Source organism: Haliotis rubra, unplaced genomic scaffold, assembly GCF_003918875.1.
Source record: "Haliotis rubra isolate DU_JTF1 unplaced genomic scaffold, ASM391887v1 Scf9, whole genome shotgun sequence".
In the NCBI taxonomy this organism is placed as follows: domain Eukaryota; kingdom Metazoa; phylum Mollusca; class Gastropoda; order Lepetellida; family Haliotidae; genus Haliotis; species Haliotis rubra.
Genome location: NW_025767634.1, coordinates 3434089 through 3578267, shown reverse-complemented (window position 1 = coordinate 3578267; position 144179 = coordinate 3434089). Strand labels below are relative to the sequence as shown.

The window sequence follows — 144179 nt, the reverse complement described above, 5'->3', positions numbered from 1 at the left end:
CAACCATTAGTATGGAAATCTCTTACTACAAACCACTACAAATTGTTTCTCTCCATAGGATCGATATGATGTGTACTGGATCACAAGGACAGTACAATAGATGGAATGTAAGGGTGGAAGTCAGTGTGTGGTATTGTAATAACAGACTGAACTCGATGACTCCCCGCAATCAATTTTCATTTGTTACACTTTGAACTGAATCATAGCGTGGCATCATCAGTGTGTATATTGTACTTAGACATGACTGGGTGTTTTTCAGTTAATGGCCAGGTATTGAGAGCATGTGGTAACTTACATTTTCACAGTGTTACATACACACGGAGACAATGGGAAGAATATTGGTTGTAATATGTAGCCTTGTTTAACTCCAATACTGGCATGACTTGCAACATCCGGTGCTGGTGTGAATGAGAAATGGATTTTCATGTGGTTGCATTCATGCCATTCAGTTCAGTATTGAATTCTCATGCTATAGTGCTTGTTATGGAATTTCGCAATTTCCATTGACAATTAGCTCTTTTCTACTGTCGTGAAATACTTTTTTGTAGCCATGTCATTTGAATGCTTGGGTATGATGCAAGTTTAAAAGGAAAAGCTATGTCAACATTATGATGTTATGAAGTATTTCAGGAGTTGGTTTGTTTATGAGGATAGATTCCAGGCCAGGATCTGAAGCCTATTATCGGTGAAAGGTCAAGGACTAAGTTGTGTATTAGTTCTTTATGGTGCTTTGAGTGCCTGAGGCTGGATACAGAAACCAGGTGAGTCTGGAAACCCTGCAGGATGTCATGTTCTGAATAAGGATCACAGCTGTTATTAGGATTCTGCCAGAATACTTTTGAATGCCAAACACATCTATTGAAGACTAATCAACGACCAATTTCTTGACAGTTCTTTTTGTTTTGGGAAAGATCAGTTTTAATTTATGTCTTGATTGGATTTTTCTGTCAGTGTATTTCAAATTGAACCTGTCACAAATACTCTACAAAGGTGTGGACTCACCTCAATGGGGGCATCTTCTGATTAGGGAAACAGTTTTGTCTCATTTATATGAACTGAAGTAAAATGTGTGAATTTGAAATTATATGTCATTCATATCATGGCGTGACTATCAGATTAACTGAACACCTATCGGCAATAATCAATCCCAGACATGCTTAATCAGTAATGGTTGCTTTCATCAAGATTGTATTGATTTTATTTCGGCTTATTGTTGGCATGTATGAAGAATGGCAGTAAAGGTGTAGCTTCTGTTTTCTTCTACAAAATATTTCAAGCTTGGTTAAAATTTATGAAAACACTATATTTGTTCATATCGCCAGATTCAGTATTGATGCATGTTAAGATGAATCTCAAGTTTACTTTTGGGTTAAGGTTTGGTTAAGATCTTTTGGATCACTAATGAAAACATGAGACATTTCAGAACTGTGCCTACAAATCTGTCGGATTGCTGTTGGTATATGAGAAACTTGAGATTTGTGTCTTTACCACTTTGAGATCAGATCAGTCTGTTCTTTTGTCAGTATACCCGTGAAGGGCTGGTGGGATAGCCTAGTGGTTAAAGCCTTGGCTCGTCACGCCGAAGACCCGGGTTCGATTCCCCACATGGACACAATGTGTGAAGCCCATTTCTGGTGTCCCCCGCCGTGATATTGCTGGAATATTGCTAAAAGCGGCGTAAAACTAAACTCAGTCATTCAGTCAGTGTACTCATGAAGATCCGGATTAGAATCTTCAGTAACTCATGCTTGTCGTAAGAGGCGACTAACAGGATCGGGTGGTCAGGCTCGATGACTTGGTTGACACGTTTCATCTCATGCTGTTGATCACTGGATTGTCTGGTCCAGACTCGATAATTTAAAGACCGCCGCCATATAACTGGAATATTGCTGAGTGCAGCGTAAAAGTAAACTCACTCACTCACTCACTCTTTTGTCAGTGTTTTGGAGTTTGTCCTTGTAATGTAATCTTCTCAGGTTGATATTTTTAATTGAAAAATTCTTTATTCAGTGCTTGTGAATTCATCTACCAAGACTCAGGTGGTTATCCTTTATTGTATACTTTTGTCGTAACGTTTTCTATTTGGGCCAACCAACAACCTTAAGTACAATAAATATATATAATAAATATTATACTATGTATCATCATGGACATTTTATTGTATCGATTTGTGAATTATTTATTTCGTTGTGATAGCTAAATCCCAACCTGGAATAACCATGTTCCATGTTGAATTGATCTTAATCCCACTCAGGTGGAAAAGTGTCAGTCTTACGGCACATAATACTTCACCGTAAAGTAGGAGATTTTCTCATCATGTGAAAGAAGTAATTGATGATTGATGGGAAATGTGATCTGTATCACTGGTCTTGAAATAAAGCAGGAATTGTTGTTTGTGTGGATTTGACGGACATTTCTTAGGTTCACAGTGAGTGACATTGAGCACAGGATTTGTAAGCTGTTTCTGATGTCTTCAGTCACAAGGTCAAGCACCGCCACTGAGCAAGATATGCATTATATTTAGCTGACATGGACTTGCATTGTGCCATGTCAGTACATGCTACCTTGAAGTTGTACAAGAGAATCATACTTGTACTTTTCCATATCAGTGTGCAATACCTTTTAGTTGTACAACAGAATTATACATCTACTGTTGCTTGTCTGTGTACAATACCTTGAGTGAGTGAGTTTGGTTTTACACCACTTTTAGCAATATTCCAGCAGTTTCACACATTGTACCCATGTGGGGAATCAAACCCGGGTCTTTGGCATGACGAGCGAACACTTTAACCACTAGGCTACCCCACTGCCCCTGTGCACTATGATATCTGTGTTTCAATCAGGACTAAACACATACCTCTTCTGATGCTATCACTAACTGTCTTGACTGTTGTCTGTCTTCTCTATATATGTACATATCACATGCTATGAGGCCAAATAAATAAAATGTTGTGGTTCTGATTACACCTCTTTAAAATTTAGGGTAGGTAGGCAGGATCATCATGTCGACTTTCTCTATCAGAATGACCGATGTCCGTTGGTGCCAGAAAAAACACCACCCCACCACCCCAACAATACCTTGAAGTTGTACAACAGAATCATGCATGCAATTTGGTTTGTCTGTCCATGCTACCTTGAAGTTGTACAACAGAATCATGCATGCAGTTTGGTTTGTCTGTCCATGCTTCCTTGAAGTTGTACAACAGAATCATGCATGCAGTTTGGTTTGTCTGTCCATGCTACCTTGAAGTTGTACAACAGAATCATGCATGCAGTTTGGTTTGTCTGTCCATGCTACCTTGAAGTTGTACAACAGAATCATGCATGCAGTTTGGTTTGTCTGTCCATGCTACCTTGAAGTTGTACAACAGAATCATGCATGCATTGTGTCTTATAGACATACAATACTGGAAGTTGCATAGCACTGACAAACTTAAATTGTGACTAGTCTATGTAAAATAGGTTGTTTATAGAATTGAATTTTTTTCACCACTGGTGTAATTTATCCATAACTGGAGTGTTACTGAAAGGAATGCACACCAACATTATTAAATGGCTCACGCCATTTGATAATTGATTTACTGTGTCACCTGGCTGTGACTGAATGTGTAGAGGACAACAGGTGTGATGAATCTGCATTGGGGAAACATGTGGAGGCAGCCATGCATGTTGGTAGGTAGTACATGTGGCTTGGGAAATGCTACATTATCTCAATGTCAAGACGTTATTCTTTGTAGAAATATTTTGTTTGTTACTTCAATAATTTGAGACCACCTCCGTGGTGTAGTGGTTAGAGCTTCAGCGGAAAGTCGTGGGTTCGATCCCCCGACCACGTCATACCAAGAGACGTTAAAATATGGTACTTGTTGGTCCCTGGCTGGTGCTCGGCATTTATGGGTACATCAAGGACTGGTCGGGGTCACTATAATGTGTCTGAGTGGGGTATTCATGCTTAACTGCAGCATGAGCTAGCACTATAAAACCAGCTTAATTTGTCATATGAGCGAAGTAGTCTTAAGTATGACGTTAAACCCCATTTCACCCCACCTCAATATTTTGATTATCAGTTTGGTAGATCAGTACAACCAGGGCTTTGTTTTCAGCCTACAGTCAGATCCCAAGTGATTAACAACGTCCCTATTGTAGTCAGCCTTTGTGACAGTTAGACTGTTGTGTGTACTGGCAGATAACAACTAGACAGACCAAGCTTCCTGTATACCTGATCTATGATACAGAAGATCCGGGTTAGAATTGGTCTTCAGTAACCCATGCTTGTCATGAGAGGCTACTAATGGGATCAGGTGGTCAGGCTCGCTGACTTGGTTGGCACATGTTATTGTATCCCAATTGCGAAGATTGATGCTCAAGATGCTGATCATTGAAGTGTCTGGTCCAGACTCGGATATTTACAGATCGCCACCATATAGCTGGAATATTGCTGAGTGAAACATTGAACAACAAACCAATCTGACAGTGAGTACAACCAAGATTCCAGTGTCCCTGATCCTTGACCCCCAACAGATGCTTCAATTCTTGATATCAGATAGATATTGTTTACAACCAAGCTTCCTGCGTCCTTGACCACAGAAAGTCAGGACTCTTGTTCCCTCCTGTACATTACTGTTGCAATCAGATGATGGTGTGCTAGTGTCTGTTAGAGAAAAGCCCAAAGTCAGATTTACCTAGGTAATATCAAGCATAGTTAATCCTTAAGCTGTTTAAGTGCTTCTCCCCATAAGGCAAGGCTTTATCAGAGTTAATGTCTGTGTATAAGTAGACTACAGAATACAGCATCTGTTCAAGATGGATTTTCCCATAGGTAATGGTTATATGTCATTTGTATAATCAAAGCCAAATGGGCCATTGTTTTGAACTGATGGACTCTTCAGAAGCTGGCATTGGTCAACAGTGTTGTTTGATTGAGCTAGCGTAGACTTAATGAGAAGATGACCTGTTTTGCTTCATCATATGGATTGCAAAGGTAGAAAGGTCACATAGACCGCAAGCAGCTGAGTATATCTTCAAATCTGTGTCATATTTGAGGAATTTATTAATTCCTAATTACTTTTTCAATCAGCAAACTGTTCAGAAAGTCTGTGTGTAGCTGTTTATTGGATAAGGTTTGACATTACATGTCTTGGTACTCTCCAGATTGATAATGTGTGACTTTACATGTTTTGATACTGTCTGAATTGATAAGGTGTCACTTTACACATCTTGGTACTCTCAGATTGATAAGGTGTGACTTTACATGCCTTGGTACTCTCCAGATTGATAAGGTATAACTTTACACATCTTGGTACTCTCCAGATTGATAAAGGTTTGACTTTACATGTCTTGGTACTCTCCAGATTGATAAGGTTTGACTTTACATGTCTTGGTACTCTCCAGATTGATAATGTGTGACTTTACATGTTTTGGCACTGTCTGAATTGATAAGGTATGACTTTACACATCTTGGTACTCTCCAGATTGACAAGGTTTGACTTTACATGTCTTGGTACTGTCTGGATTGATAAGGTGTGACTTTACATGTACTCTCAGATTGACAAGGTACTTGTCTTGGTACTGCTTGGATTGGTAAGGTTTGACTTTACATGTCTTGCCCCTTACGCTGCCATACTGAACACAAATCGTGAATTCATGACATTCACCATTCCATCCACTGATAGTTCCATCTAAGTTTCAGCCAGTGTTAGTCCCAGCTAAAGCATTTTGTAGTCTGTCCAACATAAGGCTGATTAGCACCTAAAGATAGACTGGTCACATCTGCCTCGCCAGGGTGTATGTCAGTAGGCGATTAGACCTGGAGGTCTGTGATGGTCCTTGTTAATAATAAGCCTTGCTGGGGTCATGATTATACCATCACTGATGTCATGTCCTTCATGTCAGTCCATCTGTGGGCAAAGGTTAAGGTCACCAAAATATTTTGTGAATTTAAGCTTTTTTATTCTTTCCCACACAAAAAAGAAAGAATAAAGAAGCTTAAATCCATTAAATATCTTGGTCATCTATAACAACTTCTAAATGCCGCTAAAAGACATCAAAGGTTAAGGTTATTTGTACTTGTACATTTTAAGATTGACACTGAAAGTTGCATCGTGGGAGGTTCCACGGTACCCATGGTCAGATTGCCTGCTGGCCATCGCTTTGTTCTTCATTAGTTGTGTGTTGCTATCATGTAAAGTAATCCTGTGATAACAGCCAAAGGCCCTTCCTCATAATTACAGAGGTGGAACCATGCTTCCAATATTCCAGGTTGCTTTGATTAATTTGCACTTTCTGTGTGTAGTTTGTTTTTAAAAAGTAGCACTTCTTTTACATTATGGATATGATCCTTGATTTAAATGTGTTGAAAGGTAACATAAGGACATAAAATGTTCTTGTTATGAAGTAGTAATACATGTAGTGTGGAATGGTGCATTTGTGTCTCTCTTTGTCTTTGGCTTTGTTTGTCAGAGGTCTTTTGACTAAGGCCAACCTTATTTTTTTATTTGTTTCTCATATCCAACCATAAACAGAAAAGAAGTTGTCTGTTTTTTTTTTTGGTTTAACACTGCAATCAGCAAGATTTCTGCTATATGGCAGCAGTCTATAGAAAAAAAATTCAGTCTTGACCAGACAATCCCGTGATCAACATCATGAGCATCATCTATGCATTTGGGATGCAATGATGTGTCAACCAAGTCAGTGAGCCCGAACCCCCCATCTGTCAGTGAGCCTGCACACCCCATCCGTCAGTGAGGCTGAACATCCCATCTGTCAGTGAGCCCGAACACCCCATCCGTCAGTGAGCCCGAACACCCCATCCGTCAGTGAGCCTGAACACCCCATCCGTCAGTCACCTCGGACAAACATGGGATGCAATGATGTGTCAACCAAGTCAGTGAGCCCAAACACCCCATCCGGCAGAGAGCCCGAACACCCCATCCGGCAGTGAGCCCAAACACCCAATCCATCAGTCACCTCGGACAAACATGTGTTGCTGAAGACCAAATCTGACCCAGATCTACATAGGTTGTGGCCTGTGAAGAAGCCTTGTTTCTTTCAATGAATTTATGAAGTAGACCTAGTCACTTTGCTTTGTAAAGGAATATTTATTGAATACAGCTGAAGAAAAGTCAAGTTGACCTGGATATTTTATGACTGCCCAAATCTAGGCGCACTTCTTTTATTACATTGGTTCATAAATTTCCTAAAGATGGACAAAATGGAAATGGGTCTTCATATTTGTTTGCTTTGGACAGACTGTTTGATTGTCTTATGTCATTTATAAACAATCTTACAATTGGTGTACATCAACATGGGTAGAATCCTCGTATCTGCATGTTGGAAAATCAACAACACTGCAGTTAAAGTCAGACATCAGAAGACATTGTTAAGTTTTTATTAAAAACAAAGTTTGGCCAAGGATGGCAAATCTAGTTATGGGACATCATTCAGAGTTGTGGTTCCTAGTTGGCCAGGATTTGTTGGATGTGATTTTGCTTGTCTTGTTGGCACCATGCACACATGCAGGGTATATCCATATTGGATGAAGCATGCGGTGACGGAATCACTGCTACACTGAATCAATGCTACACTGAATCACTGATTCATGCATAAAACAGAAAAACAACAAACTGAAATAATGCATGTTGGTTGCCGTCAGTTTGGGGAGAGGAAGTAGATTATGTAGAGAAGTGGACAGGAACAGACAGGTCTTGCATAATGATCTTGTGGGTAGATTAACAGATTTTCAAGAAATGTGATTCCCTTTTGTCAAGGTGCTTTGTTGTGTTGATTTGTTCCCTCATCTCTGCACCACTCTGTTACCTGTGAAATATTTGTCCCGAAGTTTGTGAGTCAGGTCAGTGCTTTGCAAAGCTGAAGATTTGTTCCTAATTAGATCTGTCTTGGCTGTGTAATGCATTGCAAACACAGGAATCTCCATATATTTCCAGATAGTGTTACAAAAGGATTAAATTTCCTTAATTCCGTATGGATTTGTCGATCTGCTATTTTCATTGACACAGAAATGTGGTTGCATGGAAAATCTGGAAATTTATGGTAGCTGTTGATGACCTCCTGTTTAAGCGGAAAAGCGGAATCATGTAGGCCATTAATGCGAATGATGACTGTATATTTGGATCTACCAGCGTGCTTTTAGGTGAGAAGACCAGATGTGTCCTTCAGCCAAAATAGTCTTGTATTTAGCCATCTTATTTCTGTAAAGGTCAGATGCTCAAGGCATCGGTGTTTTCGTTGTTTTCTTCAAGGATGTGTTCATTGATGACCCAACCCTGAGTGCCATGCTCAAAGCCAGAAGCAGTTTCTAGAATACTTATTATGAAATGTGGCAGTTTGGTTTTAAGAAGGAGAGACATTGTGTTTCACTCTTCCATTGTGTTTGAACTGTTGTGACAACATACCTGTGCATCTAGGGCTTGTTCACACTCTATGTCAGCAAACCAGCAGAAGTCCAAAAGCAGCCAAGAAGAATTGATAATTTCTGCTGAGGCAATCTAAACTTTTTTTAAAATTCTTTTTATTCATTTCAGTCAGGTGTACATTTCAGGGTGGAGTGAAAATTGATGTTACAGCACTTACAATACAATACAACACAGGAGATACGTGCATGACAGTGATCTACTACAGGTTCTCTAAGTGTACAATTAATCTGTTTGGCCATTTTATGTAATATTTGGCAATCCTTATGTTTTTCCTGGCTATGTATCTTTTTACTATTACAATTAAGAAATACACTTCGCTCTACCACCATGTATAGTGTAATAAAACACACTTTTGCCCTGAACTATTATAGTTAAAGCACGAGGACGCTTGCACACTAGAATGGCGCAGTGACGGGATAACGTCATTCAATTGTTACGTCATCAAAAAACTATACCTTTATTGTCTGATAATGTATTTTTTTTTCGATTGTTCTAACCGCTAGGCATCTTAGAATTAAGAAATACACTTCGCTCTACCACCATGTATAGTGTAATAAAACACACTTTTGCCCTGAACTATTATAGTTAAAGCACGAGGACGCTGCTTTAACTATAATAGTTCAGGGCAAAAGTGTGTTTTATTACTATATATGGTGGCACTGGCGAACTGTATTTCTTTTCTAAGATGCCAAATTTAATACTTTCTAAAGATAATTACGATTAATTTAAGGCAGAAAACAAACGACGGTGTCGGTGACCTAAATTAAGAATCCTCGCGCACAGGGCTAACTGGTGTGCTGTTCTATTAATGTGTCTGCCCCCTACGTTAAGACGAACGTTACCAGAAAAAAACAAATGATAACAGTTTGATGACGGTTTAGGTTCGGATTAAATATCTTCTTTGAATTATTTTAATTACATCTGTCATTAACGTAAACCATATGGGGCAATATGAACGTTGCATTTCTACTACCAGCGTAAGTTTAGATCAGTACATCCAGAGGAAGTTGAGTAGTCAAGCGACATTCCACAATTGCATTGTGGGAATGTACACATTACGAACGTTACCGTGTCGCTGAAAACTTGTGAGTCGAAATGACACATTTTAACCGTCGTAAAACATAAACGTAATGTTTCCACCAGTGATGTTAGTTGCGTGAAGCAACAGCAAACCAAGAAACTGGATGCAACGGTGTAGTTTACTGTAGGAGGCCGTACGAGGCGATGACAACTGACATGCATCGTGACGTCGCTTACATTGTGACGTAATGTAAAATGGTTCGATTACGAGGGGGCACACTAGAATGGTGCAGTGACGGGATAACGTCATTCAATTGTTACGTCATCAAAAAACTATACCTTTATTGTCTGATAATGTATTTTTTTTCCGATTGTTCTAACCACTAAGCATCTTAGAATATCCCATAGTATCTTCATGAATTCTGAGATATGTATAAGTTTATTATTAATACTAGAAGTAAATATAAATCTTTTACCAGCAAGTTGTTTCATAGCCAGTATTAATACCAATAGGATAACTTGCCAATTTAATCTAGACTTGAAGTAGGCTCCTATCTAATATATTCTCTAGAGTCTGAGAGAAAGGCAACCAGCCTCCAAGACAGGAAAGTTAATGAGACAAGATATATACATGTATATAAACTATAGAAGTTTTACTTAAATGAATATGTTGAGATATGATTCTCTAACAGTGTAATTGTCTTTTCAGTACTTTGTGAGACCACCTTGCCCTACAATATACGACTGAATCCACCTAGGTACACTACTAGTCAAAGTTTGGTGGAAATCGTGTGACAGCGTTTCTGAATATTCTTCCATTTCTTTCTTTAAAAAACTTGAAAGTCCTTTTTTGGTTAATTCTGTCCTTCATTAGTCCCCACACATTCTCAATAGGGTTAAGACCTGGGCTGTAGCTGGGCCAGTCTAAAACTGCAGTATGTTTTGGGTCATTATCATGCTGGAAAATCCCGTTATCTTCATACAGTGTTTGAGCCATTGGAAGGAGGTGATCATTTAAGATGTCAACACATCATTCCTTCATCAAATGTCCAGTGAAAATACACCACGGCGTCACTCCATGTGATGATATCCCACCCCACATGCGAAATCTTGGGTTATGTTTTGGGTGTTGGTAGATAGGTTTCGTAGTCTCTTTTGTTCAAAATTTCACACAGTTCAGGAAAAGCCAGGCAGAAAAGAAAACATTATAACAATCTTGATTTTCGTGAGCCCCACACCAGTTTCAACGTCTGTGCTTTTTCACCCAGTTAAGTCTTTGTAATTCTTGTCGAAGGGTTTCATTACATACCTGAGGACTTCAAAGTTCTGCATACTGTAGACAGAGGAATGTCATGTCTACCAGTTAACTCTTTTGCATTAGTCACATCGTTTTCAAAATCATCTAGAGCCAGCATTCTTTTCTCTTCTGCTGTGAAACGTGCTGTGTCAACAAAGGAAGCCGTCTGCTACAGCAGGGGAGATAACTCTTGATGTAGTAAGGTTTATTCTTAAGCCTACAAGAGTTGCCTCCCATATTGAGTACCTTACTTCATAATGTAACACCTATTTTAAAGTTTTATTATCAGTATCAGAAAACAAAGATTTTCTCAATAATATTTGGGAATACTGTAAATCATTATAGACATAAGTTGGCTTCCTGTTTTAATCATTCCTATTTGTTATTATTCTCTTGGGTCTGGGCGAAAGACCAGTAAGGCAGGCTCTCGTTTCAGATCCAAGAGAATTTATTAAATAGAAAATCTCTCTCAAGTCTAGAATGTCAGGGATCATCTTAGTGCTAGCTTTGAAATTAAGCTAGGCTCCACTTTTATTAAAGTATTTTATTTTGTGGATATATATATTTAAAAAAAAAGATGACACTTCTGGAACTAAATGTCGGAACTAAAGTTCTCAGCTGCTGAATGAGATGCAGAGATGAAGCTTATAAACAGATCTGACTGACCCATGGCAGACTAGAAACCACCTCCAGACACTCAGGGATCCTGTCTAATGATGTGCTGAAGCTGATAATGACTGATGGAACTGTCATTAATCAAATTCAGTGGATGTCACCGACTCCCCTATTCACTGAATCACATTTCTGCCAGAATCTCATTACCGTGTCATTATTCCACAAACAAGTCACCAGCATCAGCTTACCTAATATCATGCTAAAATCAATTAAATATAGATAAGGATCTTTTGTCTGAAGTTTGTACGTTTAGCATGAGTTCGGGCAAACTGGAATATAAACAAGACATTAGCCCTTTGTCCTTAGCCATCAGAGGTCTCTGCATGTAGATTAAAGGTGGCCCAGATTGTATGTGCTGTAGATTAAAGAGACTGTTTGATGAGGCCTCAAACACGAGAGGCAGTGTCAGCAAGATGAAAACACATGGTGGATGTTGACAATATCACACATTACAAGCATCCATACCTACTTAACAGGAGTGTAGAGGGAGATTTATGGAGACTGACTCATAAGTAGGAATCTTTGTTGTCTGAGTTTTTTTGTTTTGATCAGAACTGATTGAAATTTGGCACGTAAAGAGCTGTATCTGTTGTGTTTTTAGATGAGCGTTTGGTGTGTGACATGTCTGATGGATTTGTGTCTTTGATCTTCTCTTTGAGAGCGGTGGGGTAGCCTAGTGGTTAAAGCGTTGGCTCGTCACGCTGAGAACCCGGGTTTGAATCCCCACATGGGTACAATGTGTGAAACCTATTTCTGGTGTCCCCTGTCGTGATGTGGCTGGAGTATTGCTAAAAGCGGCGTAAACTAAACTCAGTCAGTCTTCTCTTGGATGTGAGGGTTCTGACCTTCAGCCTCTAGTCCACCTCTATCCTTAGCCCCTAGTCCTTCCTACCTTCAGCCCCTAGTCCTTCCTACTCTCAGCCCCTAGCCCTTCCTACCATCAGTCACTAGTCCTTCATGTCCCTAGCCCTTCTTACCTTCAGCCCCTAGCCCTTTCCTACCATCAGCTCCTTGCCCTTCCTACCATCAGTCACTAGTCCTTCATGTCCCTAGCCCTTCCTACCTTCAGCTCCTTGCCCTTCCTACTATGTCACTAGTCCTTCATACCACTAGCCCTTCTTACCTTCAGCTCTTAGCCCTTCCGACCATCAGTCACTAATCCTTCCTACCCCTAGCCCTTCCTTACCTTCAGCCCCTAGCCCTTTCTACCTTCAGCTCCTTGCCCTTCCTACCATCAGTCACTAGTCCTTCCTACCCCTAGCCCTTCTTACCTTCAGCTCCTAGCCCTTCCTACCATCAGTCACTAATCCTTCCTAACCCCTAGCCCTTCTTACCTTCAGCTCTAAGCCCTTCCCATTTCTGGTGTCCCCCGCCGTGATGTTGCTGGAATATTGCTAAAAGCGGCGTAAAACCAAACTCAGTCAGTCAGTCAGTCTAAGCCCTTCCGACCATCAGTCACTAATCCTTCCTACCCCTAGCCCTTCTTACCTTCAGCCCCTAGCCCTTTCCTACCATCAGCTCCTTGCCCTTCCTACAATCAGTCACTAGTCCTTCCTACCCCTAGGCCTTCTTACCTTCAGCTCTTAGCCCTTCCGACCATCAGTCACTAATCCTTCCTACCCCTAGCCCTCCTACCTTCAGCCCCTAGCCCTTTCTACCTTCAGCCCCTAGCCCTTCCTACCTTCAGCTCCTTGCCCTTCCTACCATCAGTCACTAGTCCTTCCTACCCCTAGCCCTTCTTACCTTCAGCCCCTAGCCCTTTCTACCTTCAGCCTCAAGTTCTTCCTACTCTGAGCTCCTAGACCTTCCTACCCTCGACCCATAGTCCTTCCTACCTTCAGCTCCTAGTCCTTCCTACCTTCAGCTCCTAGTCCTTCTTACCTTCAGCTCCTAGTCCTTCCCACCCTGCCCTTTGACGTTCAGGTTAGAATTGATCTTCAGTAATCCATGCTTGTCGTAAAAGGCGACTAACGGGATCGGGTGGTCAGTCTCTCTGACTGGGTTGACCCATGTCATCGTGTCCCAGTTGCGTAGATTGATTTTCATGCTGTTGATCGCTGGATTGTCTGGTTCCGATCCGATTATTTACAGACCACCACCATATAGCTGGATAATTGCAGAGTGTGGCATACAACTAAACTCACTCACTCACACCAACCTTCAGTCCCTAGTCCTTCCTACTCTCAGCTCTTAGTTCTTCCTTCTCTTGGCCCCTTGCCTTTCTTACCTTCAGCCCTAGCCCTTCCTACCCTCAGCTTCTAACCCTTTCTACGTTCAGTGGGGACGGTGGCGTAGCCTAGAGGTTAAAGATTTTGTTTCTTTTCTCAACATGGGTACAATATGTGAAGCCCATTTCTGGTGTCCCCCACCATCATATTGCTGGAACATTGCTAAAAGTGGCATATAAATAAACTTCTCTCAGCACCTAGTCCCTCAGCCATTAGTCTAGTCTGTCCCGCAGACCCGGAAAAACATAATATTATTCCTTCTGCCCACTCCTTTCTGCAATGCAAATATATAGCAAGTGTTGAATGTCTCAGGTTCAGAATCTCCCATCTATAAACAGTATGTGTGTTCACAAGGTAAGCATTGGTCAACCTTCAGCCCTTCCCTTCCTTTCATTCATCCTTCATTCATCCCTCATTCATCCTTCATCCCTCAACCCTCTCCTACCCTTCTCATCATCACCTTCTCAATAATACTCATTCTAAATTACAGGCAGTTCAAGCCCCTTTCCCTCTCAGCCCAATGCCCCAACCAACCATCAGCACATCCCTTCAACCCCTAGGCCAACCCCCAGCCCATCCCCTTCTACCCCTAGGCCAACCCCTTCAACCCCCAGCCCAACCCCCTTCAACTCACCCTCATAACACTCCAAATCATCTCAACACCCATGGTCCCAACTTTCTCACTACTGTCACGTACAATGCGTACAGCCCAGTCTACCCTCAGGCCCATTCACTGCTTTAACTTTCAGCAATGTAGTCCTCATCCCCGCCCTTCATCCTTGCTCAGAAGATGTCAGGTGCTGTAGGTAATAACCTCATCAGATTCTGTCTGTGGTGTAGGCAGGACGTGACAAAACTAACACAGGCTGCGCTTCTCAATCCCTGTCCAACACCTTTGGCTTATTTTGTCAGAACTATTGATTTTATGGAGCTCTTTGTGGAATTGCCCATCAGTGGTTACTGTGACATCGTGTCATACCCATGTGAGAAAAGGGATGAGCTATTAATTTAACACAATGTTAATTAATGCTTCTGAACTCTCAACCATGTAACCGCTGACCAGAGGGTTGTCAGATGTACTGGATTATTGAGTTAGATAATGGATATGAACCTCTCAGTAGTTACTGAAACTTTGGAAGTTTGATTTCCTGCACAGACAGGCCAGACGGAACCCCCGGGAAGCAGGGGAGGTAATTTCCTTACTTCCTTTATCAATACTGCAGTGATGAGCCGGGTGTACTTCTGAACATGCAGTTCTGTAATAAGATCTAGCTGTTACGATTCCTATAAATAATTTGAAGATTGGTGATAGGTATGTAGATTGTAGTCAAACCAATAAAGACCCAGTACATATGTCTCAATACAGCCGTGTGTCGAACCATGTATCAATAGGTATCTCTATGGGGATTCTGGGATCAAATTGTTTTCAGCATCCAATGGTGTTCATGCTTCCAAAATCCAACACAGGGTTTAATAAAAAACCCAAAATGATTGATTCTACAAACCAGGGTCAGATCAAAGCCAATATGATTGATTCTACCACCCAAGGTCAGATCAAGGCCAATATGATTGATTCTGCCACCCAGGGTCAGATCAAAGCCAATATGATTGAGATTGAATCACAGAGACAGACCCAGCATAAACGATTCAGAATTCAATCAGGCGTCTATGTATCTCAGTTTTCATGAATCCTCTTGCTGCCAAAACATGATATTCCAACTCCTAAGAACCCTTCATAACTTGCTCGCATTTCTGGCTTATATCATCAGCACTATCGATCAGTGGGAGCACTCACTGTGATTGGGCTTCTGAGATTACCGTAACTGCGGCCTCCCTACCCTAGCCATTATGGCATACATCTCGTATTCACCTGCTAATGGATAACGCACCATCACTGCAGCCTTTCATACTTTGTTTTATTGGGATATAATGTACTTTATAATCCAACAGTTAGAGTCAATCAGGGTCGATGTCATAATTTGTCAAGTGAATGTATTGACCCGTCAGTGTGGCCAGCAGTGACCAGCAGATGTGTCTGGACAATGGAGGTGGCATTGTTGCCTGCCACGTTAAGGGCTTTATCTAGCTGGTGGTGATTTCATCAACTGGACAACAGTAGCCCCACAGACTGGCCAGGACTCACATCTGGTGGGATTGTATATTTGGGTTTTTGATTGAATCTTGTCAGGTACAGGGCTCTTGTAATTGTTCTCATGGGAAAGCAGGCAAGGAACCATGTTTTATTTTAATGAAATTTAATTAAAATTTACCCCTTATAGTGATATTATTTCTTCTCATGTTCCCTTTGTTTTGTTCTCAGACTTACTGCAGGCTTCAACATGAGTCTAGGTCTATAATGTACCTCCAAACATGATTGTTATTAACAATATTTCAAAATGCTGTATTCGTTTGTATCGAAATATAGCTTATATTTGTATCAAATGACAGTTCCTAACATTTGCTGTGTCACAACTACTTGTCTCAAGCTGTTTACTGTATTACTCCGGAATGGTATTCCATCACACATCAGGTTCTTTTCTTTGATTGTCCTCGCTGCGAATAGCTGCAACATTGCTGATGCGGCGTTAAGCAATATTCACTCACTCATTCTTTGATTGTCAACCCGTGAAGATCTGGGTTAGAAGTAGTCTTCAGTTACCCATGCTTGTCGTAAGAGGCGACTAACAGGATCGGCTGGTCATCGGGTTCCCAGTTTGTAGATCGATGCTGACTTGGTTAACACATGTCATCGGTTCCCAGTTGTGTAGATCGATGCTCATGCTATTGATTACTGGATTGTCTGGTCCAGACTAGATTATTTACTGAGTGTGGCATGAAATAACAAACCAACCAATCTTTGATTGTCCAACTTGTAATCTGTCATTCATCAACCTTTTTCCCTACTCATTGAAACTAATATTCTACAATGTCCCAAGCTGTTTCTTGTTTTCTTACTAGTCCAAACAGGTATTGTATCACACATTAACCTGATTCTATGCTAGTATAAACTGGTATTCTATCAGTTTTAGCTGTACTTGTTCAGACTGGTATTGTGTTGTACAGCAAGCTGTTTCCTTTACTAGTCTAAACTGATACTCTAATACCCATCATTGTCCTAGCTTGACTAGTCTAAACTGATACTCTAATGCCCATCATTGTCCCAGCTTGACTAGTCTAAACTGATACTCTAATACCCATCATTGTCCCATCTAGTCTAAACTGATACTCTAATCCTAGCTTGACTAGTCTAAACTGATACTCTAATACCCATCATTGTCCTAGCTTGACTAGTCTAAACTGATACTCTAATACCCATCATTGTCCTAAAGCTAATGCCCATCATTTGATAGCTCTAAACTGATACTCTAATGCCCATCATTGTCCTAGCTTGACTAGTCTAAACTGATACTCTAATGCCCATCATTGTCCTAGCTTGACTAGTCTAAACTGATACTCTAATACCCATCATTGTCCCAGCTTGACTAGTCTAAACTGATACTCTAATGCCCATCATTGTCCCTAGCTTGACTAGTCTAAACTGATACTCTAATGCCCATCATTGTCCCAGCTTGACTAGTCTAAACTGATACTCTAATGCCCATCATTGTCCTAAGCTTGACTAGTCTAAACTGATACTCTAATACCCATCATTGTCTAGTCTAAACTGATACTCTAATGCCCCCATCATTGTCCTAGCTTGACTAGTCTAAACTGATACTCTAATGCCCATCATTGTCCTAGCTTGACTAGTCTAAACTGATACTCTAATGCCCATCATTGTCCTAGCTTGACTAGTCTAAACTGATACTCTAATGCCCATCCCATCATTGTCCTAATGCCCATCAGCTTGACTAGTCTAAACTGATACTCTAATGCCCATCATTGTCCCAGCTTGACTAGTCTAAACTGATACTCTAATGCCCATCATTGTCCTAGCTTGACTAGTCTAAACTGATAGTCTACTACTCTAATGCCCATCATTGTCCCAGCTTGACTAGTCTAAACTGATACTCTAATGCCCATCATTGTCCCAGCTTGACTAGTCTAAACTGATACTCTAATGCCCATCATTGTCCCAGCTTGACTAGTCTAAACTGATACTCTAATACCCATCATTGTCCCAGCTTGACTAGTCTAAACTGATACTCTAATGCCCATCATTGTCCCAGCTTGACTAGTCTAAACTGATACTCTAATACCCATCATTGTCCTCAGCTTGACTAGTCTAAACTGATACTCTAATGCCCATCATTGTCCTAGCTTGACTAGTCTAAACTGATACTCTAATGCCCATCATTGTCCTAGCTTGACTAGTCTTAACTGATACTCTAATACCTGTCATTGTCCCAGCTTGACTAGTGTACGCTACAAAATGAACAGTTATATAAACCACTAACGGAGAATAACCCTCACTCCTAACACATGTATGCTGTAAATTCACCAGTCAACAGAATAAAAATATTAAAGTATCATTGAACATACAAGATGGATGCTTTAATGTCAGTTCTGATTTCCAATCTCGGTTACGCAAGTTTGAACTGATCAAGCCCCTGACCTGATTGTGTCACGTTACATGTATGTCCTGTTGTGACATTATAGATGTGATATATGGCGGTTTGTTTGACATACTCCCCTGGCTATCTGTGTTATGAAATACTGGCATTGGACATGATAGGGTTCGGTAATATAGTCAGACGCCCATGAAGTCTAGGAACATGGGGGCGGTGGGGTAGCCTAGTGGTTAAAGCGTTGGCTTGTCACGCTGAAGACCCGGGTTAGATTCCCCACATGGGCACAATGTGTTAAGCCCATTTCTGGTGGCCCCCGCCGTGATATTGCTGGAATATTGCTAAAAGCGGCGTAAAACTAAACTCAGTCAGTCAGTCAGTCTAGGAACATGATATTGTCCTTACTGCAAGTCTCGTGTATTTACATGTGCTACTTGTATGAAGTTAAAGAACATCTCATTCTTCCATACTGATATTCTGCTACGCTGTGACAGATTAATTCGATGTGCTAGAATCAGGTGTTGTCTTTAAGACATGAATACACTTGACATCAGCTGCATATGATATCATATACATATGACCTTTATGTCTAAGACTCCACTGACACCAGTGCTGAAATGTTAGTACAAGAAGACTGTATGTTTCAGCAGATAGCCCCAAGTATTGCATCATTCCCTATAATAGGGCCGGTGGGGTAGCCTAGTGGTTAAAGCATTCGCTCATCATGCTGAAGACCCAGGTTCGATTCCCTACATGGGTACAATGTGTGCAGCCCATTTCTGGTGTCCCCCGCCGTGATATTGCTGGAATATTGCTAAAAGCGGGGTAAAACCCAACTCACTCACTATAATGCAAATTAAAGCGACAAAACCCTTTCCACATTCATAAGAAATATCTGCTAAAAGCAGAGTCGATTGTACAATTGTGACTATATCATGAGCAGATATTTGTTTCAGCAGTATGACAGCTGCATGATGTTGTTTGTAAACAAATCCAGTCCGGGCCAGACAATCCAGTGATTGTCACTATGTGATATGTAACAAAGCACAGGAATTATGATAATACCATGTGCATATCGTGTAAATACATGTACATGTATGTAAAACTCAACAAAGGCATAAAACATAATAGCATCAATTATTTTGAACAAATATGTCAAACCACTTCACAGGATGTTTGATCAATAGCACAAATGTATGCAGCCAGCAATATGAAATATATGATATTATTTTGCACAATAAAACAACAAAACTGTTACCAGCCAATTAAGAAACAGTACTCAGTTATGGACATAGCCCAATTTGGTGAAATAAAAACTAAAACAATTGCTTGGCCAATCAAGCCAATCAAATGCAGTGGAATCAATTGCAGTTTGTTTTCATGATTTTTTTGACAGGCGTGTATGTTCACCTGTTTCAGGCTTTGTATGCCAGAGCATGTTCCTCATAAGTCATCAAGAAAACAGCTTTCTTAACAACAGTTTCAGAACATTTAGAGATTAAGAATAGTTTATGAAAGGTGATTTTATTAAGTATTTATATACTGTCCTGAAATGTGGCACAGTTAATCTTGAAATACATTTTAGGTATGTCGTCCGTGTGAACACTATGTATATAAGCTACTATTAACTGTGTATATAAAGCCAACTTGTTTTGGGAAATTAAGTTATTATTCTTGATTCCAATACCAGTGACTACAAAATAAGGTTATGATTCCCCAGGTGACAGATTATGAACCTTCTGTCTGTTGAATGGGTGCTAACTCTGCCCAATACATATACCATTACCTGGCGTTACACATGTCCTTTGGAAATGATTTAATAAATGGTCTTTGCCTTTTATGTAATGGAATCACAGTCCGAAGTATGTTGATAATCGGATTAGGTGCGAAGAGATTAATGAGTTTCTTTTCTCCAGAGTCTTGTGCTGGTTTCGTTTATTCATAGATGATGAGAGTTGTCTCATGCTTCAACCTCGTGTTGATCCTCTTTTTCTGGAACATGCTCCTCAACCAATGCTTGGCATCCGAAGATGCTGAGGGTCCCAGTTCTTTAAATTGTTGTCTGTTTATTCATTTGTGCATGGGGCGGTGGGGTAGCCTAGTGGTTAAAGCGTTCGCTCTTCATGTGGAAGACTCTGGTTCGATTCCCCACATGGGTACAATGTGTCAAGCCCTTTTCTGGTGTCCACCCACCATGATATTGCAAGAATATTGCTAAAAGCAGCATAAAACTAAACTCACTCACTCACTCATTTTTAGACATGTAGAGTACAACCATAGTTTACGTCAATCTTTTTTTTTATTTGGTTAACAGGTGCCCATCATATAGCTTTGATGTCTTTCAATGCAGTCTGGAATATCTTTCTGTACCTGTTTATCACCTGTAGTCTGCATGTTAGTTACAGTATTACATCGTCTGACTCCAGTTTCTGAACCATATTAAGTTCCCTTCTGCCAGCCTTCAGTGTGAGGCTATTTCAACAGGTTGAAGTCTGAATCCCTTATCCCTAAGGGGATCCTTGTTGATTTAAATGGAGTTATTTGTTTCTATCCAAATTATATAGTTTTCAGGACTTAGCTTGTGTGTAATCATGTCTGAGTAGGTCCCAGTATCTCATGCTTGTCACAAGAAGTTGGAAACAGGTGTTAAGGCTGAACGAGTGAGTTGATGGTGAAAACAAAATTCAGTCCCTGGTCTTCTTAATTCAAACCTTAAACTGCCCCATCCCCAAAACTACCCTTAAACCTCTGCTTATTGCCATATACCTCATTGTACACCTTATATATCTACCCATACCCCTCACTGTGTATACCTCATGCCTCATATATAAGATTTCTACCCATACACGTCACTGTATATGCCTCATTTTACTGTCCATATACCCCATTGTGTACACTTTCTGCAACTATATGTCTATAGCTCCTTCTCATCTTCTATACCACCCTGTGAATACCTCCTTCTCATCTCCTATACCACCGTTGTGTATACCTCCTTCTCATCTCCTATACCACCCTGTGAATACGTCCTTCTCATCTCCTATACCACCTTGTGAATACCTCCTTCTCATCTCCTATACCACCTTGTGAATACCTCCTTCTCATCTCCTATACCACCTTGTGAATACCTCCTTCTCATCTCCTATACCACCTTGTGAATACCTCCTTCTCATCTCCTATACCACCTTGTGAATACCTCCTCATCTCCTATGCCACCTTGTGAATACCTCCTTCTCATCTCCTATACCACCTTGTGAATACCCCCTTCTCATCTCCTATACCACCTTGTGAATACCTCCTCATCTCCTATACCACCCTGTGAATACCTACCCCTTCTCATCTCCTATACCACCTTGTGAATACCTCCTTCTCATCTCCTATACCACCTTGTGAATACCTCCTTCTCATCTCCTATACCCCTTCTCATCTCCTATACCACCTTGTGAATACCTCCCTTCTATCTCCTATACCACCCTGTGAATACCTCCTTCATCTCCTATACCACCTTGTGAATACCTCCTTCTCATCTCCTATACCACCTTGTGAATGCCTCCTTCTCATCTCCTATACCACCCTGTACCTCCTATCTGTGAATACCTCCTTCTCATCTCCTATACCACCTTGTGAATACCTCCTTCTCATCTCCTATACCACCTTGTGAATACCTCCTTCTCATCTCCTATACCACCTTGTGTATACCTCCTTCTCATCTCCTATACCACCTTGTGAATACCTCCTTCTCATCTCCTATACCACCTTGTGAATACCTCCTTCTCATCTCCTATACCACCTTGTGAATACCTCCTTCTCATCTCCTATACCGCCTATACCTCCTCCTCATCTCCTATACCACCTTGTGTATACCTCCTTCTCATGTCCTATACCATACCTCTCCTTCTGAATACCATCTTGTGAATACCTTGTGTATACCTCCTTCTCATCTCCTATACCACCTTGTGAATACCTCCTCCTCATCTCCTATACCGCCTTGTGAATACCTCCTCATCTCCTATACCACCTTGTGAATACCTCCTTCTCATCTCCTATACCACCCTGTGAATACCTCCTATACCACCTTGTGTATACCTCCAGTCCCTGCTCCTATTCCAACAGATGTGTTTTCCCTAAAGGAGATCTCTGTTGGCTTCCTCCTCTGTAAGATATTCTTCATATGACCACATCTCTGACCTCAGGTGACCTGCTGCATTATTCCTTTATGCTAGCTGATACTACCCGCAGGCATCCATTCAACCCTGACTTTACTAAATTAAGGCCACTACAAGCATCCCACTGAGATGCCTGGGGAATGTGACCTGAAGTGACCTGTGCCATCAAGGACCTGCTCATAATTCTACCCCATCTGCCCTGCCACACCTCAAGCTCATTATATCCCTTACAGGTCTGTCTCCCCCTAACAATTATCCCCCTCCCAACTTCCCCCTCCCTAGCCCTGCCTTTGTGTGACCCACAGCCAGGCTGTACCAAGCCTAACTCAGCTGTCAGTTCCATGCCTATAGTGTGTAGACTCCACTCCGGTCCACGTGCCACGACAGACAGGATACTATAGTGTGGATGTAATACACTTTGTGAATTTCCATCAGCAGTGAGAGGATCTGCTTGTTGTGCCTCAGTGTAATGACACAGGTTTGATTTACATCTGTTTGTAAGAAAGTCGGCAGGTTTGATCATTTATCATACACAGCTTGAATGGGAAATAACATCATAATGCCCTGGTCCATGTGGCTTGTATCCTGTCGGTTCATGCACGTCACAGGCCTTTGTGTCTGTGATTGTGGTGATAGTTGGGTTGAGAGGGTTGGAACCTGGAACAAGAGATCGTGTCTTCAGTGTAGATAGCGGAACATGATCCATGATGCAACAGTGCTTTCCCTCGCTTTCCCAACACGCTCGTCTGTCTTATTTTAGTCTGTGAGTCATAGAGATGCTATAAATAAGCAAGTGTATTAAAAAATGTCTACTCAAGGTTATGGATGGTATTACCGCACTCTGACACAAGAATGACACATCATAAGCTTAGGAAAAGCCAAATAATTTCGAAAGGCAAACTTTACTTCACACACAAATGACGTCTGCAGTCATCCATTAATGTAATATGTAAATTACATGAGTAACACAGATTTTTCCATGTGTTCATTCACGTTTGAAAATGTATTATTATATTGTTAAAAATCTTAGATCTAATTGAAATGGGACAGGATCCTTAAGTATTTGCTTTTTGCTCTCAAGTCTGTATTAGATATATCACACCATATCCGAGTCACTCCATGTCTGTAAAATATGGCCAGTGGAAATTTCCCAAGACTCAGCTCTAATTCCTGGTCAGAGAGAGACTGAAAAGACCTGCAGTCTGTATTGGTGTTGTGACTTGTATCGCATGTACCATTTCCAGAGAAATGAGGCAAGTGTACAATCACTGGTGTGACAGACGTCTGCTATTCATGTCCAGTACCCTGGCTCACACTGTCGTCTGCTGCTGGCGTCTGCCGTAGTATAGTGATCAGCTTTTATCCGTCTGCCCTACCACCCCTGCCTTATCTGTTTGCCCCATTGCTTCTGCCGGAAGGGATCATCTCCTGATCGAGGGGAAACAGGTTCCTAGTCATTTACACTGAAACTGACATACATTTCAGGAACTGGACATGAAGGAAGCGTATTCATAGCCCACTGAGGTCACTGAAGAGGTCAGCACATTGAGAGTGGACTAACAAGAGGATACAGTGTGCATGGTTTCTTGGAAGGACTACATACTGGGAACCTATTCTTCTGCAAGTAATCAGGTTAATCACTTTATTTCAATGTCTTTTACTCTCATTTTTCCATCTGCATAATTTTTTAACATATTCACTGATCTCTCTTCAGTGTCATCAAGCCTGTCACGCATGACAAACTGCCTTAACATGGTTGACATTAAGTTGTTGTCAACATGGTTCCAAAACAATAACTGGTGTCTGACATGTATTCCTGACAAATCTGTCTGGAAATGGATATGGCTGCTTTGTTTGTGGTGATTGTTCAAGTCCTGTTTGTATGGTAGGGGAGAATAATCACTTATTTTTGAAGGGCTGTTTTGAAAGCTGTTTTAAATAGTGATATTTGTTTTCAAATGAATGTAAAAATATTCAAAAGCTAATCAGAATTCAGTTCATGTGAAGTGACAATGGAGTTTATTTGATGTTTGCATGTCACATTTATTGGTTTATTTACTTGACTGTTTGTAGTATTGTCACATTTCAACCACTTGACTGGTCATTGTTTATTCTGCTCACGTAGATATCAGAATAATTACATTACAGCCGCTGTAGAGAAAGTTAGCCACTATTTTTATTCAGGGATCCAGAGGTTAAGGTTAGTCGGGGAACCTACCCTAACCCAAACATGGTCAACACTGAGGATCCGATGAGACAGGTCAATATGTATATTCCAGTTCAACGTAATTATCCTTCAAATAAATCTCGTCTTTACAATGGTGGACAGTCTTATTGGGTGGCAAGCCTGCACCATAATCTTTAGGGAAATAGCATACCAGTGCACAAATGGGATCCTTGGCATAAATCTTGTATTAAAAATGAAAAAAGGGGATTTAAATGCTTGTGTAGAAAGCATCATGAACCTACCTTAAATGACACCATTGTAATAACCATAATAATTTCCTTTTCTTTAAAATTGTACTACCCCCAAGGGGTTCTAAGTCAAAATAGGCCCAAGCAACCTTTGCTGGTTGTAAGGGGTGACCTAATACGTCAGTTGGTCTCAGTGTGTGTCTGTCTGTCTGTCTGTCTGTCTCTCTCTCTCTCTCTCTCTCTCTCTCTCTCTCTCTCTCTCTCTCTCTCTCTCTCTCTCTCTCTCTCTCCTCCCTCCTCCTCCTCCCTCCCCCCCAATTTTGATGCTCATAACATCAGTCATTGGTTTGCCAGGTCCAGATGTAATTACTTACAGATGGCTGTCATCTGGCTGTCGTATTGCTGAGTGCAGCATTAAACAAACCAATCCTTTGTATTTCCACTCAGTTAAACAATGATCTTGATCTATACTTGCAGAATTACTATTTTATGTTTGTGGTTGTCTGTTTGATTCAGCTCACATTCTTGTCAAACCACATTACTCAAAGGCATTGTATAATTGTGTGAGATTGACTCAACATGCAAAGGATGATAGATCCTTCAGATTATTTTCATTGCTTCATGTGGGGCGGTGGGGTAGCCGAATGGTTAAGGTGTTTGCTTGTCACATGAAACCCGGGTTCGATTCCCCACATGGATACAATGTGCGAAACCCATTTCTGGTGTCCCCCACCGTGATATTACTGGGATACTGCTACAAGTAGCATGAAACCTTACTGGCTCATTACAATATGTACCTGACATAGCCATGGGCCTGTTCTTCATATTTCGTCTTGGTGACATTTGACGTATTATCTTAAATGTCATACAACCAGACAATGTTCTGTCCAAGTGTGAAGGTTATTGATTGTAAAACAAATGAAAGCAGTTTCTTTGTGAACCTACTCAGAAACCCAAGCACAAGATGTGAAGAGAGACTATTGTAGTTTTTCTGCAAGTCATAGTTCCTGTAGAAGACCAATCATGTCAAGGGTGGCGAGAAAGTGAAGTGTAATGGATATGACAATCTCTGTCTTAGGCCACTTGGCAATGCTTGTGTTAAAGCACCGGTTCTTTGGTGGATTGGTTAAAACATAGAAGAAATAGATTTTATTGGTGTGTATTATTTTCCTTAATTTAAGTTACATTAGGGGTAGTGGGTAGCCCAGTAGTTACATCGTTCAGCTTGTGATGCTGAAGACCTGGGTTTGATTCCTAACATGGGTGCAATGTGTGAAGCATTTCTGGTGTCATCTGCCATGATATTGCTAAAAGCGGCATAAAACCTTACTCAAGTTACCCTTACACAAATTGATCTGATTTATTCTGATGCAAAATATTTTATGTTGAAAACATCATATGACTGTACAACTGAAACCACTGTCGACATGCACCACGACATGTGTATCTATACAGTAAATGTGCAATGTGCATGACACAAACTGAATCCCATTGTCTTGCTGTAAATGCTTGCTTATTGTCTCATACCACTTACAAACACTGCGATGGCTTACACACACCCTGGGGCGGTGAGGTAGCCTTGTGGTTAAAGTGATCGCTCGTCACTCTGAAGACAATGTGTGAAGCCCATTTCTGGTGTCCCCCGCCATGGTATTGCTGGCTTATTGTCTCATACCACTTACAAACACAGCGATGGCTTACACACACCCTGGGGCGGTGGGGTAGCCTTGTGGTTAAAGTGTTCGCTCGTCACTCTGAAGACAATGTATGAAGCCCATTTCTGGTGTCCCCCGCCGCGGTATTGCTGGCTTATTGTCTCATACCACTTACAAACACTGGCGATGGCTTACACACACCCTTGGGTGGTGGGGTAGCCTTGTGGTTAAAGTGTTCGCTCGTCACTCTGAAGACAATGTGTGAAGCCCATTTCTGGTGTCCCCCGCCGTGGTATTGCTGGAATATTGCTAAAAGCGGCATAAAACCATCCTCACTCATACAAAATTAAGAAGTATAAAGATACACTACAGTGTGTTTGTATGTTATGAAGTATATATATAATAACAGGTGTTTGAGTGATCCACACAGTAAGGATAACATATATGTTAGAACGACTACTCTGTTAATATTAGAAGTGACAATGAGGTGTTGTTTCCAACACTGGCTTGATAACCGTGTTAGAAAATACACAGAAATGTCTCTCCTACTTCCAATAAAGAATTTGTTCATCCAAATACATTGTGTAGTTTATTCTCGCAAAGAAGTTTATTCCACACAGACAGATTTGTGTCACTTGTGGTAATAGTTTTTATGATCATTCCTAAAGAAACCCAGGAATCTGTTGAGATTGATTGTTATACAGATAAAACCCGTTAATAACTTCTCAAAATGTTATTCTGGAAGTGGACATTGCCTAATATATTTTTGGCTTAGGGAAATATGAACATGAAACAAAATTGCTTGGTTAGCAAATCAGATGGCATGAAATCAATTGCAATTTATTTGTAATCTTGATGTAAGTTCTTGTTGGAAATAAGACGCGTAGGGTAGCCTTGAGGTTCAAGCATTCTCTTGTCAGGCCGAAAATCTAGCTTTGATTCCCATGGGTACAATGTGTGAAGCCCATTTCTGGTGTCCCCCACCATGATAATGCTGGAATATTGCTAAAAGCCGAGTAAAACCCCAACTCACTCACTCATTCAAATTGGAAAGATGAAGGTCTTGATCTGAGTACAGCTGTCACCCAAGTTTGTGTGAAGCTCTTGTAACATGTTGTACTATGCCTGCTTCAATCAGGGGCAAACATCTGTGGTTTAATCAGTAACTGTTGCAGTAAATAATATCTCAAGGTTTCATAAGTGTACTTGTATACCTTCTGTGTTGATATTATGTGATATAGTGCAATATCTAATGGTTAATCTTTAAATATGTCCAAATTATGTCACATAATGGATTTCATGTTAGGATCATGTGATAGTCATGTGATTGTCATGTGATTCTGTAAGGATGTCAAATTAACTAAGTCTTATCAAGAGTAATTGTTTAAAGTATACATTTCTTTAATGATGTAATGTTATGTTTTGTTGAAGGATATTTTACAATAAATATTGCAAGACAGTTTTATATGTTGAAAAGAATCTGGCAAGCTGTAAATGTAAGACTGTGCTTGATGAGAATGAATGATGTACAATGAGTAAAAAATATGGAACAAGTTTAGTCTATATTTGTATCAAAACACAAATCTCTTCTGAAATTTATTCACATATGATTTTTTCTTGACAAAAACAACAGGAATGTGAAGGCCATTTTTGTCTCATGTTGTTATCTCCCCTTTATCCGGGACTACAAAATGGCGGAGATTGACCATGCTGAGTGATATATACTTTAGTATATCGAAAATATGATCTGCATGTACAATCAGTGTCAATCACAGTCAAATATACACTCCCAATATCTCGCAACTCATATCCCAATACAGAAACCTGTGTCGTAATGTGTTGCAATACAATTTTGGGCCATTACACAGCCCTATTGCTTGATGCTCAGCAGGATTCAGGTCCACAAATAGATTCATTTTTTGGTGTATATGCAACAAGTTCTCAGGGTTAATCAAATCTGAGCACAATGTTTGATAAATGACAACTTAAAGACTTAATTTTATGTGATATGTATAGCTTACAAACATAATCTGATAACAAAACAGACTTAGTGTCTAGACTCATTACGACCATCGCTGATAGAATAATTAGCAAAATTTGTGCAGAAGAAAGTAGTTTTTTTACTACCTTAGATGTGTAGAAGTGCAAGCATAGTGCAAATGTATTGCTAGCGTTCTTGTTTACAAGTACAACCGACCTGAAACATTGACAGGCGTTATCGATTCTGACATAACACATTTATAAATACAGGGATCATATTTTGTGGCCAGCTCATGCAGTTATCCATGTTGAAACTAACTGGCTATAAGAGATGGAGTTGGTGTACAAAGCTTGTTAGGTTCCACCAGAGTGTTTTGGGAATAGTGGTATTCGTAGTGGGGATTTCCATTAAGGGAGTTATTATTCACAATCCTGAAAAAAGTAGCAGAATATTTGAATTTCTTTACTGGTTTGGTATTTGGTTCCAGTTGACCATTAGGTTTAAATTATAGTGTTTGAGGAATGATGTTAAAAAAGTAATAGAACCATTGACCATTTGGTTTTAGTTTAAGTGTTTGTGGAATGATGTTAAAAAGACAAAAAAATAACATGTAAAAATATCTGTTGAAGGTGTCAATAATCAAGTATTTAGCACTTGATTCAGATAACATTCTCTTAGAGATTGTACTGCTGTTTATAGTTGTACATATATTACTCAATGAAGTTAAGAACCACTCGTTTCTTTCATATTACTACAGATAATCAGTCCTGGAATAGTATGATTAAAGACTTGGTTCAATTTCTTTTGAGTAGTATATTTGGTATACGATAATAGTCACATCATAAATAATCCTTAATCAGATCAAATCCAGGACAAAATAGAAACGGAATATGAAATGTTGTTTGGAGTGATCGTTTACCAATTGTCATAAGATCAGATTTGGAACAAAAATGAGAAATATGAGCTCTAATTCGTCTATTTTTGTGACAATCCCAGAGGTGCGCCAAACATTCTCAGTTCCTGCAAGCTACCTCAGGTGGTATTTTGTTGTAGACAGTGTCGGGTACACAATGGTATTTACTGACATATGCGGAGGACAAAAGCCGCCACAGCGGTGTATTATGATACCAGCGAAGAAAGGTTAGCACAGCTTGATTAATGTTTTTTATAGCCGCCTGTGGAGTTTGTTGGATCTCTATGGATCCTAGCAGGCCTGCGTTTTATCTGGAAATCAATTAAATTCCGCATTATGTCACTGTCAATTTTTGCAGATTAATTTGATCATAAAAGGATTGTAAGGAGTATGAGCTTTCTGATACGAGGTGGAATTGGTTCATGTTATGTTATTGATTTTGTGAACAGTTCTTGTGCAGGTTCATTTCATTAACAGCAGTTAATGGGTACCCAGTAGGATGTGATGGTAATGTGGCAAATGTGACTGTTAACCTTCTAATATCTCACAGGTAGCCTGGTTATGTATTCCTCAGGGAGATGAAAATTCGAATTCTCATATGAATGTCAATATTGCACAAAAATATTGGTTGCATCTATAAATATAATACAAAATTTGTCGCTCCCTGGCTACATGAATCCATCCAGGTGTGTTTATTTGTGTGATAGAGTCGCTCTGTAAATAATCTGGTCTTTACAACAAAATCCAGGGATTGATATTAAGAGCTTTGGTCTACACAATTCAAATACAATGACATGCAATAACCAGCCAAGTTGGCGACGCTGACCCCCAGATCCTGTTGGTCGCTTTATGACAAGCATGGGTTGCTGAAGGCAAAGTTCCCATGTCCTCATTGTTATCAAGGATCAAGCCTATGGCGAAATCAGTTTTTGTTTTATAGACTCTGTGTAGCCGTGGATAGCTGCAAAATTGCTGAGGCGGCTTAAAGCAACATTTATTTACATGCTCACTCATTATAGGCTCTGCACCATCAGTGTTTTAACATATTAAGGTGTGTCACTTATGGCCCAATAGTCTAAGGTGCAGCTGTTCCCAGTCACTTGAATTTATCATGGGTTTCAATCCCAGATACATCTTAATTATCACCCCTGATTTGTGAGTAGCAGATGTTTGTGGTTTCACCATGGTAACGTTTCAGCTGTGCATCAAGTGAATACCTCCACCACATTAAGCCCACTGGTTGTGACTTAGCTGTAATACAGTTCAAGCCTGACTCACTCACTCAAACTGTGGGTTAGAATGAGTGAGTGAGTTTAGTTTTACGCCGCACTCAGCAATATTCCAGCTATATGGCGGCTGTCTGTAAATAATCGAGTCTAGACGAGACAATCCAGTGATCAACAGCATGAGCATCGATCTGCGCAATTGGGAACTGATGACATGTGTCAACCAAGCCAGCAAGCCTGACCACCTGATCCCATTAGTCGCCTCTTACGACAAGCATGGGTTACTGAAGATTCATTCTAACCCGGACCTTCACGGGTCGTGGGTTAGAATGAATCGTGAGGACATTTGTACAGAAAAAAAAATCTCTGTTTACAATTGTCACAAGACAGGTATGTAGTCTGACGGAGACACTCCATCATCAAAGAAATGACAGGAACTGACACGTACAGAGGGATTATTAATTGTTTTGTATTATCTAACACCCAATCACAGCACAGGATATTGTTGAGTGTTTGTTATGAAACATTTCTCGATACAAGTACAGATGCTAAAAGGTAACTTCCATGTTTACATCCAGGTAGCTAGAGGTGTAATGGACAGTAATGCAAATGTATTGTACTTCTGTATTTCAAGGTTGTTGTAACAGGGAAAGCAATTAGCTGAACCATGAACCCAAATGGTGTCTCCACTATGGCGATTATAACTTGCATCATTAGCAACAAACACAATTTGTTTGCAGAGCTGAATGTACCACACCTCATCACGTGGTGAATGCATGGATGGCTTCAGTAATCTGCGACGGTAATTTCCATCAGTTGATGAGCAGAATTATTAGTTGAATGCTTGAATATTTATTAATGTTTATGAAAGTCCTGGACACAGATGGTGTAGGTGTGATGTGGAGAAGTTTGTGATCCAGCTGCTGGAGGAGTGTATTTGAGAATACAACAGATATGATAATAAGGGTAACGGATGAGTTACCATACTGTCTCCGATAAAAGTGCACTTTGGGTAGCTGAATACAAGGTGTGGACATAAGCAGTTTGTTATTTGATTGACATCTGAAAGAGTGGAAAATCAGTGTACAAATTCACACAGTCTATTGGGTTTGAAAGCAAAGTGGCTGGGAAAATTATACGACTGGACTTGTGAAAATCAATGATGATACTAGGTGATCATGAACAGGTAAGTACATCCAGCCCCACTGGTAACACATCATTGACGTGATTTACATAAGGAAGTATTTATTGGCTCATGCTACACAGCAGTATGTCTGCCATGTGATGGATCAGAGGGTGTGCTTGATGAACCTCAGCCTTCGAGGGGGTGACAAAATGCTCTCCCAGACTTATGTTTTTTTCTTTTTCTTTTTCCTTCTATTAAAAATGACTCATGAAGATCCAGGTTCTAATTGGTCATCAGCTACCCATGCTTGTTGTAAGAGGCAACTAATGGGATCTGGTGGTCAGGGCCCCGTTTCACAAAGCTTTCGTAGACCTAAGATCTCGTAACTTTTCTCGTAGCATTCGTATCTCCTATACTGTAACATTGGGAGTTCGAATGCTACGAGAAAAGTTACGAGATCTTAGGTCTACGAGAGCATTGTGAAACGGGGCCCAGGCTTGCTGACTTGGTTGACTCATGTCATCGTATCCCAACTGCTTAGATTGATACTCAAGCTGGATTGTCTGGTTCAGACTCGATTATTTACAGATTCTTGCCATATAGCTGGAATATTGCTGAGTGTGGCATTAAATAATAAAACAACCAAAATTCTTTCCAATGTTGTAAGGTAGATACCATGAGCTATCGCAACAAGTCCATATTCTATGTGAGACAATTGTTTCTGTTGAAAACTTTGGATAAAACTTTTCTGATCTTGGACTTTTATGGTTCTCAGACAAGCAGATTGCATTGCTTTGTCAGATGAGCAGGAAAATGGTGCATTCAATTCAAAAGTTACTTTTCTGGATTATTTTGTATAGCTAGTGTATCCAGTAATGTAAAACAACTGCAGCATTGAAATACAAATGTCTGCTTTGGCAGCCATATTGAAAATCCATCTTGACCCATCTGGAATGAAAGCACTACTCAGATCTATTTAGAAACTGAATTGATAATAGCTGTGTTATTGCATGCTTATAAGATCACGAGGCCAGCAATGCCACCTGAGAGCTTCTTTCATCCTCGCTCAAATATCAACTTACTTTTTATGTCATTAAATTTAAATTCAGTGCAGCTTAAGGGTTGAAAATTGGAAATAATACAAGTCATTTGTGTCACTGATTTTCAGTCCACCATTCAGTATGGCATCTGACGCTGCCATATTTGTTTTCATTTCAAACCACTTATTATTTGCAGAGATTTTAGACTGATTTATTTTTCAACAAGGATATAGCATTATTTTCACGTATGATTGTTTTACAAAATGTGTCATCTTTTTCCTTCAGCATGAACATTTATTTTGACTGGGGAAGTCTGTTCCATATCTGTGTGCTGTTTTGGAAATCTACTACTGAGTGTAATCTTTCAGATATTTTTACAATCCCCTACTTGTTCATCTGAAAGCTGACTGCATACTCTTCCATACTAAAGAGTATGGTGAACAAATACACCTCTCCAACTGTTCACTATTGGTGATCTTGATACATGATCCCCAGAGACTTGTGCAAATACAAATATTCTTTGATGTTAGTGATTCCTTGCTATATTACAACATAAACCTTAGGCTGTCATTAACTGAAGTCCTGCAATATACAGAGGGTCGGCACCAGAGGTTCAAAAGATTATCTGACGAATCAGATTCCATTGGGTGTAAAAGGTAAAATAGAAGTGAAAATTATACAAATGGCTCACTGAAAATCATTGATGACAATAGGTGCCTGTGGAAAAGGTAAGCGTACCCTATCACTGGCACCCACTCACAAGATTTTCACACAGAGGCATACTGCCCATGCTACAGAGCTTAATGGGTCTTGTGAGTGAGTGGGTTGGGTTTTATGCTGCTTTGAGCAATATCAGCAATATCTCAGCAGGTGAAACCAGACATGGGTTTCACACATTGTACACATATTGGGAATCAAACCTGGGCCTTTGGAGTGATAAAGCAGCCACATTAACCACTAGGCTAACCCACCACCCCTATGGTCGTTGTGTGTCTTTAGTTTGTAACTGTGATCTAATCATTTCCAGTTTATAATGGGAGAATTCCAAATTGAACCAGAACAAATTGCACATGTGATTAAAGACAGGAGATTGGTTGGACATTTATTTGAGACCAACGACCATTGATCAAAAAGTGAAGTTCTGCCTTCTCTGCAACAGTAGCAAAGGCCTGATTTCACAGACAAATTCTTACACCAGTACTTGTCCAGTACTTTTCATGTACATGTGTGTTTTGTTTATGATCTGCACTCTTAATAGGGAGCTCATCAATAATTGGTTGATGTCCTCCCTCTTGGGCAGCCAGCCAGGAGAAGGACTTAACCGCTGAGCTGCAGATTACCTTTTTTCTACCTCGATTTTGAAGTAATTCAGTGGTGGTTTTACTTCTATTTTGGACTATTTCATGATCTTGTTTCCCTGTGTTCAATTGATTGGAGAATTTCCAGTGTTGGTTCCTTAAGAGGAAAACATGTTGGCTCTGGATGGTTTCCTCACGTCGATGTTGTCGTGACACAGGTCTGGTTTGGTTCAGTCAAAGTGTCAAGTGAATAGCGATCAATACGACTACCGTTGAGTATTGCATTGAAACCTTTGCACTTCCCCAGTTCTTTGTATGAACTGTAATGGTAAATCCTAGTTCTGTTGCTTGTGTCGCAGCCTGTAGGGTTTCCGGATTAGGTCGCCAGCAGTCTATGCTTGTCGTAAGAGGTGACTCAGTGGACCAGGTGGTCAGGTTTGGTGATGTGATTTCTAGCATGTAATTGTTCTGTAATGGCAAGAAGCACTGCTTATATCAGTATTGGATGAACATTTACAGGCATAGCGAGTAAGCAGACTGAAGGTGATGTTTGCCCAATAAAGGTGATGTTCAGTAAGACTCTACTAAGAGATGATGGTCCCTTTCAGCTTCTAGAGGTGATGTTGCCCACTGCAAGAGATGTTCCCTTCTAGAGTTGGTGGTCCCCCATTAGACATGATGTTTCCCACTAGTGATGGTGTTTCCTGTGAGAGGTGATAGTCCCTGGTAGAGGTGATGTTCCTCACTGCAGGAGATGTTCCCTTCTAGAGTTGGTGGTGCCCCATTAGACATGTTATTCCCCACTAGTGATGGTGTTTCCTGTGAGAGGTGATAGTCCCTGGTAGAGGTGATGTTCCTCACTGCAGGAGATGTTCCTTTCTAGAGTTGGTGGTCTCCCATTAGACATGATATTCCCCACTAGTGATGGTGTTTCCTGTGAGAGGTGATAGTCCTTGGTAGAGGTGATGTTCCTCACTAAAGGTTGTGTTGCCCCCAATAAGGGTGATGTTTATCAAATCACTGGAGGTGATGTTCTACTAGAGATGATGTTTCTTACAAGAGGTGATGTTCCTCACTGGATTTGATGTTGCCCACAAGAGGTAATGTTCCCCCACCCGTCACTAATGACGAGAAGATGTGAATAATTCAGTGACTTGTAGAAAGACAGATATGAATACAGATTCGCTGATGTATGGTTGGTGTATAAACACCTGGTGAGCAGCACCGAGTGTAGTCTACACCGAGTGTTTAGTACAGACAGCTCAGTTGTCTGTACTCCTGTTTACAGTATACTTACTTCAAACTCAAACCTGGTACAAGGATGGCCGCAGTTTGCTGCACAGAGTTGTCTCCCTTGGACATGCCAGAAACCTGTGATAGTGGCTTTCAATCCAATTTTGCTCCAGTTGTTTATCGGTACGTGCCAGTGCTAATGGGTTTCACAAAGTAGTCAACATCCAATCACAAGGCCAGCATCACTTCAGGCTTTCCTCTCACATCAAGGCCCTGGTTGTACTGGAATACTGTTCAAACTGGCATAAGGGGCAGTGCAGAGATGCCAACATCTATGAGTTTATCATAGTCGCTACAATTTTTAGCCTCAAACTGCACCTATAGGATTGCACAAGAAATCGTACGAAATTTGAAGAAAATTCATTAAAATTCGGAAAAGAGACGACAAGAAGAAATGTAATGCTGATAATTTGGTAATCTGCTGTTGGAAGTATGTGAAATTAAATCTTCACTCTTGATTAGTGTCATATTATCTTTCTCAGAATCCATCATGATTTTAGGTATTTAGTTGATTACTAATTTTATGGTCAAACTACTAATTTTGATCCTTGAAACTACTATTTGCAACACTTTGGGGTCATCTCCAAGCATCTCTGGGCAGTGGGGTAGCATAGTGGATTAGCAAAGCGTCCAGCACATGGTTACAAATCACATTTCCGAAGATCCAGGTTCCATACTCACTCACTCACTCAAACTGGCATTAAACCCAACTCTCTCACTGAAAGTCAGATCATAATATTTGAAGTGGTAGTAACAGTAACTTACCTAACGTAAAGAGACATTATCATTATTACACACAAGATAAGAAGTCCTGACCTAACCAGTTGGCATCCCTGAGGGTTGGTGGGTAGGTGATGTGGTAGGTGATGGGGATTAAAGTGTCTGCCCATATCGCTGAAGTACTGTTCCTAAATGGGGGGATGGGATGGTTAAAACGTTTAGCTTGTAACACTCAGGACCTGGTTTTGATTCCCACAAGGGAACAATTTGTGAAGCCCATTCCTGGTGTCCCCTGCTGTTATATTGCTGGAATATTGCTAAAAGTGCTGTAAAATCCAACTCACTCACTCACTCACTCACTCACTCACTTCACTCACTCACTCACTCACTCACTCACTCACTCAACTCACTCACTCACTCTCCACCCCTCACTCACCTCACTCACCTCCTCCTCACCTCACTCAACTCACTCAACTCACTCACTCACTCACTCACTGCATTGCCACAGATGATGCCCTCAAAGCAGTCAGCTTACACGAACCATTAACCAGCGAATCTTGTCAATGGTCCTCACCATCTAAAACAATTAAACAGTGATCTAGGAAAGTGTGTCTATTTTTCTGCAAGTAATACTATCCAGGCAACAAAGAATTAGCCTAATTACATCTGGGTTATGTTACATCAATCACAGGGATAAATAGTTACATCGCTGTACAAGCTTGAGATAGGTGTATCATCTTTCTGGAGATTTCCATTTTCTAGAGTAGCCTGCTCCATGGGGATGCTAAAGCTATGCAATATATGGATAGGTTCGCTTCGGAAAGGATGACAGTGACTTGTGTCAGTTGTTAAATGAGTTTGTAGGAAGACAGTACATGGTTGCAGTGAGAAATTACTTGAACCTGTCCAGGCTTGTTTCATAATTAGTGTTGTGAAGATCAGCGATGACATATCATGGATTAGGCCTAGTCTGTACTGTTGATCAAGGGGACTGACTTTTGAGGTAGATCAAATGTGCCCCTCTTTGCAGAAACCATTTATCAAATTGTATTTATCATGTTAAATATTGTGTACATGCAGCATGTCTGACAATGTGAGTGTAACAGCTCTGTCTACTTTCAGATTATTTCGTATTAAAATAAACACATCAAAGGGAGGGTCATCTGTCATCGACATATGTATTATTGCTAGTATGTATTATCATTTGTTATTGGTAATAAAGCTAAACCTGGTCCATTATGACTATTTTAATATGACAGTGGAGGGAAAGATAGACTATTCTATCATGTGTGTCTGTTCTCAGAATTATGACTGATTGATATGTTATTACAGGAAAGGCCTCATCCTTCATCAAATATTGTGCTGTATGGATTTTTCTGAACAGTCATAAAACAGTTTCTATTTTGGTGAAATCAAAAGCATTGTATGTCATCTGTTTACCTGTAGGATGCAGGTTGTGATATCTCCCTCCTCCCACACTGACGCTCATACATTTATTTGTTTGGACACATGCATGGCTCAATCATGCAGAGTTGTGTCCCTTTGACATAGAAGGAACCTAAGATCATGGGTTTGAATCCCGGTTCTCAATGGTTGTTTCTAGGATTGTCAACACCATACCTATGCTCATGACTATTACCGGCTGTTTCCTGACTTGTAGGGGGCCGCACTGAGTTGCACCTGAAGTGTGTGCCAGCTCTGTTCCACCAGGATTTGGTCACCCCTCGGTGTGAAGTGTGAAAATAGAATAATATAACATGTTGGTTTCTTAAACAACTTTTCCCATGATCAATCATAAAATGTCAGATTTCAGATCCTGTTGGGCACAGAGGTTTCAGGACCATGTGTCTTATTTATGTTTTGTGCACTTATCCCTATTTCGAGTTATTTAATCATTCATCATTCTTATTTGAACCCAAACAGACTGTAGGTATATATCACAGTATTAAAGCGATTAGGCCAAACAAAAAAAATGTTGTGGTTCCAATTACACCTCTTTAAAATTTAGGGTAGGTAGGTAGGAATTCTTTTTTTCTTTTTTTTTAAAAGTGAAGTATGAACTAATAACACATTTATCAATGTGTAATTGTTTATTCAGTCAAGCTTACGGCCATCATATCGACTTTCTTCATCAGAATGACCAATGTCTGTTCGTACCAGGAAAAAACAATGGTATTAGGATTAGTGATGTTGTTATAAGGAAAGCAATTGTCTCATGAACTAAACTCATGGCCCAGGGAGAGATTCCAAACTGATAGATTGTCAGACTGATATCAACTCACCAATTATCCATGTTCAATTAATGTCACTAATGTTTTCAGTGCTAACATAAAATGTAGTTCATGCAGTGCTATGAAGTCAAGTGCTTATTTTTTCTTGTCAAGTTTTAAATATTTTTACATGAGTGTGTGTGTGTGTGTGCATATAGTTAATATGAATGGTATATCAGGGCTCCAGATAAGGGCCGTATCGGCGTATGTACGGATAAAAAATATGCACGATACGGTAGGAAATAATTTAGAAAATGTAGCAGATACGCACCACTGCAATGGTGTACGGTCTTTGAATCATTTACAGGCATATTTATCTGAAAAATTACTGTTTTATTGTTTATTGACCTGTTACACTGGTAGGCTGGTAATGTTGTGGTACGTATATGAAACGAAACACAAGGTTACTGATCTGCCATTAAATTCCATTCAGTACTGTGAATGTACTCTTATGTTTTTCCAGTACTCCTGCATTGAAAAAATAAGGAGTACGTACTCCTGATGTTGAAAAATTATCTGGAGCCCTGGTATATTTTATAAAATAAGTACTGTTGAGTATGTTACTGTATTGAAAAATAATAGTTATAACTTTGCTTCAGTAATAGACTGATCCAGTCTGTCAATCAAAACTGGCGCATGCGTCAATTTTGGCCAATCAGCAGGCCGGGCGCGCTGTGTGGATTTGTCAGACTTATTTCCGGGGTCAAACGATGCATCCGAAGCACTCTCTATATTTATTACATATTGCTGCGATTTGATGTGTACCTTCACAAAACCATTACGGTCAAGACAACAAAAATGGAGGCGGATGAAGAAACGCGATAGGCCTAACGATCAGTTAAATGTCTGCACCATTGTTCAGGAAACCTACGTCTGCCTGCTGATGAGAATTTGCACGAATTTCCACACTTTTGCACATGTGCAAAATCATTACCAATTGATGACAACAAGTAGCAGTTTAAGACTTTGCAAGTGTTATAAACACGGACAATTCTTGTAACTACAAAATTGTTTTTGCTTAACGTTTTTAGTCACTACTAGGCATTGGGTTGGTACGCCATAAAGCTCAAATGAGACAGGTGAGAAAGCCGTGACACAATGTAAACAAATCTTCATTTCGGTTAGGGTCAACCGAAATAGCAAAACTTGTTACATGAAAGAACAATGTGGCGGATATTGTCCCCTTCGCTCTTAGATATTCTTCAGTTTGTCACACATTTTAGGATGTTTTAAGTTTCATAAGCACAATCTGAAGGCCTACAGTATCTTGTTTACAGAGCAAAATATTCGAGGAGTAATATTTTTTATTCAAACAGAGATATTGTCAGCAGTTGCCTATCATGCAATATCCAAGTATCAAAATTAGTTCATATGAGTGCCTATAAAACCATGCTTTAAATATTTCAGAATTTTTATAAAGAGTTGCATGGGACTTTGAACTGAATTACCTTCCTCCATGTCGATCGAATACGAAAACTATGTGAGAAGAATAGTGACTTTCTGGAGTATTGGACGGAGTGGAACTTAATTATGAGAACATTATTTGAAGTTTTGTTACCACATAAATTATTCACATATAATGGTACATTTTAGGAGTAATATTACAACTGTAATTTTGATTAATTCACTGGAAATGATAGCAAGTTATGTTTTAAGAATCTTGCTTTTTTTAGTAAACGTGGAAGGGTAATAAAATTAATAATAATCTAATCAATAATAAATAATTATTTAATTGATTGACATATCAGATTTTTTAGATTTTAAGGCAGAACTAGGCAAACAAACACCATACATATCATGGCAGGACAATCACTTAGTATTAACTTAGTTTCTTGGCTCCTGCTTTTAGAAAAAAATTTAAATACTACATTTATTAATAAGATAATTCTGAAAGTGATTGCTAGTATCATAACTCATTAAAGTTATTTCAACATCCAGAAAATTTGAAAAAGCAAAGGCTACGTTTTGGTCAAACCCTGGTCAGGCATTATCCAGTCCTGGAACAGAATAACTTACAAAAATCTCTGGTGACTTTTCATGTAACGGAATAAAGATTTAAACATATATATTTAACCCATATTTGATGTAATTCTTCTGATAAATCATAAGTTTTTTAGGAGGTTACTAATATTTGAAGACTGAGCCAAAGCTAGTGTTTATTAAGATGGTGGATTTGGACAAATTGTTCAAGGTTTGTTGATGGTTATTTGCAAAATGAGCTTCATATTAAATTGCACACTGGTTTGTAGGAGGTGAACGCTTCAGGACATTTTCATGTCTGTTTTCCTAAACCTTTGTTATGACTTTTACCAAATTTTGAATCAAGATTTCCAAATAAGATCAAATAGGTTATGCTGTGATTGATTTGTTTACATGTAATTGTACAGACAAATAAGGTGCATGAAGTAGTAGACGGGAAATATTTTCTGCTTTTTATTTACCATTCTCTTAATTCATTAAAAGATAGAAACCAATGTTTTCAGATTATTGAACTAAATTTGAACAACGCCAACGGATAAGTAAAGGCGCCACGCGCAGTGTTGATAATCTATTTATAGATACCGAAACAATCTGCAACATGAACATGTGGTTGAGTTCACGAGTTTTATAAAATTATAAACTCAAACAACAAAATTTCAGTTATCCTTCCCCTGCTAATATCTGTGACGGAGGTGAATTGCCAGATAGATTAATTGATTCGAAAGAAATTACGCTTCCTACAGTCTCAGCAGCTAGTCGAGACGCTTTTTCATCGGGCATGTACCGGTAACTCATTTTCACTCGCCAGTTGTAATCTGCCAGCTAAAATATATTAAAAATCACATACGTATAACTTGCCTCTTTAAATAACATTCACAAACGACGGATACCAAAGTATCACAAGCAGAAGTCATCAACAACGTTCGCAATCACGTAACGTTTCGCCGGCGTTGACACCATTGTGATTTGCCGGTGGTTGTCCCCCCTAACGCCAAAACGGAAGGGGGCGGGGCTTATTATGAAGAAAAGGTGCCTGTACTGTGAGGAGACCCGGTGGGACTAATATATTGAAATTTTGCTCATTATATCAATCACTGGTTAGTCAGGTCTGGATTGGATAATTTACACCCCAGTGTCGTACAGCCGGATCTTCTGGTCATAGATTTACCATGTTTGTGTCTGTTAGCACCATACCCTTGAGTGAGTGAGTGAGTATGGTTTTAGGGTGGGGAACACCAGAAATGGGTTTCAGACATTGTACCCATGTGAGGAATCGAACCCGAGTTTTCAGTGTTTTAACCACTCGTCTGTCCCACCGCCCATATTCCCTTGATGTTGGCTCACCAATGCTCACATTATCACTCACCAGTTCTGTGTTCATCCCACAGTAGCCTGACATATTGCAATGTATATACCCAGTTAGCAAAGTTTACTCCATCACCTGTTTGGCTGAACTTGTCCATATCAAGCATAAACACGAAATCTGAAGAATATGGAAATCATCGGTGATAGAAATAATTGCCATAAGAAGATGTTATTTTCTCTGTACTGACAGATTGATCGAAATGAAAATGAAGATGAACACTGCTGACGATCTATCATCATTAATTTGAATTCCAAACATTTTGCACCATGAAGTTCATGAAAACTGCAAAGGGAAAGTTTCAAAAGTCTCAATTCACAATTACAACATTTTAAAGAACTATGTTGCTAATTTAACAGGTTTTATGCCTGGATAGACATACATTAAGACTGAGTGTGTATGGTTTTTTCACATTTTTAGCAATATTCCAGCACTGTAAAGGCGGGGACACAAGAAATGGGCTTCATACAATGTACCCATGAGGGTGAGGTGAAACTGGGTTTTACGTCGTGCTTGAGAATATTTCGCTCATATGACAATGTGCATGCGTGTGTATGTGTATGTGCGGCTGCTTGTACTAGCCCAGACTGAAGCTGGTTTTATAGTGCAAGCCCACTGAGATACCATGCCGCAGTGAAGCATGAATACCCACTCAGACACATTATACTGACTCCGAGCCGACCAGTCCTTGTTGTACCCATTAATGCCGAGCGCCAGGCAGAGACCAACAAGTACCATATTTTAAAGTCTTTTGGTATGGCCCGGTCAGGGATCGAACCCGCAACCTTCCGCTCTCCGGGCAGACGCTCTAACCACTACACCACGGAGGCGGACCACTCCATGAAGGGAATGAAACCCTGGTCTTCGGTGTGTTGAGCGAACACTTTAACCATACACTTCTCAACCACCTTCTGCATTAAGATGATGGATATATAATTATTTATTAAAGATAATATGATCAATAACTTACTGTTCCATTACTTTCCAGAAAACAAAAATATATTATCAGTATTGGTACATGAAAGTAGCAAATTCCAATCTGCAAAATTATTTAAGCATCTGAGCCACAGGTCATCCAGAATAATTATTTTCTCATGCAAACATGTCCCTTGGTCCATCTCCAACTGATAATGCACTATTGAGAATAGCCACGCAGCCAGAATATCTCAAAATTCCGGCGCTTGGGGATTGCGAGGATACAGCTTGATGAAAACGTTATTACGACTGGATTACAGATATGGATTTCACGCAAAAATCAACCCAAATTTCAGGTCAACCACAGACAGAAGTTATTTCCACATCCCCGCGCTTATCCTCAATTCTGGATCTCAAGATACATTGGACTTATCTCTATGCCTCAGTACGAAGCTCGTTACCTATTAGTTGCTCCAAAACAAGGCTAAGATCGCCAGAAGATCGTTACCCACTCAGACACATTATACTGACTACCGAAGCATAACGACCAGTCCTTGTTGTACCCATTAATGCCGAAAGCGCCAGGCAGAGAGACCAACAAGTACCATATTTTAAAGTCTTTTGGTATGACCCGGTCACGGGATCGAACTCCATAACCTTCCGGCTCTCGGGCAAATGGACGCTCTAACCACTACACCGAGAATGCGTGTACATGAAGGGAATGAAACCCTGGTCTTCGGTGTGTTGCAGGACGCTGCTGTGATCGAACACTTTAACCATACACTTCTCAACCACCTTCTGCATTAAGATGATGGATATATAATTATTTATTAAAGATAATATGATCAATAACTTACTGTTCCATTACTTTCCAGAAAACAAAAATATATTATCAGTATTGGTACATGAAAGTAGCAAATTCCAATCTGCAAAATTATTTAAGCATCTGAGCCACAGGTCATCCAGAATAATTATTTTCTCATGCAAACATGTCCCTTGGTCCATCTCCAACTGATAATGCACTATTGAGAATAGCTCATGATAAGGTTAGGTGAAGGTTTGCCATGGGGGAATTGGTTGGGTACTCAGTCCCAGCAATTTGCTATTATGTATGATTCAATTCTGTAAGATAACAAGTTTGGTCTATATTTGTCAAGCCCTAGGCTATTGCTTAACCATTCTGTTCCAAATGAAAGAGTAGTTATTGTCTTGGAGGCAATTTGTAAAGCTGACAACATGGTGGCAGTGGTCAAATTGGGTTCACTCTGTTCAGGTCATCAGCGCGCTAAAAAGGGTTCTTTGTTATTCATAGATGCTTCCCGTATCAGGATTGTTGAAATCATTTACAAACAGAGAGATTTTGTGATGCTATGAAATAGGTTGGTTTGAGAATTTTGATGTAGTGGTGTAGTGTTGGTGTCTTTCTATGTTTGTCTGTGATAGTGCTGTTTTCTTATATTTTGGTGTGTGGTATTGCCAGTTTTTCAAAGTGTTTGTTTTTGTTTGGGTGTTTTTTTATTTGGGTGTGTGATTTTATTTTTGGCTGGTTATTTGTGTCTATTTTGGTAGGGCCCATGAAGATTCAGGTTAGAATTGGTCTTCAGCAACCTATGCTTGTCGTAAGAGGCGACTAACGGGATCGGGTGGTCAGGCTCACTGAATTGGTTGACACATGTCATCGTTTTCCCAATTGCGCAGATCGATGCTCATGCTGTTGATCACTGGATTGTCTGGTCCAGACTCGATTATTTACAGACCGCCGCCATATAGCTGGAATATTGCTGAGTGCGGCGTAAAACTAAACTCACTCACTCCCTCACTCACTCACTCACTATTTTGGTAGAGTTGCTTTTTGTTAGTTTCAGGTGGGGGGCCGGTGGGGTAGCCTAGTGGTTAAAGCATTTGCTCGTTACGCTGAAGACTCGGGTTCGATTCCCCACATGGGTACATTGTGTGAAGTCCATTTGTTGTGACCCCTGGCCGTGTTATTGCTGGAATATTGCTAAAAGCGGCGTAAATCTAAAGTCACTCACCAGTTACAGGTGGGAAGTGTTTGGGTTTTTCATATTAGTGTGTGGTTTAATGTTGCTTTTTTATATTTGTTGGTGGTATTGATGTTGCTTTTTTATATCGGTTCGTTATACTTAGTGATATTGGTTTTCTATTTTGCTTAGCAGTATTGCTGATGTTTTTTTTGTTGTTTTTTTTGTGGCAGTGACGTATTGTATCATGGTGTGGTAGTTATGCATTTATTTATCATCCCCGTGGGGGTCCATGGCTGGAAGAAACCCCAGTTACCACTGCTTGTGATCAGATCCAGCTAAACGGATGTTGTAATCAGTCCTCAATGGCTTAGTCGATTGGATGGTGGAATATTGCAGAGTGCTGTCTTAAACAATAGTTCGGGTTTTTTTCTTTTAATTGATTAATGAGAACAGAATCACATTAAATCTCACCATTTCAATGAATCAGGGAAGCAATTTTCATTACAATAACTTTTAGGATCATCTATATAAAAATAAACACTTGATTTTTTTAATTTTAAAGGCAACATTATTATGTTACAAATTTGAATGAAGCAAAACATATTAAAAACACCCTGTGAATGTGCACATTTAAATTTGTCTTCAGTAACCCATGCTCGTTGTAAGAGGAGATGAACAGGATCGGGTGGTCCAGGCTTGCTGACTTGGTTCATACATGTCGTTGTATCCAAATTCTAGATAGATGCTTATAATGTCAGTCACTGGCTCGTCTAGTCCATGCTGTGACTTACAGACCACTGCATAGAACTGGAATATTGCAGAGTGGAAGGTCAAAAACACACAAACAAATTCAAAGAGAGATATGAACATTGATATCACCATTCTCTTTTACTGCTTGCTTTAGATGCCGTTTCCATCAGGTTTGGATCCCTGATAACAGTTTCGATTCATTCCAAAGTTGTTTCATTTCATGTCTTCCTTTTTTGCCTCTGATTCTCAAACCTATTAGCGACTAGATCCGAGGATAATTATGTTCCCATATCAAAGGTTGTTTAGATGATAAGGATTTCTGGATGTTCAAGGAAAACTCACCTTGCAACTTGCTGGTTATACTGAGAAGATACCGTCATTAAATACCGTCATCATCTTTATACCCAATACTCTTTAAAGAGGTAAGCTAATAACTTATCGGAAATTGACTTCATATCCCTTTTGACAAACATGACTGATTTACATGGTTTATTCAGCCAAAATATAACTCAGCAAGTTTTAAATAGATTTCATTTTCCAGGTTTTGAATCATGGTGATGGAAATGTATGATGGAATTTTACCAATATTATTTACGAGGGAATGCATGAATATTTTTCTGCAAACATTATTCTGATGGATTGTAGTTTTTCTCTTTGATCCTTAATGTATGTTGGAAGACTGCATTTAACAGTAGTTTGTAAGCTGGTTTCTTGAATTGTCCAAGGTGGCAACATTGCTGCTTATATCATTGTGCTGGAAACATGTCTCCTGGTTTCCAGAAATATCCAGGACCCGAGGCTGTGAGAATTTCTGTTAGTTGATAGGGTAATAGAATGTGCATTTGCAGTCATGTCAGAATGTGTGACAATGGTTTACAGTTGACTGAATATGCAACACAGTGTACGCTATATATCTTCTCACAATATGTCACAGCATGCCACGAAAGTTCATGCTTTGAATGTTCTTTCAATGTTTATGGATATTCAAGGGCAGAATAGGTCCCCAGTCATTGAGAGTCCCTTTCAACGTGTTGGGCTTATTTTGCCCTTATTTTGCCCCCACTTACCACCCCTGTTCTACATGCCTACACAACAAGTAGTGCCACCCACAAATAGACAGCTCACCCTCTGCCCTCTGCCTCTTTGCTAAACACTTTTATACCCACAGGTGCCACCACTAATAAGTAACCCTCATTCCACCCTCTGCCCTTCCGTCTGGGTTCCTTTACACCCACTGGTGCCACCCACAAATAACTAACCCTCCCTCACAACATTACGGGGCTGTAGGGTAGCCAAGCAGTTAAAGCATTTGCTTGTCACTTCAAAAACCTGGTTCGATTCCCCACATGAGTACTATGTGTGAGGCCCCTTTCTGGTGTCCCCCACCGTGATATTGCTGGAATATTGCTTAAAGTGGCATAAAACCATACTCACTCACTATGCACGTTTACACCCACTGGTGCCACCCACGAATAGACAACCTTCCCTTTACCCCTCTTCTACGCACGTTTACACCCACTGGTGCTACCACTAATAAATAACCCATAAATAGCCCTCCCTCCACTGTCTGACCCTCATTCTAGGTACCTTTACACCCACTGGTGCTACCACTAATAAATAACCCTCCCTCCACCTTCATTCTAGATACCTTTACACCCACTGGTGCCACCCACGAATAAATAACCCTCCCTCCACCCTCTGACCCTCATTCTAGGTACCTTTACACCCACTGGTGCTACCACTAATAAATAACCCTCCCTCCACCCTCTGACCCTCATTCTAGGTACCTTTACACCCACTGATGTCACCCACGAATAAATAGCCCTCCCTCCACCCTCTGACCCTCATTCTAGGTACCTTTACACCCACTGATGTCACCCACGAATAAATAGCCCTCCCTCCACCCTCTGACCCTCACTCTAGATACCTTTACACCCACTGATGTCACCCACTAATAAATAGCCCTCCCTCCACCCTCTGACCCTCATTCTAGGTACCTTTACACCCACTGGTGCCACCCACGAATAGATAACCCTCCCTCCATCCTCTGCCTCTCTTGCTGGCAAGCTACACACCCAGGTACCATGCATCACACTGTTGTCTCTTCAAATGTGCTACTATTATAGTGATAACTCCTGCAGCATGACCGTGATCAGATACCCCAAGGCATTGACATTTTGACTGATATCCCGCCCTAGTGACTGACGTAGATCCCCCAGTATCCACACGCTGTATACAACCCCATGTAAGCCTGCTCACTCACCAGTTCTACTGGGGGATGTCTACATACTGTTCTCATACAGACATTGCGCAATTTGCTTGTACATCTTCCAGATTGTATCCTAACACTCTCTATGACTCCGAAGGGAAATTCGGTCATCTCTGTTATGGAAGACTCTCTGGCAGCCGACAGCTGGTGTTGGTGTCTGGTCAAGGCTAAAAACATTTATAGTTCCATCAATATTGTTGTTCAAATGAGCAGTCTGTGACATTACAAAGTTAAACACTTGCAGCAAGGGCTGCTAATTGAATTGAGGTAGGAATAGCAGTCATTTTGGCAGGTTTAATATTGTGGCACGATGAAGAATACGTTTCCATGACAAAGGTATTGGTGCATTGTTCCATTTCATGAATATTCATTGTGAGGTAAGTGCATGCAATCATCTCTGTCTGACTGGAATGGAATGAGACAGAATATGGTCAAGCGACCATCGTGTTTTCTGAAAACCATTTTTGTGGGAATTTATGAATGATTGAAATTGTGATAGTGTGTTTGAAAAGGGTATTCTGAAGAAATCAGAATTTCATTCGCCAGATTTGGAACCATCTTTGTGGTTGGAGGCCATATGTATTCATATGTTTTGGAGATATTTGACAAGATCACAGTTTAAATATTGGCTTGAAATAGCAGCGTTTGAAGAGGGTTTTATTTACTCTTGAGAGTTAGCTCCCTTGATGTGTTAAGTGAGTTTGAATACATTTGTCATTTCTGGTCATGTTTCTATATTGGTATGTGTTCACTGCAGAGATAGGAGGAGTAGATTACTCATTGATGTTAAGAGGTTCTTTCATTGTTGATGAATTACTTTGATAATAATTTCTCTCTGAAATCTCTTTGAACCCATTTACATGCTGTTATATAGTTGAAAATATGTTCAAAGCAACTCACTCATTCACTCATTCACTCATTCACTCACTCACATAGCCTTTATTAATTGGTTTGATACAGACTAAAATTCTAGACAGTCTTATCTCTTCTGCAGAAACATGTTGTATTCAATAACCTAACATACTGTTGTAGTATATTCAAATCACAAACATTTTATTACACAGTGGTGTAATTTTGCAATGTGTCCATCTCAAATCTCGGACATATCTTCCTCTTTTCTATAATCCCAAGGTTTTTTAGATAACAAGGTATCTCTGTATCTCATAAAATTTGACAACAACTGCCACTTACAAACCCCCAATCTTCCACAGCTCTAACACTTCAAGTATGTGGGGAATTTGTTTTGAAGGGGTCCAGCTAAATAGCAAGCACATGAGTATTGTACCCTTCACAACGGACATACAAAGAATACATTTGTTGTTCCCAGGCTTGTCAGTGTAGAACATACATGTATACCGAGAATGTCATTAATTGTAATTCTGTTACTGTATACGATCAACGTGTGAACTGACACTTAATGTCCACTGTTCGGGGTGAAACTGACTTCACAGCTGTTGAAATATGATTTCTTGATACAATGAAATTATATGTTTTGTCAACAAATGAAGTAATGAGAAAATTGTTGCCAAAAAACTTATGTTTTCATATTTAAAAAGTTCCTCCATTAATGATATAGTTTCTTGTTTAATTAATTCCTAGATATTGTGAAATAACACAATAAGTAATATTTGACTGACCTCTCTGTCAGTGATATAAATTCTTCTTTTATTATTTCCCAGACATTGTGAAATAACTACGCTGGTCATAATAGGCCTATCTAATAGACTTCAGCAGCAGCAGGGACGTGGGTGATGAAGATAAAGCATCTATATTATAACACACCTAGAGCTCTTATCGCCAGTGTTCTATGATAATGTCCAGTCCACCTTTCATGTTCTGAACACTTGTATACTATAACTTTGGAATGAACTTCATCTGGTTCTGGTTTCAAAATATAACCAAACGGAATGTTGTTAATCTTTATGTAAAACATTTTATGGCCTAAAGTTGTAATACAGTATTCATCAGAGTTCGTGAAGACTGACATTAGAATACTATCCTATGTTTAAGAATTGTTGCTGTTAAATATTTAGTGTAAGTGGTTTGTTATTTCTTCCTGGCATTGTCTGTGATGGTTTCAAGGAAATTGATGAAGATAATAAACAGGAAACAGTGCAGGCTGGGTGTTAACATTTTGTCATGAACAATAAATGTGTTTGTGGATAATTGCAGATAATGACAATCTTTAACTTGTATTACTTTATGGGTTGTTTGTTTCCTATTCTATGAAATTTTTATATAAGTATTACATTTTCTTAGATTTTCTGGAAAAGTGAGGTGAAGGCATCTTGCAGAGAGTTAATGACAGTCTTTAACTAAAATTAACTTAAATTATGCAAATAGGTCTTTGTTACTTTAGTGAATAACATTTTTTATTATATAGGTAGTATTTTTCCTGTACCACCATTGGTCAAAAGACCGTCACATGATTGACTACAAAACACTCTATATTGACTTGAGTTTTCTGATAATATTGACTTGGGTTACTAAAAATAGACAAGGAATTGAAGAAAGGGGAGGCATCAGATCATCGGATAGATGGCACAGTGTGTATTAAAAGTTTATGTTAAACCCGCTTTCATTATAATAAAACAATTTAGACATTTAATTGTCTGAGAAAACAATATGATCGATCGATATTGTTTTACTAGGTCAATAAAACCATATCGACCTCTACAAGACTTGTATAATATCAGTCAGAATAATGGATTTGAAAAAAATTGAATAAGGAGGCATTATTTTTTATTTTAATCTGCTCTTAGAATACATTTAATTGTCAGATGATGTAGTTTAATTCACTTGAAGCATGGATTTAGGGAGGACTATTTTGTCAATCTGTATTGACAAAACTAAAATGTACATATATAATGACTTTTTTTATTTGTAGGTTCATCGGTTAAGTGAAATGATGTAAGGGAATTTTTTTCAGTTATGATGCAAGCGATAGAATCTAATATGTAAACGATTACAGATTACTGGCAATCTTAATCTGTATAGTCACTGTTCAAATGAACTATTGCCAGTGTACCTTGTCAGCTGACACAGTCAATTAACTTATGCTCTTTTAATGGTCCCCTTTTAATGGGGTGTCGATGTCATCACGGGTGTGTTTGTATTTAACAATTGCAAAAGTTTGTTTTGTCTTGAAGGGATCTTTGTCGAACTAAAACTTAACAAATTGTTGATATGTCATGTATGTGATGGAACAAATTATTTCAATTTAGCCTAATCATGGTTCAATTGAACTGTGGTTTCTTATAAAATGACCCTTACCAAACCAAGCTTCACTGAATTAATATAGTTTTTAATTTATAAGGGAGTAGCTTCTTTCTTATGAGAGTGAGTTTAGTTTTTTACGCTCTTTCAGCAATATCACAGCGGGAGACACCAGAAATCGGCTTCACACATTGTACCCATGTGGGGAAATGAACCCGGTGTAGCAGCCCAGAATAACCCCCCACCAGATTATACCCCAGGGTAAACTATAGGCTAGCCCAGTTTATACCCTGGGGGTATATTCTGGACCAGGCCAAAGTATACCCCTCAAGCCCAGACTATACCCCTTAAATTTTTTGTGGACAATTCACTCAATATGAGTGTGTGACTCCGGGCAATGGTCTTGGTGTCATTTAAAGGAATTTGTTGGTGCATTTCATGTACATTACTGCATAATACAAAATTTATGAAGTATTTGTTTAGTGCCTCTCTGCGATGTGATATTTTCGACTTTGCGTAACCCAGCCATGCTGATGTATCATCAGGTTATATCCCAAAACTTCCACATCCCAATAATACCACACATTGTTCAAACAACTACTCCTCGTCAACCCTTTTTAGGTAATAGGATAGCCCAGGAAGTGCACTGAACTAAAACAACAGGTAATGATACATCACACCTGACTTAGCAGAGAGGAGATTTTTGTAGAGAAGACAGCAGTTAGTTAATAAATCTGAAATATATATCATATAAATATGTGCATATTTCATCTAGGCAAAAATTGTACATTTTGTTTTCTTGTTTTACCTTGAAATGTTGTTGATTACGTTCATAGAATTCAGAATATGCAAAACATAAATTATGCAAGCTTAATGTACATTTGATGTACATGCATGTCAGAATATGTAGTTTTACAATATAATGAGTTTTCAAATTTTATATTTATTGCTTAAAAGGGGCCAACAAGCCAAACAATTCCTTTCAATTCTGATTTGCAAATATAAAGTACTAGTAATATGTGCGAAAAAATTCCAAATGAGAAAATGAATTTATTATGCTTACTTGGGGGCTCTACTACCAAACATACTTGCACTACGAGCTAGCTCAGTTTAACCCCGGTATAGCCTGGGACAGGGTTATACTCTGGCCTGCTACACCGGGTCTTCGGATTGACGAGCAAACGCTTTAACCACTAGGCTACACCAACACCCCTCTTTGTTATGAAGCATCCATCTCTATGGCTATTGGAAACATCCTATTCATCCTTTGATTGTGTTGGGGGTAAAGGAGGTGTACCCAGTGTTCAAAATGACCCCATTATGAGCCAACAGTGTAAATTGCTTGGGTGAGTGTGAAGTGGACTTGCACAAGTGTCAAAGGTAAAACCCACATGGTTACAATGTGTGAAGCCCATTTCTGGTGTCCCCTTCCGTGATATTGCTGGAATATTGCTAAAAGCGGCATAAAACCACACTCACTCACTCACTCAATCACTCACTCACCCTAAGGTAATAATTAATAGTTTAAATGATAGTTTATAAAAAATATAAATATCCCTCTAACAGACTAGCATCCTTAGACTGTCCGCTTATCAAGACTTGCCTCTTTAAAGGATAGAATTACTATACATCCATGGGTTCAGTATTCAGTACAGCCTTGGAGCAAGGCTAAGTGTGAAGTAAAGTATACTATAGCTTGTTTGCAGTAGGGTGCATGTGGGTATCATGTCCTGACCTCATGCTTGCAGGCCGGTACTGGTCAGCTGCAGGTTGGCTGGAGTAGTGGATATTTGGATAGGGTTATTTTGGGACCACTTGTGGTCACTTCTGCCCCAGTAAGTGCTGATTGAGTTCTACATCCAGACAGGCTGGTAGCATCAGGTGAAGAACCCACAGCTGTTGGTCAGTGTATGCTTACACATGGTCACAGGTCATTTACTTCTGACTTAGATTAGTCACTTGTGAGTCACTATTGAATTGTCACTTCTGTAGAATAATGAATTGTCACTTCTGTAGAATAATGAATTGTCACTTCTGTAGAATAATGAATTTGAATTGTCACTGTAGAATATTGAATTGTCACTTCTGTAGAATATTGAATTGTCACTTCTGTAGAATAATGAATTGTCACTTCTGTAGAATAATGAATTGTCACTTCTGTAGAAAATTGAATTGTCACTGTAGAATATTTCATTGTTACTTCTTCCGTTGAATAGTTTCTTCTGTTAAAAAGTCACTTCTGTTAAATGTTCACCCCTGTTGAATGGTTACTTCTGTTGAAAAGTCTGTTCTGTTGAATAGCCACTTCTTCATTTGAATTCCAATCTTCTGTTGAATAGTCACCCCTGTTGAATGGCCACAACTTTTGTTTAAAGTCACTTCTTAGTTGGTCCTGTTGAAAAGTCACTTCTGTAGAATAATGAATTGTCACTTCTGTAGAATAATGAATTGTCACTTCTGTAGAATAATGAATTGTCACTTCTGTAGAATAATGAATTGTCACTTCTGTAGAATAATGAATTGTCACTTCTGTAGAATAATGAATTGTCACTTCTGTAGAATAATCATGTATTGTGTAGAACAGTCACATCTTTTTTAAAATGTCCAAAATACTCAAAGTGTTTAAGTTCACCTCTGTTTACATCCTCTGAACAAATCCATTACCAAATCTGGCAAAGTCTAGAATAATTTGAGGCTGTTCTGAAGTAGGTGGAATATCACTAACTACAACCTACAAGCCCAGCATCCTCACCATCCCTCATCTCCTCACCATCTCACTCATCATCTCCTCACCAGTGTTATCTCCTCACCCCTCTTGAGCTGAGTTAAACAATCAACATGTTTCAGTCTTTAGTAAATGATAAAATATAGAAACATACATTTATTGTCCAAGATCCTTTCTTTTTGAGGTCATTACATGACCATATTGAGTTTCAGTTAGAGATCTTTCTTTCAGGTCACTTCAGTGCTTCAGATAAACACACTTTAGACAACTTACCAAAACACAGTATTTAAAAAATGTTCATTCCAGAGAATTAATGTTGGCCTGTGTTGGTGAATGCTGCACTTACAATAATATTCATCCCAGACTGAATATTTCATGTGTAAGACATGTTCATCATGAATTCTCTTCAAGAAAGATATGAATTTGGTTAAATATTGCTAAAAGCGGCATAAAACCACACTCACTCACTCAATCACTCACTCACCCTAAGGTAATAATTAATAGTTTAAATGATAGTTTCTAAAAAATATAAATATCCCTCTAACAGACTAGCATCCTTAGACAGTCCGCTTATCAAGACTTGCCTCTTTAAAGGATAGAATTACTATACATCCATGGGTTCAGTATTCAGTACAGCCTTGGAGCAAGGCTATGTGTGAAGTACTGACTTCCACAGATCATGATCACACAGAATTCATAATTCTCCTTTTTATAAATATTACATTTTGTAGCAGTTAGCAGGTTTGCACTTTCTTGCTGCTTGAGATGCATTTTCTTTGAACGATGGTGTTCCAGTACAATATCAACGACTGCATACCCGTGAAGATCCGGGGTAGTATTGGTCTGTAGCAACTCATGCTTGTCGTAAAAGGCGACTAACGGGATCGGGTGGTCAGGCTCGCTGACTTGGTTGACACATGTCATCATATCCCAGTTGCATAGATTAATGCTCATGCTGTTGATTGTCTGGTCCAGACTCGATTATTTACAGACTGCTGGCATTTTGCTAGAATATTGCTGAGCATGGCATTAAACAACAAACCAACCAACCAACCAACGACTATGGGAACCTGAAGGCACTGTTTACAGTACAGGGTCAGGTCAGCCTTATGACATATACCGGTTTTTCTACGTTTCACCGTTTGGTAAATAATGTCTTTCTGGCCACCAGGTGAAGGAAACAAAACACACTTGCTGTACACATAAATATCGAGAGGGGTCGACCAGGTGTATAAAGGTTGGTCAGTATGCCTTCACGACTCACTGGGATAACATTATTTTACCTGTGTTTTCAGATTATCATTGAGGGAAATGATTGGTTGGGATCTATATTTAACGCTCTTACAGATTAACTTTGTGGAAACAGCTGTGTAATATTTTATTTTTGTTATCACAATTTAATAAGTAGCTTTGATGTGGGATATTTTTGGATAGCTCTATCCAGTGCGTTTTGCCTCTTGAAAAAGAAGGATTTCAGGTGTTGAAAAGAATATTTGAAGATGGAAGATGCAGGATAAGATTCTTTTTTAGACACTGGTTGTGATGGTGTGTAAAGTAATGACTGCAGGTATTAGTCATCAAAGTCCGGGTCAGTCAGTGCCCAGTTGTTTCACCTTAGCTGGGCTTCTTCCATGAAAGAACTGCAGTCTTTTGTTTCTTTTATGAAGGTTTTTTTTTCCTGCTGTGGTAGCCATATTTGATATTGATAAGTGGATGTTTTTTCTTTTGATGCCTGCATATTGCCTATCTTCAAGTATTGCTCATATCGTATCAACCTGTAGTGTTCTTTGTTAATTTCCACTGAAAATGTTTCTATCCCTTCAAGTTTATTGGTATGGTATGAAAGATCTGTATAGAAGTTTAGCTATATGCTTTTGATTTCTACTTTTTTGCTGCACATTAGCTGAAATGTATGATAATCGTCACATTTTCCAGTATTTAGAACCAAAATAAATTTTCTCAGCGTCAAACAGAAATAAAGTTGATTAAGTTATCAGAATGTCTTTTTTCAGTTTCTAACCTCATGACCCATGAAGATCGGGGGTAGAATAGGTCTTCAGCAACCCATGCTTGCCGCAAAAGGCGACTATGCTTGTCGTAAGAGGCGACTAACAGGATCGGGTGGTCAGGCTTGCTGACTTGGTTGACACATGTCATCGGTTCCCAATTATGCAGATCGATGCTCATGCTGTTGATCACTGGATTGTCTGATCCAGACTCGATTATTTACAGACCGCTGCCATATAGCTGGAATATTGCTGAGTGCGGGCGTAAAACTTAACTCACTCACTCACTCACTTCTAACCTCATTATCATTTCAGATAATGACATAGTGACTGATTTATTCAATACAGACACACCTGTCATAGCAGGTGACTGCATAGATCCAGTGATCAGGTGACTTGGTACATTGCATGTCATCTGTTCCTCATGAAAGCATTTCTGGTGTCCCCCGCCGTGATATTGCTGGAATATTGCTAAAAGTGGCGTAAAACCATACTCTCTCCCTCACTCCTCATGAATGGACTGAAGCTCACAATATGTCATTGTCAGGTCTACTATTAAATATTATTATCTGTTATTTGTAGACAGATATAGAAGTGGATGTGGCGTTAGATGATGGTGAAACAAACACAAGACATCATTAAATTCAATTACATTTGGTACAGGAAAGATGGTTCCTCAATGTTAAATTTCAGACAATAGAGTATGCTTACTACAGCAGAGTGTATGTGACTGTAGTGGTAGTGTGTTAACTGTAGCAGACTGTATGTAACTGTAGTAATACACTTACATCGTATTCACATTGCTACTGATTGCAGATTTGCCCTCACAAACTGACAGTTGGAAGCTTTGATGGAATTCACGTCCCTCATGCAAATTACATTCCCTGCTAAAGGTCCCTCTGATGGATTGGTATTTGTCTGAGAGTGGTCCTGGGGGATTGGTCAAGGCGTAAGAAACTGAAGGATAAAGTCAACTTCCACAGTGTGATTTGTGTGCCCACAACCCTTTGGTATTGTTTTGATGGCTGAAGTGTAATTTGACTCACTGGCTAGCCATCTGCTGCTGCTGCTTTGATGTCCAGATGAGTCGAAGGTCAAGGTCACTGTTTAATTAAAAAGTTGAAATTGTATTTCTGTGAGAAGAGAAATGGTGGCATTTGCAAGAATAAGCATTGGGGGAATAGAAATGTTTTGATCATTGTAGGTTTATTAAATCAGCTTGATTTGGGATATTTTCATGAGTGAATTATATTGATAGGGGTGTTTGTCAGAAGTATTCGTGATGATCATAGTGATGAAGATGATGTGGTACTGGTGATGATGATGATGATGACAATGACGATGATGATGCTTGATATTGTGATGATGATGGGGATTATGATGACGTCTGCAATTATAATCATGATTGAATTGATACTTGTCTTCAAGATATTTACAAAGCCTGTTTCAGTCAATAGAACATTTTCAATATGCGGCAAAGAAGAATGGAAACTTTCTCCGATATTTAGATCATTTCCTCGAGCTATGTGCTTTTGAATCTGAAGTTAAGGATGTGAATTTATTAGTACCAGTGTTAGAATAGCGTCTAGCAAACAGCATTATGTAAGTGGTGGCGTCAGCATCCAGAGATGTCTTATGTGTCACCTGCATCATTAGCATCCATTATTTCACAGGTATGCAAATACAAGCAAAATCAATCAAGGAGATAGAATTGTTGTTTACCTAAGCACCACTCCCATATGTAGTATTTACCTACTATTTACCTGTGCTTGTTCCTCATACAAATGACCACCCCCGTGGTCTAATGGACGGAGCAATCTGCCAGAAGTGCTGAAGGATGGTGGTTCATTCAACTGGCTGTGTCTTACTGAAAGACATAAAAGATGGTGTTATTATAGTGGTCTAAAGGACAGTGGGTACAATGTGTGAAACCCATTTCTGGTGTCCCCTGCCAATTTTATTGCTGGAATATTGCTAAAAGCTGCATAAACTAAACTCACTCACTCTAATGGACAGAACATTCTGCCAGAAGTTCAGAAGGTTGGTGGTTCATTCAACTGGCTGTGTCGTATTGACATTAAAAGATGGTGTAGTGTTCATTTCTGAAACTGGAACCTCAGACACCTTTTGAGAATGTCTGATGAAACTTGGGGATACATTGATATATTGAAAGGACATAAAACAAAAAATATGTAATTTTATAACTGTCCATCAGCGATTAGGCTTGTCAGTGTGACTTTATGCATTAACATTTTCGCATAATCTATATTTAATTTCAAAGACACCTGGATGATCATGAGATACTTTTTTGATCATTTATCCTGGAAATTTCCATGTCAAGTGCTGTCACTGTCTGCAGCAGTGGAGCCAACGTTCTCTGATTCTGGAATGGAACTGTCTTTAATACTGTCTTTCTCTCAGCCTTAGTTCATTATCTATCCGATGCAGAAAATTTAAAAAAACCTTTGCTCTACGTCTGCCTTTATTTCTTAGCCGCTATGACAAGTTGACACAGATACGAAACCAAATATGACAGGTTAATGTCTATTTGGCCTGGTGATTAAACTAGTACATCAGTCAAAACGACAACAGGTTGAAATAGTCATTCATTTGGAACCTATCACTAAACATGTCATTTTTGAATTCTGACTGGAGACTTTCAAGGTTGCAAAAAATTATTAATGTTTTCAAATCGGTAAAATTTGTTTGTTTCCGATATTGACAAAGACAAATGAAGATTAGTGTGTTTAAAGTCAATAGCCAAACTATTTTACTTTTAGGATATTATGTTGGACCTTACAGGTTCAGTGATATGTATTTGTTTGGTTTTTTTTGCGCCATTAAGAAATATGTGTGTACAAGTCCCCAAGGCTGCATTCTGATATGAGCTGAAGTTATTATCATGACCGATGCTCAGGAAGATTGGTCCTCTCGGAATCAGTATACTGTGTCTGAGTATAGCCTCAGTGGCACAACATGGTATTTCAGTGGGCTAGCTCCATCTAACAGGCTTAAGTTGGAGGACTACAGAGAGTCACCCACACACTTACCTGCATGTACATGATCATACAAGTGATATGATCTTGAACACAATGTCAAACCCTATAGTAGGCTAGCTCCATCTAACACGCTTAAGTTGGATGACTACAAAGATACACCCACACACTTACCTGCATGCTCATGATTATACAAGTGATATGATTTTGAACACAATGTTAAACCCTGTTTTGCCTCCCCTCCCTTCTTCATAATACCATGAACAGGGTGGCCCAGTGGTCTAAGGCATCACCATCCTCGGTACACGTTTATACCCAAGGATCCATCTGCATATGGTTTGAACCCATCCTGGAAGATGTCATCAGTGATGTATCCCCTGCATCACTTTCAGCTCTTCTCCCACATTCAGCTAACATGCAGTGTTGAAGACACCTGAACTCACTGCTCCAAAGACAGATTTTGAGTCTTTTAAATTGATGCTTGCTTCCTGTTATCTGCTGAATCAAAAAATCATGTAAAAACACATTAATTCGATACCAGTAATTTCACTTTTATGTTCTGTGTTTTGAAACTATTACCATGGCCTACATTAAATACAGGTTGGGTCTCAGGGGTCGTGATTATAAACATTTCTTCATTGTTTACAGTAGCAACCGCTTGTCAGTATTAGTCTTTTACTGTTCCATATCATTATTTTACTCTTTGCTTAGCGGAGAACAAACGGAAAATATTATTTGAGGTGTGAGCAATAAATCATGTTTAAAGATTACGTGTCAGACAGGCAGAGAGTCTGCAGACCCCCACTGGTGCTAATTTAGGCTCCGATCTGGCCTGCAGGCATTTTCAGCTGTTTCCAGTACACATCAGATGTTATGAAGAAACATTAAAGTATAAACCTGGAAACACAACCACCCTACCACTTGCATTTAGGACTTAACCGATGGTTTCTGAAGGAGTCCATAGCAGATAATGGAAGAAGCAGACGCGCGTCTGCTCAAAATGTACCGTCTGCTACTGGGCTCAATTGTAGTCTACTTCTCATTTGTTTCTTTGGATTACTGATGTTTATGAAATCTGGTCATGTTTGGTACATGATAAAGTGGACACTACGAGTTTAGGTTTGTTTTAGATTAATAAATCATCGTAACTGTTGCTTCGTAAGAGGTATGTTCTTGAGATGTTTATAGAATTGAGGTTCTGGTATTGGGTATAAATGTTCTGGAAGCTTGTGTAAGTGGTGGTGCTGTGGCCTTGTGATTAAAACCTCTGTTCAGAAAGCCAGTCCTGTGTGTGACAATTGTGTCACAATTCAAACTTTAACAATCTTCGAGCTTGTCATATAGCTCAGCTAAGAGGTTTGCATCATTTATATGTTTGAAATTCTCACACCCAGAAGATAAACTATGTATGTTTAGTCATAATATCTAGAATATTCATTCAATGTAGCATGGGTTTCAATCTGATATGGGTGGTGGGGTAGCCTAGTGGTTAAAGCATTTGCTTGTCACGCAAGGTGGTGGGGTAGCCTAGTGGTTAAAGCATTTGCTTGTCATGCAGGGTGGTGGGGTAGCCTAGTGGTTAAAGCATTTGCTTGTCATGCAAGGTGGTGGGGTAGCCTAGTGGTTAAAGCATTTGCTTGTCATGCAGGGTGATGGGGTAGCCTAGTGGATAAAGCATTTGCTTGTCATGCAGGGTGGTGGGGGTAGCCTAGTGGTTAAAGCTTTTGCTTGTCATGCAGGGTGGTGAGGGTTAGCATCATTTAGTGGTTAAAGCATTTGCTTGTCATGCAGGGTGGTGGGGTAGCCTAGTCGTTAAAGCATTTGCTTGTCATGCAAGGTGATGGGGTAGCCTAGTGGTTAAAGCATTTGCTTGTCACGCCGAGGGCCTGTTTTCGATTTTCCATATGGGTTCAATGTGTGAAGCCCATTTCTGAGGTCCCCCACTGTGATATTTTTAGAATATTGCTAAAAGCAGCGTAAAACTAAATTTACTCACTCATCATGACGAAGACCCTGGTTCGATTCCCCACACGGATCCAGAGTGTGAAGCCTATTTCTGGTGATATTACTGGCATATTGCTAAAAACTAAACTCACTCACTCCTTTAATCTGATTAACCTTATAGTCCATTATTCCGATGTGAAAACTGCATTTAAGCATAAGATATGTACTTGTCTGAAACATTTTGTTAACAAAATCAAAAAAAAAATTCCGTAAGTTGATTAAAAAGTAACTCATCGCCAACATTACGTGAAGTGACCCAAGATGTGTTCATCCTCTGAGATTCATGCAGTCCATTATATTCTTGCATATCAAGGCACTTCATCAATTTCTAATGCAGCAGACTTCCTTTATCAACTGGAAACTTTCTGCCTTCAGGGCAGAAAAAAATTATGAGCTGCTAGAATTCTTAGCTCCCTTAAGCCGAGGTTTTACAAGCTGATGTGTAGATAAGCTTTGTCACAAGCTATTGCAACATCTTGAGTAGGTGTTGTCATCTGAGGAGATGTCCAGGACGTTGAGGCAAGACACATTGAGCAGTGTGTGGGGGTGTGGGGTTGGAAGGTTTGTGGTGATTACAGCACTTGGAACATTTTGATTCCTCATTACTGTCCGAGTCCTGATGGTCATGAGCTGAAGCGATGTGTCAACATGGCTCCCTGGCATGTAATTGGCGTTACTGATGCAGTGTGTTGTGTGATGGTTGGAGATGGTGAGGCAATTGTCAACGATTTGTTTTGTATAAGATTCAACATGTTTAGTGCCATGGTTCATTTTGAAAAGAGTGAGTGAGTATAGTTTTATGCCCCTTTTAGCAATATTCCAGAAATATCACAGCAGGAGACACCAGAAATGGGCTTCACACATTGTACCCATGTGGGGAATCGAACTCAGGCCTTCAGTGTTACGAGAAAAACATTTTAACCTTCCATCCCCCCATTTAGGAAGGTTTAGGCCAATTTGACAACTGACATTGCTCTTGTGATGTTGAAAAATAATTGTTGTAGAGTTTCACCAGTTGTATGTTTGCATAAGATGTTGTGATCAAATAGTACTTTCATATGCTCATGAAATTTATTGGTATCCACAGATTTGTAATTGCAAGGTAAATGTTGGAAGACATAATATTGTAGAACTGAAGAATGTTTTTCAAAGATTGTTTGACAGATTGAAAGACCAGTTCATAGAAGGTAATAAAGTGATTGTCATGTGTATTCAGTATTTATATTATGGTACCCATGTCCTCTCCAGAATGAAGCAGCTCAAGGGAATAGTAATAGTTGTCACTTGGACTATAGGAGCCGTGGGGTAGTCTAGTGGTTACAGCATTCTCTCTCGTCACGCTGAAGACCTGGGCTCGATTCCCCACATGGGTACATTTCTGGTGTCCCCCGCTGTGATATTGCTGGAATATTGCTAAAAGTGGCGTAAAACCAAACTCAGTCAGTCAGTCTTCAGATCTTCATTGTCTAATGGGTTGGGATTTACCTGCAGAAAGGAGATAATAGGAAGTTATGAAATATAAATATGATCTCGCCCGCTCATATCATGGTCTATACTGTTACACTTAAGTCATTGACATAAAAGAAAAGCAAGATTTATGGATGTCAACATCTGTATTGTGAATAACATATAAGTTTACCAATCTATAATACAGTTATAACACCCAATCCCTTGCCATTTTGGTACTGCAAGCTGACCCTGTAATTATGGAATGGTCGCCAAGAGTGAGACTTATTGGGAAAAGCCCTCTAGCGATGAAATCCTGCTCTAGGGACTATAGATGACAATGTTCTAGATCTGCCAAATGTTGTACGTTTGGTTGCGATGAAGAATAGATTCAGACATTTCCTGATCTGTCATGTATATTTGGCCTCATGAGAAAGGAAGCTTAGTGTCATTTGTACTGACCCAAAGAATCAATTTCTTAAATGATGTATGCGTTTTTTCCATTTCTCTCTGAATGGTATTTAGAAGAAATCAGCCCTGGCCAGTTTGTTTTGGATGGCATCATTGGAAATGGTAGGTAGGCAATGTATTTTCTAATTTTCATGAAGTTTATTTAAAAGAAACGTTGTTATACTTATATGGATCCTTTCAGATTTTAGTGTGTTCTCATTAATCATTTGCCTCCGAGCTACTCTACTCCAAGAAGGAATGGGGATGGAAGTGTGAGACAGGGACTTGGGTATCCAGTTTTGAAACCTGGTTGGATGGTCACAGAGTGGTACATGTGTGACGTGTGTGATTGTGAGTGTCATTGTATTGTGTGTCAGGCATGATTGTGTGTCTTGTATGATTGTGTGTCATGCATGATTGTCAAGTGTTATTGTGTGTCATATGTGATTGTGTGTCTTGTGTTATTGTATGTCAAGTGTTATTGTGTGTCCTGTGTGATTGTGTCTCATGTGATTGTGTATCAGGGATGATTGTGTGTCAGGCATGATTGTGTGATTGTGTGTCATGCATGATTGTGTGTGACAGGCATGACTGTGTGATTGTTTGTGTCATGCATGATTGTGTGATTGTGTGTCATCTGTGATTGTGTGTCTTTTGTGAGTGTGTGTCATGCATGACTGTCTTGTGTGATTGTGTTTCATTCATGATTGTGTGTCATGTGATTGTGTGTCATGTGATTGTGTGCCATGTGATGATTGTGTGTCATGTATGATTGTGTGATTGTATGTCATGCATGATTGTGTGTTGTGTGATTGTGTGTCATGCATGATTGTGTGTCATGCATGATTGTGTGTCATGCATGATTGTGTGATTGTGTGTCATGCATGATTGTGTGTGATTGTGTCGGGCATGATTGTGTGTCTTGTGTGAATGTGTGTCATGCATGCTTGTATGATTGTGTGTCAGGATGATTGTGTGATTGTGTGTCAGGCATGATTGTGTATGTATTGTTATTGTGGGATTGTGTGTTGTGGGTGTCACTGGAAGTTGTGAGTCATATCAACCAATTGTTTGCCTGACCAAGTTATCTATATCCTTCTGTGACGTCGCTAACTATCAATCACTGGCCTCAAGTTTTGTGCTTCAAAGCTTGTTGGCAACCCATACTGGTGGGTTTCACATAAATAGTAAAAGGCTAATCCCTGCATCAGTTCACGCTCTCCTGCTACTTTTACCTAACAGGTAGTGAAAAATCTGAAATACAATTTAAAGAAGTATTATACCTCAGTTATATGCTCTTGTTCAGCAAACACTAAGTACACAGTAGAGAGAGTGCTTATGATGGTATCAATGATGGCTGAATAATTCAGACTTAATGTGTGTCCCCAATACCCAATTGATGGTACCAGTGGAAACCTAATACTTCTTTGAGAAATGTTGACGTCAATGAAATGTATACACACTCGGTAGAATATAGCGTTGTGTATTATTGATATTGGATAAGTTCAATGAGAGATTCTGGAATTCTTGGGCAATGATAAAACTGTGTGGGGATCATGTATATCTGATACAGATTACTTGGATTGTCTTGAAATTGTTTGACAGTTATGGTTTTGGGGAAGAAAAAGAACAAAGGTTATTATTTAAGTAAATAGTTGTGACATGTTTCTATTCAAGGTTTTTGACTGGTTTTGTTGATCTCTAATGTCAAAGATATTATGGAATGTTTTGCTTATTTGTTTTATGATACCCTGTCATTGTTCCAGCTGCATAATGATTAAGTCTGGATCAGAAAATCCAGTGATTAACATCATGAGCATTGATCCATACAGTTGGAAAGACAGACATGCAGTCAACCATGTTACTGAGATGGATCACCTGAGCAAAACCTAGTGATCATCTAGTCAGTGGATAACCCAGATATCACCTAGCCTGTGGATAACCCAGATATCACCTAGCCTGTGGATAACTCAGATATCACCTAGCCTGTGGATAACTCAGAAGGTTAATCTAGTCAGTGAATATTCCAGAGATCTAGTCAGTGGATAACCCAGAGATCATTTAGCCCATGGATAATCCATATTTCACCTGGCCTGTGGATAACTCCGAAGGATAATCTAGTCAGTGAATAATCCAGAGATCTAGTCAGTGGATAACCCAGATATCATCTAGGCAGTGGATAACCTAGAGATCATGTAGTCAATGGATAATCATGCAGAGATCATTTTGCCAGTATTTCACCCAGAGATCATCTAGTCAGTGCATAACCCTCAGATCATCTTGTCAGTAGATAATATTGTTATCATCTAGTCAGTGCATAACCCACAGAGCATCTATTTAGTGAACAACCCAGAGATCATCGAGTCAGTGGATATCTCCGAGATAATCTTGCCAGTGTTTCACCCAGAGATCATCTAGTCAGTGGATAACTCAGAGATCATCTAGCTGGTGGATAACCATGAGATCATCTTGCCAGTGTTTCACCCAGAGATCATCTTGCCAGTGCTTCACCCAGAGATCATCTCGTCAGTGGATAGCCTACATGTTATACACTATCCTCCCCCACTATTGCTTCAGCAGGAACCTGCCAACAAATTGGATGCACATTCTTAAGAAGCTTTTTGTAATGCATGGAGTGGATAGTAACAGCAAAAACTGAAAACCAAACCCTGGCGAAGAGCTTGCTAAAGGTCAACATAGCTGTCCATGTGTTGTGAGTATTCAAGTCATGATCAGGAACTGCTTGTGTGATGGAGGACCTGATCACCAATCAGAGGCCGATCCAACATTCACTAGAGTCAATACGCCATACTCAACCAATTTTTATCGATTTCGAAAATGTCATCAACACAAGTCCAAACGTGGTCTTTATTTGAATTACAAAATGTAGTTAATTTGACAGTCGTATGCCAGTTAACATCAGATCTTGTCATCCTGTTTTCAATTGAGTATCTTGCCTTGAGAAAAGTTGGCTTTTCAACTCCCACGTAATTTTCATTAATTTTTCAGTATATGTTTTTTTGCTTTGATGATTATAACTGGTGCTTACTTCTAAAAGCAAATCAGGTATATCATCAAATATGTATTTCAGAACATGATTACAAAAAGAAGATTTTTGCTTTTCTAAAGGATATGATCGTGGTTAAAGAAATCCAGATTCTTCGTAAACATATGATTTCAGATGAACATTAAATATGATATATTTTTGGGGTGAACAGTAATCATGATATATTTTTGAACATTTTATGTAGTATATCTGGATGAAAGTTGTATCAATATATTTTGAATGAAAAAAATATGTAATAAATTTTCAGTGTATTTTGGATGTGTAAATAAGATTATTTGATCCTAATCAGTTAAGTTAGACTTCCTTGTAACACATATTGAACTTTTGGTGAGGCAAGAATTGATCCAGAGTCCTGAAGATGAGGAAACTGAAGCTCTGACACCACTTGTTTGACATCTGAGCCTTAAGGAACTGATGTTAGTGTTGATGGACAAGTCATCCGATTCCGCATCAGCCAATGTATGGAAATGGTTTGAGCCACTGTTCACACATAGGGATGGGTGATCTTCAAAAAACTATATCCTGATGTGAACCTGTACTGATAGGGAGCCCTGTCTGTCGCAAGAGATAAATTGCTGGCCTACTGCCACCATAACACAATTCTTACGAGCTGTTGCGTCTGCTGCCACGGGCAGCACTCAGTCGACGTAGTGCTAGCTGTTGATGAGGATCATGTTGCTAATCATCAGCTGTCCAGGTGTGAGACTATAGTCGTTCTCTTGTCGGAGTCAGATTGGAGCTCGTCACATCAGGTGTGCTTATTCCTACGCGTGTTGATCTATGGATACTTACAAATAACAACTGTCCTGTCGCAATTCCGGGGATTCAGGTAAGCAGTGCGACTGTCAACTTCATTATGGAGAAATGTGTGTGGGCACTGAACTATTTCAGATGCTTGACAGAGCATCACCCACTGACAACCAGAGTTCTATAGAAATGATGTGTGTACTATCGCAACCCTTTTGATAGGAGATTGGTTTTATAATTGGGTTTGTCATTATTTAGAGGTTTTTAGATAAGGTCTGTTAGCAAGCGTATTGAACGCGTCTGGATGTCAGGACACTGCTGTTAACAATGTGGTTGACAATTTCCTCCCGTGAGTTGAGTTTGCATTTGTGACCCACTGTTAACAAATTGGATACCTGTTCAGAAGATACTGTATGAAATTTGAAGTATTTGTGACCCTGTGAAGAAGATGATGTGTATTTGGGATTGGATGAAATTTCTTTCCATTTTTTCTGTAAAATGGTGAGTGTCCCATAATGATTCTTGTCCTCTGTTAGTTTGTGGCAGGATTATTGCCTATCATTGAACTATTCAAATTATAGAATAGCTTCAGTTTCCCAAATGTTTCTTTTGTGGGTGAATTCTTTGCTTAGAAATGTCCACGATATAGAAACAATATACATTCCAGACCATTGTATTGATGTTAGAGCTGTAATCGAATACAGTATAAAAATCATGGACAGAATTATTGCATTGTGGTACAGATTTGTATTTACGACACGAGGAAACATATCAGGTTGTAATGTAGATCCTTTGTTGTTCCACATAATGGCTTGAAATGTTTTGTGATATCTGGTATCCCTTTTTATCTGTTTATCTATACATGAAATATTTTTAGGGATATATGAGCATGTTTTGAATTCCTAAACTTCATATCAATGTGTTGTGTGTTTTATATAGTGATTTTGTTTGTTTGTTTGTTTTCGTTTTGAAAAGAGATCAGGCTGAAGTATTAACAATATAAGGACATGTGATCTCAGTCTTCTCGGATCCAGTTTATTTCAGGTTTTGAATTTGTGTTTGGTTGACTACCTTATGGAAATGTACCCAGGAAGGTTTTTCTTCACAAGTGTGCACTAGTGTTGGGAATTGGTTGAAATCTCACAATTGATGATTGCTTCATTACCAACGAACAATCATCGAAAAAAATTGGTAAGCGTCATGTTTCAGATTTTCCTATCCAGGTTGTTATTGCAGAAAAGTACAACATGATGCAACTTGCTACTTTAGAGTGATGACTAATATATCATGAACATAAACTTCCTGGAGTCTTTGAGAAATATTCAGTCATGACTTTTCAATAAGTGAATTGAGTTTTCTAAGAATTAAACATGTTTTCAGGCCCTGACAACTTCTAAGATATGTTCCATTGTCAAGTATTTCAAAGACTAAAACAGTAGTTCCAAATCGTTTATGTTCGATTATGAGAAAATGTGATCGATTACTTGGTAGTTTCGATTTTTTCAATTAATCAGAACACCACAAGTGTGCACCATACACCAGTACTATGACAGTACACAACAGACATGTCATTGGTTCCCATTTGCTCAGATCGATGCTCATGCTGTTGATCACTGGATTGTCTGGTCCAGACTCGATTATTTACAGACCACCACCATATAGCTGGAATATTGCTGAGTGCGGCATAAACTAAACTCACTCACACAACAGACAAACCAGTGGTTGATAACGGGAACGCCTGTCTACAACTTCATACTATGATACTGGCTCTCAATGCCACTAATCAGCATCTCATTAGGATGATTGGGCACTGTAGAGTTGTGCCCAAAATAGGGGCACATGCCTTAGCAATGATTAGTTACAGAAAACCTGAAAAGAAAACCAATTTTGAACCTGAGGCCTTTTGAAAGCAGGCATTTAAGTACAATAGATGACTCACTTTTATTGCCAGATTACACAATATTGATGACATCAGTTTACAACAGAACCATTCCAGATTCAAACATATTGAAATGTCATTCCAGTAACTGAGTAAGCATACATAATAAACCCTCCATAAAAGAAGAGAAACAGATCCATTTAAAAAATATATATGGCTTTACAATTTCTATTTTCTGTGAATGTTACTTTTTATCGTTTGTACATTAGTTTTAAATGTGAAGAATGTTGCATTAAGTGCACAAGAGGCACCATGTTGCCATGCTTTGTCTTTCTATAGTATGGGGATTGTGAAATCTTTGATCTTGGTGTATTATTGATTGGTGAATGCTTGAATACGTTTTGATTAATGGGTTTGTATGTGGATAAAGTCCTTAAAGGCATTAAGAAGTCATATACATAAAGGGTGAAAATAGATGGATGACAGCTTTTGTATTATGTGAGACACGATGTTTCGGAGTATTTTCTTCACCTGATGAAGTAAAAATATACTTTGAAACGTTGTGTACAGAAGTTAACATCAATTAATTTCTAACACTTTTTGATAAAGGAGTAAAAATATACTCCTCAATGTTGTGTCCCCCATATTGCAGAAGTTGTTGACATGCTTACATCTTCACATTTTTTTGTATATTGGATACCTTGATAATGTGGGACTTTGTTCATTATATCAGTCACTGGTTTGTGTTGTCCAGACTTGACTATTTACAGGCTGCAATGATGGTGGTGAAATAGTATAGACTTCCCTCATAAGGCATTATGACATGTACCTAAGTTTTCTAAGTACTGTGACATTCTTCCGTACTTTAACACGAACTTACACTAAATTTCCCTCGCTCATCCACTCAATCACTCACTCTGAACTGTAACATTCTTCTAAACTATAACATAAACTTGCACTCGATCTCCATCGATCACTCATGAGTGTAGTGAGAATATATTAGACTTAAGTGACATTGTAGTACAACTTCTCTACAACCGAGGCTTTAACAGAAGTATGTTTCTGCCAGGAATTGATGGAGCATAACTTGCTTAATCCTTCACTTCCCTTGGAAACTTGACAAAATGTTCTCCACTTCTTTATCATAAATATAATTTCATTTAACGTTTGGCAAACTCACTCATTCAAGTTCTTCTCTCGGCTTTTTCTCGAGTAAAACTTTATGATTTTCATGGAAAGATTGTCGTTCATTGACCCAAATGCTGTTGGTTGTAGGTCAGTGGCAGTAGGTCAAGACTTTCTGTTTGTAACACAGGTTTTGTATATGTGTCTGTAACTAACTGAAGTATGACACAGTCATCTCGCCAGGTCGTTATCACCTAGCCAACTACTACTCTCCTGGAAACATATTGTCAGAGGGAGTGGGTCAAGACTTCCTGTTTGTAACACAAGTATTGTATATGTGTCTGTAACTGACTGAAGTATGACACAGTCATCTCGCCAGGTCGTTATCACCTAGCCAACTACTACTCTCCTGGAAACATATTGTCAGAGGGAGTGGGTCAAGACTTCCTGTTTGTAACACAGGTATTGTATATGTGTCTGTAATTGACTGAAGTATGACACAGTCATCTCGCCAGGTCGTTATCACCAAGCCAACTAATACTCTCCTGGAAACTTATTGTCAGTGGGAGGTTCATTATGGTGTAAAGATTCAAGAAATGTCCACCTGTATATATTCAGGTTAATCATCAACATTTCAACATGTTCAGGACTCAGTGTTGAATTTGGCTTAAGAGACAGGATGTGAGATTATGTTGAAAGTCAGTCTTATGTTTCATTGCAACAGAGGTCCCTAAATTGTGAAACTTGTTCTCCTAATGCGTTGTCTCAGAGTGTACTGGTCCAAGCACTTTGGTTGGGATTGCAACACTCGTCTTAAAATGAGAGATGACTCAACTGAATGAGGCGGCCAGGATCAGTGATGGAGGATCCAGGCAGCTGAAAAATGAGAGGTGCACACGTTACCCAAGTTCCAAATAGTAGTTAACATGAGGCGTCTGACAAAAGTTCACAACCTAAGTAAGTGAGTTAATATTTATCGTTACATCAGCAATATTTCAGCCATATCGTGACGAGAACAATTAATTATCAGTAAAGATCAATATAATTAGAAGCTATAAAACTGTTTACGATGAACAGTAAAACTACTAGTGTATCACAGATAGAGATATAAAACTAAAACTTATACTATAATTCAAGACAATACAATATTAAAACGGGCTATAGATCACCAGCAACTGAAGGTAGAACACTATGCCGTGGGGACTTACAGCACTTTTAGTACCTACCTGAACCCTAGCCGGTTTCACATCATTCCTTCAGCCGTTGGTGATTGTAGGTACATTTAACCAGAACTTAAAATCAACAAAATGCAACGTAAAATAATCGGTAAGCTTAATTTACCTTGAATGTTTTGGGACTTACATACCCCCACAGGAGGACAATAAATTTACAATACTTAAACCCCCTGTGAGGATCACAACCTGATCTCATGGCTGACTGATGAGCCTGTCATTCCTTCAATCACTACTGGTGTGGAGTGATGTTAATATTTCTAACCTGTAGTTTTGTTTGTTACAACATGGCTGTGTCACTGTTGACTGATGAGCCTGCCATTCATTGATTGGTTGATTGATTCGTTTGTTGTTTAACCTCGCACTCAGCAATATCCCAGCTATATGGCGTCTGTCTGTAAATAATCGAGTCTGGACCAGACAATCGAGTGATCTAACAGCACAAGCATCAATCTACGTAAATGGGATACAATGACATGGGTCGACCAAGCCAGCAAGCCTGACCACCCGATGTAGGTAGTTAGTTTCCTCTTGCGACAAGCATGGGTTACTGAAGACTAACTCTAACCCGGATCTTCACAGGTCAGTCATTCATTGAATCAGTGTTATGATGATTGGCGTTCATACTGTTAACCACTAGTCATGGTTGTGACACTGCTGACTTATGAGCCAGTCTTCCTTCACTGTTGGTGTGAAGTGGTGTTCATTATGTTGACCACTAGTTTTGATTGTAATGGCATGGCCATATGACAGACTTCCAGACACTCTCAGATTGATTTCCCAGCTGCAACCCATTCAAGCTCACTAAAAGGCCATCAGCCCCAACGTGGAAATCACCCCTACAGGGATACATCGAAATAAGATAGAAGAAATTTGTGGACAATCAGATAACGCACCGTTTTCTGGCTCTGAGGTTTCCGTGGTTTTGATAAGAATAACCATTTTGTTATGATTCATTGGTTTGTGAATTATCAGATCCATTTCTACCGCCGCTGATTGCATCACCTACCATGGAGCTTAGTGTTCGTCTACACTTCGTGAACATCAGTCTGGGAGGCTGCTGCCAGGACAGACTCTACTCACTGAACTTCTTCAGGGACGGAGTTAAATCCAGCTGTTTTAATAAGGCTTCGTTTCCCCTAGGTCTTTAACTCATTTTGAACTCGATGCCCTGCTCATAGTGGAGGAAAGCTTAAAGTGAGCGATGTTATGTATGTTTAACATTTGTGCATCTGATATCCATTGTCAGCAGATCATGGTGCAACTAAGGGAAGCAACCATAAACAGGGTATTATGTAGTTCTGTGTTAGCACTTATTTGATTGATTTTTGATTGTGTGGTCTGTGTAAGATCTGTGATTGTGTGGTCTGTGTAAGATCTGTGATTGTGTGGTCTGTATAAGATCTGTGATTGTGTGGTCTGTGTCAGATCTGTGATTGTGTGAGCTGTGTAAGATCTGTGATTGTGTGAGCTGTAAGATCTGTGATTGTGTGAGCTGTAAGATCTGTGATTGTGTGAGCTGTGTAAGATCTGAGATTGTGTGAGCTGTGTCAGATCTGTGATTGTGTGAGCTGTGTAAGATCTGAGATTGTGTGATCTGTGTAAGATCTGAGATTGTGTGAGCTGTGTAAGATCTGTGATCATGTGAGCTGCGTCTGATTTATGATTGTGTCAGCTGTGAGTGATGTGAAGATGAGCTGGTATATTCTTGATGGACTTCCAGGGTTGTAAGACTTCTATGCAGGGAAGTAATAGTAAAGTCTGTGATAACATAGCTGATAGCTGCAAGCATTGGCCAAGTCATGCCAGATTACCATCAGCGCTGTTTGCAGCTGCTACTCTGTCAAGGAAATATATTCATTCACATCAGCTTTACTGTTTTCTATAGAAACACAACACACTATAGGCTATGGTTCGCGTCACACAACGGAACAGTGTCCTGAAGCTATTGTCCTGATGATGTTTCAATCCTGTTTCGGAGTTATCTGCCAAGCTCTGATGACTGGCATTGTGTTTGCCAAACTCTCCAGACCAAAGAAACGAGCAGAGACCTTAATGTTCAGCAAGAATGCATGTTTATGTAAACAAGATGGGGAACTGTGCCTAATATTCCGTGTCGGTGATATGAGGAAGTCTCAGATTGTTGAAGCACATATCAGATCAGTATTAATAAAAAAGAAAATAACAAAAGAAGGAGAAGTCCTTCCTCTCTATCAGTTTGACGTCAATTTAGGATTTGAGGAAGGTAGGGACCGGTTGTTCTTAGTGTGGCCAGTGATTATTGTTCACAAAATTGATGAGACCAGTCCATTCTGGGAGATGTCTCCTGATGACCTGCACAGAGAACAGTTTGAGTTGATAGTCATCTTGGAAGGTATCGTGGAATCAACAGGGATGACTACTCAGGCCAGGAGTTCCTATCTCCCCGGGGAGATCCTGTGGGGACATCGGTTCGAGAGACTTGTTACGTTCAAGAAGAGAATGGCCAGTATCAGATTGATAAACATGAATACCCCACTAAGACACATTATACTGACTCCGACCAGTCCTTGTTGTACCCATTAATGCGGAGCGCCAGGCAGGGACCAACAAGTACCATATTTTAGCGTCTTTTGGTACGATGTGGCGACCTTCCGCTCTCCGGGTGGACACTCTAACCACTAGACCATAGAGGCAGTTGAAGAAATACTTAATGGGTGCATCCATGACGTCCAACTTGTGTTGGCACTGAATGTTAAAGAACAATTAGGAAACTGGTAGGAGATCTTGCATTTGGTATCCTGGATGCATCATGTGGGACAAGTCCTTGGCTGTCACAAGAAGCAGCAATTCACAATTTAGGCTTAACACACAATTCTAAATGCAAATTAGGCTGTCATGAAAAATAGTTGTTTGTTTGATATGAAACATGACAATATTTCGGCTTTATTGAGGCTGTCTATAAATAATACAGATTGGAACAGACAGTCCAGGGACTGACATCATGAGCATCGATCTGTTCATCTGCAGTATGATGACATGTCAGCAACAAGCCAGACCATATGTTCCAGTTAATCATTACTGACAATAAGCACTGGTTACTGAAGAACAATTCTAACCATAATCTTAACTTGGGTCTTGTAATTGTGTTTGTCTGGGTCAGACTAACCAGTGATTTACATTATGAGCAAAGTCCCATGCTACAGGGTTACAATGACATGTAATCTACCAACTTGACAATATATCATAGCCAGGTAAAAGTATCGAGTATCGCTGCAGAAGTATTATACCTACTTTCCAAATTTGTTTGAACGTGGAAGTGACATAGAAACATTCCAAAATCATTGTTAGGAAGATACCAGCTTCAGGTGCTAAGAAAACCTTTGAAAAAATGGTAATGGATGGCTAGTCAGTGATTCACATAGGACAACACAGGGCGGTGGGGTAGCCTGGTGGTTAAAACATGCACTCGTCATGCCAAAGAACCGGGTTCGATTCCCCACATAGGCGGGGTTGGAAATAACCCATTGCTCGACGTCCGATTCCAGTGTTTTTTTCTGTCGGGCAAGCAATTTTGTATATCACACTGTACCGGTGTCCAGTTGACTTTTGAATGTTAATTATGTTGTTTATTTAAAAAATCAACAAGAAACGGCCGGTATAGTGGGAAAATTATCAGGGCAAGTGATTTTACATGTGCCACTGTTCCGGAGTACACTAGCAATTTTAAAGTTATTTCCACCCCTGATGGGTACTATGTGTGAAGCCCATTTGTGGTGTGCCCGTGCTGTGATATTGCTGTGGTTTAAAACTGAAGACTCTCACTAGTACCACACAGGTTCAGTTGTACCCTGACTGATCCCTGGGGGAATTCCTGCACAGTCAGCATTGGTCTGTCTGGCTATAATATGCACTCTGCAGGAGGTAGTTGTGATGGAGCTGAAATGTTGCTACTTGCAGCATCAAAGCTTATTCACTCAATAAATCTGTTTTGTTGCTTGGCAGCAGCTCACCTCCACAGTGTATATTATGACAACTTTGACAAGCTCTCTACTGGGGCATGTTTCATCAAAGAGGAAAACTGCTAAGTCTTGTGCACAGTCACACATCATTTAAAACCACTTGAGCAGATAGTTGAGGAGATTTAACTGGATTAACCATTTTAGAGTCATGGAGTCAGGAAATATGCTATGGTTCCAGGCAAGAAACCTGTAGTGTGAGATTGATCCTACTGACCTACTCTGTCTGCAGACTGGCAGCAAGGGGCACTCATGACTTGCAGAAAATGTAATGACATCCGACCATTATGGGTGCTCTCAGTTGGTTTATTCTTCAGGGGTGGTGGGGTAGCCTAGTGGTTAAAGCGTTGGCTCGTCATGCCGAAGACCAGGGTTCGAATCCCCACAAGGGTACAATGTGTGAAGCCCATTTCTGGTGTTCCCCGCCGTGATGTTGCTGGAATATTGCTAAAAGTGGCGTAAAACCAAACTCAGTCAGTCAGTCAGTTTATTCTTCAGTGTGTGAGTGAGTTTAGTTTTACGCTGCTTTTAGCACTATTCCAGCAACATCACAGCGGGGGACACCAGAAATTGGCTTCACACATTGTACCCATGTAGGGAATCGAACCCGGGTCTTTGGCGTGATGGGCAAACGCTTTAACCACTAGACTACCCAACCGCCCCTTTATTCATCAGTCGTAACACCAGTTGTACTCTCAAGGGGGAGGGCTACTCTTTTTGGTGTATAATGATGTGTCTCACGTACTTATTGTGATTGTGTTGTCTTGTAGGTGAAGTGATTTCCTTATTTAAAACACACCTTTGTGATTGAGCAAAGCAAATCTGACAATCCAAACCCTCGGTCTTTAACAGTTATATCAGAATAGAATTGTTAGTTAAACTTAACATGCAAACAAGATTTGTTTAAGTATTCTTGACGATGCATTCGACACCTATGTGTGGTAAGTGAGTAGGGCTGCGCAATATAACCGGTTTACCGGTATTTACCGGTTCAGACATGAAAACGATACATATTGTGATACGCTGATTGAAAACCGGTATTTTGACATGCATTCGGAAAACTTTGTAACACTCGGAAATCTTCGGATATTTCCGTTTTTTTAATTGTTCTTTTCCCTGTTTCATTAATGCCAAATGTTACTTACATTTTTATTTTGTCATGATTAAAAGTTTTTATTAAAGGTTAATCAATCATAGTGATTTTGTTGTGTTTTTGCTTTATAATCACTGACTGACTGACTGATTTTGGTTTTACGCCGCTTTTAGCAATATTCCAGCAACATCACGGCGGGGGACACCAGAAATGGGCTTCACACATTGTACCCATGTGGAGATTCGAACCCGGGTCTTCGGCGTGACGAGCCAACGCTTTAACCATTAGGCTACCCCACCGCCCCGCTTTATAATGAAGCATTAACTTGATTATAAATAGTTTTTGTTAAAAAAATACTTCTTGCAATATATTGCAATACATATCGCAATATATGCTTCCGCATCGCAATATATCGCAATATGAAAATTCTCTGCAATACCCACCCCTATGAGTGAGTGAGTATTGCTTAAAGCTTCATCAGCAGTTTTGCAGCTACTAGGGTATTCACAGCAACAACGTGTAAGCAGTTGAATGATTTAAAAGAAGTGTAACAAGCAAGAATGGCCACTTAAATAGCTGATGAATCTGTTGGCCTCGTCAGATGCTAACAAGGTCTACATGTATACTGCAGTCTGTGCCATCTGGTGTGTTTATCCTGCAGACTTCTCTCAGCTCCAGTGTAGAAGTCTGGTGATTCACTGAGACGGAGCTTGTCGAGTTCACTGCTGCATCAGCAGTTTTCTTTAATGAAAGTTTAATGCATGATGGTGCCGGATAGCTGACCAAAGCTGGTGAATAATATTTCTGGCATGTCATGTCATGTCAGTTGGGAGAACAGATCAGGATGCAGGCATCACGTCAATTGTACCACTGACACATCAGTCTCGTGGATAGAGCATCTCTTCAGAGAGCAGAAAGATCAGGGGTCTGACCCCTGTCATACAAAAAACATTAAAATATGGTACTTGTAGTGACCTTGCCTAGTGCTTGGCTTGAAGGGGATAAAACAAGGAGTCGGTGTACTGTGTGGGTAAGGTGTCAGTGTACTAAGTGGGTACATTTGAAACCATCTCAGAATGCTTAGTCTCTGAATATAACAAATAAACCCATTTATATTGAAAAGGAGCCCCAGTGAGATGAGAGATTGTGAACTGAATATGCAGAAATCTTGAATTGCTTCATTTAGGGCTTTAGCGTTGCAGGAGGGATAGGCTGTAGGTAAAATAATATGGTTCAGGGACTGTGAGACAGACTAATGGACAAGTAAAAACAAGAACACGCCCTCAGACACACGCAGAGTGTGTGTACACACACTGCTATAAAAGTGTAACAATATTGAGCACAATGTTAAACCCAATTTCACCACAACACACCTCACCTCACCTCACCTCACCTCACCTCACCTCACCTCACCCCACCAGTGAAACCTACAAGCATTTGCTAACTGATGAGAGTTCATCATCAGATAAATTAAGGATTCTATGACAGAAACATGCTTCACTCAACAAACTACAGCACTGTGAACTTACTCCCCTACAGCCGTATCAGGATGCTCCCAGCTCATGAGCTGTGGCCTTGCTCCAATGCTGTTCTGAATGATAAGTCCCTGAGAAGATTGTAATTCTATCCTTACAATATATCGGCAACTCTAGATAAACTGACAGTATGGCAGACTCTTTTACCAACTTGTTATTGTTTATGTAACCTTAAAATTACGATTTAGACTAATAATCATTTCAGTAGAGACTTGTGCAGGTCTACCTGATGCTACTACACACTCCAGACAGCATTCCCCCTGCCTGATTCACGCTAATTTAAGGGAGTCTGTACTAAGATGTTTATTTAAAATTTCATTGATGATACATTTGTTTTGTAGCCAGTGCTTGAGTGTCTCTAAGTGTCTTCTGAATGTGACCTTTGAAAACAGCCCCTGATTCCTGCCATCTGGACCAATCTTCTGAGGAAATAGGTTCCAGGCAAATCACTGGATTTTACTGGCAAAGGGTAGTGGGCCACATAGCCAGATTGATTAGTCAGTCAATTTCCCTTGATTGACAGGGTTTGATTCCTCGTTTGGATAATTTGCTGAAGAGAGGATGCAAACGCTATCATAAAGACAGGAGGACATGCAGATTAACTGCGTAATCCTTCAAGTGGCTGGGAGTGGCATAGACTTTGCCGTCTGCTCCCAAATAGCTGTCAGATGCCGCTATAGTTTTCAACAGAGTTGATGATACTGATTAAACTGGAACTGAAGTTATTCTGCTTTTAGTGATTTATTTTGTGAATTTTTTTTGCCAAGCCCATATTGAAACTCTTCCCTGTTAAGGTGTTCTGTTGAAACCACTTCCTACTGTTGGTTTGTCATCAGCACTCTTTGCCAAACAGGTGTTAAGAATCAGTGGCTATTCAGGCTTGAGGATTGTCCCATCAGTGTTGAAAGGAGAAGAAAATAACATTACTACTGTCTCATTAAATCAAATTATTTCTGAATGGGATTAAATGTTGCAGAAAAGAAGCAATTTGATCAGTGTATATGGGGCACAGCACTTGTCTGACCTCATTGACTACTTGACCAGAAGTTCGTGAAGTTCAGACGTAAATATACACCTGAGTAATAGTAGTTAGATGTAATGTGATCACCTTGTAATGGGCTGTTGTGCAATGATCTGGCGCTCAGAATGCCACCATGTTGGTTGTTGATAGACCACCAGTAGGTGGTGCTGATGCAAGAGGTGCACGCAGCTCACAGACAGTGCACACAGATAACTGCTGATAATGCTACCCAATATGTTTTGTAATTGTGTTATTGTCGGATCAATGGGTGCCAGGACAGGAAAACTGCACCAGGCAATGTGACCCTTCAGTTATCAAACAACATTTGATTGATAAAAGTAGGAAGTATATTTAGATATGAAAAGAAACGACCTGGTTGAATCCTTGTTATCTGGTAGTTATCTCCAAGGTGTCTGGTGTTCTCTTGTCCGAACATGTTGCTTGTTTTGGTTGAGGCAGCCTTTGATCATGTATAATCCAATGTAATGCCAGGACTCAGCTCATGCTCATTTTCTTCATCTGTTTTTGTCCTCTGCAGATTTGACCTCAATGACCTCTGAGCACAAGGTCTAGTTTCTTTTTGTAAAATCTCATATTCAGAATGTCAGGAACCTGTTTAGACTTTTGAGGATATTTGGGGATTTGTTATTCTTGTCTTATATGAACAACAGCAGTTAACTTTTTAATTTTTGCAATTTGAAAATTATGTGTTGATTTATAATAGTTGTTAATACATTGATTAGGGGAAGGGTTTTAAAATGTCAGGAAAAATGGAGAAAGGTTTCATTACAGTGCACCATAAACCATACCATAGAATACTGATAAGTCTGTGACAAAATTTGTGATGTTTATTGTGATGTATGTTATGTAAGTAAAGTATTTATATATTTCTCTAGTGGATTGTGTCAACACCGTTCCCTTGTGAATTGCTAAACATATAGGACCTCCATCACCTCAGTCTTTCCACTTACATCGATCAGATATGATAGTATGGCATACTATTCAATGCAGCATTAAACACATCTGACTCTCACAGTTTTGGTTGATCAGATCTATATTCCCACCTGTCTTGCCGCCCATCCATCCATACATTCATCCTCTTCAATGGGGATGATATAACTTTGAATAAAGAAATGTTGAACCTGTCGAAACTTGCTTCAGCTCGCCCCCTCACTGTATGACTCAGGATCGTGACTCACATTCTTTTCACTCGATCCAAGGAAGGATTCTTCTTTCCTATCCAATCACCTTTCCTTCTTTGGCCCAGTAGAGATCAGCATTAAGACTGGCCTTTAGCAACTCATGCTTGTCATAAGAGGTGACAGCTCAGGTGATCAAGCTCGCTGTCTAGCATGTCATTGTGTCCCATATGCGTACATGTATGCTCATGACGTCAACCATTAGGCTGGACCAGACGTAAATCTTTCCCGACCGCAATGACATAGCTGGAAGAGTGCTACGTTTAGCGCTAAACAACAACCAAACTTTCCTACTCAGTTAAGACGTATTAAATGCTTCTATCCTAAGAATGTTCATTTAAATGCCACGTCAACATACAAAGCATTGTTGATGTGTTTTCCCCGGAGGTAAGTGCGGCTTTCATTGCTATTGCATCATCCTCTGATCAGTGTATATACTTCCCATTTCCCCACAATCTCAGGCAGGGTCCCACCATGGGGGCTTATCGCTGTAGGAAGGCAGGAATTCCCGATAAACATCCCATATCCCGTATATTATCTGGTGTTTGGATGCACCAGGTTCCAACATATTGCATCATCTCGACCTGTTACGACAGCTATCTAGGTCAGTGACGTAGATTGGGTGTTTGAAGCTTTATACCAACAAAGTTCCGTGCACTGTCGGCTTTTTATAGTCTTAAACCCATCAAAACAGACTTGGTTTTTGTCAGATTAATAGAAGAAGATGTTTGGGCAAAGGCATTTTTGTGTGGGTTTTAGGATGAGATTGTTTAATTATTTGATTGTACGAGGCGTAATTTGCTGATGTTTTTCTTCACATTTGTGTGGTAAATAAACTACTTGACATTTTTGTAATAACTGAACATGACAGTTGATGGAGCAGGTACTTAACACTGAAATTCTGAAATGTTCTTAGTTCCTGCTGTATGTAAATAACATGTAAATGAAAATAACTTTCGGAAGAGATTCGGATCAAACTACAGAAACTACACACTTTATATCATTTGCTTGTAAAGGTCAAGGTTATTTTTTAAGCAGTTGAAGTTATATTGAAAATATCAAAATGATTATTTTTGACAAATTTGCTTTTGAATGTGAACCAGAATTGAGATATATTGTTTGATGTCATACTTTTGGAGAAAACAATTCTCAAGTGAAAACACTCAGTGGAAGGAGCAGGAAGAAACTTCTAAAGAAATGTTTTTTGATAAAAACTGATGGTTCATAGAAGAAGAAGACTGACTGACTGACTGAGTTTAGTTTTACACCGTTTTTAGCAATATTCCAGCAACATCACGGCGGGGGACACCAGAAATGGGCTTCACACTTTGTACCCATGTGGGGATTCGAACCCAGGTCTTCGGCATGACGAGCCAACGCTTTAACCACTAGGCTACCCCACCACCCCTCATAGAAGAAGAAGATTGATAGGGCGAGCATGGACATTTAGCTCACTAAACATGCTCATGACTGATTTGCCAACGAAACAACATGTACTTTATTGTGACTGGAAGACCTTGGAGACATAAGGTTAGGGTCTTATGGCCTGATCAGGATGTGTTGAAGTCCTGTCAGAGAGATGCTGGTCATGACTATACATGGGAACACTTTTCTGTCACTTGAACGACATTGGCCACTTGACTAAAGCTTACTTTCTGAATATATACTATTTTGATGGAAACAGAAAATTCCTTTAAATTGAAAAGGAGCCCCAGTGAGAGTGGAGAACCTGAAGGAATCTAGACTTGCTTCACTTAGGGCTTTAGCATTGCAATAGGGGCTGGACGGAAGGGAAACTAGTGCGGTTCAGTCTATAATATGTTACAAAGGCCCTGAAACAAATGTACCCAATACAGCCCATGACTTGAATGACCTTGGCCACCTATGGTCCGGTGTTATGGCCCAATCAGGATGTGTTGTAGTCCTGTCAAAATGCTGCTAGTCATGTTTATACTTGGGGATACTTTTCTGTCACTGGAATGACCTTGGCCAGCTCTGGTCAGGGTCTTACGGCTGATCAGGATGTGTTGAAGTCCTGGTGAGTGCTACTGGTCATGTTTATACAGGGGATACTTTCTGTCACTGGAATGACCTTGGCCAGCTCTGGTCAGGGTCTTATGGCTGATCAGGATGTGTTGAAGTCCTGTTGAGTGCTTCTGGTCATGTTTATACTGGGGATCTAGAGGGAGCTGGACTGTAGCCTTGTGTGCTTGGTGTCTGTGTTATAGAGTTTAGTGTTGTTTATTACCTCCAGCTCAGTCAGCAGATTGATTAGTTCTGATATGTATGTAGGATGGGACATTATGTGTTCCTCACAAAGGATCTGTAGGAGTGTGACGGTAATGGTACGTGACTAGGTTGTGTTTTACACAATTACAAACACTGCCTCAGTTATATGACAGTAGAGCTTTATGTGGGAGGAGAGCATTTCGTGATGCAGGTTGATCTTTACATCTTTAGTAAGCCCATGAGCTTGCATATTGTGCTCACAGAGTATGGATAACGACAGCCTGATCAAATCTGGTATTGGAACGTATGACATTTCTAAGTCTTGGCACAGCTTCATGATGCTCTATGGTGTGGTGGGGTAACCTAGAGGTTAAAGCGTTTGCTCATCATGCTGAAGATGCAGGTTTGATTCCTAACATGGGTACAATGTATCAAGCCCATTTCTGGTGTCCCCCCATATTTGCTGGAATATTACTAAAAGTGACGTTAAACTAAACTCACTCACTCAGGTTGTTTTACGCAATACATTTGTACTCATGTGTTGTGTTGAAGTCTTGTTCTTTCAGCGTTTTCAATTTGTTGTCGACTTTTTGTGATTTTTAGCAGGTTAATAGTTATTCTCTCCTCAGATGGCCATCTTATCAGTGTTTGATCACAATATGAACTGACCAATGTGTAGGAAAGAATTTAGTGGTAAATTTTAAAGTTTGCATATAGCATGAAGCCATGTAGACACTTGCATCCAAACACATACACTAACGCAACCACATACATAAGCACTTTCATGTGTACTCATGCACCTAGCCCCCACCCACCCACATACACAAAGTGTTCCAAACACACTAACACACATACTCCAATAGCCAAATTAGTCAGAAGACATGATTTTTATCATCCGGACTGGTGAATAGAATCATCTGTCCAAGAAATAGAAGGTGCTCAAACCCTGGCCACGATGTAGTAAAAGACATTAAAAGATGATCCATGTTATTCTGCCTGGTGTTCTGGTAAAGTTAGTTTTACAAAGACTGGCATGTTGCCATGCGCTTGCAGTAATCTTCATCACAAGATTCAACCTAATTTCATGTCTCCTATTAATCTGGAAATGTTTTCCTCCAATTTCAGTAGAAACAGTATTCTTAAGAATAACAAGATCTACTGGATCCAGATATCTTGTTTCAGGTGAAAAAGAACTAGATTAATCTCTTTCCAGCAATGTCTGTTTGGAGAATTTTAAAAAATAATTTATGTACATAAAAACCCAGGGTATTGATTTTGAACAGCACAGGTTTCAGGATGTACAACAATCCATGGTGACTGGTTTCATTGTCAACATGAAGAAGTGGCAGTAGCTGGATATTATTGATCATCTTCCAACTTTAGCTGTACTAGTCTGTGTGCAGGAATTGAAATAATATGTTTTCTTTGAATGGTTGATAATTCACCATGCCAACTTAATGCAATTCACTTTGGTGCCGACTACTTGACTTTTTAGGGAAAGTTTAGGAGGCCTATGGCTCAAAACTTCAATTAAATTTTTCCAGATTCAGCCATGACAGAAATTTGATTTTCTGCTTAAATAAACTGAGTTACCATAATGTTATCTCTTTCGGTGTTAAAAACTGCCTGTTTTCCAAGTCAAGATGTTTTTCTTTGTGATGTTGAACAGCTCAACCAAGATTTAGGAGTATCCGGTTTGCATGAAAACATTTACTGATCTCTGTTTTTGTATTGAATCATTGATCATGCAAAGTCAGGGTGTGCATGGGTTTGGTCAAAGATGAACAAATGGAGTTCTTTCTGTGAATGAAATCTGTGGAATTCCTGTATAGATCCTGGAGCCTGAGGTTTGAGGAATGGACGCATTATAAATCAGGAGATGGCTTAGTGGATGTAGTGATTTTAAAGATGGTACTTGTTGTTACCCTGCCTCAGCACTAGGGGATTAAACACGGACTTGTCAGCTAGTAGTCAGTATCATGTTTCTGAGGTATCACTGTGTTTGGCAGGGATGGTTAATACTGTAAGACCAGTATTAAACCTTGGTGACCGATCTAACTATTGATTCCAGTAGACTGACACTGTAGATCATATCTCATGCTTTGAGCAACTGGTTTGTGTTTAATGATTATTTAAAGATACTGATATGTTGATGATGTCAGTGGGGCTATCCATGCCCATTAGGACAACCAAGCCAGTGGAGCTAACCATGACCATTAGCATAGAGACTTTTCTGGGTTTCATCTTCTTTTTATTGATTGGTACAACATTTCAGGGCTTGTTCTGACCCCATCATCAGGTGGAACTAAAGAACAGTAACTGTTAACTCTGCCCGTGATGTCATAATGCTATGACGTCACAATGCTAATGACATTACAATGCGATGATGACGCAATACATGTGGAGGTCATAATGGATACAGCTAACAGAGCTAATATGAATACATGTTATTATGAATATATAAAATATTGTTTACTGCAAAATTATTATTAGATTAACTTAGAAATGTACAGATACTTATTATCCAAAATTGTTAATTAATTTAGAAATGTACAGATACATATTAATAATGTACAGAATATAAAGAAGTTGCAGTGCATGCATAAAAATTATGGTTTAAACATGGGTACAGTGGGGTATTGTCTATTGTTTTATGTACCATGCATTCAGGAGGTACACACCCTGATCCCTGTTTATTGCTGGTTTTGTACGTTTGATGAAGATAGCTTCAATCAATTTGCGTTTCCTCCAGTTACTAATGTTTTTTTGCAAGGACTTCAGTTTCCCAGTCAATTTCATGATCGGGATTATTCATAATGTGTTGGGAAACTGCAGATTTCAGATCTGATTTGTCGACTGAAGTTTTGTGTTCTTTCACATGTGTAGCTACTGGTCTGCCTGTCTCACCAATGTAGATGTCACCACAGTCACATTTTAGTTTACATGCTCAACTTCTTGGGTTGGAGATAGCCTGATTGTACCTCTTACCATTAGGCTAACCAAGCCAATATAGCTAACCATGTCCATTAGGCTAACCAAGCCAGTAGATCTAACCATGCCCATTAGGACAACCAAGCCAGTAGAGCTAACCATGCCCATTAGGACTAACCAAGCCAGTGGAGCTAACCATGCCCATTAGGCTAACCAAGCCAATAGAGCTAACCATGTCCATTAGGCTAACCAAGCCAATATAGCTAACCATGTCCATTAGGCTAACCAAGCCAGTAGATCTAACCATGCCCATTAGGCTAACCCCAGTTAGCTAACCAACCAACCAAGCCAGTAGAGCTAACCATGCCCATTAGGACAACCAAGCCAGTAGATCTAACCATGCCCATTAGGACAACCAAGCCAGTAGATCTAACCATGCCCATTAGGCTAACCAAGCCAGTAGAGCTAACCATGTCCATTAGGCTAACCAAGCCAGTGGAGCTAACATGTCCATGAGGTTGACCACATGTCAGGACAAAGCATGTGTTTGACGTGTCTTCATGCTGTATGTTCTCCAACAGACAGTTGCCTGTTTGACAGATGATGTGTCTACAACTAAAACAATTTGCAGATGTTTGTGATGTAGAAATGCCTCACCTTGCCATACATTACTGAACTTTCACAGTCAGATGGTTGTGCGAATAACAGATAGCACCGAATGCCAACAAAATTATAATGTTATGGACACATGCACCTAATCATATCATAAGCCCAGGTCTTCCCTGGTTGAATATGAAAATATATTCCAGGAATAGGTTAAATCAGTTAATCTGATGTTAAGATATCAAATGTTTAGTTCAAAACAAATAGAATGCATTATCGTTAAAAATATGTTATAAAAAGTCCAAATATTTATGTAAGGTGTAGTGAGACTATTTTGAATCTTTAAATGACTGTGTACGCAGTGCACGCATAATCTTTCCCATATCAAATCTCCGCCATGCATCTGACCTCTGATTAAATTGGTTTTTAAGCATATCTTAATTTAGTTTTAGAAAAAAAATTGAAATGCAGCGTACTTTAATGAACCAATTAACTCCCAGAGCTGTTGCCTGGCTATAGCACCAACTGTTGTGATATTCTCCTTGCTATTACATCATACCATGGAAGTCAGTGTCAGGTGCTCAAGTCCTGAGAAAATATCTCCAAGAGCTACGCAAACATTGCATAGAGGAAACGAACTCTATGGAACCAGGGTTTGGCTAATAGGTCGTCATGCTTTGTGTGGGGTAGTGGCTAATTGAGAAATACATTGTGGAAAATTTCAAATCTAAATGCTGTTTAAGGTTTTTTATTTTTTCAGCTACCACCCAAGTAGTTAGACCAGGGCTGTTTTAAAAAGAAAGGTGGGCTGTGGGGTAGCCTAGTGGTTAAGGCATTTGCTCGTCACGCCAAAGACCTGGGTTCGATTCCCCACATGGGCACAATGTGTGAAGCCCATTTCTGATGTCCCCCACCATGCTGTTGCTGGAATGTTGGTAAAAGCGGAGTAAAAGTAAACTCACTCACTCACTAACAAGATGTGAGTAAATGATGAATATGGTAGCGTCTGTCAGTGAGCTGGGTTTGACAATGCACCAGTTTAATCACAGTGAGTAAGGTCAAAGCAAAATATAATTTTTACACTATGAACAAACTTATCATCGTGTTTGTAGTGTCACGAAACATTTGATACAAAATTTATACAGTCAGCAGGTTCTTGCTCAACAAAGGGAAGCAACTCTAACAAACACAACTCTTACCTTGGACCACCATAACAGTGCACCTAAGTTCAGTCACAAACAGTATGAAAGATTCTGTTTAAAGTGAAATATGGATTTAGTTACCTTCAAGAAAAGCAGGCCGCCTCCGTGGTGTAGTGGTTAGAGCGTCCGCCCGGAGAGCGGAAGGTCGCGGGTTCGATCACCGACCGCGTCATACCAAAAGACGTTAAAATATGGTACTTGTTGGTCCCTGTCTGGCGCTCGGCATTAATGGGTACAACAAGGACTGGTCAGTATGTGTCTGAGTGGGGTATTCATGCTTCACTGTGGCATGATATCTCAGTGAGCTAGCACTATAAAACCAGCTTAAGTCTGGGCTAGTACAAGCAGCCGCACATACATATACACACGCATGCATGTCGTCATATGAGCGAAATATTCTCAAGAACGACGTTAAACCCAATTTCACCTCACCTCAAGAAAAGCATCTGTTGAGAAATCACTTGAAATGATTTGGTTATACTGAATACAAATGAAGCACAAAGCATGTGGCCGGGACCAAAAATCAGTTTGTTATATCCCTCAGCTTGTTGTAACCCTGTTCTATATATACATAGTTTACTGTATATTGGTTTCCCATAACAAACATGTAATATTACCTTATATACACTGGTGGGATTATTTTGCTGGTCTGATCAGCCCAGATATTGTTTATCAAGAACATGTATTGGAATAGATGATTTTACCCATCTTTATGAATATGTAACCTCTTAGACCAATAAATATTGTAACTTAGTGCTACAATGGAAGTTAAGGGGTTAGTGCTATGATCACTTAGTCAAGCATTGCCCACAGCCCTGTTAGACTAAGGGATCTCAAGGCAATGATTGTCGTAAGTCTGTGATAAAGTATGTGTGTGTGCTGAGATTGTCTCATGGAACAGGAACTTAATCTTTACTAGACTTGCGATAAACTTAGGGCCAGTCACACTGTAAGACCTTGGATCTATCAACTACATTGCACTTTCAAAATTACAGAGTGAATGAATACTTGCACTTAATAAATAGTAGAATAAAGATTTTTTGAGGGCATTTATATGCCTGAAGTAGAGATATCACTCAGTTGATGATCCATTTCTTCTTTACGAGCAAACCATGACAATGAGTTTTAAGGAGAATACACTCACAGTATACTCAGTGCTGCTTTCCTTAAGACCTGATCAATGTTTTTGTAAACTAGATAGAGACAGTTATTTATATATAGTTAAATAATTGTGCCTGCTGGTGCAAGGTAGTGACACTTTATAAGATCACTTTTGATTGTAGGTAGGCTTTCATGTTAAATTAATGTGTTTTTAGGAGGAAATATTAAAATACAATCATAAACGTAATATGTCTATGTCAGGATTTAATCTGCATTTATCTTGTAGATGTCTGGTAGGCCTAGATGGACAAACACTGACAAAGATTGATTTGGAAAAGTTGTTTGCATTCATTGTGCTTCTGAAGTTGTAAAGTTTAGAACTATATTAAAAAGCTGTGTCTGTAGATTACAATTACATGTGGACATGGTACTTCCCTCCTAGATTCTATCAGCAAAACCCTGAACCAGGAAGTTTGTACAAGGAAGTATATGTAGACAAAGGAGTTCTTTTTCCATGAGATATATTTTTAAGATAAACATTCCTTTGTGGAACAGTGGATATATTTTGTTATCTCACGAGTTAAAGGAAACAAAAAGATGAGTTTCAGCTATAAGAAATGAATATGAATATGAATACAGTTATTGTGCATAAAATTGTACATGGATTGAATTCTTTATCAGAAAAGGATTTTATTTCCTGATATAAACATTTATGTAAATAGGATGGTCATACTCCTGTTTAAGACAATATTTCACTATGAATACACAATGCCATTTAGAAAGTGGTCAAATGTGACATATGTCATGTTTGGGATTACACTTTCTTTGTAAAGTACAGATTCTAGTACTTTTGTTGGGTTGAGTCCAATCCGGGATTCAAACCCACACCCTCAGAGTCAGCTGCCTAACCTGCTCAGCCACCACGGTTTCCAAATTTATTTTGTTTCAAAGCTAAAAGTGATGTGTTATTAATAATAATGATAATAGTTCCAGTTATATAGCGCTTTTCCACACATCAATGCATGCTCAAAGCACTTTATTATTACCATTTTGTTTCGGTTTTTTTCTTTCTAAAATGTCAGGTTGTGATTCTTGTACAGGGTCAACTGTACCGTGAGACTTGCAATAAAGATGATTTACAACTGCTTTCAAGGATGATACCTTTTGAAATTTCTCAAAGTGACAGTTAAAATAGACATTGTTCATCATGTTGAAGCACTTAATCATTTCTACAGTTATTTCTGTCCACGGGCATAATAAACAGGGATGTAGACAACAGCCCCAGCTTACGCTTCTCTTCTGTCCTCTGACTGACCTTCTGAAGCTTCAAAGCTTCTTTTATACCTTCCCTGTCATCCTGAAACAAGGGACTGCCTGGTACGATGAGTAATCGTGTCATCTGCCAGAAAAGTGTCAGCTCAGCAGACTGGGTGGCATGATATGTCACGATGTCCTCCATGAATCGTGATGATTCAAGGACAAACAAGTCATGTGGCAATGTTGCCACACAGCCCATCATATCACTGAGATGTTTTTGTCAAAGGCATAGTTAACTGTTTTCACTGAAACTTTGCATTATACAAGCTCGGGAACCAAACCATAGTGCCAGGTCTCTGGTCAAGGGTGTTTCAGCATTGAAATGGCTTGGGGAAAAAATTAGATCTGTCAGTGGTAAAATCTAATAATTATTATTCTGGAAAGTCTTAAAAAAAGAAAACTATGTATGTATAACAAACTGTTTTTAGTCCATGGCCACTTTCTGTATATTTTTGTCAGAATGCGATTAGAAACAAAACGAACTAAAATTACTGGTCTCTTTGAGTTCGTTACGACCATAGTTTACTGTACTACTGATATGACAAAATACATATTTGATATATTTCTGTCTCTGATGTTCTCAGATATGAAACATTCATGAGTACTTGAGCCAATGTCATGTGTGCCAATACACCCCCCTGTCTGGATGTGTTTCATTCCCATGTCCACTGAAGCCAAATATGATGACCCATCTTTCCAGACATTCCACAAATAAACTCCTTTTTTTATATTTCATGAAACATTGAAGCTATTTATGTGAGCCTTGTTGTTCTATTTTGCTATTTCCTCTTCAAATGCTATCATGTTTTAAAGCCCTAGCACTTTTAAGGATCTATCTGCAGTTTGGTATGTATAATGGATCTTATGTCTTATGTATGTTCCACAGATGGCCCAATACAGGGTTTTACCTTGACTTACAAAAGTTAAATTTACTGCTCCTAGCTGGTGATATGGGGGTCCTGTAAAGTATTGAAATGGTGTTGTGTACTGTACGTTCAGATAATCACTTCAGAGCCTGGAATGATTCAGTGATGGTGCAGACAGTGGTCATTACTGATGGGTGAAATGACAGACACAGATACCTCCTCTTGATGCATTGTGGGTACACTCTGAGTATTTTTGTACATTTCTCTGGATGGGGTATTTTGGGTTTTCTGCATCCATTTTCTACTTTTGTGCATTGCATAAATCCCTGCCCATATCTTTAAGTAACTTCCTGACAAGCATGGTGGGCATGTTCTGGCCGAGAATACTCTCAGGATCTGTATGACAGCAGAGTTTCTAGAGGAGCTCTGTATAGTTATTTATCTTTAAACCAAAATATTACACCTAAAGCTATGGACCTTTATGCATCAAATTATTATTATATAAATGCCGCATATTGTTCTATAAATCTGAAACATACTTAATCCAATAGGATTCTTTAGAACCGTAAGTCCTTTTCCCTTTGTTTTTGATTGACGTAAAAAGGGAGATTTCCGAAACCAGATATGCCTTTTGAAAGGTTTGATTTGTGTATTTGACGCGACCATATTGCGAGAGCTGACAACCCTTCCTGTCATAGTGTCACCAAAACAAATTAACAGAGAATGATTGATCATTCACTTACAAAGTTTTTCATCTCTACTTGTTTGGTTTGATTGCCCCCAGAAAGCACCAGAAATAGATTGGCAGCTTGGAAGCTTTTCAGTGTGTTCAAGCCTAATATTTCATGCATCTTGCCAATTCAGAATGGAAATGCCAATAGTTTGTTTTTAAGTATAATTGCGATTCTGAAGTTTAAAAAAATATTGTTGAAGTACAAAAGTGTTTTAAGGAAATGTTCAGAATCGTATTTCTTTGAAATGACCAAATAAGGAAACAATTCAAGTTGCCCACCTACTCCATGCAGGGACAGAGTAGTGATGGTGATACTGAATATCCTGCAGCCGATGCAGCGGATGCATTATGAGTGACAGAGAGTTGAATAACCCAGTGTATAACCAGTGGGAAAGAATACAAGCCGTGATAGTATGGCTCTAATCCGTTTGAAAGGACTTGTGAACCGTGGGTTAGAGCTGTTTAAAGCAGTAATGCAAAAGGTTCTGGTCCTGTATTCTTGAAACATTCATATACGTAGCCCTAAGAATTCTTAACTTTGATTGTAGCCAATGTGTTAAGAATGGGTTTAAGAAGTTTGTGGGGCTGTTATTGTTTCGAGAATAGCTACCCAGGACTGTTTGGAAAAAATATTCTTTGGTGCTGTTTAAAAAGTAGAATCTTTCAAAACAATAAGGCAGTTCTTCGTGCCTGTTTCAAAGCACTTATGTATAATTTCAAGGCCACTATTTCAAAGTTGTAGTTGAGCCTATGATGACCCATGGTGCCGAGATAGTTCTGTGAAAGGAAGTCTGGTCCATTCATCTCTAATTAAACCATCTTTCATGTAGGCGCCAACCCATCATGGATTTCGGTTAGAATTGGTCCCTAGCAACCTCTGCTTGTCACACGAGGAGGCCACTAAACAAATGGGGTGGTCAGACTCTGCGACTTGGTTGATTATGTGTCACCGTACCCTGATTGCTGATTAGTCCAGGCTTGGCTATTGACTGGCTACCTTCGTAGAGTTGAAATACTGCTGATTGCATCTTTAACAACAGGCCTGCCAAACAAAACAACTAACATGTGCTTAAAAACATAGAAAAGTATATGCTATTTGTCTGTTTTGTACATTGAAATGTTGCCTAACAAAAATTTGATTTGATCCTGTAGACCAAGCTATTGATTGGGGTATTCAGACATGATGAGTCAGCACAGTGGATTGCATATCATGTTCTGAATGTGTTGTCAATTCATTCCTAACACTGTAAATGGTTTTAGTTTGCAAAATCTACTAGTATTTCTGCATGATGGTCTTTTAGCTTGTCATACCTTAAGAAGTTCCATGTAGACCAGGGTTCTGTTGTACAAAACAACTTTAGTGCTAAGGTGATTGTAAGTCCCTTACCTCAACATAGATTTACAATGGACTTAGTGCTAAGGTGATCGTAAGTCCCTTACCTCAACATAGATTTATGATGGACTTAGTGCTAAGATGATCGTAAGTCCCATACCTCAATATAGATTTACGATGGACTTAGTGCTAAGATGACCGTAAGTCCCTTACCTCAACATAGATTTATGATGGACTTAGTGCTAAGATGACCGTAAGTCCCATACCTCAACATAGATTTACGATGGACTTAGTGCTAAGGTGATCGTAAGTCCCATACCTCATACACTTACGCTAAGGTTGTTTTGTACAACAGTACCCTGGAAGTCAGGATGATTGTCACAGATCTTGAATATTGACTTGTCACATGATCTGTCCAGGCTTGTCATGTGATGACTAGGAACTCTTTCCTGGTACAAAACAACCTTAGTGCTAAGGTGATCGTAAGCCCCATACCTCAACATAGATTTACGATGGACTTAGTGCTAACGTGATCGTTAGTCCCATACCTCAACTTAGATTTACGATCGACTTAGTGCTAAGGTGATCATAAGTCCCATACCTCATAGACTTACGCTAAGGTTGTTTTGTACAACAGTACCCTGGAAGTCAGGATGATTGTCACAGATCTCGAATATTGACTTGTCACATGATCTGTAGCATTTCATGGTGTGCAGGTTACTTCACTAAAGGCTTTTAAGGCTTCATATACTTTCAGAGTGAATTATAAAAAGAAAACAAATTATTACTATTCACAGATCTATATGACAAAAACAACAAATATCTGGGGACTATTCTCCAGAGATGGTCTGACCATCTTATTTCTTGTTTTCTGACAACTATTCCAGAACCATTACAAATATCTCCATAGCTTTGATACTTCCAGTGTCATTATTGATTTGATTGAAGTTAAGAATCAAATGTGATTCAAAGTCCAGAAAAGAAACTGAATTTAATTTGTAGGATTCAACTTCCCAACTTTCCTTGAAGTTTGTTGGGGTCCTCACAACTATTTTGGTTTCTGTCAGTGCAGTGAGGTAATCCGCCTTTGATCACCTTCTTGAAGGCTTGTGAAAGGGAGAGTTTGTTTGCTCTCTATCCGGATTTAATAGGAATAGAATCTGGTTCAATGTTTTTATAAAATTGATTCACTGCTAGAATGTGATGATGGTTATGCAAATATGTAATGGGGACAAATAAATGTAATAATGAAGTCGAAATTATTTATCAACCTAAAAAACATTGATGGAATGTGTGCCAACAACAATGCGGAAATCTTTGTGAATTACATGTACAATTGTCCTTGATGTCTTTCTTTGAAGTCTGTCCACATCGGAAAATTTGATAATCCTGTCCAGCTACAACCACGGTTGAAGGACTGACTGGATGTGAGTGGTTATAGGGAAGCCTTGAACCAGATTTAAAACATGGTGTCCCTTTGGGATACCAGAAACCTAGATGCTGATTGCTTCTAAAAGTGGCATTTAGAGTGAGTGAGTTTAGTTTTACGCCGCACTCAGCAATATCCCAGCTATATGGCGGCGGTCTGTAAATAATCGAGTCTGGACCAGACAATCCAGTGATCAACAGCATGAGCATCGATCTGCGCAATTGGGAACTGATGACGTGTCAACCAAGTCAGCGAAACTGACCACCCAGTCCCGTTAGTCACCTCTTACGACAAGCATAGTCGCCTTTTATTGGCATTTAGAAGCTGGTATGATGAAGAGTAATAATTTTGAAAGATAGATAACTTCTTTGTTGCAATAGGTGCAATGTTTCGGTGTAGATACTAACACCAGTATCAAGCAAGTCACATCTAGATGAGGAATAGTTTTTATGGATACACTTCTTTACTGCAATAGATGCGATGTTTCAGTGTCGATACTAAAACCGTAACTTGCTTGAAAACGGTGTTAGCATCTACACCAAAACATCGGCATCTACAGAAAGAACAAGGGACTTTAACACTTGATCTATTGCGATAAAGAAGTTGTCCATCCATAGAAATTGTTTCTTTTCTCGATGCCAGTTGGTTCAAATGACAGAATCACCCTCATTATGTTTCTAGGATTACAAGAACTATTCTCCAAAGTGTTATTTGTCCAATACCATCACTTGAGACTTTCCTCCTAGTCAAGCTGACACAACAGGTTATGACTGAATACTGATCATGGTGACGTCAAACAAAACTTACCTTCTTAACCAAGAGCAGTAGTTTAAATTTATTGTTGTTTAGGTGTATTCAAAATGGCAGAGGTTGGAAAGAAAACATATTGTCTAAATTAAACTTATTTTTCAGGTTTTATTTATACTTTATAAAATGATGCAAAATAATCATCTGTATTAATCTCTTTTATTCACACTTCAGAAAAGTGTGGTATTTGATGTTGAAATTGATATTCAGTTATTCGCTATTTTCACCTCTTTTCTTGGCGGTCTGTTCTATTTTTGATGATGGAGGTGAGTGTGATGACGTTTTGTGTAGACATTTGTTTCTAATATACTTTCCGATCTATTGTATTCCTGTAGGTTTCCATAATTCATATTCTGAATCTAGTTTTAGGAACTTATGTTATAGCAAATTAACTAATGGCATTTTGATAGGATCGTCTGGGTATTTAACAGAACTACTCATTGTATAAAACTGGGTGTGCAGTGCTCAGACTGAGGTTGCTATGGAAACCAGAATCTCTATTCAGGATTGGTTTTGATTTTGTTAATATATCATTCGGTTTTCAATGCATTACAGCCTTCTATGGTGGAGCTCTTGCATTAGCAGGTTAGATTTGATGATGCTAATTTGTCACTGACGCCATTGATTCAGTCTCGTAATGATAATTCTCTCCTACAGCCTGCAAATTGATAACAGACCTAATTTTAAGAAAACATTTCCCAGATGAGATTAGTTTGTGTCAAGTAGTTTTTTCTCCTGTGGTTTATGTCCATTAATTCCAACATGGCAGCTTTCATATCTCTCATCAGGAAACTGATTACATCTTTTCAACATATTTTGTTTTGTAAGGGTCTTTTGTTGCTATGAAGGGATCAGTTGGCCCAATAGCTGCTGCTGTTGCTGCTGCTGGTCGCTGTGTGAACTTGCATTGATCTGTCAGCTCATGTAATAGTGCATGTGTCCAGGTGGGCGCCAATGCATGTGTGTGCACTTGCATGTGGGCGCCCATTCATGTGTGTGCATTTGCATGTGGGTGTCCATGCATGTGTGTGTGTGTGTGTGTGTGCTTGCATGTGGGCGTCCATGCATGTGTGTGCATTTGCATGTGGGTGTCCGTGTGGGTGTGGGTGTGTGTATGCTTGCATGTGGGTGCCCATGCATGTGCGTGTGCTTGCATGTGGGCGTCCATGCATGTGTGTGTGCTTGCATGCATGTATTTGGGTTTACGTGTGTCTTCTTGTTCAAGTCTTACAGTTTAACATTAATATCTCACTCAAGCTCTGTAGGAAAAAAGGGGCGGTGGGGTAGCCTAGTGGTTAAAGAGTTTGCTCAGCACGCAGAAGACCCAGGTTCAACTCCCCACATGGGTGCAATGTGTTATGCCCATTTCTGGTGTCCCTACTGTGATATTGCTGGAATATTGCTAAAAGCGTCGTAAAACCATACTTCCTCACTCACTCACTCCAGTCCCGGCACAACAACCCAAGCAGCTAAGAACCCAACACCTTGGACTGCTCGGCCACCATGTCTTGCTTGTGGTTTACACCACTCTCAGTTTGAGTCCAGCTCTATGATGGCCACCTTGAAGTTTGGGCAAGGCAATCCTGTGATTGATATTATGACAGACAATGCAAACCATCAGTGTGTAATGATGTCACCAAGCCTGGCCACCTGATCCTGTTAGTTGGTTTCTGTGACAAACCGTAATTGATAGAAGTAACCCAAAAGTGGAGATTCAAAGAAGACAGACTAATTGACCTTTTGTAATATTTGTATTGCTGTATGTATCATACAGGCCACTTTTGTCAGATTATTCATATCCATATCATAAATAATTTTAATTAGGAAATGGATCACATTGATGTAAGAGAAATGCAAATTAGGTGCAATAATTTCCCGGATGGTCTGTCATACAGCCTCTTAAACAAATATGTCCAAGAAAACCCATGCATGTCTGGAATATGTGTCAAGTCCAGATTTCAACAGTTTCTGAAAATGAAGAAAGTCTCTGGGCTCCTTTTCATTATATTATATTATTATTTTTTATGATTTTTTTCCCCTTCAAAATCTGTTTATTTCAGAGACTAGATGTTAGTCTGTTACTGAGATAATATGTGATGTGTCGTCATGATATCACAGTAATGAAACAACATTCACGATTGGACATACCGTGTCACACACACACTGTTATTCATTCCACACATTTGCCCATGAATTCATTGCTGTTGATGGAAGATCGATATTTCAACTCACAAATGGATTCCTATTTTCCTTGGACTGGCTTTGAATTGGAAATGTGATAGACTGTCATCTCAGGGTAGTTATTAACAGATAATCCAGGTATTTGACTACTGGTAATGTCAAAGGTTATGGTGATCCACTGAATTCGGTGATATTCATTATTTCCTGACCATTTTCAAGACTTTCCAACAACAAAAAATGAATAGTTTTTAGAGTTATGAGAATTCATGACTAATGTTTTCAATATTGGAATAATCAGTGTGGTTTTATAAATCAATTTTGCCAATCCAAATACCGATAAACAAAGATGGCGGATTGATATTTCTGAGATAAAGCCACCCGATGATAACTTCCCAATGGGTGATGGTGATGGTGGTAGTGCATTTAACATCAGACTGATTAAAAAAATATGAGGCATGTACGAAGGGGGAATCTATGACCTAGCACTCGTCTAGCCAAGCGTGTTGCATCAGCTATCCTGGACCAGCTGAACTTGAAGAAGCTGATGGATGTTGTATGTTTATATCATTATGATAATATATCAGACCAATGTACAGGAAACGTTTCCTTGATTGGCTGTGATGTTCTTGTTGTCAGTGACTGGGTTCACTTGTACTTGGAGACTTGGAGACTGGTACTGTTGGTGAAGTACTGCCTGAGTCATGAAGTATGTCCTCCACAGTCAACAAACTCCTCTGTCTCAGGTTTCTGAACCTCTTCTGTCTCAGGTGTCTGAACTGTCCCAGTGTCAGGTGTCAGAACTTTCCTAGTGTGAGAAGTTTTTCAATCTCAGGGAGTCTTCACTTTGGCAGTCTGAACCTTTGCAGTCCCAAGTGTCAGAACCTCCACAGTCTCAAGTGTCCACACTTGATCAGCCTCAAGTGTCCAAACTTGATCAGTCTTTGGTGTCAAAACCTCCACAGTCTCAGGAATCAGATTGTCCCCAGGCTTGGGTGTCTGAAACTTTTCAGTCTGAAGTGTCACATGTTCAGTCTGAGCTCTCTGAACAAACAGTCCCAAGTGTTGGAACCACCACATCCTCAAGTGGCAGAACTTAGTCTTAGATGTTAAAAACTCTTCATTCATATGCGTCTGAACCTCTCCAGTCTCAGGCGTCCAAACCTCCTAAGTTTCACCTGTCCAAACCTCCAGGTCTAAGCACCTCCCAGACTCAGGTGTCAGACCTTGTTTAATCTTAGGTGTTAACAACTCTTTGGTCTTATGTGTCAGAATCTCTCCAGTCCCAGGTGTCCAAACCTCCCCTGTCCCAGGTGTCGGAACCATTGCAGCCTCAGGTGTCAGGACCTCCCCAGTCTCAGGTTCCCGAACATGCTTGATCCGTAATGTCCACATCACGGATCCCCAGGCATCCAGTTTATTTCATCTCGTCTTGCCTCACAGATCTGATCAATATCTCGATGTAGTACAGCATCATGTCCTCTGTTGACCGGAGTAGGTGTGTTACACAGGCAGCTGATCGTTTATCATAGCAATACTCTTGTGGATGAATGCTACTCATCACCCAAATCATATATATGGAGGAAGTTCATATACTGCTTTTGTTAAGATGTGGAGTAAGTGAACTGGGTTAATCACCACTTTGTGTAATTCTTCGAATGCATTCAAACTGATGCAGGCGGATGATATTTCCCACTAAGGGGAAGATAACGCCATGTGCATGGCACAGACACGGCAAGGAAAATGGTAATCTTGGGATAATAGATGTGTAGGAATAATAGAAATCTATGTTTCAGATGCAAGACAGTTCCTGTCACGAATGGGCAAACTGTGCTACCTAAAACTATTGGATACCCATCCTTCCTCTTCCTCATTGGGACGGTGGGGTAGCCTAGTGGTTTAATCATTCACTCGTCAAGCTGAAGACCCGGGTTCCATTCCCCACATGGCTACAATGTATGAAGCCCATTTCTGGTGTCCCCCGCCATGACATTGCAGGAATCTTGCTAAAAGCGGCATAAAACTAAACTCACTCACTCTACCTCATTGTCCTGGATACCATGTACATGAGTAAGATCCTTCAGTCACGTTGATGACCCAGTTGGATTCCTAGCTTACGCACAGTTTATGGGACAGCCTCCATGGTGTAGTTGACAGAGCACCAGCCAGAGAGTGGAAAGTCTGTGGTTCAGTCCCAAGTGAAGTCATACTAAAATGTAACAAGACAGTACTTGCGCGTGACATTAGTGGGATCAAATTAGTACTGAACAGAATGGAATTAGTAAATGGTGTCCGAGTTTACTGTGTGTCCATGTTAAACAGCAGCATGGTATCTCAGTGGGGTAGCACTATAAAACTGGCATTAGTCTTGATTAGTACAAGCAAATACATACAAACAGACACATCGCTATATTAGTATGATAATCTTGAACAAGGTGTCAAACCCCAATTCGCCTCACTTCTCTCGCTATTAGACATAAAAGCATTTGAAATCAAATTTGAGTCTGAACCTCTCCAGTTATATCCATGTCTTCTCTGCATGAAGCTGCTTGTTGTAGCCCCAAGGATCAAGTGACAGCTGGGTCAGGCATTGTTTGAATGATCTGATTTTGTTGACAGTCCATCATGTCGTGTACAACTAAAGAAAGTAATGGTTTATTGTTTTCAGAACAAGATTTGTGTGTTAGATTTCTTGGAAACAGACAATCAGTTAAGAAAAAAATAATACTCAGCTATCGTTGGCTTCTTTAAAGCAACCTTGGAGTGGTTGGGTGATTTAACATATTTTTAAATATCATCAGATTGCCAATCACAAAATGAAACATGACAAGCATTGTGTTCTCAACCAGCTAATGAGGCAGTGATATTAAACCTGATTGCATCTGCATTGATGTTATCAATTTTGGTTTAGGATTATTCTGATAAACATTGACACAGTTTGTACTGAGTATGTTCATTGTCTGTCTTGGATGATTGGGTAGCCTGGTGGCTGCTGTGTTCTCTTATCATGATGAGAATTGGGTTTGATTCCATGCATGGTTAGGGGCGGTGGGGTAGCCTAGTGGTTAAAGCCAGTTTTTTGTCACGCCAAAGGCCTGGGTTCCATTCCCCACATGGGTACAATGTGTGAAGCCCATTTCTGGTGTCCCCGCCATGATATTGCTGGAATATTGCTAAAAGCGGCGTTAAACTAAATTCACTCACCATGCATGGTTATAAGCTTATTCTTGCGGTGTCCAACTCAGATATTGTTTGAAGGTGAAGCCAACTTCAACACTTCTGAAATTGCATGTTTATAATCCCTTGCTTGTCCAGTTCAGAAATTGTTTGAAAGAGCAGCAAACTTTCTAACACTTCTGAAGCTGTTCTCCCACTTGTTTGTGGGTATTGATTGAGAAAAAACACTTCACCAAATAGATTTTTGTGTTCAGAAAGCAAAAACAGTTATTATGTTATAAGACTTTGGAATCCACATATAACAGGTTAACGTAGAATTGATTGTTTTTTACAAAACTATCAATCTTTAACACCAGACAGAAAATTAGATTTTGTAGAGATTGAACTTCATCCCAATTAGAATCAGGTAATATGATGTTATTGGCTCTCGATACTTTTTTCAAGCCGGGTTAACATGATCCCAGAATGTCTTTTCCAAACAACAAGTACTTGGCAATTTCCTGATCCAGAACCCGTGTGTATTTGCCAGGTCGGCAGGATAGAAAATGTTTACTTCAATAGGTCGCACTGACGTCATAGATACACCATGAGATTGCTCAATGTCTTGCCTCAGCAGTGAGCAAAACATCAGTCCGGAGATGTGGTAAAGGAATCTCAAGAGAAAGACTAATTTAGAGTCCATGTCGATTTTATGTCTGTGTCCCTCTTTGTGAAATAGCTTGTAGGTTTCCCTTCCCTTCCATCATAGTATTTGCTGGTAAATTGATGAGTAAATAGAACTTAATGGTTCTCTGTCAGTACCACAAGCTCTCTGTTCTGAAGATGGAGGGAGGAGGATGTTTGGCGAAAGATTCGAGGTAATTGAGATAAACCGTGTACAGATATCCCAGCTTCAGTATCACACATGTAAAGTCTGCCGAGGTCTTCCACCCTCCTTGACAACCTCTCAAGCTAGTCCTGAAACCTTGGAATAAAAATCAGGTTTGAAGAGACATTTGGGCGGTTACTTGATGAATCATTTAAAAACTTTGGAGTGATTTTTCAGACGGGTTATTGGTAATCTATCAAATTTCTTCATCCTGATGTTCCAAATTGATTATGGTAACTTTTCTGTATTCACTGCGTTCCACATTTCTAAAACGGTTTCATTCGTGCAGCTGTCATTAAAGTTTTATTGCCTCTTGACAAGTTGTTTTATGTTGGAAGTCGGCAGTACTATGATTGTAGTTGCAGACATCATGGAGAACCTCCTGGATGTAGTATTGACATTGTAATCACATCAGTCGGACAACTCCTCCACACTGACCTTTGCTTGTTTGCCCACTGTCACACACGTCATGCGGTCAGTTGGATTGACTTACGATCACCACATGGTGTCTGAGGAAGTGTTTAATCATTATGTGTGTCTGTCAAATTATAGCAAGGAAATCGGACAAGTTTAGGATTGTGATACAGAAATCAGGGTGAATTATGGGTAAATGTTCTGATTGTCAACAGCGAGGCTTGTGTGTTCAGTTTTATTTGTTTCACATCAATTCATTAACGATACATGCAAATAACAGGTTTGTCATTTAAATTGAGACAGTTACATTTTGTACAATGTCCAGTTGAAAGAGATTTAATCCTTCACTGTTTACTCAGTGTCAATTCTTTCTGGGTTTCATTGTATAAAGATGTCATCTTTAATATGCTTTTCCATTGTAAACTATTATATTGCTATTCTTGCAGTTATCCTGAGACGGAAATTCACAGTCCATTTTTTAAGAATAACGACTACAAATCATAGTTTATAATTATTGAGAAATTATGTCTAACCATAACATGGTTTAATACAGAGAAAGCTCTCGAATCAGTAGATTTTCAATGTTTTAGAATAATTTGAAACAGGCATGGTTCGTACATGAAAACATGTCGGTATCATTAAGGTGTTTTCTGGTTGAGTTTTGTTATCATTGATTGACATAAAAGCTTGGATATTGACATAAAAGCTTGGTTGTTGACATTAAAGCTTGGATATTGATGTGTATGATCTAGTATTGATAACATATTAAATAAACACACGCCTACACATGTGATGGCCGGACTTGACTTACACAGGAAATTCTGCTATATTACAGTTTTTCATTAAGCAGTTCCACAGATATATGATAAGATGTTAGCCAAAGACAGGAATACAGGGAAGGGGAAGTGGACGTGGGTGATAAGACGATATAAAGCAGGCATGTTTAGGCATGAGAGGTGTTACAAACCCCTTCTGTCATAACACATCAAATGAATCTGCATGGAGTGCTGGACTACATTGGTATCCTCTGTGGAACTTCCATTTCTTGTCTCTCTTGGGGGGGATGCGTATTTATAAAGTGTTTATTTTGTAAATTTGAGGATCGAAGAATCTCTTTTTAAACTGTTGTGTCTGGATGTAGGAACTTGAGACTTATATGTACCATGTAACCTGGCGCTTTGATCTTGACTCACTCTTCAAGACAAAAGTCAAATTGTGTGTAAAGCGTGTAAGATGAGGACCGAAATAGCACCTCACCAGTCCAGGGGGTACCTCCTCCTTGCCCCATCCTCTTCCCCCCTTCCTCATCTGTTTGCTCCCTCTTCAACACTGAAGCTGCCGGATTGGCAAGTTGCCAGCTGATGAACATTGGAAAGTAGTCTGACATACAGACCGTGAAACAAATATGACCAATATATCCTATGTTAGTCATCTCTTATAGTAGTTGGCAAACCTTGATTACTGCAGTTTCAGATTAAGTGAGTATCTGGGTTCCTTTTTATTGTGTTTTATTACAATAATTGAACACTTTTTTTTTTTAATATATTAGTAATATTGTTAGTAAACCTGGGAAGGAAACAGTCGATAATGAGATCTTGACATTATTTCGGAAAGACTGGCATCGATTGCTATTAGAATTCTGATGGCATATAGTGCCTGTTTATGAAAAGCCGGAAGATCAGTGCTTAAATTTGTTCCAGAATTATTGATTTTTTGTCATGGAAAACAGGTCAGTTAATCATAGGAGATAATGCCTATATTGAACAAAACCTGGATCTGGCATTTGGAAGAGGATGTACAAGAGTTACCTTTCCTTGGTGTGTCGGCCATTACACCTACAGTTTCACTGGTTGGTTTTACATATATAACTGTCGGTAAGACCAATGTCAATATGGATATTGCTTACTTATTACCAACATGTAAATACACACATATCTACCTTTCCCTATATCTAATGTTTTTGGAACACGGCTAACAATAGTGAGTGAAACAGACATAAAATATTAAGCCCAAAATGTCAACCATTACTTCTTTATTGGAAATTATTCTTCATGGCCAAAACGATAGTCTGTGGGCCTGAACTGAGCTCTTATTTCCAGCAGCATATTTAGTTAGATTCTTCTGCTCTCATCAGTGAATGAAAAATCATGACAGCCTTTGTTCGAGAAGCACTTAGTAATAAAGGTTAAATTGCTTGTAGTCATACCATCACAATGTCTACTCTGTAGTCAGTTAATTGCCATATCTAACAGCCAGATGCTATAGTTGCTGTATAGCTTTCTTTGTTAATCCTGTCTGCAGTATCTTGTACCATTAGCCTTCCTAAATGTCAGATGTCATATAGGTATACCACCAGTATCAGTCTGTACTACAACACTGCTTCGCATAAATACAGTAACTAATCCCGTGACGATGCAGTGAAGAATTGGTCTTCAGCAACCAATACGTGCTTGTTGCAAAAGGCGACTAACGGGATCGGGTGGTCAGGCTCATCACGCCAAAGATTCGGGTTTAATTCTCCCATGGGTACAATGTGTGAAGCACATTTCTGGTATCACCGCTGTGATATTGCTGGAATACTAGTATTGCTAAAAGCGGTGTGAAACTAAACTCACTTACTACTTTAAGCATGTTTCAATCCTGAGTCTCCAGCACCTAGTGACCTGTCCCAGGGATCGACATCTCCATCTGATCCTCACTTCACATGAAAGTATAATTGCATGAATGCAAATATTGTAGCTGGCAGCAACTGTTACATATGAATGAAACGTGTGAACAATGGTCCAAGATGTCACATCATTATATAAAAAAATAGGTCAATAAATGTCAGCTGGTACATTGACACAGTGGCAGTATTCAGTATGTTGGCGTATCGGATACCAGGCACCATATGATGAGATGTTTCTTATTATATGGTCTCTGATGATATTTTTTAGTGAAGAATGTATTTTGTGGGGAAATGAAAATGTCTAAATTATAAACTGTCACAAGTGGAAACTTACTGAGAATTCTAATAATCATGTTGGGTAAATAAATGCATGAAGTGATTGAAGGGACATTGGGCAGATGATGCTCAGTTATCAATCACTACTTTTATTCACTAATCAGAGTTGCATCCGGGGCGGTGGGGTAGCCTAGTGGTTAAAGCGTTGGCTCGTCACGCCGAAGACCCGGGTTCGAATCCCCACATGGGTACAATGTGTGAAGCCCATTTCTGGTGTCCCTCGCCGTGATGTTGCTGGAATATTGCTAAAAGCGGCTTAAAACCAAACTCAGTCAGTCAGAGTTGCATCCATTAGTTGCGAATGAACCCTTAGCTCATAGGTTCCAAGATCTGTTCTGGATGACTGAAACACCATCTTTGTTAATTCCTACTCATTCACGAATGAATGCTTGAATTCCCTTTGCAGAGCTACTTTTGTACAAGACTGTATTCCAAGAATAGGTTACATGGTATTGTAACTATTGTAAGAGGTTTCTACTGCACAATGGATTGTTCTGCCGTTTCAAAATATATGGGATAATCTTGACCCTCCTCAGGTCAGATGAATTCATTTTGTACAGATTTTCTTGTATCCTACCGAACACAAGATCCAAGATAGGAAATGTTGTCGATTCACTTCCTTTGAAAAAAAAACAGGGTCAAGGTCACCATTGTGTGTCCCTTGGTTGCGCCAGAAATCTATATTGGTGGTTGAATTCTGGTTCATCCCTGTTATGTTTCTAGGCTTTCAGCACCATACCCATGGTTGTTTCTTAAAAGAGGCAAATATCTACATAACATTTGTACTTCTCAGTTGGTTGTAGTCACTTTTAACTTGATAACCATGTAAGAATGTACACTGAAATGTTGCTCTGTGCGATAAACAAGATGTTTTTGTCTATAAAGTTGTATGCTTCATTATCAAGCATGATATAATTGAAATACTGTCAAAAGTGGCTTTAAACTTGCTCACTCACTCAGTTGGAAAATACAAATTTGTCTGAGATGTACAGCATATGTTCTTTCAAACAGACTTTTTCCTGTTACGTTTACAAGTCGTAGGTGGGAATCATGTAATGCAAGAAAATTAGTTTGGTCCTATGTCTAACAGTGGCAGTGCGATGGAGATAATTTTATCACATTAAATCAAAGCAGCTGCTGTGAACAAAGTGTCAGTTAACAGCTCCACTCAAACCAATGGTTATGTCAGATGTCCGTTATAGCATGTTGAGGGTATTTTTGGTGCACTCCTTCATTCTCATGGTTGAGTATGGTGACAGATATTATGGGTTGGCTTTGATGTTCTGGAACCCTTTTGAAATCTACTTGACTACTCTTGTAGGGCCTCATATTCAGCTATGTCTTGTTACAGCATTTAGAGCAGCTATACACACCTTTTCCTTTAAGGATGCGACATAGTTTGATATTTATGTTAAAATATATTTCTGAGCATCTGCCATTTCTACTGTCCTGGTGGAAGTGTCTTGGAAGAAAATAGTTGGGGATCATGAAACTTTGGGGGACATTGTTTGTAGAGTACATTTCAAACTTTCAACAAGTCCATCAACAAGGTCCTGAAACTGTTGAAATTTACATATTAGGAAAACAACTAAACTACTTATTGTGTTAGGTTGGGCAAATTACAAGACACCTTACTTGTCAGGTACATGTTGCTAGTTTGAAAGAGAAGTAATCAAAGATGATACTTGTGACATGAGATTGGATAGTTTTATTCCTTGTCCCTAGCAACAATCTTCCTGTGCTTATGAACTGTTTCTCATTTCAGGCAGCTTCAGATGAGAAAGGTGGGCTGTCCTGCTGATATTGGCTGATCAGTGGAAACAGAATGGCTGTGCTGGAACCTCAAGAAGTTGTTGGAGGCCGACCTTGGTTATTGTGATCAGTGGAAACAGGTGGAACCTCATGCAGTTGTTTGCCAGAGGCCAACCTTGGCTGTTATGTGAGAAGTTAAAACAGAATGGCTTTGCTGGAACCATAAGTTGTTGTGCCATAGGCCATCCTTTGGTAGAGTGTGATCAGTGGAAAAAGAATGGCTGAGCTAGGACCTGATGATGTTGCTGCAGACTGTCCTCATGTGTGTATGGCTCATCCTGGAACAACTAGTCTGTTCAGACAAAGCATGTAGCCATGATAAACTGCAAATCAACAGATAGAAGCTTAAATCTTGACATTAAACCTCAGGTTGTCATGGTCCCCATAGCTTGTTTGAAGTGGGGGTCATCAGGATTTGTTAATCAATGCCGTTTGGCAAGCTGTGTGACCAGTGGTGCTGTCAACAATAATATCTTCATAATTACACTGAGTGCCTGTGCATTGAAGTTCTCAACATTAAATACAGTTGAAGAAAAGATTCCTAGGAATATCAGATTTCAAGTTGGTCTCAGTCTTGAAGACGTAACTTGACACAACCTCAGAAGGACAGATTCTTGGTCTTCTTACTCAATGACAAAAGAGGATAGTTTTTCTCAGACCAGTGACACCAGATTGTGCTTCTCATTGGGCAGGACGGCCCTGGGCTTTCCTTAGTCTGGGAAATAAAGTCCTCCTCTTCATGCCATCTGTTGGGAAGAAGAGGAGGAGGAGAGTTGAACTGTTCTCCACAAGTGCATATCTGGTCCTCCTGTGAAGCTTGACTTACTGTTGTACAGGGAGATGCATTCTCAACACTCCAAGTGAGGGTTTGCGCATAGATTTTATGAGAAAATATATGTGAAACATTCAAGAGAACTTCAAGAACAAAAGACATGGTCTCTTCATGATGGAAGTGCATGCTATGGAATCATCTCACAATGCCCTGACTGTTCTGGATACCGGTTCTTGGATGTTAAGTGGTCACTGAACTAATGGACTGGATCTAACTTGCAGAGTGCTTTCCCTTGTTTTCCGATTGCCATGTCGGATCACGTTACGTCAGCTTGGGGAAATTTCAACATGTCCAATGCCACGCTCCCTCCTTGTGGAAAAATGGTTGCTAATATGTGGATGTTTGGTATATGGAGCTGCTAGCGAAACTGATGGCAAGATATACAGATGTCTAGAGTGTGTTGAAGGACACTTTATATTTGGTGCAAAGCATCATTCAAGTTGAAGATTGCTAAGCAATATGGAAGCAGGATGTCCTATGCTAAATACTAGGTTTTTTAACTTTTCAAAATTAGTAACATGGGTATGTTAGTGAATATGTACACATCATTCAGCTCCCATTGGAAAACACTTTTTTCAGTTTTAAAGTAAGAATCTGCAATTCTATTTTTCTTGAGTGTTTCTTTTTTCAGAATGAACAAATTCAGGTCGTCAAAGTCAATCCACAAAAATCAATGCCAAAATTGCCTTATGTCAACTAGTGCTAAGTAAGAAGATTTACAACCTATTTTGGAATATCAATGTAGATATCAAACCAGTTTGAACATTGCTATGGTTTCAAGTGAACTTGTTGTTTTCAAGATGAAATTGCATTGTTCATGTAAGTGACACTTTTTACCCGGAATTCTATCAAAATATCTTTCTATTTGTTCATATTCACGAACAGCCAAAATATTTAAGATGAAATCAGACGTGATGCTAATACTTGTGCCTAAATTCACAAATACTAAAATATATATATTTTATAGTTCAGGAAACTGTATTAAAATTCTTCCAGATTTCATAAGAGCACATGTATTAATTGTTCTGTGAAATGTTTCCCTGTGAATTGTCCAGCTTTGTTTCAAGGCTCTTGCAACATTCTAGATTTCACCAAAGGGAGATTACTCTCAAGACACCAGGAGATAACTCCTTATCCTCACCAAGTAACAAGGCTATTTTCTGCATAAGTGTTATTATTTGCTTAATACTCAGATCACGGATTATTATTTTATTTATACTTATGTTGGTTTTGGTTTGTTTTTTTATCTGTCTAATGTTGAATCTATGTTTCTTCATATCGGATTACTAGATAATGAGATTATAATCACCAGAGAGAAATAACTCTAACTTCATGATGGATCAAATAGGCCAAATTATTTTTGATATAAAATTGATCTCGGAATTTAATCAAAATTGTCCATTTTTTAGCTTAATAACAATTTTTATGTAGGTTTTCTTTTGATCATAGTTCAGGATACCTTAAAGTTGTAAAGTTTTATATGGGAGACAGTTCAGTCCCCTTGCAATTTATTCAAGAAACTAACACAGTTTCAGTTTTCTTATATCTAACTTATCAGCAGTTATTTAAAAAATAATAAATTATAGTTTTGTATGAACCACAGCTTTTACAGATTTTTGATTGCCAGATTCCCTGTCTGACTTGTTTATGTTTATCTGAGATTTGTGATACATTATAAGTGCTATGAATATATGTACATCAGGTGGCTCTCTATATATCACCTGTGTGATGGAATATACTATTATCTTCACAACTGTGATCACAAGTTCTGTTATTTTCATATCTGCATGCAAGTGTAATTTTCTTAACTCCGTTTAATTTCACTTTGTGTGTGTGTGATCACTCAAACGACAATAATCTCATCCGGATGTCCACAGTAAAGAAATGTTAATTTTTTATGGTTTTTACACTAGCCAGATCGATGTGTGTCCTTTAGGTTAACTAGACTAGGCAAGACAGGTTTTATATCAATCATACTCCATGACATTATGGAAGAATCGAAGGCCGATTGTGGTGCTTTGTGAACTTGTACAGAGAATTTCTATGATGTCAAGCACCAGCAAAACGCCTAATCATCAGTTTGCACAATGCATAATGTTATGTGACATACAAGCCATGTTCATGTGTGCGAGAGTGTGCCATTAATAGACTTCTGTGATACAGTTTATTCAGGATTTGCCACAGAAGGACAGCAAAGTCACGCCCAATTTATTGTGTTCTCTCTATTTACAAAAACAGATGTCTATATCTCAGAAATCTGGGAAAAAAATCAATTTTTTAAAATAAGCTAATTGTAATGGCAATGAAAATCATGAGAAGTCACCAGAACCATACACAAATTTGTAAGATTTAAAATACTTGGAGGTTGTCAGAAACCTTTTCATTGTATAGTTATCTGTTACACTTTTGATGGAGATATTGTCCAGTGTCTATTTAAATAGAATGACATATAAGATTATCCTTATCAAAATGTGTGTAGTGTATAAACCAGAAATCATACTGGTGAAAACATTAAGGGTTGGTTACATTTCAAACTGCAAAACACAGGGTCTCATTGCAATGAGTGTTAAAACTAAAATAACATTGCAGAAGAAGTTTAAAGTTCTTCAGTGTCATTGTTGAGGCCACAGAACAAAAAGATTTTTGCTTATAGCAAACTCTGAAGGGTTTTTATTTCATATTAAGTTCAAGTTTATTTCCAGTTCTGCATTTTATATGTCCATTCCAAAGATTTATTTTGTAAAGCTTTTACTAATGACAGCAATGTTTTTTTGTTATTTTTCAAATCAGGGCATTATTTTTTGCAACAGTTGTCAATGTGGGTTGTATTGTTTGGGAAATATCAGAAAATATATATTATATTTGTATATACCAACCATTTTCTTTAAATAAGTCATATAAATACAATAGCTTCTCTTTATATGGTTTTACCTATGCCCTGTAGTGAATGCAGAAAAGTGACCATAGCAGTCTGAAGATTCAGAAACACAGATTACGGATTTTTGGCTTCAGAAATGTCTATAGGTTGATGACAAAAACATACATGTCAAATGCATTATTCTATTTCAACAAAATGTGAAGTAGGTAGAGGGGAACATGAGCATAGGATTCCATGTGTTTTGAAATTTCCAAGGTTTTAATTCCACATTAATTAAATCCACTTTTAATTTTAGCAGGAAGTTTTGATAGTACATGTGGGGTGTTTTTAACATTTTATTTTTTTCTTGTTGACGGAATGTAAAGATATTCTTCTTTTCATTTTTCAGAGTCGGCAGATTCATAAACAAAGTTATAGAAAAATGTGTGGCAATATGTGACTGCAAGTGACTCTGCTATGTTTTTGTGGCTCATCCCATCCTTCCATATACCCAGTTTCTGTGACGAGCGATGAAAGATAACACAATCACAGAGTCTGTGTGTTTATATGCGAAAATGTAATATACACAATTGTGATTCCAGACAAATATTTTATACTTGTAGTTTTATAACTAATTGTCAATAATGAACAACCATGTGTATGTGTAGGGGCCAAACTGTCACTGCTAATATAAACACCACGAGGCTCACCTCACATGGCCAGAGAGCTGCCAAAATATGGAGAATTATTTCATCGAACAAATCGCATATTCAGGCACTGTGACTGCTCAAGTTATGGGGAACTGTTTCTTTAGTCTGAGGTCGATAACAAGCCTGAAATACAGAACCAGGAATGAGATTGAATGTATTCCACATATATCCTTATCATTCCACACTTTGCAAGTTGAGGCTGGAATCGGGAAGAGGTTGATGACAATAATGGTGAAGTATTGGCTGCAGGGCAGGTTCAGGGCCATTTGTGACTGCCAAGTTCCGGTTCATAAGCACATTTTTTGCTTAAAATATGTGAATATATCACAGTAACCTTTGCAAATTCAAGTTGTAAACAAATACGAGTGAAAAAGTTCAAAATCAAGCACAACAAAATTATATGTAATTATTCGATTTAGCCAGAGACCATATAATATTTATATGGTTGCTGATGTAACCTTTTCAGTTTGCCTCCCTGAATATCTTAACTCATCTTTATTTATGGATCACATACAGGCATCATCCTTATATGAATTCTACTGCAGCGAATAATGCACAAAAGTGCTGCCTCTCACTTAGTTTATCTGACCTGTATCCATGTTGTGAGCTTCTATGACAGACTCATTTTGGGCAGCACATGAAAGAATAGTTAACTGAAACAGCATTTTAAGAAGTTTTTGTAAAATGTCTGCTTGGTTTAAAGTACCCATAAGGCTGGACCCTTGGGAGTAAAATGTACACAGTACCAAATACCCAACGCGAGTAGTAATGTTTTCATCACTGGGCTGATTGTTCAGTCAATTGATCTGGAAGCCAGAGGATGAGGTTACTTTGTTAATATAACCGTTCATCATCTGATAAAACTATTCACCTAAAGAGCATTAATTTTAAATCTGCAGTAACACAGATTTACTGATTAGGTTGAAATGTTAACTATTTCTGGCAATTCTTTAAGGTTAAAATATACAACATTTAACTTGACACTGAAATAGTGTTGTCCAGGATTTAGCACGAGGATTCATCCCTATGACATTACCTGAGCAAAGACTATGAGCAGAAACAGTTTCATTTCTGGGTACAAATCGGCTCATAGGTCATGGGTATCATCCTCGATAATATAGGGTAATATTTTCCTTTCCATTATAATATACATTCTGGATCCATTTAGCACCTTGGCCAGCTCAATCTCTCGTCACGGTCATAACAGAATTTCTGTCCCTCAAAATGCCACTTTGGACAAGTTTACCATAGATTGCAGTTACAAACTGGACTAATATGAGCAAGATGTTATCTAGCCTACTCAAAACGAAGTTAAAGAACACTTGATTGTTTCCCTATGACTATAGTTAATTCACAATCTCAGATTCTTTACAGTTAAAAAGGACTCACTATTCTTTTCAAATGAGTAGAAAAATTTATCAAATCTGAAGACTGAACTGAGCAAATGTCTGCTAGAAAAAATAGTTTCCTGAGAACTAGAACAAGGGAGAGACATTGCTACCAGACATTCTGGTTGTATTTGACATGGCATGCCAAGGTGGAGATATCACTCCTTGGTTCAAGCACAACACAGTGGAAGTTGATTGGATGTCTATTTTTGGCATTCTGTCATTCCAACAAGCTGTGATGTTAAACAGGTCCAGGTGTTAATTATAACAGACAGGATATTAGTTCTCAAATAAGTTCAGGAACAGCTAATTCTTTCATATCACTATCGTTTTTCTGCCCATGATGAAATGTAGTAATGTGAAAGAATTGTCAACTTCTTTATAATACACTTGGCGCTATAATGGGAGGTGCACCAATATGCCATACAGACTTATATTGACAGGGGAATACGTGGGTTTCTCCCCATGACTTGAGCACTGGTCAGTGGGTGGTTGTAGGGGCCATGGGACATAATCATATGCAAGCTTCAGTGCAGCAAGACCATCGTTTTACACCTGTGAGTGAGTGAGTGAGTGAATGTGTGAGAGGATGCAGGCATTTCATACAGATTGTTATTAGTTTTCTGAGTGGAGAGATTGAGTGGTTTATGCAAATCATCTGTACATTTTGGTCCTCAATAAAATGTTTGTTATGAAGCAAAGTTACTGTCTTGAGTACTTTTTTCCTTGATTTAGAGATACAGATAGTGTACATGTACAGGATGTTTAGCATCAAGGACTACATTCTTGACCATGTTTGGTTTGAGTGAGTGGGTTTAGTTTTACGCCACACTCAGCAATATTCCAGCTATATATATGGTGGCGGTCTGTAATAATCAATTCTGGACAAGACAATCCAGTGATCAACAGCATGAGCATTGATCTGCGAAATTGGAAACCGATGACATGTGTCTACCAAGTCAGGGAGCCTGACCACCCAATCCCGTTAGTCGCCTCTTACGACAAGCATAGTAGCCTTTTGTGGTAAGCATGGGTTGCTGAAGACCTATTCTACCCCGGATCTTCACCCAGAGAGCGGAAGGTTGTGGGTTCGATCCCCGACCACATCATACCAAAAGACGTTAAAATATGGTACTTGTTGGTCCCTGCCTGGTGCTCGGCATTAATGGATACAACAACAAGGACTGGTCGGCTGGAGTCAGTATTCTGTGTCTGAGTGGGGCTTCACTATTCATGCTTCACTGCGGCATGGTATCTCAGTGAGCTAGCACTATAAAACCAGCTTCAGTCTGGGCTAGTACAAGCAGCCGCACATACACATACACAAGCATGCACATGCATATGAGCGAAATATTCTCAAGCACGACCTTAAACCCAAATCCACCACCACTACAAGCATAGCCGCCTTTTGTGGCAAGCATGGGTTGCTGAAGACCTATTCTACCCCGGATCTTTATGGGTCGTTTGGTTTGATCAGTCCAGGCAACTGATACTTGCACCACTATGGGTGAATATGCCTTGATATGTTCGGAATACTGTTGGACCCATGAAGATCCGGATTGATCTTCAGTAACCCATGCTTGTCATACACCGCAACTAACAGATTGGGTGGTCAGACTGCCTACTTGGTTGTCATCATATCCCAACTGTCTAGATGGATGCTCATGTTGTTGATCACTGGATTGTCTGGTCCAGTCTCCATTATTTACAGACCGCCGCCATATAGTTGGAATATTGCTAGTGTGGTATTAAACAACAAACCAACCAACCAACCAACCAATCAATCAAAATACTGTTCAAATCAATATGGTGCCACCTACTGAATTGAATGGAGCTGAAGCCATGACAACTCAGCAGTGAGGATTAGAAAACCTAGTGGTTGTAAGAGGATGGTGTAGTGAAGGTGAGCTTCAGTACTAACAGTATAGATAATCCGTAAAATATAACACTTCTACGAGCCTCCATAGGAACACCATAGCACTGATCATGATCTGTAAAATGTTTTCTGCAAGGGTGTCTTCATCCTTTATAGGGTGCAATTCCTATAAAAATGTAGTAATTAGAACAATCGAATCTGTATTCCTCCAGATTTCTGCCGCACCATCATCCGTCAATAGAAAATGACATTTCATTGGACTTGATATGAAAAGATAGGTTTGGTATTGAACCACTCTTCTATAGGCGAGAAGGAGGTGTTCTATATTGAATGGCCAATATAAAGATTATATTAATGACAGTTCTTAGGTGTTTGTCTGCCTGCAGCATCCTATCGACAAATATGGGGTCAAAGATGCACCAGACCAAGTCCTTGAAACAATATATGGATACTACCCATGCCCCTCGCACAATACAGATGCAATATATCTGAAAGAAATGGATAAACCCTTTAAGTTGGCTTTGTGTGTAAGAAGTAAGTCATTTCCAATTATGACTTTGACAGGAAGTGAGATTTACACGACATTAGCAATATTTCATCAATATCACGGTGGGGAACACCAGAAATGGGCTTCACACATTGTACCCATGTTTGGAATCGAACCTGGGTCTTCCGCGTGACGAGCGAAAGCTTTAACCACTCGGCTACCCACCGCCCCTTTACAGGAACGATAGCTCCACCAAAATATCGAAGTAAAAAACAAAAACAAAATTTTGATTTCTGCGCCAGGCAAGATATTTCCTTCAAGCGAACACGGGATGTCATCACTGGTTTTCAATACAGACATCACTATTTGCCTTTTTTTGGATTCTTTTTATGCAGCCTAGTGAAGACGTTTTATTCTCTGGCATTGTCCTTAAAGAAACCCAGGAGACAAATTTTTACAGAAGCAATCAGTGAGCTAAGCATGGCAGGGGTTAGGAAATAAATTTCTGAAAGACTCATCCACTTCCATCAGCTGACACACTTGGAACAACATGTACTAAATCCACTTCAATTCTATTCTTACTATTAGATGTACGCCGTTCCACACCTACGATTTAAAGGGGGACTAGGCTCAAGCAAATTGGTTTGTTATTTTTATTATTATTATAGAATATTTATATAGCGCACATATCCAGGCAACTAGTTCATGCTCAAGGCACTGGTATTTTTTCCCTCGACCATTGGATGTCAATCTCAACGGCACATCGTATTATCAATCTCAACTCCCTGAGGAGTATGCAACTCTTGCAGCCACTAGGCGCACCGAGTTATTGTGGCTTTATTTCATGTCATTCAAAAACTAATGTTTATGTTTTATAATGTAGTATCACAATTACTTTGCGTAAGTACAGTGTTATATGCCGATTCCCAAATTAGAAGAGCAAGTTAATGAAGGAATCTGCACGTAAAAGAATTCAATGTTTTAAAAGAAATGTTATACAATTAACAACTGTATTAAAAATACCAATGCCTACGTATCAATACAAACAAAAGACATTTATCTTTCCTAAGCTGGATTAACCCAGCTGCTCTAGGAGCCTCCACAATATTCTTGATTTCCTGTCCAAAACTAGAACACCCCTACCCTCAACTGAATCTTAAAAGTGAGTGAGTGAGTATGGTTTTACGCCACTTTTTAGCAATATTCCAGCAATATCACGGCGGGGGACACCAGAAATGAGCTTCACACATTGTACCCATGTGGGGAATCGAACCCGGGTCTTCGGCGTGACGAGCGAACGCTTTAACCACTAGGCTACCCCAACCGCCCCGAATCTTAAAAGTAACAATGTGGTACAATTAGAACGCTATGATAACACTGCCACCTAACAACAGTGTCTGTTTATACGGGGGGCTAAATGCAACGTCCAAGTCAACACAGAAGATGTGCCGCATACTGTGGCGCCTGTCGCACTTCAGACTCACTGTCCATCCTTGAAGGATTTAACATAGTGAACCACCGCTGAGCCCGTTGTTCAATTTAGTGTTAACTCTGCATTAACCACATCCAACCAGACATCTGAGAACCATCAGATAATGAGTCGTGACCACTGGTTACCAGTGACTCTATCAGCTACTGGTGCTGTATCAAACACAAGCGAAGTCTGGCCAGGTTGTGTGGTATTTTTAGATTTCCGTCAATCGGATTGGACTTACTTTAGTTCAAAGCCTGAATAATGTCGCCTTCATGCCTGCAGCGGCCCATAGCGTCTGGGATGTTTCCATGTGGTGCACGGAGCCGTTCAGTTGTACTTTTACATTGCATTTGTCAGAGGTCACTATTGTTTCATCTGACCATTATATTGCATTTGTCAGAGGTCATCCCAGTTTCCAACACATCAGGGTGTTCATGCTGTGCCATGGTTATCGTTATCATTGACGCTGCGATTACAATCGTAGGGTTTTAGTACAGTCTGTAGTTAAAACTACTATTGACATTTTATATACTCTTAAAAACCAGAAACTTGACATGCTGTTTTGGAGTTTACTTACTGAGTGCATATAACTGATTCAAACATGACATCAATGCTCAGTTACAGTAAAAGCATCACTTTACAAATTTCCAAAACATGATTATCCAGAAAGTGTTTGGTAAAACCACAGAGGGCTATTAAAGCCACTTGGTCAGAGTAAAATGTCAGTATCTGGTGTGACCACCATGAGCATCGATAACAGCTTGGCAGCGGTGACCCATAGAAGAAAGGAGATGCCGAATACTCTCTTGAGGAATGTTTTGATACACTTGCTGAATTGCTGTGTGCAGTTCTTGTAGTGTCTGAGGTGACGGATTACGCTGGCGCAAGCGTCGATCAAGAGTATCCCATAGATGTTCAGTACGGGACAAATCCGGTGATCGAGAAGGCAAAGGTAACAACTGAACATTGTATTGCTGAAGGAAAACCTGTCCAACACGTGCATCGTTAGGTCGAGCATTGTCATGCTCCAAAGATCACGTTGATGTAGGGAACGACGTGACGTTGAACTGGTCTTCTGGCAAAAAGTCTGGCTTTCCATAGCCAAAAGTCTGGCTTTCCATAGCCAGTTGCGCACTGCCTGGTCTGAGTTTTCGGAGCAGTCCAGGGATTTGGATTGTTGTGGATGATGCGGCCGTGGTGTATGAACGAAAATGTCTCAACCGGATGTAGCGATCCTGGGCGGCGGTGGTAACTCCAGGTCGACCTGACCTGGCTCTGTCATTAACACTCCCAGTACTTTTGCACTGGGTCCATAGGTTTGAGATGGTCTGTCTGGACACGCTGAAGTGCCTTGCCACAGCATGCTGCGATGTCCGTCCTTGTAAACGGCCAAGGGCGTTGTGTCGTTGAGCTTTTGAGAGTATCCCATAGATGTTCAATGGGGGACAAATCCGGTGATCGAGAAGGCCAACTGAACATTGTATTGCTGGAGGAAAACCTGTCTAACATGTGCATCGTGAGGTCGAGCATTGTCATGCCAAGGGCGTTGTGTCGTTGAGCTTCTGTCAGTCTGTTCATTCTCTTCTTTATAGTGACTTTCTAAAGCCTACAGTCATTGGCTTCATTGTGGTTTATCGGCTCTTTGACGCTCTCGGGGTTGGAGGCAAACTCGAAAGCCCACTTTGATCCCTCGATGAAACCAAAGCGGACGGGTTTTCTGCTGAAAAACGTAAAAACGTGCTCAAGACAAATGTTTGGTTCGAACCTACGATCACAGGTGTCTGGCACGCCTTGGGAACGCAGCTATCGGCAGTGAATGGCCCTCTGATAAAAGGTCATACCTTGCCGACGGTCCATCGGAGATTGGTCCATACCTGCACGAAGATCACTTTCCTGAGCTATAACAATTTGAAAATGTCTTAGATTGTATATTGTTCATGTTGGTTACCTTTAAGTTTGGCGATAAACTTATTTTTCTCGTTACAGATGCAGTCGGTCGGATAGAAAAGCCACAAAAGAAAAAAAGAAAGAAAAAAGAAAAGAAGGGACGAATATCTTTATTTTGTTTGTTAAGAAAGTGGTTAAAGCCTTCGCGATGATGAACTGCCATCCGAAAAACTTTTCAGGTTGGATCAGCGCACCGGGAACATTGGTCACTGCTTGGACGCTCAAGTCGGTGTGAGTTCGGCCACGTGGTTACTATCAACTTTTTCGACCGTTCTTCCCTATCTACAATAAAAATGGCTGCTGTCTAACTAAATCCACCCCTGAGTTTTTCTTCTTTGATAAACAGAGTACTTCAGATCAATATGGGATCATTTGGAAAATTGTGAAAGTTGTGAAAATTGTGAAAATACATCGGAAATGACAATGTATGAACTACAGTTAATGATATTTTAGATCCACATATTTCTTTTCATTCTCTGTATGTTCAACTGACAGGGACATGGTATTCCATTGCGTCTTTTTCTAAGTTTATTATTTTAACCCATTTTGATCTGTAGTGACAGGTGGTATATATTTTTGAGTAACTGACCCCACTGATTTCAAAACAATATGTATTCAGGTATAACTATTCTATTTTACCATTAGATATTGTTTCCTCTTCAGCAGATCGGTGATGTTTTAAGAGATGATAAGACACTGAAAAGTCGCAGTCTGGGCCCCGTTTCACACAACTATCGTAGCCCTACGATTGTCGTAAGTCTATGTACGACAGTCGTAGCGCAACGATAGCTTTGTGTAACGGGGCCCGTATTCTAGAAACGTTCGTAGCCCTCAGAATTCTTAACATTGATCGTAGCCCATGTGTTAAGAGTTGACCTAAGAAGTTCGTAGGGCTACGAACGTTTCGAGAATAGCTAGCCAGGTCTTTCTCATGTCATCCATATTGTATTTACCAAATCTGTATTGATAAAGTGCAGAACGTAGGGATAAGCAAGTCTGCGATGTAAATAACCCTTCTGAAAACATACATGCATGCCTTGGATAAACTCAACGTCTCAAGTCCTTCCGAAATAGGAGCTTATAAGCGATTTTCGGTAAATAGTAAAAACATTTCGCATTTTAACTTTAAGGTCTTTTTAAAAGAATATGAGACAGTTTAGAATAAGATAGTCACTTTAATGCTGTTTAAATATCTCAAAATATTTTAATGATAGCAGTAAGGAAGGGTCTATTTAAATGAGTCAGTATCACTATTGTTATCATTACAGTAAAAGGATTTCAAATCACTAAAACAAATTTTTATTGAAGAGTATCACCTGTGTGTGAGTGCCTATAGTTTTAGGCCGATTTTAGCAATATTCCAGCAGTATCACGGCGGGGGGACACCAGAAATGGGCTTCAAACAATGTACCCATGTCAGGAATCGAACCCGGGTTCTCAATGGTGAGAATGTCTGTCTCAATCCCAGTCGGTAACCAGTTTCCAATAATGACACCCGCACAAGCAGGTAATATAATAGTGAATTAGGGTTCCTTTAATGTCCAAATGTATTCCAAATTTCATGAAGTGCCACGAACCTTACTGATATCAGCTCTACTCTGAGAACACTTCACAGATATATATACCTCTGTCACTACCCATGAACATCCGGGTTACAATTGGTCTTCAGTAACCCATGCTTGTCGTAAGAGGCAACTAACGGGATCGGGTGGTCAGGCTCACTTGGTTGACACATGTCATCCTATCCCATTTGAGTAGATCCATGTTCATGGTCCAGACTCGGATTATTTACAGACCACCGCCAAACAGCTGGAATATTGCTGAGTGCGGCGTTAAACAACAACCAACCCCTGTTACACAAATACACAGTTTCGCGGTCGTACGACGTAGTCTAAATTTAACACGACATCCCAGAACGGCGGCCATGTAACGTCGACTCTCATTTGTTAAAAAGGAGTCATTTGAATATTTGGCAGGTCACCATTTCAAGGTTACTTTAAGATATGGTTGTACTTGAATTGTCACGATCGCCTATAAAATGTTATTCCTGTCCAATAATTCAATCACACGTCGCTGCGATTGACACTGTGCACAATATACACGGACTATGAGTATTTTCGTAAGAAGATCATAAAATGTGTAGAGGTTGTTGAATGCCGTGACAATGAACGATGTTGATTTATTAGGTCGAGTATTTCATGGGAAGTGTTTGACCATAAAAACGGTGTAGCGGTCGCACACGAACTTAAAAAAATATATTTTACACATTGGATACAGTTTAAACATTGTTAGATGAAATGGATCGCCATACATTCATGGATTGGTTGGTTGGTGAGCTTTTAACGCCACACTCAGAAATATGCCAGCTATATGGTGGAGGTCTGTAAATAATCGAGTCTGGACTAGACAATCCAGTGATCAACAGCATGAGCATTGATCTACGCAATTGGGATACGATGACATGTGTCAAACAAGTCAGCGAGCCTGACCACCCGATCCTGTTAGTCGCCTCTTACAACAAGCATGGGTTGAATGAAAAGACCAATTCTGACCGGGATCATCACGGGTAACATTCATGGGTATCCGTGGGGTAGTGGATAGCACGTCTGTCTGGGGGAACGTCAGTAGTTCTATACCCGCCCGCGCCATACCATTACACAGATAGTACTTGCCCTGCCTGGCATTCGTTATTAGAGAGTGAGTATGGTTGTACGCCGCTTTTAGCAATATTCCAGCAATAGCATGGCGGGGGACACCAGGAATTGGCTTCACACATTGTACCTACATTCGGTATTAAGGCGGTAAAACAAGTACTTGTCGCCTGAGAGTCAGTATATAGTCTGTCTCACAGTCCCTGAACCACATTAATTTCCCTACTGCCAAGCCCTCTCTGCAGTGCTAAAGCCCTAAATAAAGCATGTCTAGATTTCCTCAGGTTCAGGTTCTGAATCTCTGGTCTCCCTAGGGCTCCTTTTCAATATAAATGGGCTTGTTTGTTACTATCAAAATAATATATATTCAGAAACTAAGCCTTAGTCTAGTCAATATACAACAAACTAGCTTCTATCACTGTGTGCCATCGTAGTGTCAGAGGAAAGCCCAGAGATGCCGGTCACTAAGACCATGCATACACTTGTGAATCCGTGGATTTTCAGCTGACAATCCATGCATGCATTTTGGCTGAATATGAGTAAACCTCGAAACAGAATATCACATCAATTCATAAATATCGATAACTAAATTTCAACATCGAAATTAACAGGTTTCAGAACCACTTGCTTTATTCATCAGCTAGCATACCTCCCATGTGGCCACATTTCAATAAACATGTAATATGTTCAAACTGGTGTATAAATTTGGTTACCTAATAAGATTTAATATAGAGAATTTAGTTTGGCAACCAAAATATAACATTGTTTGAATTTATTACAAACCAAGCTCTATGTAACCCCAGTGTGCAGTCTGTACATAATTTGTACGTATTTGACAGAAATAATAAAATTTAGGATATCTGTATTTGTTTATAAGACACCCTTGATTTAATTCCCTATAGAAAACAAAAACTGCATTAAATTGAAGCAACAATTAACCTAATTTCCCATACTTCCAATATGACGGTTATATCTTTCATGAGCGATAGCAAATAAATTGTCAATTCAGAACCGTGCAAACTACAAATATGGTTTTATAGCTTCGATAAATGGGATTAATTCCCTTCATAGACAACACACGCTTTCCATCGAACCGTTTCTTGAATTAATAACCGCAATGAACGTGTACACGGTATAAGGTCTGTCGTATAAATCTGATTAAACAACAGCTAAAGAAATAATACTTCAATAAAAACGAAATACATTCGTGTAAAACGGTATTCTCGCTCCACTGGTTCGAAAACACGATGACCTAAGTTGTATTTATCGATATATATCGTACAAGATTATAAGTATGGTCCCAGTAGAATCCCTCTACACAATCATCACAAAGTGAGTGAGTGAGCGAGCGAGTATGGTTTTACGCTGCTTTTAGCAATATCCCAGCAACATCACGACAGAGGACACCAGAAGGGCTTCACACATGTATCCATGTGGGGAATCGAACTCGTGCCTTCGGCGTGACGATCGAATGCGTTAACTACAAGGCTACCTCACCGACCCCATAAATGAAAGAGTGCAAAGATCACTTTTCTGAAACGAGAACCAGGGCTATGTTAAGGCAAAGAGGTATACTGTTTGATGTCGATGTTTTACTGCATAGATTTATGCACATTTTTATAGCAGTATTTTACAATGAGTGGATTGACTAGTATTCTAGAGAACTATCGCTTGAAACATTTTATTGACTATACCTATATGAGTTGGGGAAAGGTAAAATAGATTATATATTCTACATGACATATCATGCAATACACTCATACAATTGAATCAACTGATGTGCTTTCAAGAGGCAAGTGGCGACCACAATACAAGGGACGCAACTCTTTCTGGATTCTGGATATGACATTTCATCGGTTTTCACAGAGGGATTCTTCACACGATCGAATCTCAAATGAAACATTTGCTAATTTAAAGAAATGTGTGTTCTTTCATCTTACGGCTAGATATGTTTTTCTTACCATTGAATACGATACCTTGGATAATTCCGATGCACATATTTTGAGTTAACACAACATTTGGACCATTTATTTGGACCGTTGCTTTACAATGAGTCCTGGAACTGCCTCGCGACATATTACCTAACATTCAACACCGGAAAGAAAGAGGTATTAACTGAAATCGATTCCTTGATGTCAGTTTATATGTTTGTCACAAAATAGGACATAAGATACCAATAGTTTACAGTTGTGTTGTTGTCTAACGCCACACTCGGCAATGTTCTCGCTATAACATGGCAGCCTGTAGAAGTCGAGTCTGGACCAGGCAATCCAGTTATCAATACTGTGGAGAAGGTCAATCAGGTCGCCGAAACTGACCACCACGCCCTTCAAGTTGCCACCTACGACCAGGATGTTTGGGAACAACTCAAACACGGCTTCTACACGGGACTTCAAACTTGTTATTCCTCAGGACTAGAATATTCTAGAATATCATATTTTGTGTACTGAACAACCTTTTTGAGGGTGTGTAAAGTGAAATTATCTTAAACATGGAAACCGTATATACTTCGAATGGATGTGTACGTAACACATTGTGTACTACTGTTTCGGCTTTGTTTCGGAAGACTAAAATTTAGATTATTATTTCAGTTTTTAAGTCTAGTATGAATGATGATTATCACTGATGAAATTTACTCGCTGATTCATGCACTGTATTACACAGGTAACTAGCTATACTGGCACTGTATTACACAGGTAACTAGCTATACTGGCACTGCATGACAGCGTCAGAATCGAGAACCGAGACAATGGTTGAGTGAGTTGGTGGTAACGTCCAATAATATCTCACATCAAAGTGCCGGTAGACCAAGAATAACAATCTGATATTCAGTGAGTGAGTTGAGTTTTACGCCGCACTCAGCAATATTCCAGCCATATGGCGGCTGTCTGTAAATAATCGAGTCTGGACCAGACAATCCAATGATCGACAGCATGAGAAGCTATCTGCGCAATTGGGAACAGATGCCATGCATCAACCATGTCAGCGAGCCTGACCACCCGATCCCGTTAGTCGCCTCTTACGACAAGCATGGGTTACTGAAGATGAATATTCTAACCCGGACCTTCACGGGTTCAGATATTTAGAACAACGGATCCTGTAGGTAAGGGACGCAACTCTGCAGTGACTTGCAGGTACTTGGGTTAAAGGTACCCCATGCAGTCTTTACACCAGAGGGTATGTCAAGGTAGAACATAGGCATAAGTTTTGAAAACGTGAATTTTCTTTAGGGGTGGCTATGAAAGTTATCAGATGTGTATATACTTTTCACAGAAAGTCAGACTTGATTTGACTCCCAAGTAAAGCAGAACACCCTCATCCTTTTGCAACAACCTGGTGTTATCACTTATTTTGGCCTTTCGTGGATTCAGTTTCGATAGATAGTTGAGACTGGTTAATCTCCGACTTTGACGTTTCATATTTAAATATCAACTATTTGAACGTAATCAAGTATTTCACAGGGTGAGTGAGGTTTTACGCCGCTTTTAGCAACATCACCACAACAGCACGACGATGGACAACCATCGAACCCTGGGCCTCCTTTCACAAAGCACTAAGGTGATCGTAAGTCACTAAGGTAACCTTAGTGCAATGTTAAATAATGGGAGTTAAGGTTAACCTTCGTAAAGGTTGCTTCGTGAAAGGAGCCCCTGGTCTTCCTCGTGACGACCGACCTGACTACCCTACCGCCCCGGCTTTCTTAGGAAATGTAAACAATCGTTTTAACAAGGTTAACTATTTCTCAGGGTCTTAACATTCATACTGTTTTTTATAGTTCCAAAGGTATCAGTCATACATGTGTATTTGACCACGCCATATGATTGTCAGATAAAGGGCACGTTTTCGGCCATTTCAACATATCTTATAATTTTCATAACAGTTCAAAGGCAATATATAAAGGTTAAACTATGACATTTCTAGTGGGACAAGATGGGCCATTGCCCCGCTTCGTCCTTTACCTGTATACCGCCTCCGTGGTGTAGTGGTTAGTTAGAGCGTCCGCCCGGAGAGCGGAAGGTCGCGGGTTCGATCCCCGACAGCGTCATACCAAAAGACGTTAAAATATGGTACTTGTTGGTCCCTGCATTTAATGGCTACAACAAGGACTGGTCGGCTCGGAGTCAGTATAATGTCTGAGTGGGGTATTCATGCTTCACTGCGGCATGGTATCTCTGTGGGCTAGCACTATAAAACCAGCTTCAGTCTGGGCTAGTACAAGCAACCGCACATACACTAACACACGCATGCACGTCGTCATATGAGCGAAATATTCTCAAGCACGACGTTAAACCCAATTTCACCTCACCTCACCTTTACCTGTAACTTTAAACTTCGACATTTCAAATCGGCTGACAACCGCTCTTCTCACCAGGTCCTGTTTGAACGTCTGTCAAACGACAGTCTATTCAAGTCATGTTGAGCACGTGGTAATATACTGACACGCACTGCATAGTTTACCACTGGGCACGTGCAGCACGTGCTTGTCGTGAATTACGTCCACCACTGCTGGGCTGCTTTGTCCATATAGTGTAATAATAGAATCACTATTGCTCGACCTGTTGCGTTAACCTGATAGACGGTGTAACGTCCGTGTATTTTGCTATATTGGATGTTTGAAGCGTTTATTGATGACAATGTGCGACTATGTGTCTTCAATCAGCTCTACGTTGACGCTGTAAGACCTTTCTCTTTCAGCAAAACGGTTTCGATTGACCCTATTTATAGATCCCTCGGTAGTTTCCAAATATGACGTAACTAGCAACATCCCTCACTTACACAAGCTGTCAAACAGGCTATATTATACTCTTAAAAAGTAGGGGAACTTCATTTTTAATTTACGATTGAAAAAATTGGGAGATACATGTATATCGGAGTCAATCAATGTTGATATGATAATAATGAATGTTTTGAGAGTGCAGCACCACTTGCACTTCCTTATGACCATATGTGCTTGCCATAAAAAGGCGACTATCTTGTCGTAAGAGGCGACTAACGGGATCGGGTGGTCAGGCTCGCTGACTTGGTTGACACATGTCATCGGTTCCCAATTGCGCAGATCGATGCTCATGCTGTTGATCACTGGATTGTCTGGTCCAGACTCGATTATTTACAGACCGCCACCATATAGCTGGAATATTGCTGAGTGCGGTGTAAAACTAAACTCACTCACTCACTCACTATGACCATAGTTGTTTGTACAGTAGTACCTCTTGGAAGATGATTGGTGTAAGACGTGAAATTTGCATGTGTACGATTTTCATTTTCAAACAAAACAAAACCGGCTAGAAACAAACACTAACAACGTGGTGATGCAAGATGATTGTCACAATTAATGGTCTACAGTGATTTTAAGACCTTCGTAAAAACCGTCAAAATCAAGAATGACACCCTATGCACGTGTGTGGGGCTACTGCGCTGTGCACGTGCATCCCATGCGCTGTGTTTAGGGGGTGATAAAGAGAATTGGTGGTGCGTTTATAAGATGTCTGTCTTTAAAAAGTTTGTTAACGCTTATACTTCCTATCCAAATTCACTTTCTCCTACTTTCTTTTAAGAGTATTGTTCTAATGCCTAATCTAGGTCAGTTTAGCCATCGTACCGTGCAAACGTTTGACACCATTTGAGTTCCTGTTATGTCAGTGTGAGTGAGTTGTGTTTTACGCCGCTTTGGCTAGTGTTTCAGCTGTATCACGGAGTGATAGTTTGACGACACAGGGACATCATATGCATATCCTTGCTCCCCCATGATACAAGTGGGTCATTTATATGTTGTTTGACGCCGCAGTCAATACTGCAGCTACATCACGGTTGTTTCTTAATGGAAACACTACCACTTTTCTAATCTAGCTGGGGCGGTGGGGTAGCCCAGTGGTTAAAGCGTTGGCTCGACACGCCGAAGACCCGGGTTCGAATCCCCACATGGGTACAATTTGTGAAGCCCATTTCTGGTGTCCCCCGCCGTGATGTTGCTGGAATATTGCTAAAAGCGGCGTAAAACCAAACTCAGTCAGTCAGTCTAATCTAGCTTCTTGCCACAGCATTGGAGTACCCACAGCAACATTCCAGCCCGGCTCCCCGATTCATAAATTGATGCTCGTATTATCGCTCATCCGTTTGCTTGCTCTATACTAGACTAAGGTAGCGGTTGGGTTACCTAGAGGTGAAGGCATTCGTTCGCCACTCGGAACCCCCGGGTTCGATTCCCTTCATTGGTACAATGTGCGAAGCCCATTTCTTGTGTCCCCCGCCGTGATCTTGCTGGAATATTGCGAGGGAGCGTAAAACCATACTCACTCTCTCAGTGTTGGTGGATTATATGGATATCGAAACCCATTTCTTTCCTCATTCAAGATTGAATACAAATTACCCAACTGTTGCATATTCTTTATAGCTTTCCATTTGACTTTAAACGTCCATCAACAGACAGGCTTTATGTGTCCCTATCGACTTATTGCTAGTCAAACAATTACACCATATCTCAAGTACTGTGTCGCGGAGGCAATACGTTGAACGCACGTGACACGTTTATGTTTAATTTGACATTCTTCCAGTTTTCTTTTTATATACACGTTGTACATTAACTATGTCGACTGTATCCTGCCATTCGTTGAAATGAAAAGCACGTATCGGTTTGTTGATTTTTGTTCGATACCTTTGAGACCTGTTATACAATTGATGTTAAAGATCGACCGTATGCATGAAGCGAGTTTATATAGCTGCATATGTCAAAGATAAAGTTGTCGCTGTCGCTTCGTGAGTGGGAACAACCGCTGTCTACCTATGTGAATTGTTTCTTGGTTAATAATCTATCTTGCAGGACACGAGCATCCCAGTTCGAGCCTCACCCTGGACGAATCATATTTGACTCTTGGTGTACAGACTCCTTAAAACTCACGTCTGCTTGAAGCAAAAACAAGGAAGATCGTCTGAAACATGAAAGGTGCAGGATCGTTCGTAGAATAAGCATGCGAATTGGTGAAACTAAATGGAAGACGCATCTAAGGTAGATTCAGAGGAGACATCTTGTCGTCTTATCTTGCGCTGTCGCTCGCTATACTTCGTAGCTTGTCGTAAAAATAACCAGAGGCAAACACGTGATTTATGAAGCCCCCTTGTCAAGTAATGTCCCAGGTAAAGAGGCGCGCCATCGTCCGCCCGCTGACATAAACAGGAGGCTTGCTTTGGACTGAAATTTGTAACCTTTGCCTCGCTGGTTGGAACAGTTCTGATGTAGAGGTGAACATGGATCCCTGTGACAAATGACAGTTTCAAGAATATAAGGTGAGATTGTGCTGTCCCACTGTTAAACCCTAACGAGGTCACTTGTGCTTTTTTGCATCAACGTAATTGACTCGTAAATTCGCCATTGTCCAACATGGAAGTGTGTTAGGATCACACATAGCAGTACTTGAAAAACGCATAACAAATACCAACTGTTTACACAACACATATGTCCAGGTTTGTTACAGCGGAGATGATTCACCACTGAAATGTTTCCCCTTCCTGGCATAAAATGATAGTCACGTTTTAATTGCTGTCACGTGTCACATAAACGTTAAAGCTACCATTATTTTCATAAATTATGTCTAGCCTAATAAATCAAACGTCTCATACTCTGACAAGTTTAGTAAATATCAGCGTATGTGTCAAAAGAGTTCAAAGGGTCTTGTTTCACAGTGTAAACAAGGGTAAATGTGTTTCTCCAAAGTTCAAGCTGTGGAGTTTCAAGCATTATAATTCAAATTCTCATATTCTGTTTCTGTTTGTTACATTTTGACTTACGTAACTGTACTCCGTCATAACATAACGGGACATTACCACGGGCGTACATGCGCCTTGCTGTCAAAACAGATGTTAAACATGGTACATGAAACTACATACAGTGCGAGTGACAATAAAAGTACGACAATAACAGTACTAGATAAAGAATGAGGAAATATTTTTATGGATATACAACTTCTTTACTCTGTATAGGCGGCAACATTAGAATCTATGTCGAAATGTCGCCAATATAGAATAAAAAAAGTTGTATATCCATAAAAAATGTCCTCATTCTTCATCTCCTCAACTTCTTGAATGCCAATCAAAGAAGTATGAGATAAGTTGGTTGGTTGGTTTGTTGTTTAACGCCGCACTCAGCAATATTCCAGCCATATGGCGGCGGTCTGTAAATAATCGAGTCTGGACCAGACAATCCAGTGATCAACAGCATGAGTATCGATCTACGCAATTGAAATACGATGACATGTGTCAGGCTGGGTAACAACAAGTAGCCTACCATTTTCTACTTTTCATCACCACTCAAGCGTATCTCTGGAATTGGGTATTTTATTTTAAATTCTAGCCCGAATAGCAGCAAATTTTCTGATGCGGCTCAAAGCAACATATACTCACTAACTCCATTTTTTTATTGACAACATATAACAAGCCATCGCAAAAGGCGCCACAGGCCACGGACCAACAGTTATGTGTAGCGTTAAACGTTATACAAGTCAGAAGGCAATTTGCGACAATTTACAAAACGACAGACTCTTCTCTATTGTGACAGCGCTAACTTTCTGATGCCACTTCCGGTAGCGCATCCGCTGCGACGTGACAGTTCAGAAAGGTCATGTCGTGATCATTTTGTTTTTGAGCCAGTTAGTCGGCACAGGGAATCATTGCTATGACGAGTAGGATATAATATGGACTCTTATATCCAGACCCTGTTCGAGTGTAACGGTAACATGTCACAAATCATTCTTTCTTAGCTCCTTCCAAACACATCTATGCATGTCTGCAAACAGCACTGGTGGAGCACTACCCTTCGCCGGGTACGCGAGTTGTTGACTTTAAGTACTTACTTGAGTCAATCTATCACACGACCTGTACACAGGTATATGCAGCACTAAGCAGCCTTAAATATACCCGCAGAACTAGGCAGCCTAAACTTCCTAAACAACTCGTTCGTCAATCTAAATATTAAAAAAATACAAATAGGCCTACTCAGTTAAACCAAATATCGCAGACCTCGATGTGGAACCCTTACTCATTAGATTTTTCAAACAAGCTACTTACTGTCAAAAACAACACGATCTGCTTCAGTAAAGATGTTATATGTCTTTTAAAATGTCTCACAGGCGGTAAGCATTACATTGGAGCAACTGGTGTGCGACTGAAGGACCGAGCCACTCTACACAGACAACAAATTCAAGATCAAATCACGAAGTATAAATGTAAGCAAACACATTGATGAATGCGGGAATGAGCATTTTACTATAATTCGGTTTTATATATTGTTTAACTATGATCAACATTTACGAAATGAAAAAGAATAAAATGTTCATTACACATTTGAAACGTAATCTTAATTCAAACGTATTATTTTTCAAACCTTCCGTATGTAGTTCAATGTATAAATATTCCACTGAAACAACAATGTATTTACGTCTACCACTGCTATTACTGACTATGACGTCAGATATTATGACGTTCTCGCCAATGATTACGTTTAGGTCCTCCCTTCATTGTCAATAAATGTTCTGTAATACACACTGACGAATCAGTACACAGCCATTGTGCGTCGCCGGTCACTACAGTGAGTTTTCATTACACCTGAAGAGGTGACATGAGACAAGTATAGACGTTTCAGAGGTGACATGAGACAAGTATATAGACGTTTCAGATGTGACATGAGACAAGTATAGACGTTTCAGAGGTGATATGAGACAAGTATAGACATTTCAGAGGTGACATGAGACAGGTATAGACGTTTCAGAGGTGACATGAGACAAGTATAGACGTTTCAGAGGTGACATGAGACAAGTATAGACGTTTCAGAGGTGAGTGCCTGCTTTCTGTTCTTGGGTCCATAAAGCAGGTACTGACCGACTAAAAGTCCATAATGTTTTTATTTTATAATATACTATTCACACTTTGCTAAGGATCAAATCATGGATTCAACAGAAAACTATTATGTGGGTCAAATTTGGTTTAAATACCTAAGCTTATTGTAAGCATAAAGTAAGAATGATGTGGTTGTTTGCCTAAAGAGGGGTTAACCATATTAGTATTATCCAGTTTTAAATGGATACAATTTCAAATTATACATTTACGTTTAAGTAAAGTTTTTGTGATCCTTAGCAAAGTGTGAGTTGTATATATACAGACAGGACACATATGAACAGTCAGCACTCTTAATTGATTGATTGATTGATGTTGCTTAACGCCGCACTCAGCAATATTCCAGCTATATGGCGACGGTCCGGTTCAGAAAATCCAGTGATCAACATCATGAGCATCGATCTACGCAATTAGGATACGATGACATGTGTCAACCAAGTCAGCAAGCCTGACCACCCGATCTCGTTAGTCGCCTCTTACGACAAGCATGGATTGCTAATGACCAGTTCTATCCCAGATCTTTACGGGTGCGCTTTTAATACTGAACAGTAAACAATCAACAACATGGTATGCTAGTAGATGATACAGATGTAGTTTTCGCTTTCTCTCGGTCAGGGCCCCGTTCCTCAAAGCGATCGTAGCGCTACGACAGTCGTAAGTCTATGTTAAAGTATGGGAGTTACGATCACCTTAGCGCTACGATCGCTTTGAGGAACGGGGCCCTGGTCGATAGAAGGTTAACTCGTTTGGTAAACTTGGTACCTAATGGGAACTCGTGTAGTATTCTATATATCCTACACCAGAGGGGATCTCGACTTAAACAGGTGCCAAGCAGCTTGATAGGCGACTAGGCGGTTCGGATGCTCAGACACGGTGACTGTTCATTGCGTGTCGATCTCCATCTCCGAATGCTCACAGTATCGATCACTGGCTCGCCTGGCCCAGACTCTCTCATATACAGGTCGCTGTCATGCACACGCACCTAGTATAGTATGACGTACCCTCTGACACAGTAACGACACCAATTACACCCCTGCCACAGCTAATTTGCATATCACGAGACCGGAAAACCTAACGCGCGAGCAATATAATCAGTGCAGTCGTTGATAATGGTATTTTAGTGTCATTAACTGGGTTTTTTTCCATAAAAATTAAGATATCCTATCACCACGGCGAAGGTGACGAGCGTGACGTCATACCTTTACGTGTCAAAGTGACCGTATCACTAAATATCCAGGGGGGCTTGGATGTCAGGTTGAAACCTGCCTTTGTAAACATTAGAAAATTAAGCAAATGGACACATTTCTTCACGTTTTTATGAAATGTTTGTGTAAAGTTAACCATTCCATGTTCAACAATAAACATATAAAATTTGTTTTCAAATGAATCGGCCTTTGGCAGACGTACTACAATTATAATTACGGTGAGGTCAAGCAGGTGAGAGACATGTAACGGAGAAAGGTATGCAACTGTTTTCTATTTGTTTGACATGGCAAATGTATTACTATTCAAGAGGGTCAGTATTGTCAACGCTGTTTTAGCCATGCTATTTGATACAATACGACTGGTTTTCGTGATTGTGAATTCCAGCTGTGGATTTGACTTGAGGAGTATGTTTGTATATGCAGTAGTATATAGCGTAGAACATCCACAAGTGTCGTGTACTATAACACGGCGTTAACGTCAAAGTGAATTTTCAGCCATATTACATAGTGTTTATAAAATCACGTTACATGTATGTCGGTTATGTTTCGTCCATTAAATCAATTGTATAATTCAACACCATCTTCCTTACATGAATCCCTGAATTCCTCATACTGACAAAAACTGACAAATGGACTCTGTCACCAATACGAAGTGTTTCAGTGAAATCTAACGAAATATATCGAGGATATGAGATGCCGCGCTGTGAAAGAATACTTGTTTGAAACGTATACAAAGCCAATCTCAGATTTTACACTGTGTATCCGTTCGCCTACTTGTTGCATACAATTGCTCATTAGTTTTAGAACATGCATGGGAAAGGTATCGTAGCAAGCGATAGTTAAATAAAAAAAGGTGTATTCCAATGATTTTCTAGATTCATCACAACATATTATAGTTTTTGAAAGCATGACGCCATAACTGACGCAAACTCACGCACAACGATGACGGTACTTCTCTTAATTTCTGACTATTTCCCTTGGTCACAATGAAAACAAAAAGAACATAACAACCAGCAGACTGACAGAATTTTCGGACTACTTACATGTCACATTTATGCATATACGTTGCTTGAAACAACGAAAATTACCTTCGAAAACTCCGGCGTACTCGTGTCAGTGAACATGCCATTTTGAAAAAGTCGCTTCCCGATAGTGATGTCATACGGACGTCAACATTGTTATACATATTTGGTATTTTCATTGAGGCGAGGTTATGAATGAAAATACGCTCAATCCGTCCTCCTGCTTACATTTTCTGTTCTTATGCTTCTTTCGTATTTTCACAAACTCTTTTTCACGTGATTAATATCAGTATTATTATCTTTTGATTTGGGACTAGACAGGAGACCAGTTTAAAATCAAGTGGCACCAATTACGTCATAATCAAAGGGCCGTAACTCTGGCCTGTTTAGCTCGGCAAACAAATACCTCATATTGGCATAACATTTCAGCACTTATTTTGAGGGTTATACTTACATTGTAAGAAAAATGAGTGTATATTTTCAAACATTGGTATTAACTAATTAAAACAGTTCACTTTGATTCACATAAGAATAAATGTGATTTATTCGTGTACACTTCCATCGTTATATATATATTTGAAGGTGTATTATGTAACAGATAATGTGTAGATAACATACACGTGTTGCATAGCAACTACAGCAATATCATGAATAGAAAGTGTTGTCAGAGTCATCTTCTAGCGCTTCATAAAATGTCTGCATTAAGAAATGAATAAGAACAATAGCACCCCACCCCCCAAAAAACAAAAATACCCAACAACAACCTAAAACACCACCTTATAAGTTCTAGCAAATACGAATACGAATACGAATAACAAGAAATTTACCAATTACCAGATGTTTGTATTTGCAGATGAATGTAATGCGAATCGGGAGGTTGTTATGTAAGACTTGCATGTTTGTGAGACATATTACCCTGGCGGTACGGCTTGTTGCTCATCCTTTCAACCACTGGTTTGCTTGCCCCTGTCTAGTATTACAGACTCCCGCAATATAGCTGCGACCGGCAATGCTGGAAATAACCAGTCTTGAATTTAATCTGAGACAGATTCCATTAGGCGTAAAACGTAGAGTGAGTGAGTGAGTTTGATTTTACGCCGCTTTTAGCAATATTCCAGCAATATCACGGCGGGGGACACCAGAAATGGGCTTCACACATTTGACCCATGTGGGGAATCGAACCCGGGCCTTCGGCGTGACGAGCGAACGCTTTACCCACTAAGCTACCCCACCGCCCCTGTAAAACGTAGAACACTGGTGAAAATGATATGAATGGTGTTTGCGAAAAGGGTATCCTGCCCTACTGGTAGCACCGGCCTTTCGTGCAAAATTCATAAGAGGTAAAGTTTTGCATGACACATCATTAACCTATAGCCTACATACATGTTTTTGAAATGACTTTCACTCCACGTCGTCTTGTTTCCCAGGTTCCACGCTGACAAATCCTGAACCAAGATGGTGGACATCACTTCCGGCATAACGCTGCGACCAATCTATAGCCGTCTCATCAGTGAGCGAGGGGCAACTAACATACAGTCCGTCTCTGTAGCCAACCGCAGCACAAAGTACGTGTCTGATATATGTACAACCCTCATCGACATCCAATGGCGCTGGAATCTGTTGCTATTCTTTGGAGGTTTCACACTGACATGGCTTATCTTTGCCGCCTACTACTATCTGCTGGCCTACGTGCATGGAGACTTATTCAAAACAACCGACGATGATTGGTTGCCCTGTGTTGAAAATATCCAATCATATGCATCGGCATTTCTTTTCTCGATTGAAACAATGACAACGATTGGTTATGGGTATCGCTTCGTGACTGAAGCTTGTCCAGGGGCTTACTTAGGTGTCATAGCACAGTCGATACTTGGAGCGGCATTACAGTTTGCATTGGCTGGTCTCGTAGTTGCAAAAGTGAGACGATCCAAGAAAAGATCAGGCACGATTCTTTTCAGCAAAGTAGCTTGTATTTTTGCAGAGGATCTTAAACTTCGGTTGGCAATAAGAGTTGGTGATATGCGCAAGTCACATATCATAGGAGCCCATGCGCGTGGTTATTTTATCCTGAAAACCTTCTCTAAAACTGGTGATAAGATCCCTGTACAGTATTTCAATATGGACTTCAGATCAGAGGGAGGTGATGAACGGTTGTTCCTGCCGTGGCCCACGTATATCGTCCATAACATTGACGAAGAATCACCCTTGTATAATTTGTCTAGAGATGATGCCATGCAGGAGAATTTCGAACTGATAGTTGTCCTGGAAGCGGTGTCGTCAACCCTCAGTGCTTCGTTCCAAGTAAGGAAGTCCTACCACCCCTGGGAAATTAGGTGGGGGCATAGATTTCTCCCTCTAGGCGTCACATACCAGGATGTGTTTGACGAACACGTCATAGACTACGAACACTTTCACGACACCAAGGCGGTGTCTACTCCCATGGTGAGCGCTAAGGACATTGATGAGATGGCCAAGCAGGGAAACCTGTCCACCGAGAATCTTCAGAGAAGACGAGATTCAAGAGCTGAGAGTGATCTTTTCTTCAGACAGAAGACAGTCTCGGATACCTTCCTAGGAGCAGAGGAAGACCTAAGTGTGAGTGAGTTTTCCATGTCAGACTCCATGTCATTGCAGGAGACGCTGAGGAGGATCAGTACAGTTACTTACCATGGTCCAGGAACATTTGAGAAGAGGAGGACGATTAGAGATGTGTTCCGAAGTCCCCCCATTGCTTATAGCAGGACAAGGAGACACAGTACTGGGCAGTTTCTGGATAGTTTAACCCGAAACCGTCGTCCCAGTCACGATTTGTCTTCAAGTCGTCGACCAAGCCAAGATTCATCCGGTCGTCGAACTAGTCAAGATCTGATTTTCAACCGTCGGACAAGTTTTGATTTCGTTCCCGTCAGAAAACACTCGATGGGTGGGGATTCAAGTGATCTGGCTTCTATAGACGAGGGAGAATACACAGACGAGTTGGGGCAACATGAAGAAAGTGGTCCGAGGTATATAAAAAGGAAAAAGGTGACGTTGAACATGGCACCCGTCACCGAAACTTTGAGGAAGAGAAGTGACCCTGGGATGTCTTTCACAAGGCCACAGTCCGCGTTACATCAGAGAAGAAGACATAGCACTTGGCAATTTGCAGAACAGGATTCGTTCATTAGAGACTACAAGCAAATCCATCCCGAGTTGTATTTAGATCCACATATAGAGGAAATCGAAAGTGGGGCTTCTGATGAACAAGATTCAGACAATGGAGGTGCTGCTAAAGAAGAACAAAGTCGTGATGATGATGAGAATTTGAATGCACAGGGATATGCAGATGAAAACCTAGTCTCACCACCGAAAGACGGGACCACAGTGCAAGAATTAGGTGACAGCAAGATCGTTATAACTGGATCCTTCAGAAGGAAGTATGTTGTGCAAAAGGTGCCTGAAATCGTGATAGAAGATGTTTCCACTTCAGCTGCGGAGGGGGCTCATTTACATACGAATATGGAAGTTTTTACAGAAGACGCGGATGAAGAAGATGCAGTGAGAGATGACAAGGTGGAAGACGCTGAAGTTGAGAGGTGTCTAGAACACAACGATCCTCCAACTTCTCCTGAGAAGGGAACATCACTTGCTGACACAGATAGCAGCCCTGAAGCAGTAAACTTTGCCTACGTGTATGACTCTGAAGACGACATCGGTTACAGAGAAGACATCTTGCCTGGTGACATGGCTGACGGTGATGAGCACAGGCAGAATGTCAACTATGGGTTTGAGTCGGACGACGAGCTCGCGGCGGACGGCAAGAAGGATAAGATGGAGGAGGGAGGAAGGAAAGAAGGATAAGGAAAGTATCCACCGTCTACATAAAGTATATGGCAGAGGGTTTGGAATTTCCCTTACAATGCAACGTTCTGCTGCTTCTAACAAGGTGTATAGGTCTCTAACGATTCAGCGTCATACCGACACACGTTTAACCCTAACCATATAATAACCAATGCTGTGATATTTGTGCTGAAGTCAAGTGCCTGTCCACTTCATGGAAAAGCGTACCAGGTTTATTTTTAGTCGCTTTTCATGTATTTTTCAAATATGTTCGCGGAAAAAATAAACAAGAACAAAACACTTTCAAATGTGGTCAATCCTTCACTTGTGTGTACCTTGTGGGGCGGTTAATCCTTGAATGCACCCTGTAATTTGTGGAATATCTGGACAGTGCTTCGTGCATGTAGGAACCGACATAAATGGGTATCTGGTGGCCGGTTTCTGTGTTTGTTAGGTGTTTAATACCGCCATCAGCAATATCTCGTCTATAAGGCTGTGGCCAGTAATAGTCGTAATAGTCGAGTCGGTACCAGACAGTCAAGCGATTGACATAATTATAAACTCTGTCAAAAAAGAAACGCAACCCCTGTATTTTAGAGATTTTGATCTGAAGTTTTAAGACGACACAGCATTTTTATTATTTAAGACAGAAGTCTGAAATTTGGCAGAATAATAACCAAGATGGGCATGTTTAAAATTGTCATTTCAAAAGTCATCTCACAGACACCAGTTTGTCACCAGGGGGGCGTCTTTCTCAGTATCTCGTATGAGCACCACGAGCTGCAATCACTGCACGGCATCTCCTTGGACAAGAACGGATAAGACGCCGGATTCTTTCCTGGGAATGGCTCTCCACTCCTCCTGCAGTGCAACGCCGAGCTGTTGCAGCGTCTGTGGCGGCGGCTGACGTTGACGTACGCGTCGACCCAGAGTATCCACAGGTGTTCAATAGGGTTGAGGTCTGGTGATTTAGAGGGCTATGGCAGGAACATTGACGTTGGAATTCTGCAGAAAGTTCATTGTTGCACGTGCAGTATGAGGCCGGGCGTTGTCTGGTTGAAAATCTGTGTCTGTTGGTCAATAATCAGGAGAGAAGGTGAGGCTGTAATACGTGGTTGATGTAACGTTGGGCTGTCAGGTTCCTTCAACGATCACCAAGTCTGATTTCTGGTTGTATGAGATGGATCCCCAAACCATAACGCTTTCTCCGCCAAATCTGTCCCCTGTCGGACGCAGATGGGCGCAAAACGTTCATGACGTCTCCTATACACACGTTTTCTTCCGTCGTGATGTTGCAAAAGAAAGCAGGATTCATCAGAAAACCAGATGCGCCTCCAGTTTTTGTAAAGTCCATATCCTTACGTTGTTGCACCACCTGAGTCGTCGGCGGAGATGTAGGGGGCGTAGTACAGGTCCAACAACTGGTCTACAGGCACGTAAACCCGCTTCTTTCAGACGGTTCTAATCGTTTGAGCTGACACTCTCCTCAAACCTGGTATTTGTGTGGCAGTCACGGTTGGTAGGGCATGCCGATTACGCAGGTGATGGACCCGGATGTACCGATCTTGAAGGGGTCGTGATTCTTGGCCTTCCACTTCTCGGGCGATCGTTGGTCAAATTGAAGTTGTTGTAGCGGCTCCAAAGTCGGGATATCGTTGTTTGTGAACATTTAGGTGCCGTGCAACAGTTCCAAAACTTTCTCCGGCGAACACGACCAATGGCGATATTTCGGTCGGCAGCACTCAATCGTGGCATTTTAACACAGCTTTTCATGCGACAAATGAATGAATATAATACGAAAGCACATGGGCTTTTATACACCCCTACATTAACTGCCATTTTCATGATTTGCATGTGTTTTTTTTGTGCGAAGTCACCATGAGGGTCATTTCATGCGTTGTGACGGAATAAGCAATAAAATACACTTATGCGTACAAATGCAGTTGTTTGGATGGTAATCTTCATTAATTACGTGTATAATTTCAATACATTCGAATAACATTTAGTTTGGAAGCAATAACTTCATTCAAACGAATTTTTCATATCTGAGGACAGGGGTTGCGTTTCTTTTTTGACAGAGTTTAGTATGACCAGAAATTACTGAGAATTTTAGGAATATGTTTAATTGGATTTCTAGTATAAACAACCTTGACCAGCTATCAAGTGCTTGGTTTAATTCAAGAGAGACAACTCCGTTAATCCTTTTTCATTAGTTTGTGAAGAGTTATCCCCCTTCGTTTACTTGCTAGCAGACGACATTTTCAGTGATCCTCAGTATGGATGATTTAGAGAAGAGGAAGTTGATTTTAGAGTATTATAACAAGGACATCAGATCAACTAAAGTGATTTCAAGTAGAACTGGCATCCCTTTGTCCACTGTTTATCGTGTTTTGAAAAATATTGCAAATGGATATGGCATTGAGCACCAGGGAGGCGCAGGTAGGCCCAGAAAATTGACTGTCGGTGACAGGAGGCGGCTTGGTATTCTTGTTTCTAAAAACAAACGAAGGAGTTTAGAAAACTTAAGGCTGGATATGATTGATAGAGGAACTGTGGCTGTCTGTAAGGAGACAATTAGAACAGAGCTGCATGCAATGGGTTGGCAGAAAAGTCGAGGAATTCCATCACCGATCATGAAACCTGAACAAAAGGAGCGAAGGTTGAACTGGTGCTTACAGCATAGAAATTTTAACTGGGACAATGTGATTTTCTCAGATGAAAGTTCTGTGTGGCTGTTTCCTAATACACTGAAATTCTGGACCAAACAAACTGAAAAACCTTTGTATCAGCGCCCAAAGTACAGTCCGAAACTTAACGTGTGGGGTGGCATATCTGTGCTAAGGGCAACGCCCCTGTGTATTTGAAGGGAATATGAACAGTGAGCGGTACACAGATATTCTCGAGGGACATTTACTTCCATCTGCTCACGTGTTCTATGGAAATTTTGGATTTTCCAGCAGGACAACGACCCAAAACATCGTTCAAAGCATTCACAGGCCTGGTTTCGGACCCAAAATATGACTTTATTAGATTGGCCAAGCTATAGCCCTGACCTAAATCCAATAGAAAATGTTTGGGGACTTATGAAGGAAAGTGTCAATAAAAAAAATCTGACAAATATTTCTGAAATGAAAGAAGAGGTGGTCCGATATTGGGACAGCATGGACCACGACTTTCTAACTTCTTTGATCAGTAGTATGCCCCACCGCATTGAAACCTGCATTGCTGCCCATGGTGACTTGACAAAATACTAACTGTTCACCTGTCTTTGAATCTGGAGTTATGTTCTGCTAATATTCACATTTAATACGTGAGTAATGAGTGAAACATATATAAAAATTTACAATCTTTAAATTCTCAATAATTTCTGGTTGTACTGTAGCACTGATCTAAGCAATTTGACCAGTGAAGGTCCGGTTTAGAATATTGATATTCAGTAACCTATGCTTGTCGAAAGAGGCGACTAACGGGATCGGGTGGTCAGGCTCGCTGATTTGGTTGACACATGTCATCGGTTCCCAACTGCGCAGATCGATGCTCATGCTGTTGATCACTGGATTGTCTGGTCCAGACTCGATTATTTACAGACCGCCGCCATATGGCTGGAATATTGCTGAGTGCGGTGTAAAACTAAACTCACTCACTCCAAGCAATTTCGGGGAGCAGGAACACCCGTTTCCGTTAGACCAGCTCTAACCCGGATCTACTCAGGTTCAGATTCTGTGACTGCGCCGGGCGTGCTATTGTATCCCGATGCCACTGGGTCGTTGATACAATTTCAGTTTGGTCTGGAATTGATTATATTCAGGACTGTATGATAAAGCGACAGTATTGCTGTCTGTGGGTGCACTGGGATATGCTCAGGTATCAATATTCAAATGTGAGGACTTCAAGTAACCTGACAAAGAAACTGGTGGTGTTCTATTCTCGTCTGTCTTCTTCAACACGGGAACTAACCCGAAATCGACGTCATACGTGTGTTGTGAAAACAAATAACAGAACAATGCACGAGGTTTAATTTAATTATTATTTCACAAAATGAAAATCGTTGTTGAATGATATAGTGAATGGTTGGCTAGGTCTCAGTATCACCTATATCTAGGCGGTGACCTGAGACGTATATGGAGAGACCATATGGCGCCGTAACAGTTCTGGGAGGTAAAACTGGTACGCATGCCATCCTTGCGCATCTAAGGGGCACAACCCGGCACAGCGAACAGCGGTGACTCAGACTAAGGGTCCGGCCGGGTACTGCGAAACCAAACTTTGAATATTGTGTACATTCTATTCAAGGTGATGTATTCTATAAATATGTGTGTATATATATTTGTCATAAGATACTTTGTATATTCTATTTTCGTACTATTCAAACAAAATAATCCTCAGAAGGGTAGTCAGATCAATAAACTGATCCGTTGATGATAGGTAGTGGTTGACGTTTTTCAAAAGAAAACTTTCTGAGGACAGTAAATTTCATATACGCACGGAAAAAGTAAGGCAACGGGAATGTCAATGTTTGTATTTTATGATAAATGTTGACAACATTCTCGCAGGAGAAAACATATAACCAATACTCAATCCCTTGGTTTTCACGTGCCGCACGCAGTCTCGCCACACGTGCGTAGGGGTGACTTTAGTCATTTTGACACTTCAAAGAATGTCGATTTATCGCTGCGTACCATTATTTCTATTCATCTTCTTGATTCTGAATCTACTTACCTTTGGGGGAAACTGTTTGTCGTAATACCCGTAGTTTATCACAGATTTAGGGCTACGATGGCTTGGTCCCTGTAAACCTTCGTCAGATTACTAGAAATCGTCTAGATGCAGCTCATATCCAGTGTTCTCCGGCCATGTATTGTGCCGCCCCTTTTACAGTTGCCTCATGTTGCCTACAAACGTACACTACGTAGATACCCGTGAAGGTCCGGGTTAGAATTGATCTTCAGTAGCCCATGCTTGTCGTAAGAGGCGACTAACGGGATCGGGTGGTCAGGCTCGCTGCCTTGGTTGACATGTCATCGGTTCCCAATTGTGCAGATCGATGCTCATGCTGTTGAGTGTCTGGTCCAGACTCGATTACTTACAGACCGCCGCCATATAGCTGGAATATTGCTGAGTGCGGCGTAAAATTAAAACTCACTCACACTACGTAGACGTACACTACGCCGCTGTTCCTGTGTCTTGTTTTCAGATGTATTCCGTTTCACTTTGCACTTTCCTGTAGGCGTGGTCGAGTCCGCGACGTCGAAATGAACGCCAGGTCTATGTCAGTCTGAGACCTCTTGGCAGATTTTGCGGTGGATCTGCATTGGTGCCGGTGGCTTCACTATGACTGAACAAACCCACACAACATTGTGCAAGGAAAGGTCTCTGTACAGTACCATCGGGACAACAAACTGACTTCTTTTGTTCCGTTTGCATGGCATGTCGACGTTTTGTCTTTCAGGACGACTGCCCCCCATTCGTGACCAACTCGTGTTATATTATTACGGGATAAGCCGAATAGCGAGGTTTCGGAAAGGGGCGAGTGGTGACGATTGGCACGGGGGCAGTCCAATCGTCACCACTCGCCCCTTTCCGTAACCGCCAAGAAGAGGTTGACTTTTTCTTGGTCATTCATATTTTTTTCAGCCAAATTATGTAAATTCCACCAGGGTTATCCCAGCAAGGTCACACGAATGTTCAGTTTGAGAAATATTTCAAAGTCATGTTTTAGTATCTGCTTTGGTATCATATAGGTAGCTGAAAAAATGATTATTTTATTTGCATATTCCAAGAAACAAATCCTTTTTGTGATTCTTAAACCACACACACACACACACGCGCGCACATAAAAATGAAATACATATCAGGTAAACAGCTGGTAATTGTGTGTCTAACAAATATTTTTTCTCCTTCTTTTAGTTGAATCAAAGATGTCTGATTCTTAAAAAAAGGAAAGAAAGAAAACTAAAACCGAAAACAGGAGTACAATATACAAGTGCATCGGTGATATTAAGTACCACTGGAATCAAACAGAAATAGAGTTATCGTTCTTGTTTAAAGTAGTTCTGATGTTCATGCGCCAATATGAAATCCTTCCAGAGCGACACGAGTCGCTATTCGGCTTGTCCCGGAATAACACGAGTTGGTCAGGAATGCCCCGGTGCTCGAACCGTCGATACTCACATCCGACAGAACATACATAGAATGTGAAGCAGCGACCTACCCCTACTTTCTCGTTTCGTCAAGATAAAGAAAATGACAAAATGTGACGGTATGGTCTCTGGCACCACGCACTACTGATCCAAAAACTAAGAATTTTCCCTTGTTATCGTCCTACTTCACTACCGGTTGTAATTCTCAAAATTCGTACACTTTTATCATACTAATATCCCTTATCTTAGGAATTTTAAAATGTTATTTCTGAGTAATCCCTACTTCTTTTAGATAAATATTAAGCTGAGAGTGAGTGAGTGAGTTTGGTTTTACGCCGCTTTTAGCAATATTCCAGCAATATCACGGCGGGGAACACCAGAAATAGGCTTAACACATTGTACCCATGTGGGGATTAAGCTGAGAATGTATTCGAATCCCTATGACTGTTAATCAATACACTGACTTGCGAACGAGAAACATTATCATCCATAATATTTGCGTTTTACTGTATTTACGAGAAACGTTGAGTGAGGGCATATTCGAGGCTTCTCATGATCGGGGATGAGAAATGACGTCACACATTGCAATCGAACGCGGGTGTTGGGGTGTGACGAGTGAACGCTTCTCCACTTGGCTACATCAACCCGTAGGTGGAAACACGTGAAACCTTTCCCTCTCAGTATTAGTGTGAACCAGGAAGCTCTTCTCAGGTAGGGTGAGATGAGGTGAAGAAGAAGTGGGGTTAAACGTGGCTTCCAAGATTCCAGCACTTACATAGCAATGCACAGAAGTATATGGCTGCTTGCACTAGTCCAGCTGACTGCTGTTTTACGGCCCTATCACACAGGGAAAATACCCCCATCACACCAAACTCGTTCTCAGTACGTTCTTGAAAACTGTGTGCGAACGGACAGGACGTCGTGGCACCTGTTTACAGTCTGTTTAAGAACTTTATGGACAGGCTCGGTCGGAAGGGTGCCCCAGAACGTTGAACGTATCCAACGTTCTACCCGTTCTAAAATTGGACGGAGTGACAACGTACTTAAAACGAGACTGTCGCACTACGAACGGAATTACCGTACTTCTATCTTACTGGGGACGTGTGCAGCCGGGCATCAATTGCAGTACGTATGTGTACAGTTTCCACCAAGTCTATCCCGTTCGCAGACAGACCTAACTCGAGAGCATTACGTCCTTAGTTGCTTGCTATTCCGTGCAAATATTTTCAAAACAAAATGAATTGTTCTTAAGAAGTTCGTAGTACTTTTCTACGCGGTTCTAAAGTTTGCAATGGGACGAGATACTCGTTGTTAGTACATTTATGTAGTTATCGCGCAGTTCGTGAGCAGTACGATATGACAAGGTGTGTGTGTGTGTGTGTGTGTTTGTAAATACATGCGTTTCTAACACGTTCGTCATTTGGGATAGAGACCATAGGCGGATCCAGAGGGGGTTTCACCATTGAAACTCGTGAAAATGAAGTGTCCCCCAAAACAAAACAAAACAAAACAAAAACAAAAAAAAAAAAGAAAGAAAAAGAAAAGAATAAAAAGCTGTATCCGGCCCTGGAGATTTCTATCTGTGAATCATGAACTAGTTTGCAACTGTCAAACGGTTGAATGTTGGTTTCCCACAATTTATAATGGAAGCAGAGTAAGAGTATGTAATGAGTTGGTAGAGCAAGAAAGGTGGAAAAGAACAAGAACTTGTTGAGTGAGGCGAATAGCTGTGGGACATTATAATCATCTGATCGAGGAACTCCACCTTGATGATCATGAGTCTTTCTACAATTTCTTGAGAATCACCCCACCCATGTGTGATGAACTATGGCTTCATCTGGGGTTGTGGATCTTGGACAGGATTTCCCACAACCTGTCCTTCATGGCCCACCCTTCTTCTCCCTTGGGGGCATGGTGATGTCGTTGTTTCCAACTTGAAACTGAGAACGGACAAGAACGTGCCGAGTACTTGTAGAAATCGGGCCAGGACGTCGATTACCATTATGACTGCGGAGTGGGACCGGGAAGAACTGTCTGAAAACGAGTTAAAACAGGGATGCACATATTAAGACTGACTGACTGGGTTTGGTTTTACGCCGCTTTTAGCAATATTCCAGCAATATCACGGCGGGGGACACCAGAAATGGGCTTCACTCATTGTACCCATGTGAGGATTCGAACCCGGGTCTTCGGCGTGACGAGCCAACACTTTAACCACTAGACTACCCCACCGCCCCACACATATTAAGAAAGAGATAGGTGTGATATATATTGACTAAGGACGGGATTGAACTGCTTGATAACGTTGTCCACACAGAGTGAATTGGCAATTTTACCAAGTCTAAACGAAATACCAACTGTCTGGGGATGGTGTAAAGATAGACATACTGAGAACTGTTTCTGATCGAACTAAAGTACTGTCTTTAGCAGGATGAAACACTGACCTACAGACGGAGGTTTTATGCACAAGATTGGAGAATTTGACTTACTGAGTAAAGTAATGTATGGATGTGTCAATCATTGTCCATAAACAAGACCTGGCATCTATTTGTTGGGTCAGGTAAACGGTAATCATTTATACAGGTACTCTGTTCTCAAAATAGCGAATTTTAAAGTGTCACCTT

At 39.9% G+C, this 144179-nt stretch overlaps 2 protein-coding genes and 1 long non-coding RNA gene across 3 annotated transcripts; all 3 read left to right on the top strand.

The window, feature by feature from the left end:
* Positions 1 to 72276: 72276 nt before the first annotated feature.
* Positions 72277 to 72911, top strand: LOC124263903 (G protein-activated inward rectifier potassium channel 4-like; the record flags this gene model as incomplete). The annotated part of the gene is made up of 1 exon (XM_046698632.1): positions 72277 to 72911. A coding segment is annotated over exon 1 (540 nt), but the record flags the coding sequence as incomplete, so codon positions are not given.
* Positions 72912 to 81165: 8254 nt separating this feature from the next.
* LOC124263801 lies at positions 81166 to 111753 on the top strand. Its single transcript, XR_006894939.1, has 3 exons — positions 81166 to 81179; positions 99568 to 99573; positions 105678 to 111753. It is a non-coding gene; the product is annotated as an uncharacterized LOC124263801 (long non-coding RNA).
* Positions 111754 to 126623: 14870 nt separating this feature from the next.
* LOC124263781 lies at positions 126624 to 135788 on the top strand. Its single transcript, XM_046698487.1, has 2 exons — positions 126624 to 126768; positions 133024 to 135788. Exon 2 carries the CDS (start codon positions 133052 to 133054, stop codon positions 135434 to 135436), a length of 2385 nt encoding a protein of 794 aa, XP_046554443.1. The 5' UTR covers positions 126624 to 126768; positions 133024 to 133051; the 3' UTR covers positions 135437 to 135788.
* Positions 135789 to 144179: the final 8391 nt, after the last annotated feature.

Excerpts from the sequence above, each read along its gene's own strand:
- LOC124263781 (XM_046698487.1), top strand. The coding sequence starts at position 133,052 with ATGGTGGACATCACTTCCGGCATAACGCTGCGACCAATCTATAGCCGT.